Source organism: Patella vulgata, chromosome 5 (genome assembly GCF_932274485.2).
Source record: "Patella vulgata chromosome 5, xgPatVulg1.2, whole genome shotgun sequence".
Classification (NCBI taxonomy): domain Eukaryota; kingdom Metazoa; phylum Mollusca; class Gastropoda; family Patellidae; genus Patella; species Patella vulgata.
This window is the reverse complement of record NC_065883.2, coordinates 78,437,079-78,570,490: the sequence shown is the minus strand read 5'-3', so window position 1 is coordinate 78,570,490 and position 133,412 is coordinate 78,437,079. Positions and strand designations below refer to the sequence as shown.

Here is a 133,412-nt window from a genome sequence, read left to right as displayed (position 1 = left end):
TTATCAACTAGACGTAAGCCCGTCGTCTTAAAGGGGAAGGTCAGTTTATTTATCAACTAGACGTAAACCCGGCGTCTTAAAGGGGAAGGTCAGTTTATTTATCAACTAGACGTAAACTTGCCTTAAAGGGGAAGATTTGTTTATTTATCAACTAGACGTAAGCCCGTCGTCTTAAAGGGGAAGGTCAGTTTATTTATCAACTAGACGTAAACTTGCCTTAAAGGGGAAGATTTGTTTATTTATCAACTATACGTAAACCCGTCGTCTTATAGGGGAAGATCAGGAATTTTTCAGTAAGGTTTCTCTACAACGAGTTTTAACAAGGTTTCCTAAGTGAAAGAATTAGTTAACGCCGGAAGAGCAGTGGCGGCGCCAATCACCGATGATTGGGGGAGCAAAGCTGGGATAAAGCTACAACGATTTTCAACAAGGCTTTTTATAAATTTTAAATATATATTTAGAAATAATGCTGCGCCTCCCCGCTCCCACGTTTTTATAACTGAAACAATTGATTTAAGCCGGAAGAGCCGATGGTTGGAGGAGCAAAGATGGGACAAAGTCTAGTATTAAGGGGGCAAAGGCGCGAGCTTCGCTTCAACTAGGTGTATAGGCGGGGCCTGCCCCAGAAATGTTTGAAAAACAGACTACCGAGATAAATAGATCTGACCAGATACCGCGTGTCCCCTGATCACTAGTTTATCAGACCAGAGAGAAAAGTGTCAATGGAACGAACTATGTGAATCAAAGTGAATGAATATTTTCGCCAAGCTATTTTGAGAAATAGACTGCCGGAAATGCAGACTGGCAATATTTCAGACACTGGTCGTCGAGATAAATAGAGCTAACGAAATACTGTGTAGTGCCAAATTACTAGTTTATTCGAACGAAAAGGGGTGTGTCAAACGAACGGGGCGAGTGAATCAAAGTGAATGAATATTCTTGCTGAGTTGAACCCATAACCCAAAACTTTGAGGTCTTAAAAAACACTTGAGGTTTACGTGTTATTGTGTATAGTAGGTTTACAGCAGGATGAGTTCGGTGAGAAATCACACGGACTCTACAACATGCAAATCTATGACTGATTGGGAATGTGGGATTTAATCACCGTAGAAGGTATTGATTACCGAAACGTATCACAAGTATTATATATTTTTTTAAATTATTCGGGGGGTGGGGACGAGGGCAGACGAGATTTATGAGGGGTGGGGGAGAGATGTAATTAGTTCAACATTAAAATGTATAGAAACCTTGCTGAAATTCGTTGGTCTTCCCATTTAAAATCCATGTCAACCAACACAAAGTTAACCTTTTATGATGTACGCGTACAGTACTGCTTCTGTAACGCCCGTTACATTGCCACATGTCACTTCCGGCGTGGTACCCCCTTGTCAGTATTGCGGGGCGTATGGTCGTTCGGATGGGACGAAAAACAGAGGTCCAGTGTACACATTGTAGTGCACGTAAAAGATCCCTACGCAGTTGGATTGCGATCTCAAAGTAGGCACTGTGCGAAAAATTGGCCTCCATAGCACACTGTATAGCGCATGTCCGTTTTCATTAGCCCAGTCGGAGAAGGGCAGTAAGACGTCAAATCCCATTTCATTTCATTGACACATGTCCCATCGACGTGAAATAAAATGGGGCTTAACGTCCTACTGTTCATCTCCGACTGGGCTACTAAAGATGAGCATACATATGCGCTGTAGTTCGTTATGGCGCTGGCTCACTACCCAGAGAGGTTCGGCTTCGACACCATTGTTAGCGTAGAAAGTTCCTCGGGATTTTTCCATTTGTTTTACGCTTATCAGTGCCACAAGACAGGGAGCCTAACACAGGATGGTGTCGTATCGTTGTGGTTGGATGACAAACCGATGCCTCGTGTATACAATGTCAAGAACGTTAAAGATTATCCCACATTTGAAAATCAAAGTAAGATTCCGAAGTACCTCTTTCCGGTAAAACTTCACTAATAGCACCTGGCATGGCGTATGTTCGTCTTTATAAGCCAGGCTGGTGCAGAAAGGTAAGACTTAATCCCCATTCCATTTCATTTTCTTATTGATGGACTTCCGTACTTATAGTCGGTATTCGCGGCGAAAAGGCTTACGAGATCTAGTCTCATCAGTCTCTTGACGGATAAACATACCGTGTTTGATTGACGACACTGGGGCTGATGGAAGGTAAGAACCTGGACAACTGACTTCCTGTCATGACTAAATTTTCATGCAAACGTTAACAACGATGGGGAGATGACACCATCTTTATCATTAATTACAATGTTATCACAAACAGAAAGTTTTTGGTGGTACTTGAAGAATGTCAACATTTGTCAACAATCCGATGTGAGCGTTTATCAGGTCTTGATTATAAAGCACACGCACGGCTACTCGTAGAGTTGAAGGGATCAATAGAACTCATGATGGAATAACGTAAGCTGTATTACGAACGCATATGATAACGTGTACTGTCGAAACAATTTAAGAGTTGCCATAATTTGTTAAAAATATTCGACCATTACAAATTTGAAACATACAAAAGATTATTACTCTATTTTTAATTTAGTTGAGGAAATTACAGTTGTTCATCACAGCGCACGTTGATTATGGATCGGGTAGTGCATGTTATAAATAACGTAAACGGGGGTGGGAGGGAGAGAGAGAGAGAGTGGAGGGGGAGGAGGCTTCTGTGTTGTAAGTACAGAAACGATCGGTTATTGAGAGAGAGAGAGAGAAGAGAGAGAGAGAGAGAGAAAGAGAGAGAGAGAAATGTGTCATAACGTCCACTCGAACAAACTAGGTCATTTCAGGACTAACCCACGGTTCAGTTTTATTTCAATAATTCGCTTGCACGTAGAGGTCTTTAGCAGTGTGAGGAAACCGGAAGACCCGGAGAAAACCCACGAAGTCGGACAGGCGACCCTACTCCATGTCACGTACACCTGTTGAATCGACACTCCGACAGTTGAATGAATCACAGGCCATTCACCCCACCCCACCCCATCCCCTTGATGTTTAAAAAGAACAAAAAACAAATCGATTTGTGCTTATAATTAAGATGTTTTGTTTCGTATCATTAAACTCATTCCATATAGCGCAAGCGTGAAAGGATTTAATTTGAAAGAAAAAGGGCTTTAGTTTATGATTTTAACATTGTCCTTTGAAGTTTCAATGTTTGAGAAACCGTGACTAACATTATGGAATATAATAATATAAGCTGAATTAGGAATGGTATTGAGAGGAAATACGAACAATTATGTTATATTTCTAACACTAAAAATAACAAATCTTCCAACTTTATTCTTTCCGAAAATATAAAAAATCAATTCGAGACTTATGTTAAGCACCTTGAAAACAGGTCTTGTCCAAACACAGAGAGCGGTTTAACGTCTACTCGACACAAACTAGGTCATTTCGGGACTGACACATGGTTCAGTTTTATTTCTATAATTCTTTTACTCGTAGGGGGCTTTTGCGCAGTGGGAGGAAACCGGGGGACCCGGAGAAACCCCACGTGGTTGGACAGGCGACCCTACTCCTTGTCACGTACAACCGGGGATTCGAAACCACCCCAGTTGACTCAACGACAGACCTTATTATACAACGCGCAAGCGCTAACCATTCGACCATCCAACACCCCGCCCAAACACAAATAATTGGAGCAATGTGTTACTTGTTAGCTGTGTGAACTAGAGAAATGGTACCCGATGTTACATGATGGCTAAGCACCCCCTGCACGGCACCTGTCAATAAATTGATATTTTAGACGTGGATTGCAGAAGCCAGACAAAACACATGGTAGAAGATGACCCCGAGGTCAATAACCACCAGAAGAGTCATCTTCGGTTTATATACAACATTAGCAATAAGTTTACATTATAATGGATACCATATTGTTCTTGTTTTAAGTAGATTTATTTTTTGCAAGTCAATTTATATTATTTTTTGTTCTTCCATAGCGAGAACAATTTAAAAACCATTAGAGCCAATTCCTGTAATAATAGTGTTTCTATAAGATGAGACAGCCGAACCTCGAATCGATAAGTAAAATCATGAATGAAGGGTAACTGAACTTAATGGTCCTTACACGTGGGAGAGGAAATGGAGAGAGAGAGAGAGAGAGAGAGAGGGAGAGAGAGATAACGTCCAGGTTTCTAGACTAACATATGGTTCAATTTTATTTCAATAATTCGCTTGCGTGTAGGGGTCTTTAGCAGTGGGAAGAAAACGGGGGACCCGGAGAAAACCCACGAGTTTAGACAGGTGACCCTACTCCTTGTCACGTACAACCGGGGAATCGAAACCACGCCAGTTGACTCAGTGCCAGACCGTATGATACAACGCGCACGCGCTAACCATCCCCCCCCCCCCGCCCCAACCGAAAACGCATTAGATTAGGTGGGAAAGTATCTCCGTGTCTAATGAAATGGTGTTTAACTTCATTTTTTTTCTGTCCCGACTTTGCGTATCGGTCTGCCGGATTTAGATTATTTCCTGGAAAAAGGCCCATCAAAGCAAACTTGGTCTCAAATGAAAGGTGGGGTCCGTAGGTACTCCAGAAAAAAAAATGACCCAACCTTTCATTTGAGACCAGGTTTGCTTTGATGGGACTTTTTTCCAGGAAATAATCTAAATCCGGCAGACTATATGCTAAACAGTATACTCCGGTGGAAATGTTTGCCTAGAGACAGGCGCTACATCTTATCTTATCCTTAATTCCAATTCCAGCTACGGATGGTCCTTTTCCGTGCACACCAACCTTACAGAATTGCTCATATTTGATTTCGAACATTATGCACATATAAAGCCCATTTTTTAACCTTTACTAGTTACTTGCTGATTTTAGTATTGATTTTAAAATCTTAGGATTCTTTTACAAATGGTTTCTAAAATAATTTAACACCCTCCGTATTAAATGATATTTTACGTTTGCCCATATCCTTAACCCATGTCCATCTAACGTTCTTGTTTCTGATAAGGGAATCACGTGGCTAAGTGGGTAAGACGCTGACTCGCTAGCCTGAGGTCGGGTGTTAGATCCCTGCATTGGCCAAGAAAGTTCATCCAGATTTTCCAGCGTGGTTTCCCCTTGTCAGTGATGCAGGATAGAGGGCCTGACAAGGACAGCTGTCTAGTCGTTCGGATGGGACGAAAAACCGAGGTCCCGTGTACACATTGGCGTGCACGTAAAAGATCCCTTGGCAGTTGGAATTCGATATAAGAGTAGGCCGTAGTGCCGCTGCCGGGGCAAAATTTCCCTCATAGCACACTGTATGGCGTATGCCCGTCTTCATTAGCCCAGTTTAGGAGCAGAACAGTAGGACGTTAAACCCCATTTCATTTCACTTCATTTCTGTTTCTGATAAAAGAAAACCCCTATTTTTATGAAATAAGCTCCCATATTAGACAAACGGATAATGCATTTCTTGTTAAATCACGTTTAAATGTCTGTTATTAATCACCATATTCCTCAGTTAATGGAAAATGTATTTTTTTTTAACTTTTACAATTTTAATTGATGCTTTTTAAATGTATCGTGAATGTTTATATTGTAAAGTTAGGTTCCCACTACCACGAATCGCGCTACGATTGAAATCGTGGTTTTAATCGTGGAGTAATCGTGGTGATCCTATCAGGTTTTATCATATATGGAGGTCAGTCGTTGCAATCGTGTTGATCGTATAGAAACGTATCTGAACGTATCTGCACGTAGCAGATCGTGGACTGAACAGGGACAATCCTATGGAAGCGTATAGATACCGCAATATTAAATTGGTAATATGTCACCATATTGTGATTGTTCTGATGATTTTATCTCTCAAAAGACAACTTTTGCCGAGTTAAATGAATAACTCGCTATGCTGTATGTCGTCATTTCGTTTTAAATGCAAACGTCGACATAGCGAATGGCGATATTTCGCAAAAATGTCGACATATGCTACGGCGATATGGGATATGTCGACAAAGCTTCAGAATAGCAATATCTTAACGCAAACGTGCACATTTAAAACGAAATGGGAACATCTAACAGAGTGCGTTGACTCAATTAACTCGGCAAAAATTGTCTTTTCAGAGATAAAATCATCAGAACAATCACAATATGTTGACATATTACCAACTTATTATTGCGGTATCTATCGCGCTATTGACCCCTATACGCTTCTATACGTACCAGATCGTGGACTCAATAGGGACAATTCTACCGTAACGCATCGCACGACAGTGGAAACCTAGCATAAGTGTCCATTAAATGGAATTAATAATTAAATCAACTAGGCCCACAGTCGCTTTTATCCCGAACACTGATTAATGGCATAACGTTTTAAATCTCTAATCTGGGTAGGATAGTAGAAAAAAACGCTTGACAATGCTGTCTGCGTTTACTTTTTATCGAATTTTCTGGACAAATTCTTTAATGCTATATGTTAATTTAGTTCAAAAGCCCAGGGAAGTGATAAATGATAATTTCTTTCACATGTCTAAGGAAATAATACCGTATAACATTTATTCATTCCATGTTTCTATTTTAAAGATAAGTGGAATATATAATAGTGTGTAAAACATGTTGTTAAGTCTTTCTAAAGACTAGCATCCTAATGGAAGTGTTAATTAACAGCCGAACAGAACAATTGGAAATAGTTAAAAGCTTATAGTAGTCGTAGCTTAACATAATGACTCGCGGCTTGGCGTGATTCCCGGTTTGAGTTGGTTTTGGTAATATTAAATAATAATATTCCATGACTCGTGGCTTGGCTTGGTTCTCAATTTGAGTGGGTTTTAGTAACATTAAAAGCTTTCTGTTCTGTGAATATAGTCAATCAGATTAATTAATAATATTTCATTTGTCCTGTTGTCGCGGTTTGAGTCAGTATCGGGTTTTGATCACTATCCGATTTGCCCTAGTATCCAGTTTATTTCAGTATCCAGTTTGTTTTGTTTCAGTATCCAGTTTGTTTCAGTATCCAGTTTGTTTCAATCGTGTTGGTCGTATAGACACGTATCTGAACATATCTGCACGTACCAGATCGTGGACTCAATCGGGCTATCCTATGCTAACGCATCGCACGACAGTGGAAACCTAGCATCATAAAATTATACAAGCCAACAGCGAGGCTGATGTCCCCCCGCCAAATCCCAAAATAAATAGATAATACATATTAATTAATCGCACATTTATTTTTTTCAAAAGTATCGAGCAATTAAACTGATTATCAACTATACACGATGTTTCATCACTCTCCATCAGATAAAATCAAAGTTATCTTGTCCCAAAGCATTGACCAATGAAATTGATTAGCCCTGCTTAGCTTTAGCTCGAAATGTTAATCATTGAACCCAGTCAAGACATCTACCTAATGAATATCTACATCAAGTTTAAACATTCTACCTTAATTAAAAGTAGAGTTGTTATGTTTGACTAATCAAATTGCTTATCGCTCCTTAGCCTAAGCAGAAAATTCTCATCTTCGAACTCCATCCAGGCATTCACCTTATAGACACCTACTCCATGTGTGAACATTCTAACTCAATTAGAATGAGAGATATTGTATTCCAAAGTCTCGACCACTCACTAAATTAGAACTAAAGTTATCGTGTCCCAAAGCATCAACCAATCCAATTGCTTATCTCTGCTTACCCTAAGCAGAAAATGCTCATCTTCGACCTCCATCAAGGCATTGACCTAATAAACACCTACACCAAGTTTGAACATGTCGAGAAAGTGAACCGGAAATTCCTTGTATGGTTCCCGCCTTGTCTCGTCGTTCGGGATTGAACGAAAACCAGAGGATCTGTGTGCACACTGACCAATTGGAATTCAATATAAGAATAGGCGGGACATATTTCCTCATATCACACCAGTGCACAACCTTCCTCAGTAGCCCAATTGCTGCAGAAAGGTACAACTTTATCCCCATTTCAGTTTTCAGATTTATTCTAATGGCAGAAAAAAGGTGAAATACACACGGCCTATAAACTAGCTGCCTCTTATTATTCTGCGTTTTGGAACAATAACACTTGAATCGATAACACACAATAGTTACATCCCCTGTAACGAGATGGCATTCGGAATAGGAAATCTTCAAACATAAAATTACAAAGAGCTGTAGTTGAAAACCGGAAGTTGTTTGTATTCTAAAGAATAGAGTGGATCTTATAATTGTTATGTACATATTATCTATATGTTCTACTCTGTGAATTATTTTTCTCAAGCCAAGGAAACACTGTTGATTCTTATCTGTAACAGGCATTGCCTGGGTATCATGGACCTGACTGCTATCAAAATGTTTTCGTTTCGTGTAACATTTTTAATTGTTTCTAATTTAAATTGTATATGAATACTGGGTTGATTTTATTTGTGTGTGAGAGAGAAATGGGGTTAAACGTCCACTCGACACAAACTAGGTCATATCGGGACTAACATATGGTTTAATTTTATTTCAATAATTCGCTTGCGCGTAGAGTTCTTGAGCAGTGGGAGGAAACCGGACGACCCGGAGAAAACCCACGAGGTTGGACAGGCGACCCTACTCCTTGTCACGTACATCCGGGGATTCGAAATCACTTCAGTTGACTCAGTGACAGGCCTTATGATACAGCGCGCACGTGCTAACCATTCGGCCACCCAACCCCCAATTTTGTTTGTAAAAATAAACAAATTTGAGAATTATTTTCCATGACGTCATTGGTGAATTTGGTAAGTTACGTCATCGTCCTTGGACGAGATTTGATATAGAGGAGATATCTCTAACTATGTTTAAATGGACGCAGCTCACCAACTATTCCTACGCTGTCAACGAATGAAGGGCATAAATTATATTTAGTCTTTCTCTCTCTGTGTCGTTTTCCCTTCTTTTACATTGCGATGTTTGTTGACTTATTGTCAGGGTTTGATGAATATTCATGATTTTGAGGCGGAAGGATACGAGGGTTGAGAGTTTGGTTAGGTTGAAATCGCAAGTTTAGTGGTATTTACCTGCAGTTTGTGTATATCAAGGTTGTCACATGTTGCTCCTCTCCGTCTGTGGTAAAAAGCGTTCTACCCAACGAAAATTTGGGGAAAGATTAGAGTCGGTCTAATAAACGAGAATTAACATTAAAGTCAATGGGGAAATCATTAGTGATCTGTGGTCACATGTGCATTTTTTCCAGTGTTTCCGGTTCCGGTCTGAATTTTTTTAAGCCATCACTATGAGGCTTTCAGTCACACTCCAGTGTTCCAGGAAAGAGCATTGCTCAAGCACTGACTGTGCTCTTTATTAATAAGTGCTTAGGAAACATGCTTGTCCGATCTTTCAACTGGGAATCGATATCCAGAGCCAGAATAACACATTTTAACAACTTCCGGTCGGATTTTCAATTTCTAGATGACACTTTGACTCGACAGTATAACACAAGCATTTAGTAAAATCAATTGTCCACATTTTTATCAAAATAATCGGAAACTTGATTGGTTGAGTGTGTCGTTTTACAACGTAAATAAATGACTATGATGTTCTATTTCAGTGGATTACCGCTTGCCAGGACGGAGAGCCTGACCAAAAAAAAAAATCTCTAGTCATTCGAATTGGACCAAAAAAGGACTCAATCCAGTACAGACTCTTGACTAATAATTTAAAGAAAGTTGAAAATCGAAATAAATTTGTTTTATTTTTTCCTATTAATTTCTAGTCATTAAATCTTTCACCTTAAAATTCGTAACTATTTACTGAAACAAAATTCGTAACTATTTCCGCCAAATCGACATTGCAAACATGGCATTAGTCTTAAGAATAACCACATATTTTTTAACCGGAAGTAAAAGCGAGAAAAGAAGTGGATATGAACCGGAAGTAAGAAGGAGAAAAGAGGTGGATGTAAACCGGAATGAGAATTGAGAGAAAGCGGATGTGAACCGGAAGTAAGAAGCAGCAAGGTAGCGGATATGACTTTTTATAAAGGCAACACTATGTTAAAGACTAATATATATGTCATAATAATAATATAAGACGTGGGCCATTATGATAATATCAGATATAGGTCATTATAAGATGTAGGTCATTATAATGTTATAAGATGTAGGAGATTATTCATTATAACTATATAAGATATATCCTTCGGATGATACGAAAAACCGAGGTCCCGTGTATACATTGGAATGCACGTAAAAGCCCCCTTGGCAGTTGGAATTCAATATAAGAGGAGGCGATAGTGCCGCTGCCCGGGCAAAATTTCCCTCATAGGTCATTATAACTATATAAGATATAGGTCATTATAACTATATAAGATATAGGTCATTATAACAATATAAGATATAGGTCATTATAACTATATAAGATATAGGTCATAATTATAACAATATAAGATATAGGTTATTATAACAATATAAGATATAGGTCATTATAACTATATAAGATATAGGTCATTATAACAATATAAGATATAGGTTATTATAACTATATAAGATATAGGTCATTATAACAATATAAGATATAGGTTATTATAACTATATAAGATGTAGGTCATCATATATAACTATATAAGCTGTAGTTCATGTCTGAGGTCATATGCCTGTCCTCCTGGCCTTCCGTTCATCCCACCTAACCACAACTCTTTTTCCGACTTGTTTGGCGAACACTGGTCAACTTTATTTATTTATTATCCTATGAAACATACACACCCATCACACAAAATGCTAATGGAAACGAAGTATATAAAATATTGACAAAGGAACAAAATGATTGAAATATGATATACAAGAATAATCCAGGAACGTTAAAGATACATTATGGGAGATTAGATAAAGAGCTGGCAGTTCTCACTATACTAGTTAAAACTAGATAATGTCAAGGGAATATGCTTTAAGTTTCAGTCAAATTGATCCACTCTGAACCGAGAATTTAGCAATGAATTTTCGGCCTAGCCTCGATCATCATTACTAAAGTCGTTACGATGAGAAACATAGTCTCGATTATCCAATTCATGATTTAATCATTAAGTAATAGATCTGGTCATGGGAGCCATGATAGTTCTGTGAGTAAGATGTTGACTCGGTAACTTGGCGGTCCCGTGTTCGATCCCTGCGTTGCATCTGGATGTTCCGGTGAAATCTCCCCCCCCCCCGCCCCCCCCCCCCCGCCCCGCCCCGCCCCGCCCCCTGTCAGTAGTGCAGGGCAGACGGCTTAGCAACGGACAACGTATAGTCGTTCGGTGGGACAAAAATAGGTCCCATTTACACATTGACCTAAACGTAATAAACAGGTGGCCGTAATAAATAATAAATATGCGACATAAAATAACCGAAGCATTATGTTGATGAGACTCTGTCCAAACGATCGCGGTGTCGATAAACGTTTAATTTTGATATTGTTTAAGATGAGAGAGGGAGAGAGAGAGAGAGAGAGAGAGAGAGATGGAGCTTAACGTCCACTCGACACAGACTAGGTCATTTCGGGATTAACATATGGTTTAATTTTATTTCAATAATTCGCTTGCGCGTAGGGGTCTTTAGCAGTGGGAGGAAACCGGAGGACCCGGAGAAAACCCACGAGGTGGGACAGGCGACCCTACTCCTTGTCACGTACAACCGGGGATTCGAAACCACGCCAGTTGACTCAATGACAGGCCTCATGATACAGCGCGCACGTGCTAACCATTCGGTCATCCAACCCCCCCGTGACCTAAACGTAGAAGAACCTTTGAACATTGAAATAAGAGGCCACCATAGCACCGCTGCCCGGGAAAAATTTTCCTCAGCACACTGCGTGGCTATGCTCATCTTCATTAGCCTAGTAAATCCCCGGTTGTACGTGACAAGGAGTAGGGTCAACTGTCCAACCTCGTGGGTTTTCTCCGGGTCCTCCGGTATCCTTCCACTGCTAAAGACCCCTACGCGCAAGCGAATTATTGAAATAAAATTAAACCATATGTTAGTCCCGAAATGACCTGGTTTGTGTCGAGTGGACGTTAAACCATCTCTCTCTCTCTCTCTCTCTCCTCTTTCTCTGTGTCTCCCCCTCTCTCTCTCTCTCTCTCTCTCTCTCCTCTTTCTCTGTGTCTCCCTCTCTCTCTCTCTCTCTCTCTCTCTCTCTCTCTCTCTCTCTCTCTCTCTCCCCCCTCTCTTTCTTTCTCTCTCTCTCTCTCTCTCTCTCATTAGCCTAGTATGAGGAGAACAGTAGGACGTTAAATTCCATTTCATTTCAGATCTTGCCATGTCATGTTATTACCGGGGCAGGTGTGTGGACAGACTCTCTAAACGCGATGACTGTCAATATGTTGTCTATTAATTAGACGAACGACAAGCGACAAATTGTACTATCATTCACCAGACCATCCAGTGTTCTGTTATATTGTTATGTACGAAAAGTACAGAATCCCGGGTGAGTTAAATATTTCATGTGGTCATCAGTCACGACAACCAACTCCTTTTAAATTGTCTCGACAGGGGATTGATGTTCTATTTACCAGATCGTTTGATCAACATATTTATAATCCAGGAAAACTTGGGAAGGATGTAGAGGTCAGAGTCTCATCAATATACAGAGAGGAGAGAGAGAGAGAGAGAGAGAGAGGGGGAGAGAGACAGAGAGAGGGAGAGAGAGAGAGAGAGAGGGAGAGAGAGGGATGGAGTTTAACGTCCACTCGACACAAACTAGGTCATTTCGGGACTAGCACATGGTTCAATTTTATTCCAATAATTCTATTTCGCGTCGGGGTCTTTAGCAGTGGGAGGAAACTGGAGGAGCGGGAGAAACCCCACGAGGTTGGGCAGGCGACCCTACTCCATGTCACGTACAACCGGGGAACCAAAACCACGGCAGTTGACTCAATCACAGGCCTTATGATACAGCGCGCACGTGCTAACCATTCGGCCATCCCCCCCCCCCCCATTCAGTTAGAATACATGGAATGTGACAACCATAGATGACCAGGGAGCTACTGTTGGGGAGATTGGGGAGATTGGGGAATGGGGTTGACCGCCTGTACCAAAAAAATCTAGATATTAAATTATCGATTGATGTACTTGGATAAAGAGTCATTAGGTAAGATAAGATAAAGAGCTGACAGTTCTCGCTATAATAGTGTGAATATAGATAATGAAATAAGAATATGCTGAAAATGTCTGTCAAATTGCTTCACTCTGAACCTAGATATAAGCGATTCAATTTTAGGCTAGCCTCGATCGCTATTGCTGCGGTTGTTACGATAATAAACAAAGTCTCGGTTATCCATTTTTACGGTTATTTCATCCATCACAAAACGTATTTAAATCTACTAAATATTGCAGGCTAGCGATGTCATCGAGAGTTGATGGTGGTCTTTTCATGTTAATAAATGTCTAATTTATAGTCTGTATAACATTTCAGGCTAAATAAAAGACCTGCAATAGACAGATTTAGCTCTTGCATAATGTATGTTATACGGCCAACTTTGTGAGTAGTCACTTGTACAATCCCAGAAAGAGGTATTGTGCCCGGACAGCGACAGTTCCGCCTTCTCTTCAACCGAGAGAGAGAGAGAGGGAGAGAGAGAGAGGGAGAGAGAAATGGGGTTTAACGTCAACTCGACACAATCTAGGTCCCTTTGGGACTAACAATTCGTTAGCAGTGGGGGAAACCGGGGGACCCAGAGGAAACCCACGAGGTTGGACAGGCGACCCTTGTCACGTACAACCGGGGAGAATCGAAACCACGCCAGTTGACTCAATGACAGACCTTATGATACAGCGCACACATGTTAACCATTCGGCCACCCAACCCTCCACTACCCCCACTCTCAAACCGATTGTTATGCATTCTTTTATGTCCACGCCAATGTGTACGAGAGGGGTGGCGGGACCTTGGTCTTTCCCACATAAACTAGCCCTGTCAAGGTAGAGTCGTGCTAGATGATATAATATTTACAATGTACGTTGCTATCAAGAATAAACAAGGGTTTCAGCCATTGTTGTCTAGTTGTCTCCGTTTATTCATAAAAATGAACTAAATACTCAACACGTCATTCAACAATTTCGCACCCTTCTCCCCTTTCTTGTTTCGGATTATTCACACATATTTTAAAATAGTATATGATGTATTCTTGCAGCACACCTTTCAGGTAATAAATAACCTAGAAGATCTTTACAGAAAGAATATACAGGTGTTACATGTCAAAGGTTACAAACAGGCAGACAACATCATTATAATACATGACAAGAAGGTCGACAAACATGCATTATCAACATAAAATTATGACAAAAAAGAATAAAAGGGTGGTTTAACATTCTACTTTTCTGCACATACCGAGATAATGAAGTTAAGCATGCGTCATACTCGGACAGCAATTCAATTCCATGTGTCAAGGGTTCTTTTACGCACATCTTGGTTTCTTCGTCCCATCCGAACGACTATGCGCTGTTCTTGCTATGCCTTCCATCCGTCATCCCTGACAAGGGGGAAAACTACACAGGGACATACCGAGGAACTTTGGCAACCAACACATAGATCGGACCCACGACCTATAGTTTAGCGAGCCACCACACGGACCCCTAAGGCAATATGAGAGAGAGAGAGGGGGGAGAGAGGGGGTGGGGGGTAACGTCCACTCGACGGAAACTAGGTCATTTCGGGATCAACATATGGTTCAATTTTATTTCAATCTTTCGCTTGTGCGTAGGGGTCTTTAACAGTTGGAGGAAACCCAACTCCTTGTCACGTACAACCGGGGAAACCACGCCAGTTGACTCAATGACAAACCTTATGATACAGCGCGCACGTGCTAACCATTCGGCCATCCACGCCTCCTGGATTACAAACGGATCGCTCCGGTTTGCGTACGGTAACACCGGCGGGGCTAAATACCGAAAAGGTGTGACTTGTGCTAAACAAAATGTTGGCGCAGGTTGAGTTTAGAATTTATTCAACTTTCAATACTGTTTATGAGAAATATCTATGATCCAGAAACACAAAACATTGCACATAGTTGTTTATTGATGTATTTGATATATTATAAAGGGCTATATTTTAGTTAAAATAAGACGGACAATTTTCAGTAAAGTCTGAGAATGCTTTGAGAACTTGGGCCAGATTATTGCACTTCGGATCTGATATAATCTATGGAATTGTCTTTCAAATTCCGGTTCCATTAATTTGATATACGTTTTTTGTTTATTGATCATGGTGTACGTCTAAGTGGTTAGTGTGTCCGTACGTTTGTGTGAGCCATGGTGAGTAAGGCATTGGTTAGGCTGGAGGTCGGTCACGGTGGCTCAGTGAGTAAGACGTTGGTTTGACTGGGGGTCCCGTCTTCTATACCAGCGTTGACCGAGAAAATTCATGGGCATTTTCCGGCGTGGTCCCCCCTTGTCAGTGGTGCAGAACAGAAGGTATGACAAGGGTCAACGTATAGTCGTTCGGATGGGACGAAAACTCGAGGTCTCGTGTAAACAATGGCGTGGACTAAAAGATCCCTTGGTAGTTTTAATTCGATATGTGTGTAGTTATATTGATATTGTGCTAGCGTATTTTATTTTTGTGTGTTGAGATTGTCCATAGTTTGTTCTTTGTCGGTAAGTAGGACGTAGCGCCGCTGCCCGGGAAAAAATTTCCCTCATAGCATGCCCATCTTCATTAGCTCAGTAAGAGCAAAATAGTAGCACATTAAAGCGGGAATTTCATATTTTCTAAGAAAGTCAAAACATAATTATTTCTATGTCTTTTGCGCAATAGGTTATCAACTCACTATTATACGACCATGGGCATTATTTCCCACCCTTAAAAATCATTGACACAGGAAATAATAACACAATTACCTCACTTGTTTTCCTATTGCCTCCATGCATTAGCTATCTTCAAACATTTGAATTTGAAGTTGAAAATGATTTTTTGCCAATTTCTCAACTGGCAATAGTGAATTATAGGATTAATAGGATTATTCTTTGACATGGTTGGACTGCTTATAGATACCATCTATTTTAAGGCTTTATTTTAATAAATTTTAAAAATATAACTTAAAAATATGAAATTGTAGCTTTAAAACACATTTCAATTCATTTCGCATGTTGGTCTCATTTGTTTTATGTTGTGTGTGATGCTGTCATCCTGCATTTACTATTAGATATGAACTTTATTCTCACAGGTATCACATCACATTGTTACCTGTTAAATCGGTGGGCTCATTTGATATTTTTAAAATGCATTCATGTCAGCATAGACACAATTTTGATAGCGTCACTGAACAGAGAAAACGTTTTATAATTGAGACAATTTATTTAAAAAATGATATCTTCTTTTGACATTATGGTGTGGAATTATTTAGGCTCTTTTTATTTTTATGGTGTCCTTGTTACATTATTTTTTAGATGTTTTAATTTCATGTAAATTTTATTTTCTTTCACATCTTATAGTAAGTAACTGGGGTGGGGGGGGGGGTGCACCACACATAATTACACAAAACAAAACTACGGACAAGACACAATACGCAAAAATCACAAACAAGCGTACATATCAGATGAAGTGAATTGACCCGGGGGCTAGCCGTAAGCGTCCATTATGCTGTACAGTCCCGAGCCTGTAGTGATACAGACTTCACTCAAAATTGAAAGACAAACAATCCGGGTCCTGTTACTCGAAATCTTAACTAAAGATAAAATCCAAATTTTAGTAGATACTTCAATTTTGATTGGCTAAGCACTAAAATCAACCTAATATTATCCAATCAAATTACTAAAATTTGGATTTTATCTTAGTTAAAATTTCGTGAAACAGGCCCCTGGAATATAACCCAGAGAAAAACATTGTATAATACTAGTACGAGTCATGATCTGCTATATGTCACATGAAATATAAAAAAATACCTATACAAGTAACCATATAGGTGAAATGTATAAAAAAGCTAGGTAGCCTTAAACTAAATGATTTATGTTATAGTGAGAAAGAATTGACTACAAAGTTAGGGCATATGTTTTATTTATCACGTGTCATCTTGTTCAAATATTTTATTTTTAAAATTGTGAAATATAAGCAAAATGAAATGTGGTTTAACGTCCTACTGTTCTGCTCCTATACTTGGCTAATGAAGACGGGCATACGCCATACAGTGTACTATGAGGGAAATTTTGCCCGGGCAGCGGCACTATCGCCTACTCTTATATCGAATTCCAACTGCCAAGGGATCTTTTACGTGCATTCTAATGTATACACGGGACCTTGGTTTTTCGTCTCATCCGAAGGACTAGACAGCTGCCCTTGTCGGGCCCTCCGTTCTGCTCCACTGACAAGGGGAAACCATGTCGGAAAATCCAGATGAACTTTCTCGGACAATGCAGGGATCGAACACCCGACCTTCAGGCTAGCGAGCCAGCGTCTTAACCACCTAGCCACCGTGGCTCCCTGAAATATAAGCTCTTTTATAAAAACCTTTCTGCGTAAAAACTGTGTGATTTGATGATATATTTGAACTACAAATGTATTGAAGCTAGTTTATCTGTAAAACAATTTAAATCAAACCCCTCTCAAAGCTTTTTAATCTGGCGAAACCTGCTCCATACAACTAGAACCGTGACCGTATTAATTACACTTATTACGTCACTCGGATAGGAATATCAAATACATTTGCGCAGGTGTGTTTTTCAGGGAATCCAGTATTTTGCTAGTTATACTGGCTATCTCTACCTTCCATATACCAAAATTGCCATACTTTTATTGGAATGATTAAAACACAGATCCTATTTCGTTTCGTGAGGGATTAGCCAATGAAAGGGTCTCTTACAGCGAGTTTTTGGCGTGAGATGCACGGAACTGTAGGTAACCCACTAGAAACATCAACGCTGATTGGCAAATCAAATATCTGACGTCACAGGGTCAAGAGTCACTTTTAAGACCTCTGACGACCTCCCGTAACAACTGGCTAGATCTTCATGTAGTATAGGCCATCGAAAGTATAAAAAAACGAAACGAAATGTAGATCTGTATTTGAACCAGATTGGTATTGGAATTAACTATCGGATAAATATCTTCGTGGGACTGTCTCTTTAATTTTTCATACAATAATTATAACACAGGGTACAATTTTATGGATACATAATTACTGAGTTTAATACTAAGCGACTTTTCGACCAGTATACTCTCGTCTTTATGAAGTAAATGATACACATATGTGAATAGTAGTAGACAAATATATACAGAATATGCAACAAAAATAACAATCAAACACAATTAAATCTTAACACCTTTGATTAGGGGGGCCATTTACACCAAAACCTACAAGGATTAAAAAGGAGGAGAATCCTATTATTTGTAAAGATCAATGTATTAACACTATTAAAGGGAAACCAATTAACCTGAGCTATAGATAAACAATAATATAATAATGTTTATGTATGGGAGTATGAGTGAAAAAGAGTGATCGCTGATGCAGGTGTAAAGAAATAATAATTATAAATAATGATTCTTATCTTTGTTGCATATTCTGTACCTTGTATTAATATGTTCAATTACTAAATGCCAATCAAAGAAAAGAATTATAACATTTGGAATTTAATGTTGTATGGCGAACCCACCATTACAGTGTGTATTAGGCACACCCATATTGAGAGAATTAAAGGAATGGGTTACCCACAATTTATCACATATAATCCAATAATTAATGGTGTAATTGTGTATTAATGAAAAATAAACAAAACCAAATTAATGACCATTATTACAAAATAAACACCTTTTCATACACAATTCCCACGTGACAGAATTAATCTTTAATTCCTCATATTCTATAATGAAAATATTGCAAATCGAATTATGTTTCATTCTGTTTTACGATATGATATTATTTATTTTTAATTTAGCTGAGATGATAGTTATTAATTTAGAAAAGCGAATGGGCGCCAAGGGAGATAAATGCTTAATTACTTTTTTCTCGTCTTACAAATGTATCAGGCGTCTGATTGTTTGCGTACCCAAATCTTCTCGTGACAAGGGTTTCATTTACATAGACCTGGCGATGTGAACTCTCAATATATTCGCAAATATCAATAAATAATATCTTGTGCTATATTGCAAGCAAATTGTATAATTATTATTTATATACGGAATAAATGTCAAACGATAAACAATTATTTCGTCTAGCTAACATTGTCTAACGTACATGCTGATAATACCCCCGGCAGACCGGGGTGGCGTTCTGAATGCGCTGCTACGGCGATGGAAAATGGTCTCAGAGAGCGTCAAGATAGCCATAAGCGTGGTAAAAGCGTGGTGGAAACGCCAGATGTCGCCCTGTGGTCACATGATCTCCCAGTCACATGTTCAAAATAAACGCCAAGATTCTGGAAAGCTGTGAGAACGCGGCTTTTTTCAAGTTTGTAATTTTTGGGACATTTTCTCGCGTTGTATTCACGTTTGCCGGCGATCTCGCTGCAGCTCAGTAAGGACGCCAATCCGATCTGACGGGGGACACAAATTAATGTTGAAAGCTAATGTCACGGTAAATTATAGAAAATTTATTAACATGATTGACTTCCTACAGAAAACATTGTACGGTGACATAAAGTTGCACTCGAGCATCAACAGGAAGTTGATGTCACGTGGTTCCACACAAACTCCACTTGTAAACGCTTTTAAAGGACCATCGCAGAAATTTAACATTTGCGTCTAAATGAATAACCAGCGTTAGATGAAATGAAATGGCGTTTAACGTCCTGCTGTTCTGCTCCTACTGGGCTAATGAAGGCGAGCATATACCCTTGCAGTGTGTTATGAGGGAACAGTGACACTAGGGCCAACACTGATATAGCATTCCAAATGTCAAGGATTCTTTTAGGTGCACGCCAATGTGTACACGGGACCTCGGTTATTTGTCCCATCCGAACGACTATACGTTGTTCCTTGACAGACCCTCCGTCCAACATCACTAACAAGGGGGAACCTCTCCAGAAAATCCCGATGGACTTTCTCGGCCAACGCACGGATCGAACACGGGACCTCAGGGTTAACGAGCCAACACCCTACTCACTGAGCCACCGTGGGTCCCGGGGAGGGGGGGTGAGTTGAACGACACCGCAGATAGAATGTTGATTCATGAACGGAAACATGTCAACCATTTTCTGACTCTATGGACGCGGATGAGCAGGTGGGTGAGTGTTTGGTTCGAGAGATCTATTCTATTTTTGACCCGGCGTGGTTCCCCCTTGTCAGTGATGCAGGACGGAGGGCCTGACAAGGACAGCTGTCTAGTCCTTCGGATGAGACGAAAAACCGAGGTCCCGTGTTTACATTGGAATGCACGTAAAAGATCCCTTGGCAGTTGGAAATCGATATAAGAGTAGGCGATAGTGCCTCTGCCCGGGCAAAATTACCTCATAGCACACTGTATGGCGCATGCCCGTCTTCATTAGCCCAGCATAGGAGCAGAACAGTAGGACGTTAAACCTCATTTCATTTCTATTTTTGACAAGCAAACATCGCTCCAAAATTAAGTGTAATTCTATTCCATTTTTGACGTGTGTAAGTATAAACTATCTAAACACAAACTGAGATGAGAGCAGGTGTTGACTGTGTTGTACTGTTTACCTCTATATCTGTTAGATTAATGACGGTAATATTGACAGTTCGTCTATAGTTATTAGGATATATGCGTCTAGGACCGTGTTAATATATCTAAATACTGGAATATAGAAAGGTTGTAGGTTTCAATTTAATCTCCCTTATCAAGATCTATTGGAAGCGTGTCAGGGATATCGTTCTGTTTACATCTCGTGACTTTGACGAAATCGGCAGGTGACCTTAATATTTAGGCCTAATCGTAAAGGAACTGTTAACTCGTAAAGTACATCCGGTGTCCATTCTCAACTGCAAACAACCGGTGGTCGTACTAAGAAATATATGTATTCACTATTCGAGGTCTTATCAAAATCTAAATATTATGGCCATCTGCAGATTTTGTCAAGGTCACGAGATGTAAACAGGGTTATGGCTCGTGATTGTTGCCGAGGATTGTGGGTTAGAGCTAGGTGTTGGGTTAGGGTTAGCCCTGTCTACATCTCGTGACCTTGACGAAATCTGAAATGAAATGAACTGAAATGAACTGGGGTTTAACGTCCTACTGTTCTGCTCCTAAACTGGGCTAATGAAGACGGGCATACGCCATACAGTGTGCTATGAGGGAAATTTTTCCTGGGCAGCGGCATTTTCGCCTACTTTTATATCGAATTTGAACCGCCAAGGGATCTTTTACGTGCATTCCACGTAAGACCTCGGTCTTTTCTTCTCATCCGAAGGACTAGACAGCTGTCCTTGCTAGGCCCTCCGTCCTCCATCACTGACAAGGGGGAACCACGCCGGAAAATCTGGATGAACTTTGTCGGCCAATGCAGGGATCGAACACCCGACCTCCAGGCTAGCGAGCCAGCGTCTTACCCACTTAGCCACGTGATCCCCTTGACGAAATCTGCAGGTGGCCTTAATATTTAGACCTAACCCCGTAAAGGAACTGTTTACGTATAAAGTAGGGTAAATCCGGTCCGGACAGTCAATCGTTCCGATATATATGTGGGACCACAACCTACAAGAACATGTTCCCGTCAAAGCCGTTCGTCCAGCACCACTGGCTATGAGAACCCATACCCTTTTGGAAACACTATATTCTAGCTAGCACCTTAGTCACTCGGCCACTATCCCTCTAGCCCCTTATGTTGGTTGTGATAGAGTTGAACTTTTACTCACCTTTATTTGGGGTAATTTAAGTAGTTGAATATCGTACATGGTGGGAGATATTTTAGGTAAATCCCTTATCTTGCTGGTAATAAAGTTGCACTATTATTGACCACAGTTCAACCTATAGGCGTACGGGTTCAGTGACGTTTAGGGGGGCAGAACTCGAAATGCTTGAAAACAAATCGGGTTAAAGACACCCCCCCCCCCTATTCCAGCCCTTGAATACAGTAACTTCAATATGGTCCAATATAGCCTACCTTAGGTGGCTGACCAGAATCTCCCTCCTGGAGAACATTTTGAAAATATAACCTCTGCAAATGCGTTTTTCCGCTATTCTAGCCCGTGAGTTAAGCAACTCCAAAGTTGTCCAATAGTTTTGTAACCGAAATCCCAACCATCCAGACTGTTACAGCTTTATTCACAAATAATAATCGATGCCCGAAAATGTCGCACAAAGTAGTCCCCCGCCCCCCTGCCCCGCTGGCTCGTACGCCTATGGCGAAAATAACCCGCCTTTATCAGTGTTAAGTGGTTTAATATGGCGAATGCTGTGAGATATTTTTGTCGAGTGTATTATCTTGTAGAATCTAGAGGTAAGGTTTAGATGTACTATTATTGTCCCCAGTGGACTCTAAAATAACTCTAGTGAAGTGCGTCCCTGATAATACCAGATAATCTTTGTTTTAGATATAATGGGCACTCCCTTAACTCGTGTCAGTCCGAGAGAGTGGGAGAGAAACGGGGTTTAACGTCCACGTGACACAATCTAGGTCATTTCGAGACTAACATTAAAGAGTAGATTAACGTGCACTCGACACAAACGAGGTCATTTCGGGACTAACATATGGTTCTATTTTATTTCAATAATTCACTTGCGCGTAGGGGTCTTTAGCAGAGGACCCGGAGAAAATCCACGAGGTTGAACAGGCGACCCCAGTCCTTGTCACGTTCAACCAGGGAATCGAAACCACTCCAGTTGACTCAATGACAGACCTTGTGATACAGTGCAACGCGCTAACCACTCGGTCATACACCCCCCACCCCCAGTCAGAGAGAGAGAGAGTGTGAGAGAGAGACTTCGCTTCGGATGGAGACCACGCCACGTGATTTGACCATCTTCCACGTCCCCCACCCCTCACCCTTCTATGTTGGAAGTACGGAACGGATCGATTATTGATAGCCGCCTCGTTGATCTTATGACAAGAACCGCTGTCTAGTCGTTAAGATTGGGTGAAAACCAACCGAGGTCCCGTGTATATATTAGCATGCACGTAAACGGTCCCTTGACAGTTGGAATTCGATCTAAGCGTAGGCCATAGTGCCGCTGCCCGGGCAAAATTTCCCTCATAGCACACTGGGAACAGAACATTAGGACGTTAAACCCCATTTCATTTCATTTCGTTGATCTTAGTCAAAAATTAAATTATCGATTTTATTTGTTGTTCTCTGTCAGTTGGGCATTCGTTACCCCTGACGATGGTGAAACGACCTGAACAGAACCCCGATGGCTCTTCTACACCCAGGGGGACATTCTAGGATAGAACACTGTCCTTGTTGTGTTTGTCCCTGGCTTGTCGATGATGATATGAGACATTGGTATGTCGATGATGATATCATATCAGTATTTCACTCTGGTCTTTATAAACATGAGTTTAAAATAGCCCGAACCCTTGACCCCTAGTTGATGCAGTCATTGACCCCTAAAATGGGGGAGTCTGTCGTCAAGTAGGGAGCTGGGTATATAAATATGATTTTAAAAGTGGAGCAAAATTCACTCTGTTTAAAAGAAACAAAATATTTCTTTTTGTAAAGAAGTTGGCAAACAAGGTGTAGAATAATACGAAGTTGGTAATCTAGTGCTTGTTGAGACGACCGGTGATAGGAGCTGTTTTCCCCATACAGAAAGAACCCTGGTTATTATCCGAGGTACGGATCACTGGAACTGTTTCCCCACACAGAAAGAACCCTGGTTATTATCCGAGGTACGGATCACTGGAACTGTTTCCCCATACAGAAAGAACCGTGGTTATTATCCGAGGTACGGATCACTGGAACTGTTTCCCCATCCAGAAAGAACCTTATCTAAGGTAGAAGTTATGGGTCCAGTCACCTGTTCTTGTATCCTGCTGTTGTATATCTACCTGAGTGTGTTGACGAAATATATGACGGTGGCCATACCTATAAATTATAAAAGCTGCGGTAAGTAGAACAGAATTCTATAATATACAGTCATGTACACCATTACAATATCTTCCTGGAAACGTCTTCGGCTTACTTGTACGTTTAGCTGAAATGAAATGAAATGGAGTTTAACGTCCGACTTTTCTGCACCGACGAGGATAATGAAGACGGACTTACGCCATGCCATGTGTATGACAGAGGCGCTACAGCCTACTCGTATATCAAATTCTAACAGTCAATGTATACACGGTACATTTTTCGTTGCATCCGAAGGACTTGAGAGCTGTCCTTGTCAGGCCCTCCGTCCTGCACCACTGACAAGGGGAAATCACTCCGGGAAGTCCAGAAGAATTTTTTCGGCCAGCAATGGGGCGGTTGGAACCCGAGAGACCTCCAGGCTAGTGAGCCAGCGTCTTACTCACTGAGCTACCACGGCTTCATGCACGTTTAACCATTCGAGTGAGTCTAGACGACAAGATATTAGCTCATTTAATTCAATCCAATTTTTACCGCAAAGAAAAAAGATTTTCCTACCGGCCTCTACACTATATTTTGTGGCCAAGTGCCCGTACACCCAGGTAGATTTTTATTTAGTCTTACGCAAGGTCTATAAAATACAAATTAATGTCAATACTTCTAAAAGACTTTATGTATCATGAAAATATTTCACTTCTGTTACCTGTAAGTTACCTGTAAGTTACCTGTAAGTAGTAGTAGATGTCGTGCATAGGGCAGAATAAGCTTACTCTTTATAGAACACCTCATACCTCTTCCCATTTTATGATTTCATATAACTTACTCTCCATAGAATAGCATTGCGTACAGAGTTTGTCTTGTACGTTTGAATCAGTGCCGGACTGGGCTCACCTGTCCACCTGTCCGTGACAGGTGGGCCTAAGCTCATTTAAAAAGTGGGCCTAAGCCTATAAAGAAAAAAGAGAAAGAAAAAAAAGAAAAGAGAAAGAAAGGAGGGGGGGAAAGAAGGAAGGAGAGGACAGGACACAGGAGGAAGAACAGATAGGAAGAAAAAGGACTGACAAACAACACAAAAAAAGAAGTGTACTAGAATTCTCAAATTCATCTAATGATAGTGCTCTTAGGTTATTCTGTTATCTAATTGTATCAGGAAATCAAAAATTTGCCTTCTTCTGCTTTGGTCTGAAATGCGGTTGTCAATTTTTCAAAATTTTCCTGGGGGGAGAACACCCCCCCCCCCAACCCCCTCGGACGCTCGCGCGCTCGTGACGCGCCGAATTGTGTCGGCCTTGGTCAATGACCTGACAGTCCGGCACTGGTTTGAATTGTTAAGGTCAACTGAGTGCTTATATTGTTTTTTACCTGAGTGTTAAGGTCAACTGAGTGCTTATATTGTTTTTTACCTGTTTTTCTTTGATTACTGTAACGGTCATGATTGTGTTAGCCTGTCAAACATGACGGATCTAAGTTACGCAATATGTATCAAATAGAACCATATTAATTTTCATGTTCACCGAAGGCGATTTTATGATGACGAATGATATGCTTTTATGTATCCATTTAGGATATACTTGATTTTATTTTCATCAAGACCGATGTAGTAATAATCCTCCTACACGACATTTCAACCGATAAATACTCACAATGCAACACATAGCCATTTGATCCCTCTTAAAGGGTATGCGTTGGTGGGACGATATTCGAATGGTTTGCAAGTGTGCGCTGTATCATAAGGTCTGCCGTTGAGTCAACTGGCGTAGTTTCGAATCCCCTGTTGTACGTGGCAAGGAGTAGGGTCGCCTGTCTAACCTCGTGGGTTTTCTCCGGGTACTCTGGTTTCCTCCCACTACTAAAGACCCCTACGCACAAGCGAATTATTGAAATACAATTGAACCATATGTTAGTCCCGAAATGACCTAGTTTGTGTCGAGTGGACGTTAAACCCCATTTCTCTCTCTCTCTCTCTCCCTGTCAAAGGGTCATATTCACGAAACTTAAGCTAAAGTATAAAGTATTTTAAGAAAGCAACCTTAACTCGTAAAAAATAGATAATGAAAACAGAATATGCTATTCAATTTTAGGCTATCCTTGACCTTCATTACTGCCGCTGGTACGATAAAAAAAACGGGAGGGGGGTCACGGTGGCTAAGTGGGTAAGACGCTGGCTCGCTAGCCTGGAGTTCGGGTGTTCGATCCCTGCATTGGCCGAGAAAGTTCATCCAGATTTTCCGGCGTGGTTCCCCTTGTCAGTGATGCAGAAAGGAGGGCCTGACAAGGACAGCTTTATAATCGTTCGGATGGGACGAAAAACCGAGGTCCCGTGTACATATTGGCGTGCACGTAAAAGATCCATTGACAGTTGGAATTCGATATAAGAGTAGGCCGTAGTGCCGCTGTCCGGGCAAAATTCCCCTTATAGCACACTGTATGGCGTATGCCCGTCTTCATTAGCCCAGTCGGAGCAGAATTGTAGGACGTTAAACCCCATTTCATTTCTACCGCGGTGACATTGTACATAAAACCAGGATAATGAAATAAAAGTCGACGAATGGCCACCCAGTCCGGCGACAGATGTTAAGATAATATTAACGGTACATTATAGTATCTCGCGAACCGTTCATTAGTTGGACCATCGCGGAATAAGTTGATTCATAAAGACGCGTTGGGGAATTGTAGAAAACTAAATTGGAGAGCTGTGACAGAAATATAAGATAGTGTGGCGATAATTGGAGTTTTTATGATCTGGTTGTAACAGCCATCTCGCTAACCTCACATTACTGTCTGGCTACAGGGATTCACTTGATGTCAAAGATTTGATAAATTGAAATTTGATGACCGCAACATATTACATCTGTAGAAGCTAATGAGGAAGGCTAATATGTGGAATCGTTATTAGTCTCGACGCGGGGTTGGATGGCCGAATCCTCGTGTTTCCGGTTTCCTCCCACTGCTAAAGACCCCTACGCGCAAGCGAATTTATTGAAATAAAATTCAACCATGTGTTAGTCCCGAAATGACCTAGTTTATGTCGAGTGAACGTTAAACCTCTCTCTCTCTCTCTCGACACCGCGACCGTTTGTACAGAGTCTTCACGGGTAACATTGGCATTGAAATACGTCTCGGCACCGCGGCCGTTTAGAGATGGTGTTCACCAATCTGTTTCCCAGAGGTAATGCGAAAGCCTTCATCTTACTCTGTGTAAGATGTCTGTCCTTTAAAAGTTCATATGCATTCTACATATGACGTCACATCACACAGCGTCGACCATTGGCTCGATAGCGCATGCCTTGTTTACGTAGGACGTGGTAACGTAAACTGGTCCCAAGCAGAATGATGCCTTCACGTACTATTTTGATGTAGCCATTATCCCATCTATCCAGATATACTTCAAACACCTATATTTTTTTTCTAATTCTTAAAATAAAGTGCTCTAAAATTTAATATGCAGAATATATTGTGAGCTTATTAACTCACACCGATGTCAATGCTTGGGAGTCAGTATTGTATTATCCGAAAGGCTGGCTAGAGCAGGATCCGGGAATTTTTTTAGGGCTAAATGTTAACACTATGGATACGGCACGTCACTGAATATTAATTAAACATACATTATGCAAGAGCTAAATTTGCCTATTGCAGGTTTTTCTTTAGGCCTGAAATGTTATATAAACTATTAATTAGACATTTATTAACATGAAAAGAACATAATCAACTCTCGATGTCATCGTATGTGTCGGATTTTTACTGGATTTGAATTCGATCTGCCGCTCAAAGCTCATTGATGATTAAATCCAAAAATTGGATAATCGAGACTATGGTTTTTATCGTACCGACTTTAGTAATGATGATCGAGACTAGGTCTAAAATTCAATCGCTAATATCTCTGTTCAGAGCGGATCAATTTGACTGAAATTTTTTAGTATATTCTGTTTACATTAAAGTTTTTAACTATTATAGTGCGAACTGCCAGTTCTTTATCTAATCTCCCATTAGTCATTTCGGGACTAACATATGGTTTAATTTTATTTCAATAATTCGCTTGCGCGTAGGGGTCTTTAGCAGTGGGAGTAAACCGGGGAACCCGGAGAAAACCCACGAGGATGGACAACCAACCCTACTCCTTGTCACGTACAACCGGGGATTCGAAACCACGCCAGTTGACTCAATGACAGGCCTTATGACGCAGCGCGCACGTGCAAACCATTCGGCCATCCAACCCCCCTCCCCCGATAGTGTGAGTCTCTACTACTCATTACTTATAAAAGCTTCAACTTTCACTTCCCCGGTTGTACATGACATGGAGTTGTAACTCCTATTCAACCTCGTGGGTTTTCTTCGGGTTCTCCAATTTCCTCTCACTGCTAAAGACCCCTACGCGCAAGCGAATTATTGAAATAAAATTGAACCATGTGTTTGTCCCGAAATTACCTAGTTTATGTCGAGTGGACGTTAAACCCATCTCTCTCTCTCTCTCCCTCTCCCCCCCCCCCCTAAACTATTCTTTAAACCGTTTCCAAGTTTTGTACTCTTTTCTCTCACCTACTTCAGCTATAAAGTTCTATCAACTTCAGTAATGACTAACAGTACAAATAACATGTCCACAAGTTTTTGCACCGACACCATTGAACGATAAATATTTAAGATGGTGTTTACAACTGATATTAATCCGTCATTTTCTTTTATTAGGTCCCGCGGGTTCAATTAAGGCGATGGATTTATCACCATGTACTGTTCAACCATGTACCTTTCAACACGGCATCAATGCCACGGTTAAACTGGACTTTATTACTAGTAAGTATTTTAATCCACCATCTAATTATCTCCCTTGGCGCCTTAAGCGTGGACATTAATGGTCCCATTGCCGTGTCGGTATATTCGTTATAGAATATATAGACAACTTTGCACTAAAAATTCTACACACGAACGACGCAATTTTGATAATTAATTTTTAAAGGCGGCAAGTTTTCCTAACAGGTAATCCGTGCCGCATCGCAATTGTATAGGCGTAGGTACGTATCACTTACCGTCATACAGCCATGGTGAGATGTAGAGTAACGGAATCTGTCGAAGTTGGTTTCGATTCCCTACTTGTGCGTGACAAGGAAGGGGGGGGGGGGTCCGTCGGTGTTTTTCTTCTCCTACGGTTCATCACGCTCTAGCGAATGATTGAAATCAAATTAAGCCATCCGTTAGTCCCGAAACGACCTAGTAGAGATGATCTGTTCAAGCCACTAATGATCTTTAAAACCACTAAGCATCAATTTGAAAGTTGATAATATTAAAGGAATGTTAGAGGGGTTGGATAGCCGAATGGTTACCATGTGGGCGCTGTATCATACGGGCTGTCATTGAGTCAACTGGCTGGGTTTCGATTCAAGGAGTAGGGTCGTCTGTCCAACCTCGTGGGTTTTCTCCGCGTCCTCCGGTTTCCTCCAACTGCTAAAGGCCCCTTCGCGCAAGTGAATTTTGAAATAAAATTTCAAAAAACATAATGTTACTCCCGAAATGACCCCGTTTGTGTCGAGTGGACGTTAAACCCAATTTCTCTCTCTCTCTTACAAAACAATCTCCAGGTTCAAACCTTTGTATCGTTTGATAATCCAAGGGAAGTAAATCCATTATACAACATCGTGTGGCCTCGTCAGGAAAATGCAAACGATTTGTTGTGATATGACAAGAGTCTAGGCCCTGGGTTCCCGACCCCTGGGTTGCAGCCCCAGCTAGAGGATTAGTCTGAAACTTTTGTTAAAGGGGCTAAATCGCTAATATTTGGGGCCTACAAATTGACACAAATGGGTCGCAACGTATATTAATGTAATATGAATGTAAATAAATTGATTTACATTCAATCGTTTCCGTTTTTACTCGAATTTCAAAGCAGTTATGTTCGGCGAAATACGAAAGAAGACTCAATCGAATGGCAATTTCTAGCGTCTAGTTATTCTAATCTACACAGATAGTATTTATTGCGCATGCTCTCCAGATAAGAATATGGGGTCATGACTTGTGGAATGTGTCTAACCTCGTTCTTCCGAGTCGCTTGTATCAAATTGCGCTAAAATGCATTATGGTACACGATTCATGTACCAATCGTAAAAATTTTATTTTGTCTTAAATATTGGATATCAGAAGCCCATCTTTTCCCGGTATGATCACAACACCAATAAAGACCCCTACACGCCAGCGAATTTTTGAAATAAAATTGAACCATATGTTACTCCCGTATGTTAGTCCCGTAATGACATAGTTTGTGTCGAATGCACGTTAATATCTCTCTCTCTCTCGCGCTACATAGGCCTACATTCAATGGTCTAAAACATTCATAGAGTCATGCTGGTGATGGGGTGGAGCGCGGCGACGACGCGTGATGGGCGAACATACACACAAACATCTCTGTTTTTATTTATATAGATTCTACCAGTACGAGTCTGAAGACCCAAGTATATGGTATCGTAGCCGGTGTACCTATAGCTTTTCCTCTACCTAACCCTGATGCCTGTACCGGATGTGACGTAACATGTCCTATTAAACCAGGAACAGTTTATGATTATGCAAACATACTTGCTGTCCGTAAAGAATACCCATCAGTAAGTATAAATATTTGGACGGATCAATTGTAGGGGTGGGGGAGGGTGACCTAGTGGTCTAGAGTGTCGCGCCAAGACCTGGAGCTGGCCGGTCACCTCTGGCTTGCGATTGTGGTTTCGTTCCCTGGTGTGAGCTTTGGGATAGGAGCATCTTCTCAACCTCGTGGGTTTACTCCGGGTACTCTGGTTTCCTCCCACAGGAAAGATAATAAAATTTTAAATACAGACAACTTGTCTGCGATATCACCTTCGGTGGAAGCGGACGTTAAACACTAAGAACAACAACAGTGGTAGGGGTGGATGTCAATCGTGGGTTGAAGGTCAGACGTAGGGGCCAGTGGCAAACGTATAATCGACGGGCAGACGTGGAAGCAATGTTAAACGGCCAACCATTGATCCCTCCTGGAATTATTCCCTAGCTACGTCGTATTTTTGTTTGAAATTAAACCAATCCTAGAGCAGAGTGTAAAATTTTATTTGAAATCGGAGAATATTACAGACAAAGGGCGGTGGTGTAAATCCTTCGTTTCTTACCTATAAGTATTTGTTTCCTAAGCAACTGGTGATGACTTACTTGGCCCGGAATTTGATTATCTCCTTTAAAATAATATAAACGTAAAGTCCTTGAGCATAATACACAGCCCTAGCTTAATGTTAGTTTTGATAGGAATTGTTCATGTTACAACCACCTGCGGATAACATGGCTTTAAATAATTATTTTACTATTATTTTTTTTAATCATTTTCTAGCTAAGTCTGGTCGTCAAGTGGCAGCTGGTCGGTGATAATAATGTCGTCATAGCATGTGTTCTCTTTCCTATCACCATCGATGGTACAGATACCGAACCATTACCAACCATTAACAAACCATTACCAACCATTAACAAACCATTACCAGCCATTAACAACAATTCAAAATTATACAAACCGCCTTTTATTTCCAACAAATCAAACAATCCAAGCATCAAATCTTCTACAAAATCTAACAACCATTCCTTTGTTTAAATTTGTATATTTCACGCTTCTTAATCTAATCATTATCATCTAATTTACATTCAGTTTGTCTTACATATCTTACAGACCCTTGGACCGAACCTTGTGGGACACCCCCCCTTACTCTCTATATTACCATTAGAACAGCAGCGTATATCGATTCAGATACTTTCCCATATAACTGTCTTAACAAACCAAAGCAATGTTATGTTGTTGGTATTTGTATTTTGTGCCCTATACTGTCCGAAAATCTGTATTTGCAACTTCACATGACACAAAACAACCATTGTTGCTCATTTGACGACCTATGATACCCAACATGACTACGAGTATATATAGATATATGACTGCTTGTCGTTTTGAGAATTCAACACGCACACAACAAAATTCTTCTATTTAATTATTTTTATTTGCAATTTTGATTTCACATGATCGACAAATTTCTGAAGTTCTTGTTCAATGATTTTAAACAAAATGGAAGCTACATCTTAAACTGAAGTGGTAAATTAAAAACTGTTGTTTTACTGTTTTGATAATTTTGTGATTTTTTATTTGTAATAAAAAGTTTTATTGATGGATTATTATAATAAAATGTAGCAGTAATCTTTAGAGGCATTTAGTAACTGGATAGAGCAATAAACTACAACACATACTTATGGAAAAACAGCTATTTATTTAGCTGTAGCAGGTTTTTTTTTTTATTTCAATCTGGTTTTTTTTTATATTTCTCAGTATTGTTGTTAAATACGATAGAAAAAAGTATATACAGTAAAATCCCATTGAACGACCAGTTGATTACCGGTAACTCTGGTACATGATCATATATGAAGACTGTATCCAATCAGGTATAATGAGAGAGGGGGAGGGACAATATGGCTCAGAGGGAGTGGGAGGAAGGGGGGCGGGGGGTAAACGTCTACTAGGGAGTAACATATCTTTTTATATCGTTTTATTTTAACAGTGGGAGGAAACCAGGGGCCACCATTCACAAGAAAAATTTATATAGGTCCCACCACTGGTCTCAATATCGGGATTTAACTGTAGACTGTTTACATAATCTATTATCAAAAATGTCTGGATTATAATTGGGAAGTAAGGTCTCCCTTGTCTGTCTCTGATCTGTGTGGGATTTCACTATACCTAACTAATTATAAAGATCTCGACTACCTTACTCCAACTACCAGTAGTTAAATTACAGATGTGACGTCACCCTTGGATGTTGGCGTACCATTATTTCAAATAATCGTACGGGCAACTTGCCAATCGTACTAGTGAAATATCGGACGTATTTCACTGTAAAAGCACGTGCGGGGTGTCTGTATTTTAAGTCGTTTAATGACCTCGAGCTTCAAACATTGCGTAATATTTTGTTAAAACACTTGGGCCTACGGCCCTCTTGTTGTTACTATATATTACTTTATGTCTCGTTCTCGCCCATTAAACAATACGTACTGTAATCCATGAAAGGTATTTAGTAACCGGAGAGCCACGGTGGCAAGGTGGTTAAGACGCTGGCTCGCTAGCCTGGAGGTCGGGTGTTCGATCCCTGGTTTGGCCGAGAAAGTTCATCTTGATTTCCGACGTGGTTTCCCATTTTCAGTGGTGCAGAACGGAGGGCCTGACAAGGACAGCTGTCTAGTCCTTCGGATGAGACGAAAAACCGAGTTCTCTTGTATACATTTGAATGCACGTAAAAGATCCCTTGGCAGTTGGAATTCGATATAAGAGTAGGCGAAAGTGCCGCTGACCGGGCAAAATTTCCCTCATAGCACACTGTATGGCGTATGCCCGTCTTCATTAGCCCAGGTTAGGAGCAGAACAGTAGGACGTTAAACCCCATTTCATTTCATTTCATTTCATTTCATTAGTCCAGTATAGGAGTAGGACGTTAAACACAATTTCATTTCATTTCATTTGTATTTAATAACCGGAGAGGACAATAACCTAAAACACATAATATGTATGGGCGATGGCTTAGCTGAGCACAGCGATTTTGTGATACCAGGGGTCAACTCCTTGTATGCATGCTCCCAAGACTCACCCGGGGTCAAACCCTTGAACGCATGCTCGAGTGTAGGGGCCAGCTTGGCCGGGTGTAGAAAATGCGGTGGTGTAATTTACTAGGCCCGTCTTCATTAGCGCAGTCGAAGCAGAACAGTAGGACATTCGACCCCATTGTATTTGATTTCCGCTGGTAGACAGGAGAACACAGGAGTATTAATTTGAAAAAAAAACCCAACAAAAATCTATCTACACCTGAAGGTTATTGTCGGCCAGAAAGTATAAGTCCGTTCTAACAAAACCACTAGGACGGACTCCAAGACAATAGGAAGATAAATATATATTGAAACGGTTTATTTTTTGTAGGGTTGTCGTTCTTAACTCGTGATTTGAACAGGTATCACAAAACAAACCAAATCGTTGCCAGCTTGATCTTTAACCTCCCACTGTACAACTAATTGAATCTGAAATCGAATAAAATGAAATGAGAGGGAGAGATGGGGTTTAACGTCCACTCAACACAAACTAGGTCATTTCGGGACTAACATATGGTTTAATTGTATTTCAACAATTCGCCTGTGCGTAGGGGTCATTAGCAGTGGGAGGAAACCGGAGGACCCGGAGAAAACCCACAAGGTTGGACAGGCGACCCTACTCCTTGACACGTACAACCGGGGAATCGAAACCACGCCAGCTGACTCAATGACGCGATACTTCCGGAATGGAAAGAAAAATCGTGGTGCGCTGAATATCGATAGGGTCCGTTCTCTCATGGCCCCAATGCATCCTGCCAAATTGTAAAACAATTCATTCAAAATTATAGTCCATATTATAGCCTTAAGGATTTTGGGAAAGGATGCTTATCTCTCATAAGCGTACGGGCTCGATGACAGTCAGGGGGCAGAGCCCGAAATGCCCGAAAAAAATTCCGGTTAAGAGACTGCGGCGCCGGTCTTCCTCGAGAGGCGAAGAAGCGGAGCTTACCTTGTAAGCCCCGGCCCCGCCCCCAACCTCCCCAAGAAAATTTTGGAATATTTGACGGCTGCAAACACGTTTTCCTGGTCTAATATAGCCTAATTAAGGTGGCTGCCCCCCTGCCCCCTGACTCGTATGCCTATGATAACTTTGGTATTGTAGGTCGCGTAACGATAGGGCTTGTCCTCTCGTGACCACAATGGCTTTACACCAAATTTGAAAAAATGCGTTCACAGGTCAATTGTTGACCAGCAGGCCGACCAGCGTGACGACCTAATGAGTATAAACTACAATTCTAACTATGAGTTAATTGCCAGGAAATAATTTACAGATCGACTGCCCAACCTTGTGGGTCTTCTCTGGTGCCCAGGCCCCCCCCCCCTCACCCACTGCTAATAAAAACCCTACGCGCAAGCGAATTTTAGGTCAGTTCGATAATGACCCAGTTTGTGTAAAGCGGATGTTTATCCCCATGTCTCGCTATAAATAAATTTCTTGTCTATTACTTATTTTAAAGAGTCTTCGCTAGACAAAGTTAGTATACACACCTCGGGATAGACGGGTTGAACGAAGACAACGTTAGTATAAGATACTGAAGCGCCACTAGCAATGGGACAGGCCATATTTTTGCAAGCATCAGATGGGACGGGAAATGGAACTCGTACACCAGCAATAATACCATGTACTACCGTAGTTGCACCAGTCACAGCTTCATCTGGAAGTATACAAGCTTAGTTCAATTCTATTACACTACACCCAGCTAAAATAATAATAATAATACAGCCAGCTATAATAATAATAATAATAATAATAATAATACAGTACACCAGCTATAATAATAATAATAATAACAACAATAACAATAATAACAACAACAATAATAATAATAATAATAACAGATTTATACAGCGCGTAATTACACTAAAGTTTCTAATAAGCTTCCGATTAACTAACGCTATGCAAGAACTAACTATTGAATGGGTGCGTTTTCAACTCACAAAGCATTCTTAGACTTAAAGGAGCTCAATCGCTAATATTTGGAACCTAGAAATTGACACAAATGGGTCGCATCGCATATAATAATGTAATATGAATGTATATAAACTGATTTACATTCAACCGTTTCTGTTTTGCTCTAATTTCAAATCAGTTATGTTCGGTGAAATACGCCAGAAGTGTCAGTGGCAATCTCTAGGGTCTGGTTATTCCAGTCTACACCGATAGTATTTATTGTGCATGCTCTCCAGATAAGAATATGGCCTAACCGTTTGTCATACTTGTGGAATAGGTCTAGCCCCGTTCTTCGAGTCCCTATTACAAATGGCGCTGAAACGCATTATGGTACGTGATTCGTGTACCAATGGTAAAATGTTTATTTTGTCTTTAATATTGGATATCAGAAGCCCGTCTTTTCACAATAAGATCACAAGATCAATGTTGATTTAAATTGACAAATAATTCGTGCTTTCAATGTTGAAGACTTTAGATGGTATTGGGAAAGAGACTTAGCTACTTTAAGTTAAGAATATATTCAAATTGTTTGTCTTATTTTAACTAAAACATAGCCCTTTATAAAACTTTTCCTTATTTTAATGTATCAAATACATCAATCAGAAACTATGTGCAAAGTTTTTTGTTTGTGGACCAAAGATATTTGTCATAAATAGTGATTGAAAGTTGAGTAAATTCTTAAGTCTGATAATTCTTCGTGAACTTAGGCCCAGGTATCATTCAATCTTGAGTATTCAGCCCTAATTTCTTTCATATTCATTCGATACGCTAAAGTGAATGATACCTGGGTTACAATGTATGTTGAATAAAGAGGTGCCGCAAGGATATGCTGACATGAAGACGTACCACGTGGATCTGTGTTCAAGTCATATGTGTATGTCTGCTGACAAGAAAGGGTACCCCAGGGATCTGTATTCGGGCCGTATCTTTATGACTGCAGACAAAAAGGGGTGCCGCAAGGAGCTCTATTTGGGCTATAACTGTATGTACCATCAATAAATAACCATCTAAGAACAAAACATCACTTACTAGCTTTAAAGTTAATAGTTACGGAGATGTTGGTACCTCGTCGAAACTGACATGGCTCCGTTGCACATGATGAAACATCGATCGAATTAATCGATCCTTTTACAGAACCTAAAAATAGAACATAGATAATGAACCAGGTCCTTCCTCTGTGTGTGTGTGAAAACAAGTCAAATTGTAAAAAAGGGTCCCGATCCTTCTAACAAGGCAAATGTCAATGTGAAGCTTAGAGAGGATCCATAAATTCGAGGGTATCTATATAGAATTGAGAGAGAGATGGGGTTTAACGTCATTTCGGGACTAACATATGGTTTAATTTTATTTCAATAATTCGCTTGCGCATAGGGGTCTTTAGGAGTGGGAGGGACCCGGAGAAAACCCACGAGGTTGAACAGGCGACCCTACTCCTTGTCAGTACAACCGGGGAATCGAAACCCCGCCAGTTGACTCAATGACAGACTTTATGGTACAGCGCGCACGTGCTAACCACCCCCCCCCACCCCCGAATGAGAAAGAGACATATATATAAAGATAGTTTGGTCAACTGCGGCATTGGTTGCCATTAAGTTATCCAATCTGTAAGTGTTAGTTAATTTGTTTATCGGGGGGGGGGGGGGCGGCATGGTTTTTCCCCTTGTCAGTGATGCAGGGCGGAGGGCCTGACAAGGACAGGTATCGACAAGTCGTTCGGATGGGACGAAAAAACGAGATCTCGTGTACACATTGGCGGGCACGTAAAAGATCCCTTGACAGTTGGAATTCGATATAAGAGTAGGCCGTAGCGCCGCTGTCCGGGCAAAATTTCCCTCATAGCACACTGTATGGCCTGTCTTCATTATACCAGTTCGGAGCAGAACAGTAGGACGTTAAACCCCATTTCATTTCATTTATCAGGGGGTGGAGGTGGGGGTAATGTTCGCTTCTTCCACTGATGTCACAGGCACAACTTTATTTTAGTTAATTATGTGTGGGATAAACCTGAGTAAACCTCCGATCTCCAAGCCACATACGCTCATCGAAACCAACTGGATCGACTACCTAGAACCAGCTAGAGCTCGAAGTGCGACATTCTAGATCACTACGCTCATCGAAACCAACTGGATCGACTACCTAGAACCAGCTAGAGCTCGAAGAAGTGCGACATTCTAGATCACTACGCCATCCCAATCCCCTTAGTTTAAGTGTTAGTTTGTCCGTTTGTCAGTCTACAACATACAGAATTGACAGAATTGTAATCAAATGATACGGAATTCAGTCCTGTCACAGTTCTGTCAGTCCAGACAGTTGAGGTGACGTGAGTAGAATTTTGAAGTATTTTAAGTGACAAATATGTTTCAGCCGTCATGAGATATTTTTTATACAGTCGGCACATGCGTTGTACTCCAGAATTCCCCGTTTCACACAATTGACTATATTTTTTGAATTGAGACAGTTCAATTCCGGAACGTTCCATCGATTATCCCCATATAGTTTGTCAGGGTCGATAACTGTGTATTTGAAAAGCACTGCACTTAAGCAAACAAAAACCAATTTGATACAATGAAATGAAATGAAATGGGGTTTAACGACCTACTGTTCTGCTCCTAAACTGGGCTAATGAAGACGGGCATACGCCATACAGTGTGCTATGAGGGAAATTTTGCCCGGGCAGCCCGCTACGGCCTACTCTTATATCGAATTCCAACTGCCAAGGGATCTATTTCGTGCACGCCAATATGTACACGGGACCTCGGTTTTTCGTCCCATCCGAGCGACTAGACAGCTGTCTTTGTCAGGCCCTCCGTCCTGCATCACTGACAAGGTGAAACCACGCCGGAAAATCTGGATGAACTTTCTCGGCCAATGGAGGGATCGAACACCCGACCTCCAGGCTAGCGAGCCAGTGTCTTACCCACTTAGCCACGTGACCCCCCTCCCCCAATTTGTTACCCAATGGGTCACGCCATCATGTTGATTCTCCAAAACGTACTCTACCGAGTATATACAGTTCTTGTTTCGTGACCGTTAAGTAGTCTTGGCACTATTTTTATTTTTATAGATAACATTGACGCTAGAACCAGGGTAAGGTCGCCTTATCGGTTAAAACTGGAGTAAATGTTGAACTTTCATAATGTATAACAATTCTGGTCCCTTATTCACGAAAACTTAAACTAAGTTACAACCGAAATTTTAAGAAATACTGCAACTTCATGGGATATATGCAAATTGATTTTACTGGTCAGCCAATCGAATTGCAGTATTTCTTAAAATTTCGATTTTATCTTAGTTTAAGTTTTCGTGAATAAGGGCCCTGGTCCCCAGTTGCTATTTTACAAGACCGGATCGGAATTGATGGGGGCGACAAGAAAAGTACGACAAGGCACACGAGTGTACATGTTAATGCGCACGAAGGACAACTGGAATTCGAAGAACGCTATCTGGGCAAAATCCACCCAAAACAATCCTAAGGTCAGATCTGTTATCGATACAAGTGAACGGGTCGATTGCGCGTCTTTACACAACAAGTTAAGTCATCTCGTGTCTCACCTCGTGTGATGATCGTTTTTACGATGTACTGTACATTAATTGTTCAAAGCGCGATAATAGCATTATAGAATCCCTTGCAAGTGAAAGAGAGAGAGAGAAATGGGGTTTAACGTCCACTCGACACAAACTAGGTCATTTCGGGACTAACATATGGTTTAATTCTATTTCAATAATTCGCTTGCGCGTAGGGGTCTTTAGCAGTGGGAGGAAACCGGAGGACCCGGGGAAAACCCACGAGGTTGAGCAGGCGACCCTACTTCTCCTTGCAAGTGAAAGTGGGGTCTCTAATTATCTGTCCTAAAATGGTTCAATTTCGTTCAGTAATTACAAAAATATGACGAATTAAAAACTCCATGGATGATCTGTTCTACCCTCCCCCTTCCCCCATGTAACGAAGACAGTCGCCATCTTCATTTTCAGTGATCCAAATTAACTTAGTGACTTTATAGGCCAAGTCTTCCTTTAGAAATATGAAGCCACTCTGGCTGAATGGGTAAGACGCCGACTAGCTTGTCTGGAGTTCACGTGTTCGATCCCGGCATTGGCGAGGAATGATCCTCGGGACTTTTCGACGTGGTTCCCCCTTGTCAGCGGTGCAGGACGGTGGGTCTGACAAGGACAGGTGTCTAGTCATAAGTATCTTGTAATTATGGCAAAATATTCAGATTACCACGTGATTATCTTTTGATTACAACACAATATTCAGATAACAAACAATATTGCCACTTTAACGGCCAAGATAAGAATTTAATTTTTTTAGGACTTTTGTCAAGAGTGCAAACATGAGTACAGTTGATTGAGAATCTAGGATTAGTGTAAATAAGAAATGCAGATAACAAAACTTCCAGGTGTGCGGACTTCTCGGTGATTGGCGTAGGTGTAATACCGGCATACGGGTGTAAAATTGTCGAATAGATCTGACTGGCAGAGGTATAAGATAGGCGTTCAAAAATGTAAAACACTTTGTTGCCCGAATTTATGAACCACAATTGCGTGATAATCTGTTGCAATTGTTCGCAAAACACCAGGAAGCCGGGGTAGTGTCCTTACTGCGCTGCTACGGCGACGGAAAATGGTTCCAGAGCGCGTCAAGATCGCCACAAGCGTTGTAAAAGCGTAGTGGAAACGTCAAATATCGTGCTGTGGTCTCCATGGTCGCCAATGATGGCCGAGTCACGGCGTTTGTTTTGAGCATGTTCAAAACAAACGCCAAGGTTCTGAGATCTGACCTGGAAATCTGTAAGAACGCGACTTTTTTTCAAGTTTTTACTACTTGGGGACATTTTCGTGTGTTGTGTTTACGTTTGCCGGCGATCTTGTGCATTTTCTGGTCGCTGTACGGTCGCAGCAGCGCAGAAGGACGCCATCCCGGTCTGAAGGGGGCATAAAAAATTTGTAGTCCCCCCCCCCTTGTCAATGGTGCAAGACCAGTGCCGGATTTAGATGACGGGGTGTCCAAGGATATTCCATGTGGCCCTTCCCAATCGTCACCCTTACGGTTAGAGTAAGTGTATTTTAAACACCATTGAGCAACGCCGGGGATGTTGACGGAAGTTTAAGACTTTGGCGTCCCAGACTTCTTTCTGTCTGTCAGGCAAATGTGACTCTATTAATACAATACTGCATTACAGTGTAGTTTTACGTGAAACATGAAATTTGATCTTATCTTATTAGTGACAGATAACGATATTTATAAATCTAGAGTATGGCGACAGAGTGTGGGTGTAGGCTAATAAACTGTTAAACTAATTCAAACGATCTTTGACTTCAGATTTAAATTTTAAATAAGACCAAAGGTACGTCGAGCTTTATTGTAAACAATAGACACGAATATAAACCTCTTTCATTTAGGGTCAACATAAAGTATTGAGTTGTGTATTCGATTAATGACAGGGGATAGAAATGGGGTTTAACTTCCACTCGGCACAAACTATGTTATTTCGGGACTAACATATGGTTCAATTTTATGTCAATAATTCACTTGCGCGTTGGGTTATGTAGCAATGGGGGGGGGGGGGCATGGGCCGGCGCAGGCCGTATGATTTAAAGCGCACATTTTTGACCATGTGCACCCCCACAATTATTGACAATATGGGAAAAGCTCTACGTTTTGTACATTCAGAGCTGAGCTACGGTTTATATGACATCCTCAACGCAATGGAAACAGCAGTGGATATTGATGATGAATCATTTCCGTTTCCGGTGAAGAGATATCGTGAGATTGACCAACTGTCTTACTTCAGTACAATGCCGGCACTTTTAATTAAATGAAGTAGGACAATTCACTAGTAGACTTAACCTTATATCAGACCCTTTATCATGGTCGGGGACTCCTCCCAAGACTCTCGGCGATAATTTTCCGTGTTAGAATCCCAGGGTGGGAGATATCATGGTTGGGGTACAGCTAACATTGGTGTCCTCTCAATCGTTGTTGGGGACTCCAGTACACTAATGGGACCGAGAAGAACCGTTCGGTGTTTTATTAAGCCCGACAATCACGTATGAGGGTTGGCTGCTGTAGTAAACATCATATGTTTGTCTCAAAATGGCGAAAGTATACTGTTGATGAAACATTAGACCCCATACCATACACATTCGATATATGATTACATCTACATAAAAAGAAATGAAATGGGGTTTAACGTCCTATTGTTCTTCTCCTATGCTGGGCTAATGAAGACGGGCATACGCCATACAGTGTGCTATGAGGGAAATTTTGCCCGGGCAGCAACACTATCGCCTACTCTTATATCGAATTCCAACTGCCAAGGGATCTTTTACGTGCATTCCAATGTATACACGGGGCCTCGGTTTTTCGTCTCATCCGAAGGACTAGACAGCTGCCCTTGTCAAGCCCTCCGTCCTGCATCACTGACAAGGGGAAACCACGCCAGAAAATCTGGATGAACTTTCTCGGCCAATGCAGGGATCAAACACCCGACCTCAAGGCTATATAAAAAGACAGGACTGTGCATAAATATATAGAACCGGAACAGTCTACCATTTCGTGAGAATAAGTTTCAGTTGATCCGTTTATCAAAAAGAGAAATTATAAAACGTCCTTACCACAATCTTTGTAGACTACCGGGGTAGCAGAGATCGCAAGAACCAAAACGGTGAAGATGGCGTAGGACAGCATGTTGATGGATCGACCGGTTGACGTTAAAAGAGAGATATTCAGATAGAATGGACGACACGACAGGTGTTAAAACTTCACCAGAAATAAGATGTAGAGATAAGGTAAGATAGAGGGTTTAAATATTCTCTCGTGTGATTATATACAACTATACAACTTAAAGGTACGCTATCGCTCAATTCAAAATCTTTAAATTTGTCTTGTTGTGGGTTCATTTTATGTTGTAGGTTCATTTTACTAATGACTAGCTTCATTTTGATATTGGTTAACATGAGAGAGAGAGAGATAGAGGGGGGGAGGGAGGGAGAGAGAGAGAGAGGGGGAGGGAGGGAGAGAGAGATAGAGGGGGAGGGAGGGAGAGAGAGAGAGAGAGAGAGAGAGGGGAGGGAGGGAGAGAGAGAGAGAGAGAGAGGGGAGGGAGGGAGAGAGAGAGAGAGGGGGAGGGAGGGAGAGAGAGAGGGGGTGAACGTCCACTCACCTGACATAAACTAGGTCATTTCGGGACTAACACATGGTTCAATTTTATTTCAATAATTCGCTTGCGCGTAGGAGACTTTAGCAGTGAGAGGAAACCGGAGGGCCAGGAAAAAAACCCACGAGGTTGGACAGGCGACCCTACTGCTTGTCACATACAACCGGGGATTCGAAATCACGCCAGTTGGCTCAATGACCTTATGATACAGCGCGCACGTGCTAACCACCCCCCCCCCCCCCCCCCCCCCGTTTAAAATGAAATGGAATCTAATGTCCCACTCTTCTTCACCAACTGAGATAATTACGATGGACATAAGTCACGCGTTTCCGACCACTATTCGTCGATTTCCAAATGCCAACGTTTACACTGGATCTCGATTTTCATCCCATCCAAACGTCTAGTCACCCGCGTAGCCAGTCTAGGGCAAAGGGTGGGGGATTATTAATACATGTCCAGCACTATGTTGAAAATGTCAGGTACTATTTCGTTAGTGCCTGACATTTTGTCACTCAGGTATATTTAAAGCCGTTATTTCAAGGCCTGTATAAATCTCATGAACAAAATACTTCGGTACTTGTTAATCTAACACACATTACACTGTATAAAACACTAAGGAAAAGAATTGGGTTGGGTGGAATGGTGTTTCCAGGCGGTGATATAGGGAGGCAAACAGAACAGCCAGAAAGTTTCCCGCGATGTAACTCAATTTTTTGAAAAATATCAATATGCACATTTTTTATCATTATGTTGTATAGTATTGGGTAGTATGTGATGATATTGGGGTGGAATTGGGTATTATTGGGTGATATTGGGTAATGGTAGTATTGGGTAGTATGTGATGATATTGGGGTGGTATTTGGTGTTATTGGGTGGGTGTTATTGGGTGTTATTGGGTAAATCGTCTCACCCGTGTTTTCTCCTACTCGTCAACTGTCAATGTGTACACGTGTCACACCGCCCAGGTACGAACCCGGGGACATAAGGAAAGGGTCCGGATAGCCTTATCGCACACCATTCTGGAGTCGTGTTCTGAACTGCTAGGTTCTCGCAGTACACAGCGCAACGCTTCACACATATAATGGGATAACTCTCTTTCAACTAGGGGATCACGGTGGCTACGTGGATAAGACGCTGGCTCGCTAGTCTGAAGGTCGGGTTTTCGATAACTGCATTGGCCGATAAAGTTCATCCCTATTTTCCGGCGTGGTTCCTCTCGTCAGTGATGCAGGACGGGGGGCCTGACAAGGACAGCTGTCTAGTCGTTCGGATGGGACGAAGAACAGCGGTTCCGTATACACATTGGCGTGCTCGTAAAAGATCCCTTGACAGGTGGAATTCGATATAAGCGTATGCCATAGTGCCGCTGTCCGGGCAAAATTTCCCTCATAGCACACTATATGGCTTGTGCCCAGTTCGGAGCAGAACAGTAGGACGTTAAACCCCATTTCATTTCATTTCTCTTTCAACTACTATGTGTCTTTAAAGTTAAAGCTCGTTAAAATTAAAACAAACATTTTTAAACCTGGTATTAAAGCGTTAAGCTAGGTTGTTTGTCTATCGTCACTATCAGTCAATACGCCTGTCTAACTGACATGTCTTATAATGGCTAATTTTAAACAATTAGACAGAAAATAGAAACTGTTCTTTTCAATTTATTTTCTTCCTTTTTTTTCAGACAAAAATTCACGATTCAGTTTCCCCTTGTCAAGGGCAGTTGATAGTTGTTCGAATCCTGGACAGTTGATAGTTGTTCGAATCCTGGACAGTTGAAATTCAGAATTTGGAATAAGAGTAGGCCGTACGGATCTTAATTCCAATATTATGATCGTACGTATGGGGGTGGGGGGTAGAGAAATGGGGTTTTAACGTCCACTCGACACAAACTAGGGAGGAAACCGGAGGACCCGGAAAAAACCCACGAGGTTGGACAGGCGACCCTACTCCTTGCCACGTACAACCGGGAAATCGAAACCACGGCAGTTGACTCAATGACAGACGTTATGATACAGTGCGCACGTGCTAACCATCCTACCCCTGGTATGGGGAGAGGGGGTGGGGTGGGACGTTAGATGTGTAAGGGAATAAGGGAATTAGTAAAATTAATAAACCTGGCGGAAACTCACGAGGTTAGCCTGACAAGTCTAGTTCTTAACACATACAAGCCAGAGGTCCAAACGTTGCAATATTACAACGTGACTTCTATGAGGGAAGTATTGCATTACGATCACGAGAGATGAATAATAGGCCTTAACCCGATTAGATGGACGGATTGACTCATGTGACATGAATTCTATACATACATGTATGTTGCAATTTATGGCTATTTGAAAAAGACTCAGTAAACAAACATCCCTCGGAGCCACGGTGGTTGAGTGGGTAAGACACTGGCTCACTAGCCTGGAGGTCGCGTTGGCCGAGGAAGTTTATCGGGATTTTCCGGCATGTTGCAGGACGGCGAACCTGACAAGGACAGCTGTCTAGTCGTTCGGGACGAAAAACCGAGGTCCCGTGTATACATTGGTTAGCAGTTGGAATTCGATATTAGAGTAGGCCATAGTGCCGCTGCCCGGGCCAAATTCCTGGCGTATGCCCGTCTTCAGGTCCCTGAATTTGCCCCCCCCCCCACTTAACAGACACGTCCACTCTCACCGCGAAAAGTCCGACAAAATACAAATCAAACATATATTGTTAACCAAGATAGTGAATTTTTGAAGAAAAAAAAAACACATAGGGGCATGCACTCTACAGCTTGAAGGGTGTTTGTGCCCCCCCCCCCCCGTGTATCTGTGGTTTATACATGGAATTATGAAGATAGACAACGTTTCAAACTATACTCTTCAATTCAAGATGCTAATGTCCAGGTTAGTGGGTCAACGTCTTACTCACTGATTCACAGTGGCGTCACTTGCGCGTAAACGTTACGAGTCAATCATATGAGAGACCGTTACCTGTGTAAGACAATGGTATAGGCAGGTGTATCGCACATCTAATAATTAAATTAGTTAATTAGTCACTATCTCCTCATTATATTAGATATTATATAATTATCCGTTAAATGAAGGCTACTAATATACATGTATTATGACTTGTGAATGACTGTTAAATACTAAAGGTTGTTGATAACACCTTGATCGGTATATTTGAGAGAGAGAGAGAGAGAGCGAGAGAGAGAAAGAGAGAGAGAGAGAGATGGGGTTTAACGTCCACTCGACACAAACTAGGTCATTTCGGGACAAACATATGGAATAATTTTATTTCAATAATTCGCTTGCGCGTAGGGGTTTTTAGCAGTGGGAGGAAACCGGAGGACCCGGAGAAAACCCACGAGGTTGGACAGGCCGGTATATTTGATCTTAGGTAGAAACCTAACTCAGACCACAGGAGTCTGACCTTCTATCCATATAATATGCAGGCCTGGCAAGGACAGCTGCCTAGTCGTTCGGATGGGAAGAAAAACCGAGGTCCCGTGTACACATTGGCGTGCACGTAAAAGATCCCTTGACAGTTAGTATTCGATATAAGAGTAGGCCGCAGTGCCGCTGTCCGGGCAAAATTTCCCTCATAGCAAACTGTATGGCGTATGCCCGTCTTTATTACCCCAGTTCGGAGCAAAACAGTAGGACGTTAAACCCCATATTATTTTATTTCATTTTGTATAATATGCATACACCACGCACAATCAGACAATGTATAATAATATAATATAATATAAAAAATTTAATAACAAAATTTTAAAATAGGCTAAAGTGTGCGTTTTGTATTTTTTAATGCATAATATTAAACTTCACACGGTGAAGCACAATCAGGGGCGGCTAACTCGCTGCGGATCGTTTTGTGTGACGTCAGCGCGTGGTGTTGATGACAAAATAGAAATGGACGAAAATAATGTAAATATTGGAAACAAGTGGCTATGATACCGTTTTGTGGGAGTATTTATACAAATCAAAACGACTAGATTGAAGAAAAAACATATTTGAGTGAATCGGAAGAGGTTAAAGTGCCCGACATTATGAATTGTTGAATAAAACCAAGCCGAAGCGAGAGCAGGTAAAATCGAGACTTCAACGGCGCTATTGCACTTTCGTACCTCTACCAGTTCCCGTGGTCATAGGCACTTGAAATTTTCAGAGGATGTTAAGGGGGGCTAGCAATGACCACACACCAAATTTCAGCCAAATCGATAAATAACTTTTTATTTTACCGACCTTTTAATTTCTAACGAGAGAGAACTTCATCCGTTTGACGCCATTTGCTTTGTTTACTAATTAGACTTGAATAACAAGACACTAAGACGGAAACCGACTCGAATAACAAGACACTTAGACGGAAACCGACACACTGCACTAGCTGCCTAACACTGCAGTTCATAAAAATTAATATAATTTTCGTATACTTTAATTTTTGCGCGAAGCCACCATTTTCTATAAAATACTATTTGGTGTTGATCAGTGGATTGGCCTTTAGGTGTAAATATTGCCGTGACCTTGATTTTGACCTTGAGGCCAAACTTCCCATCCATATCGGGGCCTTTGCGTTTATGCTTGCCGTGGCCTTATTTCTTACTGTATTATCAAAGTTAATGTTCGAGGTGAAAGCAGAGATGACGTCCTTCAGAAAAGATAATTGGGTCAAAGTCGTAGGTCAAGGTCATGTTACAGAAAACTAAACTCAAATTTTTCAAAGTCATTTTTGGGACATTTGACCTTGACTTACGACCTTGACCCCGTAACCATTTTCGAAGGTTATCACATTGGCTTGAATCATGAACGTTTAACTTGGTCCTGTAACATGACCTTGACCTACGACTTTGACCCAATTATCTTTTCTGAATGACGCCGTCTCTGCTTTCACCTCGAACATTAACTTTGATAATACAGTAAGAAATAAGGTCACGGCACGCATAAACGCAAAGGGCCCGAGATGGATGGGAAGTTCGGACACTAGGTCAGGGTCAAGGTCACGGATGGTTAAAGGTGACTAGTGGAGGTCACCACGACCTTTCACATTGACCACGCCCATTGACTTCCTTTCGGACACGGCCCCTCTGCGTTTGACCCTTTTCTGACCGAGCAGTGTGTGGCAGAACCAAGGTAAACGTCCATGATTCAAGCCAAGATGATAGCCTTCGAAAACGGTTACGGGGTCAAGGTCGTAAGTCAAGGTCAAATGTTCAAAAAATGACTTTGAAAAGTTTGAGTTTAGTTTTCTGTATTATGACCTTGACCTACGACTTTGACCCAATTATCTTTTCTGAAGGACGTCGTCTCTGCTTTCACCTCGAACATTAACTTTGAAAATACAGTAAGAAATAAGGCCACGGCAATCATAAACGCAACGGCCCTGATATGGATGGGAAGTTAAGACTCAAGGTCAAAATCAAGGTCACGGCAATATTTACACCTAAAGGCCAATCCACTGATCAACACCAAATAGTATTTTATAGAACATGGTGGCTTCGCGCAAAAATTAAAGTATACGAAAATTATATTAATTTTTATGAACTGCAGAGATAGGCAGCTAGTGCAGTGTGTCGGTTTCCGTCTTAGTGTCTTGTTATTCGAGTCTAAATAGTAAACAAAGCAAATGGCGTCAAACAGATGAAGTTCTCTCTCGTTAGAAATTAAAAGGTCAGTAAAATAAAAAGTTATTGATGGATTCGGCTGAAATTTGATGTGTGGTCATTGCTAGTCCCCCTTAACATCCTCTAATAATTTCAAGTTCCTACGACCACGGGAACTGGTAGAGGTACGAAAGTGCAATAGCGCCGACTTCAACAGGCATTGCATTTCTGACAAAAATGAAAAAAATAATTTTGTCCAATTCGTCTAAAAAAAACAACCTTTTCTGCTGAACACTATATGGGGGGGGGACTAGCCATGGAGCGATGATGATCATGTTGTATGTGGCGGGTGGCTTTAACGGGCCGCCACGCCATCACTGGAGTCTGGAATGGGCTGTTATAATAGACTTTCTTGGCCGGGTGTGCTGGGTGTGGGCCGGAATTCGGAATCCTGCAATGGGGATTCCGAATTTTATCCGAAAATTTCATCGGATTCACCCAACACTGTCGCCCGCAAATTTACTAATTATTTAGTCACCTGCTCCGTGTTTGTGGGGATACGCCAGAAACGTCTGCTGGTGGTTCGTAACTCCAAAAAAATTCAATTTTAAGGCCTGAGCAAAATTTTGATGATAGCTGGTCTGCTGGCTGAATATGAGTGCGAGACGATTTCCTGAGGCTGGTGTTGATGTTTGTAAATTACTTGCAGGTCGTGGTTTTGGCGTAAATTAATCGATTTATGAGATATATTATTTGACAGAGATTATAATCAGATATGCTACCAAATCGCATATTTGGGGTTCATTTTTCAAAATTTTCTAGGACTCCGCGGTCAGTAAAAGGGGCCGCTCCAACACGGGAGCCCGGACCGGTTCCCGGCCCCAATCCGCCCCTGGCCGTAATGACTACAATATGATTAGTTACTATACTTGTCACGTTGAACTGTGTGTTTAACGTTACAATTGATACAGTCTAAGAATCCTTACGCAAGTTCAAATAGGTTCAAACGCACAATTGTCAACATATATCATTACAGTTTGTATTGGAATAAGTAATTCTATGACAAATATTGAAGACTGGACCACTAAAATAGTTACCGAACAGTTTTTCTTTATGGTTATGCGTTCTACATTTGCATAGCGATGTTTCTTGTAATGGCGTATTACACAAGCCGCCATGACACCAGCCGGTTGAAATTTCAGGTAGCAGTTGGGTTTCATCAAATCATATAATTATGCGGTAAGGCTTCACCTTTATTCCAATAGGAATTGATTTATTATATGTTAAGCTAGGTGCAGTACTGTTTTGGATCAGTTTATGTGTAAATTAAGGGAGCTATAGGCCAGTAACCTTTTTGTAGTGATTTCACTAAAAAGACTTGCGCAAAGGAACTCCTGTAGGACGAGCCACTACTGTGGCTGAAGTAAGGCGGGAGACATCAGTAGTGGAACCATTTCTACAATATGATATGTTATGTTCCTGTGAGCTGTATTGTTTGTTACACATGTAATGACATTTAATGTTTGTTCCTGCATTAAATGGCCAACACTACATGAAGATCTGACCGGTTGTAGCGATAGGTCGCGTCAGACGTTATACGAGCGGCTTTTGACCCTATCACGTCAGACATTTGATTAACCAATAAGCATTGATGTTATTAGTGGATTACCCACAGTTGCGTGCAATACACACCTAAAGCTCGCCGTAACAGATTGTTTCATTGGCTAATTCCTCACACCATTCAGAACACGTCAACGATAACAACTCTTCAAGATCCTGGTGTAGTAAAGACAAGTAAAACGAAATTTTGAACTATATAAACGAAACGAAATAGGATCTGTGTTTTAATCAGATTAAGAAAACAACGTGATATTATTTAAATACTTAGCTTTATTCAACATCACAGCCATTTAAACTTTTTAACTTAACAAAAAGTACATTTGTTTCCTTTTAAAATATCGTCAGTCTTCCCGCTCATATCTGTGTTTAAGTATTTTTACGGTGACAAATCTACAAGTGAAAACCTATGAAGATAGAAACATCACCCAGCCTGGTTGCTTCATTCAGCATTAAAGAAAACGTGTAAAAGGAGCTAATATTTGGGACCTAGAAATTGACACGAATGGGTCGCAACGCATATAATAATGTAATATGAATGTATATAAACTGATTTACATTCAATCGTTTCCGTTTTTACTCTAATTTCTAATCAGTTATGTTTGGCGAAAAACGCCAGAAGTCTCAATCGAATAGCATTCTCTAGCGCCTAGTTATTCCAGTCTACACTGACAGTATTGATTGCGCATGCTCTCCGGATAAGAGTATGATGTCACCGTTGGACATGACTTGTGGAATATGTCTCGCCTCGTTCTTCGAGTCCCGTGTTAAAAAATAGTACTGAAACGCACGCATCTCTCAATTACTGGAATGATGTTTATTTTCACACCGGAAGTGGGGGTGGGGGCAGACAGGAAGTGGGGGAGTTCAAGTCGGTTGGGTAGATCAGGTCAGTTGGTTAGGGCATTTACATACGGGAAGTTCAATTATCCGGAATTCGGCGTTAGAGTTGGTGTTACTAACCCCCTAACTGTACCTTTAACACCTCCCCCATGTGATGCCTAAATCGGCGTGCGAAGGTATCCGACCTCGTTAACTATAACGTCATTTCCGGAAGCTAGCAAATAGTTTCACCAGGGGCCTTAAAATTTCCGAAATTCATTAAAGCGATAATTTCATATTTTTAAGTTATATTTTTAAAATGTATTAAAATAAATCCTTAAAATAGATGGTATCTATAAACAGTCCTACCTTCTTAAAGAATAATCCTATTAATCCCATAATTCACGTTTGAAGATATCTATTCCACGGGGGGCGGGGTAGAAAAACAAGGGGGGTAATTGTGTTATTATTTCCGGGGGTGAATGATTTTTAAGTGTGAGAATGATACCTATGATCGTATAATAGTGAGTTGACAACGTACTGAGCAAAAGACATAGAAATGTTTTAACTTTCTTAGAAAATATGAAATTCTCGCTTTAAACGCCTCCATAACTGCCTCATTTCCGTAAGTAAACAAATATTTGAGCGTGTTGAATTGATTTTATCGTACAATTCGTAAATAATCTAGGGCACGTTTGTGAGTGCATGGAATCGTACTAGGAACAGGCTGTAACAACAAAATGGCGTCCATTCAACTGTCGAGTTTAACGATATTAAGGAAGTGTTCTTCCTGGTCACAGGACGGACAAATTGAAACTGCAACGGTGTCTTCCACCTTCCTCGTTTCCATTTTCTCTTTTGCCTCTTCCGTGATCCCTGTGGCTGTTTTCAGGTCTTCCACTGACTGTACACTGATGACATCCAGGAGCTGGTTTTCTGTCGTTCCGAGTGTTAGGTTGGCGATTGACGTAACCGTGGAGATGACAGTTGTGACAGTTATCGGCCCTGATTGACTCACGGTCACTCTCGGGGCATTCTCAACGGATCTCTGCTTCTTGTATTTCGATTTCCCACGCGCATGCTCCACAGGTCGACTCATTAGGCTCTTACTTCTACCGTGTTTCAATTTCTGTCTCTCGTGATTGCTAGCTTCTGCTCTTGCGTGGCGTATTTTGTGACTCACGACGGTTGGTTTGGGAGAACCAAACGTTTTACTTTTGAGGATGGCGGTTAACTTAACGGCTCTGACAAACTTAGACGTCACTTGAAGGAATCCCAAATCATTCTTATCATAGCCTTGCGCCATAAACCATTCAAAGGCGGTTCGGCCATTTTGTCTGTCACGTACTGTTCGATGTGCGCGTCCCTGAATGGCTAATATTTTGGCGCATGTCAAATGCGAGTTCCGGGCGGATTCAAGTAATGCAGAGAAGCCTTCGTTGTTTATATGGTCGACCTTTAACCCCAGCCTTCGAAAGCATTTGATAAGAATTTCAATGGCCACATCGTTTCCTTCTTTTGCACAGTAAATCAGAGGCGTGTTTCCTGAAGAAGACAGAAAAAAATATATTAAGAATATATTTATAGTGAATATTGGGAATTAACTTATTGATATTGTAGAATTCTGCCGGAGGGGGGAGAGAGAGAGAGAGAGAGAGTTTAACGTCCACTCGACACAAACTAGGTCATTTCGGGACTAACACATGGTTCAATTTTTATTTCAATAATTCGCTTGCGCGTAGTGGTCGTTTGCAGTGGGGGGAGGGGGCATGGTCCGGCGACCCTATGCCTTGTCACGTACAAGCGGTCGCTTGGCTCAATGACAGGCCTTATGATCTAACCGAAGTACCCAGAGAAAACCCACGAGGTTGGACAGCAGAAACCCGGAGGACCCAGAAAAAAAACTGAGGTTGAACAGGCCACCCTACGCCTTGTCACGTACAACCGGGGAATCCAAACCCCGCCAGTTGACTCAATGACAGACCTTATGATACAATGCGCACGTGCTAACCATTCGGCCATCCAACCTCCCGAATTCTGTTCAACTACCGTGGTTTCGATTCCCGGGGAAATTTGGGAAGTTTGATAGCCGCAAAATCGTTTTTTTGCTATTCCAGCCCATGAATATGGCAACTTCAAAGTGATCTAATATACACTAACTTAGGTGGCTGACTCGAATACCAATTAATCGTTTACAGTCCACTGAGACGGGACCGTCGGGCGAAAATGTTGAGAATTTAACTGCGGCAAATGGGGTTTTCTGCTATTCTGACCCGTGGGTTAAGCACTTTTAAAGTTGTCCATTCGCTTTGCAACCGAAATCCCACTCTATGACCACCCGAATTCCAATCATCCAGTCAGGTTGTTGCATCTGCATTAACAAATAATAATCGATGCCCGAAAAATGCCGCACAAAGTAGAGTGGCCCCAGAAATGAAATGAAATGAAATGAAATGAAATGGGGTTTAAAGGAGCTAAGTCGCTAATATTTGGGACCTAGAAATTGACACAAATGGGTCGCAATGCATACAATAATGTAATATGAATGTAGTATATAAATTGATTTACATTCAATCGTTTCTGTTTTTACTGTAATTTCTAATCAGTTAGGTTCGGCGAATTACGCCAATATTATCAATCGAATTTCAATCTCTAGCGTCTGGTTATTTCAGTCTACGCCGATAATATTTATTGGGCATGTTCTCCAGATAAGAATATAGAGTCACCGTTTGACATGACTTATGGAATATGCCTAGCCTCGTTTTTCGAGACCCTTATTACAATTAGCGCTGAAACGCATTATGGTACACGATTCGTGTACCAATTGTAAAATGTTTATTATGTCTTAAATATTGGATATTAGAAGGCCATCTTTTCCCGGTAAGATCACAACATCAATATTGATTTAAACCGACAAATAAATCGTGTTTTCAATGTTAAAGATTTTGGATGATATTGAGTTAGAGACTTAGCTACTTTAAAGTCCTGCTGTTCTGTAATGGATAGTGTTGGGTAGTATTGGGTGCTATTGGGTAAACCGTCCTACCGACCCTACTTCTAGTCAGGGCGTGTACGTACAAATTATTGTATTTGTGTGACGTAACGTGTATTTTTGTGACGTATTATATTTACCTTTTTTATCGACAGTATCCGGATCTATATTATATATATGTATCAACATATTTACTATGTCATTACATCGGTTCTCACAGGCGTAACTCAGAGCTGTTCTACCATCGGCGTCTCTCAGATTCACATCGGCATGCTTATCTAGCAGAAGTCGCACCAGTTGGGCACGAGTTCTCTCCTCCTGAATGAATAACAAAAGTAATGAAATGAAATGAAATGGGGTTTAACGTCCTACTGTTCTGCTCCTATACTGGGCTAATGAAGACGGGCATACGCCATACAGTGTGCTATGAGGGAAATTTTGCCCGGACAGCGGCACTACGGCATACTCTTATATCGAATTCCAACTGTCAAGGGATCTTTTACGTGCACGCCAATGTGTACACGGGACCTCGGTTTTTCGTCCCATCCGAACGACTAGACAGCTTTCCTTGTCAGCCCCTCCGTCTTGCATCATTGACAAGGGAGAACCACGCCGGAAAATCTGGATGAACTTTCTCGGCCAATGCAGGGATCGAACACCCGACCTCCAGGCTAGCGAGCCAGCGTCTTACCCACTTAACGTTCTGCTTTTCTGCACCAACCGGGCTAATGAAGATAGTAAGCTTTCAGGGACATTTTTGCCGGACAGTGATATTTTCTACACCCGACCCATGTTCCTGAAGCAACGACCGCGAGTTTTTACAACATCTAGACGTTGCTACACGTCTTTGTAATACTCTAATTCATAGCTACATTATCTCCCTTTACGGTAGACACGTGAACACGTAGCGTCTTATCAGAGGTTGTGACACAAACACATTCAAATCAAACATGGCGACCTCCATGGAAACCTCTACATTGAACGAACCTTGAAGTTTGCAACTCTGTTATCACAGGTTGACAGTTTAGCTGTAAAGCGCAAGACTTGGTAGTCGCGATCATCGAGGAATCTGATAGACTCTCAAGCTGGGTCAGTACCCATTCGAAATTGGTGATGCAGGGTATTGCGTGAAGGGTTTGGTAAGATGTACGGAATCAAAGCGAGATCAAAACCTGCTATTGAGGATGGGGGGTTGGATGGCCGAATGGTTAGCACGTGCGTGCTGTATCATAAGGGTTGGCGTGGTTTCGATTCCCCGGTTGTACGTGACAAAGCGTAGGGTTGTCTGTCCAACTTCGTGGGTTTTCTCCGGGTCCTCTGGTTTCCTCCCACTGCTAAAGACCCCTACGCATAAGCGAATTATTGCAATAAAATTGAACCATATGTTAGTTCCGAAAAAGGTCAACACATGGCAAACGAAGATGGCACAGTTTCTGTGAGAATATTGAATATAGCACTGGCAGGTTTTCTTTCCAATTCAATACCGTAATTGTCTACTAATCAAATTAATCCACGCAAATTCATTACTTATACCGAACTGAAGTACCAGGCAGATCCAGTTGTTGGACATGGTCTGTCATTATATTTGTCTTTAAAGTGGGATTGTGTCGTTTCGACGAGGCTTCTCCTGTCTTTATCAAGCTAAGAAAGATTGACTTTTTTGCTTGTTAAAGATGGGAGAACTAATGACGAACGGAACAAGCCATACAGTGCGGAAGAGTGGAATGAAATGGGGTTTAACGTCCTACTATTCTGCTGCTACTGGGCTAATGAAGAATGGCATACGCCATAAAATGTGCTAGAGTGGAATGAAATGGGGTTTAACGAAATGAAATGAAATGAAATGGGGTTTAACGTCCGACTGTTTTGCTCCGAACTGGGCTAATGAAGACGGGCATACGCCATACAGTGTGCTATGAGGGAAATTTTGCCCGGACAGCAGCACTAAGGTCTACTCTTATATCGAATTCCAACTGTCAAGGGATCTTTTACGTGCACGCCAATGTGTACACGGGACCTCCAGGCTAGCGAGCCAGTGTCTTACCCACTTAGCCACCGTGACCCCCCAAATGGGGTTTAACGTCCTACTGTTCTGCTCCTACTGGGCTAATGAAGACGCGCCATTGAAAAGTAGAAACAAGTTGAAAATCTTGGGTTAGTGAGCTAGCATCGTTTTCCCTGACCCTCAACAAAATCCAGGTGAAAGAAGAGTATATATAATCTTACCTTTAGCATACAGGTAAAAATAAGTGGCGTTTTCCCATCAGAATCCCTAGAATTCTGTAATTTACCTTCAGCGGCTTCAATAATAAATTTAGTCAGCCGGACTTTGCCTCTTTGAATAGCATGGAATAAGTGTTTCACGTCCGTTTTATCCGGTTTATCAAAACTTCTATAACTCGCGGACTTTCCGACATTTTCTAATGTAGGAGTCCCCTTCTTGTCGTCCATTCGTAGACGATTATACATGGTGCTTGAGTCTTCACCTTCTGAACTTTTATCAAGTTTTTTTTATCAAGCTGACAAGATCAACATATAATTATTACTTGTCTTTTGTTTTAAAAAAAATGAACTTTAAACATCCACTACACTAGAAATATTTACTTGGATTGAGTCCACTGTTGTTTTAAAAAAATAACTTTAAGCATCCACTACACTAGAAATATTTACTTGGATTGGGTCCACTGTTGTTTTTTTTTTCTGAACTTAAACTTTATCCGCACAATTTCGTTAATTGTTTTTAATATTATTTTTAAGTTAGCGAAAATGTTGCATTTTGTTAATGTACCATGTTCTTTTTAAATTTGTCTTGCTGTTCATTGTCTTTTAAAATAATATGACCCGGGTTTCGTACAATTCATCTCGTCTTCACAGATACAAAACATCAACAACCAGAACAAAATAAAGATTTATAGCACCTTGTTAAATTTCGATAAACCAAGGTTTGTTAAACAGTGATGTCTTACGCCTTGTCTTTAGGAATTTTCCAAAAACACAACAGTGCAAATGATCAAAATTTCTGTCATCTCTGTTCTAAAATACACCTTATACTAAAGTATCAACTCGCGGAGAATTGTAATGACACCCTGACGTAGATTCTAACATGACTGGTCTGACTCCACGTTGTTAATGTTGTTGTTCCATCTTGTCCGAGGCATTATATATATATATATATATATAGTGTGTGTCGTATTGACAAGCAATCCTTACTCTGTCTGCTAACGACAAAATAGATTTGTAATTAACCATAAGGGAATTCTGATGCCCACAATCGTGCGTAATATCGATCCGTAGATAACATTGTCAAGTCTTTCCAATCATCCAGATTGATCATGCAATTTGTGCCAATTTCATTTTCCGAGGAAATTTATCTCATAATTGTCAGCAATGGATTCAACTATAGGGCCAACGTTTTTGATAGATAGGTGTAATTATATAGTTTTCAGTATCGCATCAAGCAAGAGGGGGGAAATCCCGGATGTATCTTGATTTAAAAAAAAACTGGTAAATCGAGAAGATATAAACAAGATAAACTGTCTTTAAAATATAACAAGAGAAGTTCCTTTCTGCGTTGGAGTGACGTAATGTGTCGATGACGTAATTTGACATTCTCCAAGGATATTTCCAGAACTTCCAGACAGGAAAACATCTTGTATTGCGTCAAGTGATCGTTTACCAGTAGGAGAAAGTGATAAACATAAAACAGAAATAATGTCTTTTACGCATGTTAAACCTATAAACATAGGCGTCAGGGTGGGCTGGGGGCAATCCCAGTTGGGGCGAGAGGGTGGGGTTGGGGAGTCTGAGGCTATTTGTCCGAAAATTTAAAATTTTCTTTTGTCACCCGAATTTTCAGAATGATATATATATATATATATATGGTCTCATTCTCTGTGGCCGCAATACGAAAAAAACATTTCCCTAAAAATGGACGGTTCACCGAATCTACACCCTCCCCCTCCCGGCACCTACGCCTATGCCTAGAATTAATATGTTTACATACGTAAGGTCTACACAAGAAATGGAATGGGTTTATAGCATCCAACATTTCTGCAAAAACCATGCTGTTGAGGTTGGGCATACGACATGCAGTGTGCTATGAGGGAAAATTTGGCAACCACCAAGGTTTCATTTACGTCCCATCCAAATGATTAGTTGCTGTTCCTTTCTGCATCCCGACAGCCTTGCTCAATGATCAACCTTGGGTCCCAATTACAAAAGTACACTAGCAATAGGAAGTGGTAGCGGGTTTAATTCACAGAGAGAGAGAGAGAGAGAGAGAGAGAGAGAGAGAGAGAGAGAGAGAGAGAGAGAGAGAGAGAGAGAGAGAGACATGGGGTTTTACGTCCACTCGACACAACTTGGTCATTTCGGGACTAACACATGGTTCAATTTTAATTCAATAATTCGATTGCGCGTAGGGGTCTTACACAGTGGGGGGGGGGGGGAACCGGAGAAAACCCACGAGGTTGGACTAAGAAAAACCCCAACAAAAAACAGATCTGAGTCGCCACGCGCAGTATAATTCAGGTGTTGACTAAATTACGGTTATTGTTGAGCAAACGGTAATTATAGAATCTCGAATTAATTTATATTATACAGCCACTGCTGAAGCGAAGTGAATAGAACTCAATGGTACGATTTACGCCATAGATTTTGCGCTCTACTGCTACCCCGAGCTCCCCTCTATAGCGATATAAAATACTGTTGTTTGGAGGGGGGGGGGGGGTTGTGCCCCACAGAATCACACGCCTCAATTTAGCTTTTAAGATTTTAAGAATTCCAAAACAAAATATGTCAAAGATCTTGGCAATCGCTTGTTTTCCTGTCTGGCCCATATAGAACACAAACGTTAAAAAGCCTTTTGGATTGATCAATGCGACTACCGCGTTCAAATGTTTATCGGACACGGGAATTCGAAGTAATATTGATGCACGCAGTACAGTTAAATTAAATGATACAGCCATTTCACAGACATATAACAATTATTCGAAGAATGCCCCCAACGACTTTTAAGATCAACATAGATTTATGCAATATTAGCACGAATATCAACATAGATTTGGCAAAATACGTTTTACTTCTGGTGCAAGTAATCACATTGGAGAGGGTAGCCTAGCTGGCCGTCACCTATGGCTTTGGTCCCTGATGTGAACGTATGTAGCTTGGTGACAGGGACGCCTTCTGGACCTACTGGCTTTACTCCGGTTTCCTCCCACAGCAAAGACCCGGGCAATTGCGCTAAGATAATAAACATTTAAAAAAAACAACTTGTCTGCCATATGACCCTCGGTGGAAGCGGACTTCAAACACCACGAACAAGTAATCACCCAAATGCTGATTTTTGAATCACTTAGCCGGTTTCTCCGGCCAAAAAGTTTGCGTGTGTTTCTGAAGTTAATCTCTTATATAAATGAATCTTCTTCCTGGTGTTCGGCGGTAAACAGACAATATCAAGGTCACAAAGCTTATGTAATTAATTAAACAAATGGTTTGCCTTTTTGCCATTTGCAATGAAACTAATATGTAATTTGATTAGCGTGATCGTTTGGTTGGTACTTTAAATGTTTCAATTGCATAAAGTCACATTAATGTTTCTTGGAGGGATTTGAGCCACATAAAAATTCAATAGCAAACTATAATAATGATAAAAGTTGAATCTCTAATAAGAATATTAGTGAACACATGGTTCCGTTACAAAGATATGATCAACTGAAATTCCATCGATCTATCCTGCCTCTTATGAAAAATGGTACACTTTTCTCCTTTTTCTGAATATCATCTGTCAATAATAAAGTTCTACATTTCTTCGAAGTTGAGAGAGAGAGAGGAGAGAGAAATGGGGTTTAACGTCAACTCGACACAAACTAGGTCATTTCGGGACTAACATATGGTTCAATTTTATTTCAACAATTCGTTTGTGTTTAGGGGTCTTTAGCAGTGGGAGGAAACCGGGGGACCCGGAGAAAACCCACGAGGTTGGCCCGGGCGACTCTACTCCTTGTCACGTACAACAGGGGAATCGAAACCACGCCAGTTGACTCAATGACAGGCCTTATGATACAGCGCGCACACGCTAACCATTCGGCTACGCAACCCCCCTCTTTGAAGTTGAACTTACTACCACGTTGTAATCTAAAGACGGTTAATCGTCAGTTAGTTGTTTTTGTATTGTCGGATGAGGTCATGATATCACACACAGTTACTTTATTCCGTACGTAACTAACGTACGAAAATTAAATGGTTGCTGGCGGTTTTTTTCGCACGTATACCTTGAATGGCTATTTTGCTCAGTAATCCCAGCCAGAATTTGGCTATTTTTTAAAATTGCGTTAAAGTTTTAAATTTTTGTTTAGAACTGAAATAAATTAACTTTTAGTCAATCCCCACGTTAAAAACATTAACAGAATTGAAATAGACACGACCGAAGCACAAAATAGTGCGAATATGCCGATGTCAAATCTAGAGTTGTAGATGTTATTTTTGTGAAAAATCATTGGAAGAAGCGATAAGACGTTATGTACGAATTATACAGTCCTAAAGGCTGCAAGAAGGCTATTGTTTACAATGTAACATTGTGTCTTGTAACGTTGATAATGATCATAATGATGGTGTTTACATTTGTTTGTTGATGTGACCTCATGACCTGTGACGTTTAGATAAAGTCATATGGATATCATGGCTATTCACTGTGTCAGAGTCACTTCTCTGCAGGTAGGGTGAGTCTGTCGTTCAGATTGACTTTATTCATGTTTACAAGTAAATGGTAGACATGCAATCCGATTAGAATACAGATCTTTTTTTATACTTTCCATGGCCTGGACTACATGGAGATCTGACCTGTTGTAGTAAGGGTCGTATGAGAGGCTTTTGACCCTATGACGTCAGACATTGATTAACCAATCAGCGTTGACGTCTCTAGGGGTTTACCCACAATTACGTGCATCGCACGCCAAAAACTCGCCGTAGCAGACCGTTTCATTAGCTAATCCCTCACTTCAACCAGAACTCTTCCAGATCCTAGTGCAGTCAAGACAGGTAAAACGAAATTTTGAACTATAAAAAACGAAACGAATTAGGATCTGTGTTTAAACCTCCCACCCTCCCTTCTCACCAACTACCCTCCTTTCTAAACTTCAACCCTCCCTTATCACCAACTACCCTCAATTCTCACCATCTACCCTCCCCTTTTCACCATCTACCCTCCCCTTCTCACCAACTACCCTCCCTTCTCACCATCTACCCTCCCTTCTCACCTCCTACACTCCCTCCTACCCTCCCTTCTCACCAACTACCCTCCCTTCACACCAACTACCCTCAATTCTCACCATCAACCCTCCCCTTCTCACCATCTACCCTCCCCTTCTCACCAACTACCCTCCCTTCTCACCATCTACCCTCCCTTTTCACCTCCTACCCTCCCCTTCTTACCATCAACCCTCCTTTCCCTTCTTACTAATTACCCTCCCATTTCCCATTCTCACCTCCTACCCTCCCTTCTCACCAACTACCCTCTCTTCTCACCAACTACCCTCCCCTTCTCACCACCTACCCTCTCTTTTCATCACCTACCCTCCCTTTCTCTCCTCTTATGCTCCCTTCTCACCAACTACCCTCCCTTCTCACTCAATGACTCAATATTTTTTATTTGAAACATTCAGACAAGATAAATGGACCATGCCTTCAGATTTTGGACTTTGATTTGTATGCTAACGTTCATTTTTAATAACGGATATCCTGTGAAATATCCAATGATAAATACAATAAACAAGTATTTGACCTCAAATCGATAACATTTATTTTATTTTTTATTTTTCAAATCGATGTGGACTTTTCATAATTCTCTCTGTTTCTTGATGGGTTGTCCCTTTAACTTCCATATAAATCTTGACTAATACTTCTGGTAATAAAACTTTCAATAAATAATCCATATACTGAAATAAATAATCCATACAATCCATATACTGAAATAAATAATCCATATACTGAAATAAATAATCCATATACTGAAATAAATAATCCATATACTGAAATAATCCATATACTGAAATAATCCATATACTGAAATAAATAATCCATATACTGAAATAATCCATATACTGAAATAATCCATATACTGAAATAAATAATCCATATACTGAATAATCCTTATACTGAAATAAATAATCCATATACTGAATAATCCTTATACTGAAATAAATAATATCCTACATGTATACTGAAATAAATAATCCATATACTGAAATAAATAATCCATATACTGAATAATCCTTATACTGAAATAATCCATATACTGAAATAATCCATATACTGAAATAAATAATCCATACAATCCATATACTGAAATAAATAATCCATATACTGAAATAATCCATATACTGAAATAATCCATATACTGAATAATCCTTATACTGAAATAAATAATATCCTACATGTATACTGAAATAAATAATCCATATACTGAAATGAGCATGACTTATTGCCACCATCTTGGAATTGAGATGTCAATCAATGCACAATTGTCAAGATGAAAAGTTTTTATGCTGATTGCTTTAAAATTAGCAGAGCGTTAACGTTTTTTTCATATTGCATCTAGGATGACGAAAAATAATACAAATAAAATGGGGGTTGGACATCCTACTGTTCTGCTATTTTTCTCCTGTTTCCTTCCATTTCCCAGATTAATATATGTTTGTGTCCGATGTTTTACCATGTGTACTAAATCCTGTTTCTGTGAATTTTAACATCATGTTGTTTTATGGTTTAATGTTTCATAATTGTTATAATTTTATTCATTTCTAAAGACAGGGATTTAACATCTCATCAACGCGATACTTCTGTTAGTTTGTTGTATCTATATTTTAATTGTACATACTCACCTTGTGATGTTTTTTACAGAACATCTCCATCAATGTTTCCATGACAACATCATGTTGTTCATCAGTAAATAGTTCAAGATGAACTTGATAGTTTAAATTATCTATAAAATACAGTTTTAAAGGACAACATTAGTGTCAGTCATGAGCGCAAAAAGAAAAATAGAGTTATCCTTCTATATAACTGACTGAAGTGACAGTGATAACAGATACATGGGAGAATTTCTGCTCACTAATAATCCCTTCGAAGACCAAAAGTTGTTATATGGGATATCTGACAATTAAAAAAAGTTAAAGAACATGAAAGAAAAAGAAAAATAGTCAGTATTTTGAATTGTCGGATATCCTTGTGAATATCCTTGTAAACATCGAGGGTTTAACATCCAGTTAACCCAAACTAGGTCATTTCAGGACTAACATAGAAAACCTGAGGACCTGGAGAAACCCAATATGTTTGACAGATGACCCTACTCCTTGTCATGTACAAGCTGGGAATCAAAACCCCACCATTTGACTCAATGACAGACCTCATTAACTAAATCAATACCAATCAACACACCACAAATAAATATTATGTTGACTTACTTCTGTCCATTCCGCCTTTTTTATAATCTTGATGTCTTTCACAAACCACCTGCAAAAAAACAAAAAAAAAAACATATCAGATATGGGTACATGAAGATAAAGGTATTTTTATCTTCTTAAAGACTAAAGATAATATTAGAAGAATGTGGTCTTCGTTGTCCAAGAGGTAAAATTTGCCCTTGGATTAGATTGAACCTACAAATCATAAAAAGCTTTTGTAATTAAGGCCTGTGAAGAAGTTTTGATACACAAATTGGAGAGAGAGAGAGAGAGAGAGAGAGAGAGAGAGAGAGAGACTAGGTTCAATCTTATTTTATTTTTTTGCATGCAGGTACATGTTGCTAGGAAACCAGAGTACCCGGAGAAAACCCACGAGGTTGGACAGGTGACCCTACTCCTTGTCACGTACAACCAGCGAATCGAAAGCACGCCCTTTGACTCAATGACAGACCTTATGATAAAGCGTGCACGTGCTAACCATTCGGTCATCCAACCCCCCCAACAAATTGAAGGAAATATAAACACTAGGTAATAATTCGTAACATCTAGGAGTATATTGGGGGAGAAAAATGGTGGTGTTTAATTGTCATGGATGTACTGGTACACTTGTATTAGTCCGCAAATTTTAAAATAATCAGACATTTCCTTTCTTGAATAGGCCTATATACATCAAGGCTTTCACTTTCACTTCGGATTCGCAAAACTCCAATCTGATTAAAACACAGATCCTATTTCGTTTCGTTTCGTTTTTATAGTTCAAAATTTCATGTTACGTGTCTTTACTTCACTAGGATTTGGAAGAGTTGTTATATAACGCACGTTCTGGTTGAATTAGCCAATGAAACGGTCTGTTACGTCAAGTTTTTGGCGTGAGGTGCACGGAACTGTGGGTATTCCAGTAGAAATATCAGCGCTGATTAGTAAATCAAATGTCTGACGTGATAGGTCAAAAGCCGCTCGTATGACCCCTGACACGACCTTCAAGTACAACCGGTCAAATCTTCATGTAGTCGACGTCATCAAAAGTATAAAAAAACGAAATATAATATATATCTGTATTTGAATCAGATTGAGCTAGATATTTATTTTAAATAATATCAAAATATTTATCAATATTCCAATCTTATACATTAAAACAGATTATTGTCTTTAAAGGTTAAATTCTTTCAAATTGCGATCTTATGTGTTGTTAATTGGCTAGAATACCATCATATAATAGATAATATGTTATCATATAGAATTGTTTTAATCAGATTGATATTTATTGTGTGTTAAGGTTAAACTCTCTCAAATTCTAATATTATAACATTTAAATGGTCTTATATGATACCAACAGTTCGACTGGAACAGAGAGAGAGAGAGAGAGAGAGAGAGAGAGAGGAGAGAGAGAGAGAGAGGGGGAGAGGGTTTATCCACTCAACACAAACTAGGTCATTTTGGGACTAACATATGTGGTCTTTAGCAGTGGGATGTAACCGGAGGACCCAGAGAAAACCCACGAGGTTGGACAGGCGACCTTAATCCTTGTCACGTACAACCCGGGAATCGAAACCACGCCAGTTGATTCAATGACAGACCTTATGATACAGCACGCACTTGCCCCCCTTGACTGGAATAGCATCATATAATAGAGATGTTGTGATATGATATATAATTATATTTATACAAACCTTTCCCTGGAATATATCACGAAGATAACTCTCACTGCTTAACACCAACATCTTGATATGGTCTCTATTTAAATCAGATACATCTCTACAATAATATAACAATATACCTATAATATACATGTATATACCTATAACATACATGTATAATATAATAATATACCTATAATATAACATACATGTATATACTTATATATCTATTATATAACACTAGAAGAATGCCCGGCTTCCCTCGGAGGTCATAACCCCGAAACTGGAAGTGGTAGACTAACACCACCTGGCCTATGTTACTCCCCGGTCCGAGCTACCCCTATACCCCAAATTTCAGACTCGGGGCAGACCTAGTGTAGACGCCAACCCCCGAACAGACAGACAAACAGACAGACAAACAGACACAAACAGACAGACAAACAGACAGACAGACAAACGACAGTCACAAATATTAGTATAGATATAAATGGGTTGCAACATCCTACTGTTCTACTCCGACTGAGCTAATGAAGACGGGTTTACGCCATACAGTGTGCTATGAGGGAGTGCTACTTGCGCCTTCTCTCATTTCTAAATCCAATTATCAAGTGTTCTTTGATGTACATGCCGATGTGGGGGGTTGGATGGCTGAATGGTTAGCGTGCGCGCGCTGTATCATAAAGTCTGTCATTGAGTCGACTGGCGTGGTTTCGAATCCCCGGTTGTACGTGGCAAGGAGTAGGGTCGCCTGTCCAGCCTCGTGGGTTTTCTCCGGGTCCTCCGGTTTCCTCCCACTGCTAAAGACCCCTACGCGCAAGCGAATTATTGAAATAAAATTAAACCATATGTTAGTCCCGAAATGACCTAGTTTGTGTCGAGTGGACGTTAAACCCCATTTCTCTCTCTCTCACATGCCGATGTGTAAATAGGACCTCGGTATTTCGAACCATCTGCACAATTAGACAAGGGGGGACCACAACGAAAAATCCAAATGAACTTTCTCGGCCAAGTGATCTCTCTTCAGTTATGGCAAAATTGCAATGTACTTACTCAATTTCAAGAACTTCTCTTCTTAAATCAAGGTTTTTTTCATCTTTTACTTTTGGAAGATCAGATAGTTCTTCGATCAAAAGAATATCAAAATCGGCTGCAGCTTTCGTTGATGAACTTTTTATATCACTTGGCTTCACGGCTTTAACGATAGCAGACTTGGAGTTATTCAACAAATCCAATATCGACCTTTCCGCTTTGGAGTTATTCAACAAATCCAATATCGACCTTTCTGCTTTTTTCTCTGAAGTGGAGGCCTTAAAAATATCATAATTATTCGTTTTTGTAACTTTTCTTGATTTGGCTCTTGGCTTTGTTGCTACTGATTTTGATTCCGGTTGCTTTCGTTTGTTCCGCTCTTTTGGTAAAGAGATCTTAGGTAAAACGTCTGTCTCCTGGAATTCGTTCACCGAACTGTTTGTGTCGAAATTCACCCCCCGAGATTTGATTGATCTTGTTTTTCGCATCTGCTTCACTGTATCTTTGTTGTTGACTATATCTTTCGACGGAGAAACTGTTTCGGACGATTTATCTTTAAGATTTACAGGGATTGTTTCGGCAGATGTGATAACGTTTGCTTTATAAGGAATTGTTTCAGCAGGGGAGACAACTTTGGGCTTATTCACAAAACTAGCAGACGGTAAGGAGGTATTAACACTATGATTAAAAATGGTGGACAGTCGCGGGCAGCGAAGACGAGTTTTTGATTTAACCAAATTAGGCGTCGACGAATCTGGTGAGTCGCTGTTTTCGTTATCAGTTTTTGCAGAAACAAAATTATTATCTGTCTTTTCACAATTCGTAATTATCAATTCAGGAATTTCTTTATTGATATCCAATGTTGACAATTGTGGATCTTTTTCCGGTGTGGTGACAATTTGGGGGAATTTCGTTTTTAATTTGGATTTTGTCTGCACCGTTTCAACTTTTGTTTTTTTTGGGCTTTCCAGCGATAAATCCTGACTGCCAAAATCGTAGGGATCGGCTTTGTCGCTATTTTTCACACTCGTTTTCTCGACCACACCGGATTCTATTAATTTCGTATCTGTTGCTGGCAGTTTTTTTGTGTATTTTTTAGCTTTACGAACCAATGGTTTGCCATCACTTTCGTCATTCATGTTGTCTTTATTTTCTTTTGAATCGATTTGAATGTCTTCTTCTTTACTTGCCGCCATGTCCGTAATCGGAAAATCACTTTCAGACGTACTGCATGATTTGACTTCCATGTCATTAACGTCGTCTCCTAAATCATCATTGTCTTCCATTTTATCTTTCCGGTCCGTTACATTCGTCTCAATAACAACTTTAAACGCATTTAACAGAGAATTTCGTTTCGGTATTACATTTTTTTCTTTCTTTTTTTTCCTGGAAAGTTTTGGACCACTCCGCTTAATACTGAAATAAATCAAAATTACAACAATAAAATTTAATCTCATTCTTCTTTACTAATTTCAACTGCCAAGGAAATTTTTATGTGTAATAGATTTTTTTTGTCCCAACCAAAGGACTATAGGGTAATATCTATTACAGAGAGAGATAAAGAGAGGGTTTAACATCAACTTGACACTGACTAGGTCATTTAGTGACTAACATGTGGTTCAATTTTATTTCAATAATTCATTTGCTTGTACAGGTCTGTAGCAGTTGGAGGATATAGAGAAAATTCACGATGTTGGGCAGGCCACCCTATTACATGTCACGTACAAGCGGGGAATCAAAATTATTGATAACAGTAAAACTAGAGAGCTTCTTTTTGAATCCAAAAGGAAATGATTAGATGTAATTAAAATTTGTACAAAGAAAAGGATGTTGTTATTTTTTGTCCCATCCAAAGAACTATTAAGAGGATTATTGCTTACAGTAAAATTAGCTTATAAAGATTGGCTTCGAATACCAAATGGCAAGGAAACATTTACATGAAATTTAAATTTGCACGCAGAAAAGAACGTAATTTTTTGGCCCATCCAAAGGACTAGTACAAGAAATTTTGATTATAGTAAAACTAGAAACTGATGTTGCTGCTCACAGATTTTTAATCTTTTTCTTGGATTCATCAGGAGGGTTAGAGATGGATAATGGACACGGCGTCGGCAGTGATTGTGGAATAGGTGGAACAGTAGAAGAACTGGTAGTATGTTTATTTTGTGGAGATTTCTGAAAGTAGCTGCTGATACCAACACCCTGTTTACTGGTACAACCACTTATTGTTAACAGCTGAAAATAAAATCAAATGAAATCAAAGTAACAAAATAAGATAAACAAGCCAACAGTGAGGCTGAGCATCAACCAATCAAATTGCTTATCTCTGCTTACCCTAATCAGAAAATGCTCATCTTCGAACTCCATCAAGACATTGACCTAATAAACACCTACACCAAGTTTGAACATTCTAGGTCAATTAGAAGGAGAGTTATTGTGTCCCAAAAAGTGTGACGGACAGACAGAAGGACAGACAGACAGACCCATTTTAATAGTCCCCTACTTTCTTCGAAAGGTGGGGGACAAAAAAAAATAATAACAAGTGGTTGCCATGCAAGATACACGGCATATTTTTCATTAGAGAGAGAGGGAGAAATGGGGTTTTAACGTCCACTAGACAAAAACTATTTCATTTCGGGACTAACATGGTTCAATTTTATTTCAATGACTAACATGGTTCAATTTTATTTCAATGATTCGCTTGCGCGTAAGGGTCTTTATCAGTGGGAGGAAACCGGAGGACCGGGGAAAACCCATCATGATCCAACCCCACAAAATGAAATAGACAATTTCTGAAGATGCCATGAAATGAGGATTAATGTTCTACTTTACTCCACCAACCAGTGTGCCATGAGAGAAATTTTGCCCAGAAAACAGCATTTATCAAGTTCTTTTACATGCATGCCAACTTGTACACAAATCTTCTTTTTTATGTGGGTGGAATCCAGACGATAAGAGATGCTGTTCAGTGATGCACGACTGTAAACAGGAAACCACCCTGACAGATCCTAATAATTCTGAACTTTCTCGTCTAATTGGACTTTCTGGAATCAAAACCTCGTTAAATTTTTATTTTAAAAACAAAGTAAAAATATTATGATGAATTTAAATTTTTTATTCTGTATGTTGCTTGATCCACCTAACTTTAGAACCCAGCCATGTACTAGGATCCCATACGCAAAGATTCTTGTGGGTTTTTTTGTTTTTAAAACTAAACTTAAAATAGAGTTGATAAAGTTCTTGTTAAAATATTTTTGGTCGATTCTTTAAAATTTGTTGGTTTTGATTCCCCAGTTGTAAGTGACAAGGAGTTGCCTGTCCACGCTAGAGGGTTTTCTCTGGGTCGGTTTCCTCCCACTGCTAAACACCCCTGCGTGCAAGCCAATTATTGAAAAAAATTAAACCATGTGTTAGTCCCGAAACGACCTAGTTTGTGTTGGGTGGACGTTAAACCCATTTCATTCTCTCTCAAAATTTGTAATTTTTTAATAATAATTATGTAAAAGCAAACTACAATCTTAGACCAAGAACACCTGACTGCCAAAGTTAGTCTCTATGAGCAAGGGAAAAAACTCTATTTAAAGGTAAGGGAGATAACTACATTTAGTGAGAGTAAAGTATGATTGTATTAATTTATTCTAGTACAAACCTGTGTCATGATGTTCTGTGATGCATCATTTATCGGACAGACATAAACAATCAACTTCTCTTTAAAAACATCAAAATATCGGTAAATACCTGGAATACGTAACATCATGGTGAGTTAAAAATATCACAATTCTTTCTCTTTATACACATCTTGATCATATTAGAGATAAAAAAAACCAGGAACTGTGTGAATTCTTGAGACAAGGTGCCTGGCTTTATAATTAGACATATATACATGTAATAAGATATACGATATCTATCTAGATTAGAAATCAAGATTATTCTTTAATTATATATCGTTCAAAGTATTTGGACAAGACATTTTCTATATTAGATGTACGTGCCAAGATGGCTAGTCATCAACCTGGAATGTGAAATCATTAATTACATATATTTAGATTTGAAATCAACAATCACGGTTTAAAGTTTGTGAGTGAAGCAGGGAATGTAATATCATGGATCAACAATAACCATGGAATTATTAAATTCTGTGATGTCATATATACAGTAAGGTCAAGAGATCCTGACCTGGCCGTCTCGCTGATGTTATCTTCGCAATAAAATCTTGGTTATTTCCCTGTCTTCATTAGCCAAGTCAGAGCAGAACAGTAGGATGTTAAACGACATTTTATTTCATTTCTTGCTTATTTCTCCAGGTCTTAAAAAACAATTTGTATTAATTGTTTCTCCATTAAAGGGAGCCACTGTGGTTCAGTGAGTATGGGATTAGCTTACGAACCCAGAGGTGAGAGAGAGAGAGAAATGGGGTTTAACGTCCACTCGATACAAACTAGGTCATTTCGGGACAAACACATGGTTCAATTTTATTTCAATAATTTGTTTGCGCGTAGGGGTCTTTAGCAGTGGAGGGAAACCGGAGGACCCGGAGAAACCCCACGAGGTTGGACAGGCGACCCTACTCCTTGTCGCGTACAACCGGGGATTCAAAATCACACCAGTTGACTCAATGACAGGCCTTATGATATAGCGTGCACACGTTAACCATTCGGCCATCCAACTCCCCAAACCAAGAGGTACAAGGTTTAATCCTACTGTTGGGCAGGAAAGATCTTCAAGATTTGACAGCATGGTTTTCTCTTGTCAGTGGTGCAGGACCGAGGGTTGGTCTGGCAAGTAACTGTATCTAGTTGTTCCCACCGAGGTCCTGTGATAGAACCCTAACCCTAACCCTATGATGTAGGTAGACACCACAATCTGACCAAGACTTCCTTTCATAGCAAAAGAAAACAAGTGACTTTAAAACCAAATAAATTTCATAACACATCCAATATGACCCTCAACTCATTAAGTTACCTCCAATCTGGTTTACTAAACACTGGGTTAGATCTATTTATCAAGGCTAAACACCGGGTTAGATCTATTTATCAAGGCTAAATGCATAATTACCAGTTATAAACAGGACTAGAGAGAGAGAGAAATGGGGTTTAACGTCCACTCGACACAAACTAGGTAATTTAGGGACTAACATTTGGTTTAATTTTATATACATAATTTGCTTGCGTGTAGGGGTCTTTAGCAGTGGGAGGAAACGGGAGGACCCGGAGAAAACCCACGAGGTTGGACAGGCGACCCTACTCCTTGTCACGTACAACCGGGGATTCGAAACCTATAAACAGGACTAGAGATAACCCTTACCTAAGACCTAGCCCTATATGCCTTACCCTAACCCACAATCCTCGGCAACAATCACGTGCCTTGTCAGATAGATCTGACCATAAAAAACCCTACGCACCATTGGATTATTAATATATTAAACCATGTTAGTCTCAAGATGACCTAGTTTATGTCAAGTGGATATTAAACCCTCTTTATACACTCCCATCCCACCATCTAACTCTCTACCTCTGTGTAAAGTAAAGATGTTTATAATTGTATTAATATAATATTGAACCATATGTTAGTCCCAAGATGACCTAGTTTATGTGTGTGTGTGACTCTCTCTCTCCGCACTATCCCTGTCTCACTCTTTCTCGCCCCGCTTCGCTCTACCCCGCCCCTCTCTCTCTCTCGCTAAAAATGAGGGAATAGGGTTTAACGTCCATTCGACTAACATGGTTCAATTTTATTTCAACAACTCGCTTGCGCATAGGGCTCTCTATCAGTGGGAGGAAACCGGAGGACCCAGGGAAAACCCCACGAGGTTGAACAGGCGACAGTACTCCTTGTCACTATAACCATCTCTCTGTGTATAAAGATGTTTGCAACTCACTGTGTTATTATTGATTGATTGTATCTACCAGTTATAACTAGCACTAACCCTAACCCTATGTATAGGAGATATCTAAGTAAAGATTCGAATCCCCGGTTGTACGTGGCAAGGAGTAGGGTCGCATGTCCAACCTCGTGGGTTTTCTCCGGGTCCTCCGGTTTCCTCCCACTGCTAAAGACCCCTACGCACAAGCGAATTATGTAAATAAAATTAAACCATATGTTAGTCCCGAAATGACCTAGTTTGTGTCGAGTGGACGTTAAACCCCATTTCTCTCTCTCTCTCTAAGTAGAGACTGTTTATAACTGACTGTGTTAATATTTATTGATTGATTTATCTAGGTAGTTTACACATGAGTTGTGTTGTTAAAGTTTTAAACAAAATCAATAAGTCAATATTAATGTCTTCCAAAACCTGGAGAATGTTCACTTGTTTTATTGATTTTTGTTTAGAAATGTTGATAAAAGAATAAAACTATCTTTATTCAGTGCTTAAAGATACATTATGGAAGATTAGATAAAGAGTTGGCAGTTCTCACTATAAAAGTTAAAAAACTAGATAATGTAAAGGAATTTGCTGAAAATTTCAGTCAAACTGATCCACTCTGAACCGAGAATTTAGCAATTGAATTTTAGGCTAAGCCTTGATCATCATTACTAAAGTCGATATGATAAAAAACATAGTCTCGATTATCCATTTTAGATTTAATCAGAAGCAGCAGATCGGATTCTAATCCAGTAAATATCGCTGGCTAGCGATGCCATCTAGAGTTGATTATGGTCTGGATAGGTTAATTAATGTCTAATTAATAATTCAGATAACATTTCAGACCTAAAGAATGAACGGCAATAGTCAGATTTAGCTCTTGTATAATCTACATGTATTTCTAAAGGAAGGGTGGATGGGGCGGAGGGTGTGGAAATGGGGTTTAACATCTATTCAACACAAACTAGGTCATTTCGAGACTAACGCATGATTCAACTTTATTTAAATAATTCGCTTGCGCGTAGGGGTCTTTAGCAGTGAGAGGAAACCAGATAGAGGACTCAGAGAAAACGCACGAAGTTGGACAGGCGACACGGGTCTACTCCTTGTCACCTACAACCGGCGAATCGATACCAAGCCAGATGACTCAATGACAGACCTTATGATACAACGCACCATTAAACCACCCAAATAAATTTCGGGATGTCATTCATTTTTTTACCTCCCGTGGCCGTATATAAATCGAAACGGAGCATAAGAATAATGCTGGACTTTGCTGAAAAATATATCGACTTATGACCCGAAAAATACGGTAATTTTGGGGGAATTTGAAACCGGTACGGATGGGCAGTAGTCGGTACGCTTTCATTCTATGGTATTACAATGTCATGTAATTTTCTAGGAATATTATTGACATAAATTTGAATACCGTACGGGAATTAAATATGAAGAATAACGAGGTGCATCTATTTGTTTTATTAAGTAAGAATTTGAATATTTTGTTGACACATGCGTGATTCTTAATTGTGGTTTGAAAACTCCTGCTTAAATAACGATAAGAGTTATGTCCCTTTATTTTCGGGAAGAAAATGTCCGACAACTAAAATTTTGAAATCCCATCACTGCACCCTACCCCCCTGTGCTTAACGTCTAACTCAATATTTTTCATATTAAAAACACAAAGTGTGAACTCATTATTGGTCCATTTCAATCAATATTATGAAATATTTAAGAAACAGTGAACATTTTATAATTAGTACGCGTGTCGTGTATTCTATTATTTCGGGCAACATTTGTAATGAACAAAGAATAACATATTCTAGATGACAAAATGAAATTAAATGAAATGGGTTTTTTTTGCTCCGAACTGGGCTAATGAAGACAGGCATACACCATACAGTGTGCTATGAGGGAAATTTTGCCTGGACTGCGGCCTACTCTTATATCGAATTCCAACTGTCAAGGGATCTTTTACATGCATGCCAATGTGTACACGGGACCTCAGTTTTTCGTTTCATCCGAATGACTAGACAGCTGTCCTTGTCAGGCCCTCCGTCCTGCATCACAGACAAGGGGGAACACGCTGGAAAATATGGGTGAACTTTCTCTGCAAATGCAGGGATTGAACACCCGACCTCCAGGCTAGCGAGCCAGCGTCTTACCAACTTAGCCACCGTGACTCCCATTCTAGATGACAATGTGCAAGTAATTAGTAATGGACGATTCAAAAATGACAAAATAATAACAAAAGAACTATTAACAATGGATTAAGCAGGTGTAAACTGAACAAAATTGACCGGAATTTTTGAAAGATAGGTTGCCAGGCAACAAACATACGCCCACAGCAGCTAAGTCGTCAAGGCGGTCAACAAGGGTTATCGCATATTTTTTCTTTTATCAGTAATGAGAACATTTAATGAAAATCTGATTACGAATAATAACCCATTAAGTATTAAGTAATTATCAGAAATTAAACAATTTATATTAAACATACATTATGCAAGAGCTAAATCTGTCTATTGAAGGTCTTTCTTTAGGCCTGAAATGTTATCTAAATTATTCATTAGACATTAATTAACTTATCCAGACCATAATCAACTCTCGATGGCATCGCTAGCCTGCAATGTTTATTGGATTAGGTTCCGATTTGCTGTTTGACTTCCATTCATAATTAAATCATGAAATGGATAATAGAGACTATATTTTTTATCGTGCCAACTTTAATATTGATGATCGAAGCTAGGCCAAAAAATTCAATTGCTAAAATCTTGGTTCATAGTGGATAAATTTGACTGAAATTTTCAGTCTTTAACTATTATAGTGATAACTGCCAGCTCTTTATCTAATCTTCCATGATGTATCTTTAAACAATATAAAAAAGCCTTTAAAAACCAGACCGGAGGAGCTGTTCTTGTGTATGTCTTAATTCACTATGCTCAGTACATGTGCACAGGTCTTTCCTGTGGGAGGAAACAACAGATCCCAGAGAAAACCCATGACGTTGAGAAGATGCCTCTATCTCAAAGCCATATACGCTCACACCATAGATCGAAACCATGACCGCAAGTCAGAGCTCAAAGCACATCACTTCAGACCACTAGGCCATCCCAACCCCCCACAGTAATGATACTAAAATCGCATTAATAATGAATTCTCACAATTTCATTTTTAAAACATTTTACTACTCATGAATAGCCTTGAAAAACATCAGGCCTGAGCTTTTATTTTCAGACTTCAAGAATATTTTACCTGATAGAGAAGATGATCGAAGATTGTCAGTATATAAATCTGATTTTATATCCTCATTCATGTGTTTCGAAATATTTCTAGGTAGAAGACAAGTCTGGTGTTGTCGTTTCCTTTTAAACGAGTAACCAATTCTAACAGTTGTACCTGCAAAATACAAATCCATTGGACGCTGGCTCGCTAATCTGGAGGTCACCTGTTCCATACCTGCATTAGCCGAGAAAGTTCAGCAGGATTTCCCGGCGTGGTCCCCCCTTGACAGTGCTGTAGGACGGAGAACCTGGCAAGGGACAATGTATAGTCGGTCTCAGTGCTCACTGTGGATTCCATTTTTTTTCGCCAATTTTTCATTTTAATTTATTAAACATATATTTTTTCGCCAAAATTTTTATTACATTTTCACTTTCAATATAAATACATTAAATTACGATGTGGCAAAAATAAATATCGCCACGGCTAAAAAATTTTTGCCAGAATGTATAATTTATCGCCACAGTGATATTTTTATCACAATTAGCAGAAATGGCGATCAACAGCGTGAGCATTGGTCTGTCCAATGGGACGAAAAACCAAGGTCACTTGTACACATTGACGTGCACGTAAAAGAACCCTTGACAGTTGAAATTCGATATAAGAGTATGCCGTAGCGCCGCTGCCTGGGCACAATTTTCCTCATAGCACACTGTATGGCCTCTGCTCGTCTTCATTATCCCAGTAGGATCAGGGCGTTGTTTCACAAAATTTTAACTAAGATAAAATCCAAATTTTAGTAATTTGATTTGATAATATTAGACTGATTTTAGTGCTTAGCCTATCAAAATTAAAGTATCTATTAAAATTTGGATTTTATCTTTAGTTAGGATTTCGAGAAACAGGGCCCTGAACAGTAGGACGTTAAACCCCATTTCATTTGGAAGATAAACATAAATGGATGAGACATTAAATAAAGATCTTACGATTTGATTACTCCAAGTCATTATTTAAAGATGGGTTCCTGCGTACAAACTAGGTGATTTAATGGTATATATGGACTAAAAACATATTCAAACTAATTAATTTGTCATAATTATGCTTCAAATCCTTCTCAAACATTGTAATTGCGAAGGAATGTCCTGCTATAAAAATTAGATCAAACCAGGTCATATTTACATCAGGTGACTTACCTCTGTTAGAAGTCAGAGGAGAATTCATTGCATACATAAGACGATGTTGTCTTTAATCGCTTTCTATTTATTACAAATATCGAATCCTAATTAAATTCTCGGATTATCCACTACCCGCGTCTTTTTCCGTCATTTTTATCTCAGAAACTGTTGTATGTCTAACTCTTCATAAATTTTATCAACTTGTACATCAAGCACTCAATGTTCACATGTGACCTTTGACATCACGTGTGCAGAAATTCCTAATCGTCAGGTTGTCGATTAGGGGAACCCTTACATTTTTGTCCTGTATACTCTCCATGAGTGTTTTTTGGCGAATCCAGTATTTTTCTAGTAAAATTGGATATCTCTACTTTCCATTCTAAATTACCATACTTTTATTGGAAATAACCACCTGATAAATACTTTTCTGGGAACCCATCTTTAAATGCTATTCAAAAAATTGAAATTAAATGCTATTCAAAAAATTGAAATTAAATGATCCGCTTGAAAAAACAACCTCAAGGGTTTTCTCCGGGTCCTCCGGTTTCCTCCCACTTCTAAAGACCCCTACGCGCAAGCGAATTATGTAAATGAAATTAAACCATATGTTAGTCTCGAAATGACCTAGTTTATGTAAATGAAATTAAACCATATGTTAGTCTCGAAATGACCTAGTTTGTGTCTCAGACTTAAAGCGAGAATTTCAAATTTTGTAAGAAAGTCAAAACATAATTATTTCTATGTCTTTTGCTCAATAGGTTATCAAATCACTATTATACGATCATGGGCATTATTTCCCACCCTTAAAAATCTATGAAACAGGAAATAACAACACAATTACCTCCCCTGTTTTGCTATTGACAACAAGGGGAAACCATTTTCCAACGTTGGAATTTGAAGTTAAAAATGATATTTTTCCCAATTTCTCAGCTGGCAATAGCGAATTATAGGATTAATAGGATTATTCTTTAACAAGGTAGGACTGTTTATGGATACCATCTATTTTAAGGCTTTATTTTAATACATTTTAAAAATATGACTTGAAAATTAACAATTGCAACTTTAAGTTAAGAATTTACTCAAAATTGTTTGCTTATTTTACCTAAAATATAGCCCTTTATAAAACTTTTGTTGTTTTATATCAAATACATCAATAAGAAACTATGTGCAAAGTCTTGTGTTTCTGGATCAAAGACATTTCTCATAAACATATCTTGCTCCGTATGAAGTAATTTGACTCATTTAAATCTTACATAATGCATCTTTAATATCTGTCAAATAGGGTGGGGGTGGGAGCGACGGGGTAGTGGGGGGGGGGGGGGGTAGTGGGGGGTGGGGGTATACCTGAGAGAAGACCAGCATCTGTTGTGTCTTTCGTGCCTTTATTATTAACTGTTAAAATTTTTATACATGTAGGCCTACTTCTCTCAAGTATAACAGGTTTCACTAGCTGCATAACTTCCTGTAATAATAAACAATATGTTGTCATGGGTTACATACAGCATACTCTGCTTCATACACAGATTACATACAAGCATACTGAGATACTTGACAATCAAAGTCCAAGTCTTGATTATCCATTTTTTCTTTCAATTTAAACATTTTGTGGGTGTTCTAATCCATTTAAATCTCAGCCATTCGATAATCTAGACCAGTGATTTTCAACCAGTGTGCTGCGGCACACGTGTGCCATGAGATCTTCCTAAGTGTGCTGCGAACATTTGAACGGCAGGCACACTAAGAAATTGCGAAAAAACGTGTGATCCCAATTGAGTATTCACTGGTGTCTACTGGTAACTTCATAGCGTTTTTTTTCTTTATTTAGTTTTTGAGTCATTCTATGTGTCTATGACTAGTCTCTGTCTACGGATCTATGCTGTATTTGACTTGCCATTGTTTTTTTTTTTTACAAAATTGAAACATTTTTCATATATATTTAGCCAGGTGTGCCACTATTTTTACATGTGTTCCAAGGTGTGCCGTTGGTAAAAAAATGTTGAGAACCACTGATCTAGACAGTTGATTATGGTCTTGTCATGTGTCTAAATAAAGACCCGCAATACGCAGATTTAGCTCTTATATAATGTATCTTTTTAAGTGTGTCTACATACATGTATATTGCTTAATTACCTGAAAATGTTTTTCTTCAAACCAGAGTTTTTTACCTGTCGTACATTATATAATGTATCTTTTTAAGTGTGTCTTATAAACATGTATATTGCTTACCTGAAAATGTTTTTCTTCAAACCAGAGTTTTTTACCTGTCGTAGTTTGCGGATGAATCTGTACTTGTATAACTTTAAATTTGTTGACCTGGGAAAAACAAGAAACAAACTGTTAAATTTATGCTTATAAAAATGTTCTTTATATCATAGGATAGTTATTGAACATTAATATTTTATTATCAATGGCTTAATTGCCTGCTTCGACTTAAAAGAGCTTAAAAGTCACTTACTCAACAAATGCAAAATGGTAATACATTCTAACCCCTTTAAGCAGTAGGCTATTTCGATTTTTATTTTCAGACAAGGTACTGGTAACAAATATACTTGAATACATGTTCTTCAACACACTTTGCCTTTTGTGTTTAAAATTTGGAAGCCAAGTTGCTTAAGTTCGTAAGACGCTAGCTCACAAGCTAGTCAGTGGTGCAGGACGGAGGGCCTGACAAGGACACCTGTCTAGTCGTTCGGATGGCTCGAAAAAACAAGGTCCTGTGTACACATTGCCATGCATGTAAAAGTTCCCTAGTCAGACTGGAACTTGATATAAGAGTAGGCAAAATTTCCCTCATAGCACACTGTATGGTGTATGCCTGTCTTCATTTGCCCTGTTGGAGGCAAACCCCCATTTGATTCATTTCGTTTAAAATTACCATAATTTGCTGTGACTTTTAGTTTAAAATGATTATTAATCATAAATCTAATATAGGCAATAAACTGTAACCCAGGAATCGTTTAATCTTGTGTATCTAGCACTAATTTCTTTCACATTTGTTTAATATCCAATCTTTGTTTAAAAATTTATTAAAACTGTTTAAACTCACCAAAAATCATTTAATCTTGTGTATCTAGCACTAATTTCTTTCACATTCGTTTAATATCAAATTTTTGTTTAAATATTTGTAAAAACTGTTTAAAATCGCCATAAATCGTTTAATTTGTACTTCTGTCCAGTTTAAAGCTGACCATTCAATTTTGATAATGAGTGTCCAATTTACAAGTGTTTAACTTCTCAATCATTGACGTCATTGTTAAAAAATAAACAACCTAATTGATTAATGATGTATAATGATTAATTTTTGAACAGTGATCAGGAAATTAAATACTTGTAAATTGGACACTCATTATCAAAATTAATCAGTCAGCTTTAAACTGGACACATGTACAAATTAGATGATTTTTGGTGATTTTAAACGATTTTTACGAATTTTTAAACAAAGATTCGATATTAAACGAAAGTGAAAGAAATTAGTGCTAGTTACACAAGATTAAACGATACCTGGGTTACAGTACACACCCTGATATATTCCGTTCTTGAAACAGAAAAATTTGTCTGAGCCATATTTTTCTTGATTATTTTGATTCAATTTCTGCTTTTTGACAGTAATCATCATTCGGGATTTTTGGAACCCTGTTCCCGCGGATTTAGAGTTACCTTTTCCTGGCGGGTCGCTCACGTCATTAAAAATTAGCATTGCGTTATTTGGTCATGATTTTGAGCAATGGAACATATATTTTACATAAGAGAACAAAGAAATTCTCAAAATATTCACAATTATGCCAAATTATTGGTTAACTCTTCGCTAAAATAAAAATATTATGATAATTTGCTAGGACATAAGCGATAATTCATAGAGGTGACCATGTTTTCTAAGATTGGTTGCCGACGTAATTAGGTACGTATAATAACCTAAATTAACGGTCAATTGGCCAGAATTATAGCCAGCAGACTTTTGTAATATAAAATCTACATTTCTAACTTCCATTTTATGTGGTTTGTCAATATTAATTTGACTGAATTACTATCATTTGGAATCGAAATGATTGTGACTCATGACCGTATTTGTCTGGATCAACCGGAATTGCTCTATTTTTTTATTTTTTCGACCGGTTACAAAGTCGAGATTAATTTGTAGCAAACAAGACATTCTTTGGTTTTCTAATGATAAGAGAAAATTTTGCCATCCATGTTAGGATATTGAGAGAGAGAGAGAAATGTGGTTTAACGCCCACTCAACACAAATTAGGTCATTTCGGGACTGACACCACATGGTTTAATTTTATATCAATAATTTGTTAGCACGTAGGAGTCTTGAGCAGTGGTAGGGAACCGGAGAAAACCCACGAGGTTGGACAGGCGACTCTACGTTTTGGGTAAATCTATGGATCCAAAATATTTGTGTTAAAATTAAGTAATTTATTTATTTTACGAAGTGGATATTTAACCGTATACGGCAAAGTATCTACTTCCGCTATTTTACCGTACATCGTTTCTGATTCAAAATGACGGAAACTACAGATATATTCCATCATTTTGGCAGAAGCACGATTTTACGGGAAAAACATAAACCACTGACAGTCTTAGTACTTAAATTAAAAACCAAAATCCGCAGAAATGTGCCCTCGACCAAAATAGAATAATATTCTAAATGCTTTTCTACAATTTACATTTATCATCTTATTTTCTTTTACAAATAATTCTCCAGTTTCTACCATAGAAATTCAAGTATGGCTATTTCGTTCCTTTATAAGAAACGGAAAAAGAAGCAATGTTAGACAAAGAACGAATAGAACTGTTGGGTTAGGGTTAGGGTTTGGGTTATGGGTTAATGTCCAAAACTGCTAAGTCCAGGTATCAGAGAACTGTGCATGTTAAACGGAAGCGTACAGCAAAATAGTAAATAAAGTAAAGTGCTGTATACGGAACTTAAATATCCACTGCCATTTTATATTTAATTAATTTACACCTACATTCGGCTATGTTGATTTTGATATTTCAGGCAAGAATATGTCGAATAATTTTTTTGAGAACCTAAAGAAAAGCCGAGTTTTGCTTGTAATGGTTGGTAGTATTATTAGTTTTCACATTGGTTGGTACTTTATACAGTTTAATGAAAAACTTGTTCCTTTAGAAGAAAGGAAACCTCGAGTAGCTGGCATTAATTTATTTAAGATTGAAGAGAAAAAGGACCAAGGTGAGCTAAGGATACATTATGGGAGATTAGATAATTAAAGAGCTGACAGTTATCACTATAATAGTTAAAAACTAGATAATGTAAATGGAATATGCTGAAAATTTCAGCCGAAAAAATCCTATTTTAGAATCTTTGGAGCCTTGATTGTCATTTTTAGCGCTGTCACGATGATAACAAAGTCTCGATTATCCATTTTTGCATTTAAACAGCAGATCAGATTCAATTCCAATGAAAACCAGACAGATAAGATGGCCTCGAGTGTTGATTATGCTCTGGATAAGTTAATTAATGTCTAATTAATAATTTAGATAACATTTTAGGCAATAGGCAGATTTAGCTCTTGCATAATGTATGTTTAATTGCATTGCCGTATTTACTGGGGGATGGATGGCAGAATGGTTAGCACATGCGTGCTGTATCATAATGTCTGACATGGAGTCAACTGGCGTGGTTTCGATTTCCCAGTTGTACGTGACAAGGAGTAGGATCGCCTGTCCAGTTTTGTAGGTTTTTTCTGGGTCCTCCGGTTTCCTCCCACTGCTAAAGACCCCTACGTGCAAGAGAGTTATTCAAATAAAATTGAACCACGTGTTAGTTCCGAAATGACCTAGTTTGAGTCGAGTGGACGCTAAACCCCATTTCTCTCTCTCTATCTCTCTGTAAATACTGAACCAACTTAAACAAATTTCAAGGGACTGATATTTCTTTTGTGAAATTATATTTTTTACCTGGGATTAACTCTCCCTCAAATTGTGCCAAATGTATTGCGATTCACCTGAACATTAGCGTATTGAATCGCAAGACGCTGAATTGATTTTTCACGATTCTTTTTTTTTTAAAATAAATAATTTTTTGTTGCTTCAGTAATTAACGTGTCACTCTGAATTATCCACGTCACACATTACCCATAGATATATTAACACTCTTAAATTGTTCTGGTCCTTATTTTGATCCCCATCATGATATAAAACAGTTTTATTTCTTTGATATCGGCAGAACTAAAGATATCAATTATTCATTTATCCTGTTGTTTTCTTAGTAAATATTAACCTGGTTATAAATTGTGATACGAATCGTATTGGGGGGTTGGATGGCCGAATGGTTAGCATGTGCGAGCTGTATCATAAGGCCAGTCATTGAGTCAACTGGCATGGTTTCGAATCCCCGGTTATACGTGACAAGGAGTAGGGTCGCCTCTCCAACCTCGTGGGTTTTCTCCGGGTCCTCCGGTTTCCACCCACTGCTAAAGACCCCTACGCGCGAGTTATTGAAATAAAAAATTAAAACCACATGTTAGTCCCGAAATGACCTGGTTTGTGTCGAGTGGACGTTAAACTCCATTTCTCACTCTCTCTCTCACAAATCGTATTGTAGCACCCGAATCGCAATGAGTATCATATCGCGACTGTAGTGGCAATACCCAGCACTAACCTAGCATTTAGCGATTTGTTATTTAATACGCTAGCCTGGAGGTCGATCCCTGCACTGGCTGAAAAAGTTCATCCAGATTTTCCAGCGTGGTTCCCAACTTCTCAGTGATGCAGGACGGAGGGCCTGACAAGAGACATCAGTCTAGACGTTTGGATGGGACGAAAAACCAAGGTCCCGTTGAACACATTGACGTGCACGTAAAAGATCCCTTTTCTGTTGGAATTTGATATAAGAGTAGGCTGTAGTGCCGCTGTCCAGGCAAAATTTCCCTCATAGCGCACTGTATGGCTTATGCTCGTCTTCATTAGCCCAGTTCAGAGCAAAACAGTCGGACATTAAACCCCATTTCATTCCATTTAAGTTATTTAATACTTTGGGTTGTTTTTTTTCAGAAAAATGATCAAAAACAAAGGACCAGGATTTATTGAGAAAACAGTTTTATATGTACAGAAAAATAAATTTGTGTCACTTTTAATGATCTGTGGAACAATTTTCGTGGCAACCATACCTAGTAATTTACCAAAAGTTTCTCTCTCCTCGGAACGATCACAGCAACGAGTTGAACAGCTTCAGAATAAAGTAGATTCAATAAGTAATGGTAGTGAAAGTTCACAATAAATGTTTAGTTTCTTGTTAGTTTCGTGTGGTAAGTCGGCCTATATATTTTAACTGTTTTTGTGTGGTAACAAGGCCTATAACTGTTTATGTGTGGTGTAGCAATATAGTCGTTGCAACATTGTTTATAAATTTATAGGCAAGGACTAGAGAAATAAGATAGCTGTATATTATATTAATTAATATCTTTGGCAAGTTGGTAGATTCACATATATGTAGAATTGTACTAAATCAACTTAGTCTGTAATTGACAGTTGACACATAAAAAGAGTTATAGAGCCAAAACATAGCTACTTGTTTGTGTCAATACAATACCACGAGATTACACGTGAGTGGAATAATTCTAATTGCATCATTTGGCTTAAAGTAACAAATCATTTTGTTAATTACACTAGTTCAGGGCCATGAAAACGCTTTGTTATGCGTGATATACGTGAGTGCTATAATTGAATCATGTGTCAGTCCCGAAATGACCTAGTTTGTGTCGAGTGGCTGTTAAACCCCATTTCTCTCTCTCTTATATATATATATATTATAACTTTTTTGTGTGGTAACACGGCCTATACATGTATATTATTCCTGTTTGTGTGGGGGAATCACCTTGCGTGAGGCAAACATTTATTTTTTAAAGAGTCTTGAATACAGCATCGGTATATATATGTACATGTAGGCCTGTTGTTGTCACGACTGGGTTCAATCCTGATGGGGAGCCACGGTGGCTAGTGGTTAAAACGCTGGCCCGCTAGCCTGGAGGTCGGGTGTTCGATCCCTGCATTGGCCGAGAAAGTTCATCCCGATTTTCCGACGTGGTTTCCCCTTGTCAGTGATGCAGGACGGAGGGCCTGACAAGGACAGCTGTCTAGTCGTTTGGATTGGACGGAAAACCGAGGTCCCGTGTACACATTGGCGTGTACGTAAAAGATCCCTTGACAGTTGGAATTCGATATAAGAGTAGGCCATATTGCCGCTGTCCCTCATAGCACACGGTATGGCGTATGCCCGTCTTCATTAGCCCAGTTCGAAGCAAAACAGTAAGATGTTAAACCCAGTTTATTTCATTTCATTACAGTATACAGTGTGCTATGAGGGATATTTTGCCCAGGCAGCAGTGCTACAACCTACTCTTATTTCAATTTCCAATGGGATTCTTAATGTGCAGACAATACACATGACATCATTTTTCTGCTCCCACCGAAAAACTAGACACTGTTTCTTTCAGGCACCACAGAAAGCTGGGAAACCTGTCTGTAAAATCCTGATGAACTCAACCAGGATTGAAATGAAATGAAATGAAATGGGTTTAACATCTTACTGTTCTGCTCCGAACTGGGCTAATAAAGACGGGCCTACGCCACACATTCATTTAATATCAAATCTTTGTTTAAAAATTCGTAAAAATCGTTTAAAATCACCAAAAATCATCTAATTTGTACATGTGTCCAGTTTAAAGCTGACTGATTAATTTTGATAATGAGTGTCCAATTTACAAGTATTTAATTTCCTGATCACTGTTCAAAAATTAATCATTATACATCATTAATCAATAGGGTTGTTTATTTTTTAACAATGATTGAGAAATTAAACACTTGTAAATTGGACACTCATTATCAAAATTGAATGGTCAGCTTTAAACTGGACAGAAGTACAAATTAAACGATTTTTGGTGATTTTAAACAGTTTTTATGAATATTTAAACAAAGATTTGATATTAAATGAATGTGAAAGAAATTAGTGCTAGATACACAAAATTAAACGATACCTGGGTTACAGTGTATATTGTCGTCCGTCTGTTATTTGATTGTGGATAAGCTACCAGTCACAATTTTTATGCGATTTTGATGAAACTTAAAAGATGTTTATATCTCAAAAATCTGAATTATGGCCCCTGATGGTGCAACAAATCACATTTTTAGCTTGTGGACCCACTAGAGGTCAAAATTTTCATCCAATTTGAAAAAAAACGTTGAAATATATCACTGTTACAACATAATGAAGGTTGACTTCGAATTTTGGGAAAAATCGGAATGAAACTGCCCGAATAAATGGCAGCGCCTTGTACCCAAATAGTGTTTAGAAGAAGGTTGTGGACCCTCTATTCCAGTGATCTTGGTTCCTTTCTATGTTCGCGCATATCAGACCATAACTTCCTGGATTATGGTTCCTGATTGTACAAAAAATCATGGTTTTTTTTCTAGGTTGTGGACCCTCTATTCCAGTGATCTTGGTTCCTTTCTATGTTCGCGCATATCAGACCATAACTTCGTGGATTATGGTTCCTGATTGTACAAAAAATCATGGGTTTTTTTCTAGCTTGCAAAATGTGGTCTTATCTTGCATGGCAACCTTTGGTTTATTTTACATTTAATGTGAACTGATCAATTTTGTATTTATTTTACATTGTAGATTGTTAAATTTTGGAATGATGGGGTCTCGAGAAACATTTAAAAAGCCTTCTCACCTTCAGGTGGACACTTTAGACGACCCTGAAATCCGAGCAGCCATTTCGACACTGAGACAGATCGTAGCTTCGTGTATGGGACCACACGGAAAAATTAAAATAATCCAAAATGCAACTGGTGGTCACATTACGCGAACAACAACCTCTTCAAGGCTGTTTGGTGCCATTTCTCTCTCGAAACCCGTTTTAAAACTAATCGTTAGTTCTGTTCAATCACACGTTGACCAGTACCAAGATGGCGGCCTAATGGCTTGTTTGTTTTGTTTATTGTTGGTTGAGTCGTCGCTTGATTGCGACGTTAACCGCTCCATCTTGGCCGATCTTTATCAAGTGTTTTACGATATTGTTGATGATTATATGAATTCTGACGAATGCGCGTGTAAATACGAATTAGATTTTTCAAATTTGGATGCCATGATGGCTTTCGTTCAGAATATGTATGATTCTAAGCCGTTTTGTGGTCTCTATGGTTACCAGCTAGAAGAGTTCTCCCGTTTGATTCTTCAGACGTTTTTGCAGTGCATACCTGACATGGCGAGCTCGAAGGCCAGTTTTTATACAACAAGGATTTACCTGCTGTGCGTCAAACACGAGGACATGAATTATTCCAGAAATTTAAACGGATTAGTGATAGAATACCCGGAGTTGTCTTGCCATGTGGAGAAGAAGTTGTCTATAAAACGAAGCCTGGATTCGGCTTCCTGTCACCGAATTAAAGTAGCTTTAGTCAATTGCTCAATGTCCGGTGACGCGGAATCCGAACTGAATGCTAATTACGAAGTTGCCACTGGCGTTAATCCCGATATGTTTTTTCTCGAGAAGATATTGTCCTTCTGTTATCAGCTCGTTACCATGGGAACCGGACTTGTGATTTGTCAGAAAGTTATGCATCCCCGCGTAAAGGAATATTTTAGAAAAGAGGGTGTGTTGTTTACAGATCGTCTGGGTGCGATGCCCGTACCATATGTACAGGATGTAACAGGTGAGGTATTAGAAATTGGGGTTGAGAGGAAGGGGTTTTGATGGCCGAATGGTCAGCGTGTGGCGCCTTGACTCATAACATCTGTCATTGAGTCAACTGGCGTGGTTTCGATTCCCCGGTGTACGTGTCAAGGAGTAGTGACACCTGTCCAACCTCATGGGTTTTCTACAGGTCCTCCAGTTTCCTCCCACTGCTGAAAATTCATGCGTGCAGGCGATTTATTGAAATAAAATTGATTTCTGACTTTGCGTATCGCCCAGCTAAAGGTTTTTCCATTATAAACAGACATACAATAAAGTGTGTTAGCTGTCAACTTGATTCTGCATCAAACAAAGAATATTATATTTATCAAGTCAGGGGCGGATCTAGGAATTTTGAAAGGGGGGGGGGGGCGTCGCAAAATGAAGGCACTGACCGACCGCGTAGACGGGGCATGCCGCGGAGAGGGGATTTCTTTTTTTTTCTTTTTTGGGGGGGGGGGTCCCCCCCCAAGAAAATTATCCGTCATTTCCTTGCATCTTCCAAGAGCTATTTGGCTGATATTTTCGTCCAAGTAAACATTCGGAAATCGTTGAAAAAGAGCCTGAAAATCGAGCAAAAAAGCCAGTTGAACATGCGACTCGAAAATTGTCAAGGCGAGCGAGGCATTATGATGGGGAAAAAAGACGAATCTATTCCCTAGCCACTTCACTATTTAAACCTTGTAACTTGTACTTTGTACTGTCCACACATTGTTTGGCGCAATATAGCCCGGTTGGAGCTGACGTGCCATAAAACCACATTGCATTTAATTTCTGTCCACACATGAAACAATGCTACATGTACATCAGGTTGCACTCATGCGCGTCAGTGATGGGCATGAGTGTATACGCCGCCGATTCCACAAGATGTCTGTCTATAGTCACTCTATAGGATAAGGGCACCGTCAGCTAAACAACAAGAATTGGTGTGTTTGAATCGATGGTTTGAGTCATTTGGGATCCCTGCAACGGATTGTGAACGGACATATTTGGGTCTGAGAAAAGGCACTTTCAGCAGTAAAAAAGGACACTGCCGAAAAATAGGGGGGGCACGCGCCCCTCACGCCCTCCCTTGAATCCGCCTCTGCAAGTTGTCATAAGGTATGTCATTGAGTCGAGTGGATTTTCTTTCGGTTCGCCGGTTTCGTTTCGTCCTGCTGTTGAAGATTCCTACATCATTGAAATAAAATTGCACCATTTTGTTTCATGTTAACGTTTAATCAATCAATTAATTTGTTTCGTTTTTTTTATACTTTCGATGGTCTACACTACATGAAGATCTGACCGTTTGTAGCGATAAGTCGCGTCAGGGGTCGTAGTCGTACGAGCAGCTTCTGACCCTAATACATCAAACATTGACTAATCAATCAGCGTTGATGTTACTAGTGGTTTACCCACAGTTCCGTGCACAGCACACCAATTATCAACCCTCATATCAACCAGAACGCGGGTTATACATGTATAACAACTCTTCCAGATCCTTGTAATAAAGACAAGTAAAACGAAATTTTGAACTATAGAAAATGAAACAAAATAGGATCTGTGTTTAATGGTTTTGTAATGTTTTTGTGCAGGTGCAACACCAATTGGCCTTCTAACAGAAGCTCCTTCTGATGGTATGTTTGGTTGGATAGATCACATAGAACATGTGGTTATACATGACAAGAGTTATCTCCACTTACAGGAAGTAGATAGTTGTGTTATTACTCTAGTATTAGCTACACCAGATGAAGACAAGCTAGATGAATTAAAGGTTTGTATTGTTATGCAGCTTTTTAACCGTTTCTCTACTGGTCCCTATAACCCCGTTTACACTTGGCCACGATATCAGGCAGCGATAAATTTCATAAAATTGACCCGTTTACGTTAAAATAACTGGTCTCGGAACCATGTCAGACACTCTGTGTAAATTACCTGAATGAAAACAATTATGGCAGGTTTTATGATAACAGTTTCTGTGCCGATTTCTATTCTGAGCTTGGCTATTTTAGTGTGTGACAATGTAATGAACAGCCTAATGCAAATTATTTATGTCTTTGATTCGATTTAATCATCGCCCTGTTTCAAGATTTGTCCGAAATATTTAGTTCTTACAGGCAGACACGGCAAGTGTCAGACGAAAAGCCTAGGTCCATCTTTGTACACATTTGCATGTATGTAATTCCAATGACTCGGTGAAATGGCCGAGACAGTTCATTGGGATTTCCCAGCATGGTTCCTCCTTGTCAGAGGTGCAGGACAGGGGGCCTGGCAAGGGACAACGTATAGTCATTAAGATGGGACAATAAACTGAGGCCCCGTGTAAACATCTCGTGCACGTAAAAGATCCCTTGGCAGTTGGAATTCGATATGAGTAAATGAGGGACATTTTGCACTACGGCCTACTCTTATATCAAATTCCAACTGTCAAGGGATCTTTTACGTGCACACCAATGTGCATATAGGACCTTGGTTTTTCGTACCATCCGAACGACTAGACAGCTGTCCTTGTCAGGCCCTCTGTACTGCACCACGGACAAGGGGAAACCACACCTGAAAATCCAGATGAACTTTCTTGGCCAACACCGGGATCGAAACCGCGACCTCCAGACTAGCAAGCCAGTGCCTCACTCACTTAGCCACCATGGCTCCCCACCATAATTATACCCAGGATCTCCTGCCCCCTGTGTACTTATTCTGTAACCAAGAGGAATATCCAATCATTAGAATGTTTGTATACTTTCAGACGACAACTTTAGGTGTATTGAGAAATTTAGAACGATTAATTATCCAACCAGAAGTGTTATTTGGTGGTGGATGTTGGAACACCCATGTAGCCGCCTACTTACGACATCATGTGAGTAGTTCTATCTTATCTCCCAGAACTCCCTAAATCAGCCTAGTGTATTCACACGATTTTGTGTGACTTGTTGAAGCCACGAGCAATGGCCAATAGACCTTTCTGACCTGCTTTAGCCCTGACTTACAATTAATCATTGCCATATTGTCTCACTACAGAACAATTGTGTCATATGGTTCTACGATAGACAGAGTTTAAATCTTAGCATTGGAAAGGTCTATTATTAAGCCCCAAGCGTGCTGTGTGGTTGTAACCACCATTTTATAAGGTCACATGAACTTTTAGCTTGTGATGATTGGTCAATAGATTAATTGCTGCATGACAGACTGCTGCTTAACTTATTAGATGTTTGGCATTGTGTCACCGACAACAAAAGTCTAGAACAGTGACAAAGTCGAAGTGACAAGCTTGCAGGGGATTTTTTTCTAGCAATATGGCAGCAATTACAAATTGCTTACGAATAGCCTTAGAAAATAGTTTGTGTCTACTAGGCTTAAGATATTTTATTTTCTTCATGGTTAACTTTGATAAAACTTAAACTGATTTCCAGGTGGCTCAAAATCTATCGGCGCTTGCATCAACCCATGATTGTTCCGAGAGTCTGGTGTCAACTTCAGCCGAAATATTTGCTAGATGTATGGAGAAAATTGCCATGGTAACGAGTCCAGACAGCATGGATCACTTAGTAGATGTTTCTAGTCATCACGTCTGGAGAGTTACTAAAGGGGAGATAACTGACATCTCGTCTATAAGACATTCGCCAAGTTTAAAATGTGGCTGTGGCTTGTTAGATGGAGCAATGGTTAAAGATTTCCAATTCCTGAATGAAAAATTGTCAGGTCCCAAATATGAAGAATTCCTGGTTTCGAAGCCGAACAGTGAAGCGATTGGTTGTGATATTGTGTCTGATAGTCTGTCCGTTGTCGTCAATGCGTTACGCATTGCAGTCAATACGGCCAGTTCCATAATAACGGTTGGACAGTTCATACACGATACCAACTAATCAAAAAAGGTCTTTTAAATGATTGAAAATGTACAATATGCATGGTTTAATGGTTGGTTCCCAACTCCCTAAGGCTCGTTTTCTATGTACACTTCATACACGATACCAACTAATCAAAAAAGGTCTTTTAAATGATTGAAAATGTACGATATATACGTGGTTAAATGGTTCCCAACTCCTTAAGGCCCGTTTTCTACGTAAGCATTTTCGCTGGCGTTTCGGCGCATGTTTTTCGCCAGCGATAAAGTCAGTCTAATGCAAATATAAAGGAACCCTTTACACGTAACCCACGAAAACGCTTAGGGAAATATGTACATTTAAAACAGGTGTAACGTAACAATTGAAAAGTTTTTAAGAAGAAAGTTTGTAAGATTATGATTTTAAATATATAATGAAGCATGATTCTTGCAATGATTAGCATGATCCTTGTCCAAGCTTTCACTTCCTGTATTGAAACTTTCTGTATTCAAATTCACCAATCAATCTTAAACACTACAACTCCAGTATCATGTCATTGTGCTGTTTTTTTTACGAGTTCCTGTATTTGATGTTTAGTTTCAAACCATAGTTGACAAGCTGTTCTAACTGTTGCATAGTTTAAAATGGTCCGTCTAGATTAGGTAACATGTATTAGGGTTTACAACTGTTTACTATATCTCGAGTTATGTTGAGTAAACAACAGACTACGCTAATTAATATGCATTTTTATCGACCACTGATTAGCCGAAGTGATTTGCATTCAATCAAATTTTCATCTGTAATGTCTATCTAATTTAAATTTATCAACACCGATTTCTGAAGCAATTACCACAATTCACCAAATCACCTCTAGGTGCGATTTGATCAGGTGATCACATGTTGTTTTCAACTATGTCCAGCCGCAGCTGATCAGCACATTTAACGAACTCACCAAAGTACTTTGAAATCAACTATACTGTCACATGACAGGATTAAATTCAAATAGATTTGGCATATCGATAAAATAGCCTAATTACTCAACACTACTTAGGAAAATAAACATCTAATCTATACGAACCATTTTAAACTACACAACAGTCAGAAAACCAACAGTTGTAATTGATTATCAATGAATTTTAACAATTGGTCATTTGAAGTTAACATTATATACAGGAACTCCTGCTAAAACATCCCAACTACATGATATACACAAGTTAACATTATATACAGGAACTCCTGCTAAAACATCCCAACTACATGATATACACAAGTTGTAGTGAAAATGTTGGGATTATCTTTATCAGATTAAAATACACATCTAATTGTTACTTTTGTTTTTGTTTAGTTATAAAAATATACGATTTGATCTGTGTTATAATCAAGCCTGGAAATTACAGTGTTAATTGTCACTGATAAAATGTCTGACACTTATAAACTGGTACCTGGTCAAATTACTTGACTCTGAGCCACGATATCCTTGAATATACAATTATAGCCTCGATTGTCATTACTACTGTTGTTAACAAAGTCTCGATGAGCCATTTTTAAGGTATCCGCATCGACCACAAAACGAAGTAAAATCTGCTTATATCGCAGCCATCCGATGACATCAAGAGTTGATTATGGTCTGGATAAGTTAATTAATGTCTTAATTAATAATTTAGATATCATTTCAGGCCTAAACAAAGACCTGCAATAGAAAGATTTAGCTCTTGAATAATGTATGTTTAATTAGAAAGACAAGCCAGTGCTAAATAAAACGACAGGTACCAGAGCAAATGTTCCTGACAAAGCCTGAATCTGTGTCTGACATTGCCAGTGTCAGATGCTCTGTTTCCAGACTTGGTTATAATAGCTTGTCCGTAATTTATCAACTATTTTAGCCGATCGATATTTATATACCGTTTGCCTTATATTAAATTATAAAAGCTATATTATATGTACTAGTTGTATATATTGTTATCGTGTTCGTCTGCATGTTTAAATATAGAACACCTTCGTCTAGTTGTAATTTACAGGTAGCCAAATACTGATCGTTTATTAGCTTAGCAGGAGGACCACACAACATACAAACAAAACACCAATAAAACAGACCGCCATAAAAAACAAAACACGCACTATGCAAACATGGGGACAAGAAATAAACAATTAATATCAAATCAAGTGAATGGATTCTGGTGGCATGACACAAAAAGGAACGCCATTGGCCTTAATTGTGTCCGTGTGCAGTCCTGACTGGCAATGAAGTTGAATAGTGGACGAACTAACCGTTCTGTCAGTATTAAACACCATAAATACAATCAAATTGTCAGGATAAATCCTCATCAATTAAAAGTAAAAAATTTTTCGACCAGTCACTCGACCCAAAGCACTGCTCATCATGTTCTTCGAAAAAAGGCAATTCACGTAAGATCAACATGAAAAATGGCATCCATGTTCCTTGGGGAAATTGAGCATTGATTGAAAGACTTCGATTTTTGATATTACATCATAATTTCAAGATGGCTGCGATGGGGTCATGCTCGGTTTCTGGTCCATGGCACAATCGTTGTTGTTAAATGAGTCCTCCGTTACAACATATTTTGTTTCACGTGTACATGTAGATGTTCATATAAATAACGCCAGCAGTGTTCGATTGAAATCAAAGATGACTGCGATGGCGTCGTTCGCAGTTCCTGGTCCATGTTACACTCGTTCTTCTTAAATGATAGTCCTCCGTAACAACATATTTAATGTGTTTGAAGATGTACTTATAAATAACGCCAACAATGTTCGCTTCTAATCAAAACATCATCATTGATCAACAGTTAAACCACACTGTTCGTTCGAAATCAAAATCATTCATGCTAAAAAAAAAATGCTTTATGTACTTATGAAGATGGTTGTCAGTATTGTATCTAGACTGTCGATTAGAACTCATCCATAACTAGTAAATATGTCAAGTATTGTACACTGGGCAGTGTGAACTGTTTCTATAGTAACACAGTATTAAAATAAATGACATAATAAATGTCCCTATACCCTGAGAAATTTCAACAATTGCTATACATGTATTGTGAGCAGTTGCTATGGCTATAAATGACATAATAGATTTATTTTATTGCCATGTTGGTGTAGACACTGATTAGCTTTACGCTTACTTGTACGGGATTGAACAATAAAACGTAACACGTGGTATATATGGATAAAACTACTTCTCTGTTATTTAATAACACATGGTATATAGAGATAAACATGGTATATATAGATAACTTATGGTATATATGGATATAACTACTTCTCTGTTATTTAATAACAAAGTTTAGTAACACATACCTGTATCTGTCTTGAAATGAAAATGAAATGAAATGGGGTTTAATGTTCTACTGTTCTACTTCAACCGAGCTAAACAAGACGGGTATACGTCATGCAGCGTGCTATCAAGGAAATTGTCCCATACAGCGGTGCTACACACCACTCTAAAATCGAATTGAAACTGTTAAGGGGTCTTTTACATGCACATCAGTGTGTTACCGGGACCTCAGTTTTTGTCCCATTCGATTGATTAGACACTTTATCAGGCCCTCGTTGTTATTGAACAACAAAGAAGTATAGTTAAGTCAATATACATCAGTTTTCATACCATCCGATTTGCAAGACATTTCATTGTCAGGCCCTCGTTGTTATTGAACAACAAAGAAGTAGTTAGGTCCTTATACATGAGCGGGGTTGGATGGCTGAATGGTTAGCGTGCGCGCGCTGTATCATAAAGTCTGTCATTGAGTCGACTGGCGTGGTTTCGAATCCCCGGTTGTACGTGGCAAGGAGTAGGGTCGCCTGTCAAACCTCGTGGGTTTTCACCGGGGCCTCCGGTTTCCTCCACTGCTAAAGACCCCTACGCGCAAGCGACTGTTTGAAATAAAATTAAACCATATGTTAGTCCCGAAATGACCTAGTTTGTGTCGAGTGGAGGTTAAATCCCATCTCTCTCTCTCTCTCTCTCTCTACATGTTTTGAATGTTTATTTCTACAGCTATATTTATATAGGATATTTTGTTATCTGATTTAAAGATCAGTGGATATATTAAAGAGGGGATCACGTGGCTAAGTGGGTAAGACGCTAGCTCGCTAGCCTGGAGGTCGGGTATTCGATTCCTGCATTGGCCGAGAAAGTTCATCCAGATTTTCCGGCGTGGTTCTCCCTTGTCAGTGATGCAGGACGGAGGGGCTGACAAGGAAAGCTGTCTAGTCGTTCGGATGGGACGAAAAACCGAGGTCCCGTGTACACATTGGCGTGCACGTAAAAGATCCCTTGGCAGTTCGAATTCGATATAAGAGTAGGCCGTAGTGCCGCTGTCCGGGCAAAATTTCCCTCATAGCACACTGTATGGCGTATGCCCGTCTTCATTAGCCCAGGTTAGGAGCAGAACAGTAGGACGTTAAACTCCATTTAATTTCATTTCATTTCGATATATTAAAGATACATTATGTAAGATTTAGATAAACAGCTGGTCGTTCTCTCTTTAATAGTTCAAATATAGATAATAAGAAATAAATAAATTGACAAAATCAGTCAAATTACTTTATTTTGAACGAAGTTATGAGTCTTTGAAGTTTTGACAAGATATAACATTTGAAGCCTGGGACCTGTTTCACAAAATTTTAACTAAGATAAAAATCCAAATTTTAGTAATTTGGTTGGATAATATTGGATTGATTTTAGTGCTTAGCCAATCAAAACTGAAGTATCTACTAAAATTTGGTTTTTTTCTTTAGTTAAGATTTTGAGAAACAGGGCTCAGAAGAACGACCGACAAGAGGCAGATTTTAACCCTTACATGTTTATTATCTGAGAGAAAGATTGTTAAACATAATGATATTATTATTATAAAGTGCTGGATATATATATTGCATGCTGACAACATAAATTAATATTTTTAAATGATATTTGTCAAGTATCAGAGTATTATGATTATAGGCCTACAGTAGAATTCTGTGAAAATATGTGAAATGATATTTGTCAAGTATCAGAGTTTTATGATTTTACAGTAGAATTCTGTGAATATCTGTAAAATATGTGAGTGTCATGCATGTTATAACAGATCGTTTAAAAGTTGAATTTTAAATTCATTTATTCTGGGCAGACTGTGTTGAATTGTCTCAATCCCTTGAAAGTTGTCAGTAAACGAGTAGATAAAGGCAGAGTATGCTTACTCATTCTAGAACACCTGATACCACTTGGTATCCTCTAGCCATATGTAGTGATGGGTATCATGTGTGAGGCAGTGTATGCCTACTCTTTTTAAACACCTGATACCACTTATCATTTATTAGACATGTGCAAGTAGCTAGTAATTTTGTTGTTTTATATGAGCTGGCCTTCATTGTAGTTGTACTATGCCATAAATGGGTTGTATGCAACCTATATTTATTAAGACGACTAATTTTAAAACACTTATATGGATATACTACTTCTGAATATATTAACATGCTACGTTTCAATACACATACAGGTATCGTTATCAAGCAAATGTATGTGTATTGAAACGTAGCATGTTAATATAATTCAGAAGTACTAAATAAGTGTTTTAAATCTGTGAAATCTATTTCTATATGTTATAAACATTGTACTTGTACCATGATGAATGGGTTGTAAGCCAACCTATATTTAATACAAAGAAGATTGTATTTGTACCAATGTTAGTTTTATGTTCAAATATTTTATTCTACAACTTGGGTATTGGGTAGGAAGTGTTTTATGTTTAGTTTTAAACCATTGTTGACAAAATTGTTTAAATTCGTTGAGAATGATCAAAGAATATTTGTTTCCTACTGTCTTGTTGTTTAAGATGGACCATCTTTATAATGAATGTTGGGTTTACGATCTCTCCCTAACAACCTAACTATATGATATCCAAGTTGTAATATATGTTACTTGTATACAGTATAATTTTAAACCCTAGAATCTCTTGTTTTGTCCGATTTAGGCAAGAAAGAGGAATTTTAAAAATCCTTGCCAGAAATGGACTAAAGGATATTTATTGAGAAAAGGCAAGTTAAATTTACATGTAAGTCTTACATGTTCAATGTCCTCCATACACATTCAATTTCTTTGTCAATTAATTGACGTTAATTAACTGATGAAAAAATTAAACGTTTATGGGCCGCTTTATTTTAAATTTGCCTTTTTGCCTAAGTCTGACAAAAACGTACATGAAGGTTTTCTGCGGTTTAGAATGAGACTTTATACAATAAATATAGCTGTTGTGTTTATTGTAGGAATTAATTTAAAACATATGGATAGTTTTTTTATTTGATACTGATACGTACAGTAGTAGGTTCAAAGCATTGGCTACTCGTCATATATTTATACACAACCCCACGGAACTAAACAAAATGCTGAATGTTTATTTTGCGCTTTCACTATGACGGCTTGTTTTCATCAATAAAGCTGCTTTAATTCAAACGGAAGTTTTATTGTTTGTTTTGTTGCTATAGTAATAGCTAGTCATGACAATATATGCCCCAACACATGACACAAGTTACTTAATATATTTATTTCTGGCGACCTTTCAACAAGGGTTTTCTTGTCTTTATCAAGAAAATGTCACCTCACCAGAAATCAGTCTTTTATGTCGTAACTTTAGGGAGTTGGATGGCTAAATGGTTAGCACGTGCGCGCTGTATCATAAAGTCTGTCATTGAGTCGACTGGCGTGGTTTCAAATCCCTGGTTGTACGTGACAAGGAGTAAGGTCGCCTGTCCAACCTCGTGGGTTTTCTCCGGGTCCTCCGGTTTCCTCCCACTGCTAAAGACCCCTATGCACAAGTGAATTATTGAAATAAAATTAAACCATATGTTAGTCCTGAAATGACCTAGTTTGTGTCGAGTGGCCGTTAAACCCCATTTCTCTCTCTCTCTTTAAGTAACTTGTATTCCATATATAATTGTGTTATTCTAGCCCAGTTACTAAATGCTACTGAAATATATACCCTGTCATGCGGAACAATTGAAATGAAATGGGGTTTTACATTCTACTTTTCTGCACCGACAGTGCTGATAAAGTTATGCATGTGCCATGAGAGAAATTTCCCCCCTACTCTTCGTGGATCCTTCACGTGCACGCTAACTGCCAAGGGATCCTTTACGTACTTACAAACTGCCTATGGTTATTTTACATGCATGCCAATGGTATTTCGTCAAGCGACTAGACACGCCTCTGGGCCAGGCTGTCCCATCTATCAATAATGATATGGGGCCGGTTGCTCAAAGCTCCGCTATCTTTTAACGATCCGTTAACATGGAGTTAATGGATCGTTAACTTTAACGGAGAGAAAGGTTGTTGGTTGGAAGCCCCGTTAACTTTAACGTGAAGTTAACTCGGCGTTATATTTAACGGAGGTGTTGAGCTCCGTTATCGGTTTAATGATGGCATTAGTTGGCTGTAGCAAAAAGTCATAGATTACCTATGTAATTTTCTATAGAACATTCTAGAGGGTTGGGCGATGCGGGCCTATTCCATTTTCTATAGGGTGAAATTCTATACTATTTTACAGAATTTTGGTGGCCTGTAGGAAAAAATGGCCCCATAATTCTGTAGTGCAAATCCCATAATTTTTCCTACAGATTTATGCTAAAATTTCTAAAGGAAAATATAAAGTATTCTATAGTGTTTTCTGTAGTAAATTCTAGTTATCTTTTCGTCTTTAATCTAGTTTTATGAACAGACTGCACAGTTGTCCCACTTTCTTCAGTTTCTTGTTAATACTAACTTCTATGAAGTTGTTATACATGTACATTGAATTTAAAAATTTAAAATTAACTTTAATGAATCCGTTAGCTAACGGATAATGAAATTGACTTTCCAGCAACAGAAATTTAAACGAGAAGTTACCAAGATAACGATTCGTTAGAGTTTAACGGATCGTTAAAATAACTTAGTTTTGAGCAACCGGCCCCTGGAGAAACCAGAAAAATCCTGAGGAACTTTCTTGACCAACACTAGGATCGAACTCCCAGGACTTCCATCTTCAATAGAAGGCTTGATTTTGCTTTAACTTCGTACATCTTATCAAGCCCTTCATGTAATACCCAGCATATTTCGGCACTAGTTTCGATTGAATACTGACCCAGATGGGTAGTCTGTCAGATTCCTCGATCATCGTGAATACCAAGTCTCGCGCTTTCCAGCTAAAATGTCTACCTGTGATACTGATAAACGAGTTTCAAAGTTCAAGGTTCATTCAATGTCAAGGTTTCCGTGGAGGTCGCCATGTTTGATTTGAGTGTATTTGTGTCACAATCTTTGATTGGATGCTATCGTTCACGTGTTTGCGTTAAAGGGAGACTACGTAGCTATAAGTTCGGGAATTGCAGACTAAGTGTAGCAACATCTAGATGTAAAGCTCGCGAATGTTGCTTCAGGAACATAGAAGACTTCCTACTCAATGAGCCAACCACTTACCCACTGAGCCATGGTTGAGAGGCAAGTGTTCTGCCAATCAATGTGTTGAGTCATATCCAAAATATTTTATAGACTTTAGAGAAATAAAGAGCTCCGTGGAAGAACGATCTAAGTCACTTATTCAACGAACCCCAGTTAATTGCGTCATCTGGTAGCAAATTGTATAAGTTTTCTGTAGAACAATCAATTTCAGGTAAAAACAATCAGAGTCATATCGAACCAGGACCCTACCCTTTATTTGACCTTTATTTGACCTTAATTTGGCTGAAAAGTGGAAGTCAGTTTTTCTACTGGTAATTATGATTCGTATTAAACATCATTTTGAAGTTGTAATTAAACCCACTCGTTGTTCTGTTCGCGTCAAGCATTCTCGTCCAAAAGTTTGTTTTGCCTTTTATGCGAAAAGACAAAAAAATTTGACTTAGATCGTTTTTCCCCCTGGACTCTTCAAATGCCTGTTAAGTATAAATGGGGGTTTGGGTGGCTGAATGGATTAAGCATGGGTTTGATTCCCTGCTAGCACATGACAAGGAGTAGGATCCAACCATAAGTTAGCCCCGAAATGACCTAGTTTGTTGTGTGGAGTGGACTCTCTCTCTAGCTGTCAAGTCGTTTGGATGGGACAAAAAACTGAGGTCCCATGTACACATTGGCGTGCACGTAAAAGATCCCTTGGCAGTTGGAATTCGATATAAGAGTAGGCCTTTGCGCCACTGCCCGGGCAAAATTTCCCTCTGTATGGCATAGGCCTATGCCCGTCTTCATTAGCCCAGGTTAGGAGCAGAACAGTAGGACGTTAAACCCCATTTCATTTCATTTCTCTGTATCTCCATGAGGTACAGAATCAGTTATAATCTTTATAGTTTTACAGTAGGATTAATCTTAGTAACACTGGACTGAGGACCGCGGTTATCTCCATATTAACATTCTTCCAAATTACTTATCTATGTTATTTAAATTTTAAAGATACATTATGGGAGATTCGGTAACGAGTTGGCAGTTCTCGCTATAATAATTAAAAACTAGATAATGTAAAGGCAATTTGGTGAAAATTACATTCAAATTGATCCACGATGAACCGAGAACTAAGCGACTGAAATTCCCATAAGCCTCGGTCATCATTACTAAAGTCAGTACTATAAACAGCATAGTCTTGATTATCCATTTAATCGTTTAATCGAGAAGGAAAGTTATGCAGTAAATCGGCTCACAATCCACTAAAGATTGCAGGCTAGCGCTGCCATCTAGAGTTGATTATGGCCTGAATAAGTTAATTAATGTCTAATTGATAATTTAGATAACATTTCAGGCCTAAAGAAAGACCTGCAATAGACAGATTTAGCTCTTGCATAATGTATGTTTAATACATTTAATTTATATTATTCCGATCAGATCCGGTGTTAATATAAATAAAATAAAACCAAGTAGGAACAATCCAAACCATTAGACAAAATTCGAAGTCCTAAAAAACGGTATATTATTATTATTTATTATTATTTTGGTGTATTTCTATAGCGCACCTTTCACAAAGTGCTCAGATGCGCTTTACAATTCAATAAAATTATAAAATGCAGATAGACAATATGATAGGTCTAGGCAAAATAGTGTAATAAGGCAAAATAGTGTAATTTTTCAAACTTAGCCAAAACAAATTTATTTCAGATTTTTAATAAATACATCATATTTTGTCTTTTGTTCCAATTTCTGAATATTTATTGCAAACTGGACAAAATATTAACATTAAAATTGATTTGCTTGGTCACCGTTACCTTAAAGGAGCTAAGTCGCTAATATTTGGGACCTAGAAATTGACACAAATGGGTCGCAACGCATACAATAATGTAATATGAATGTATATAAATTGATTTACATTCAATCGTTTCTGTTTTTACTGTAATTTCTAATCAGTTAGGTTCAGCGAAATACGCCAGTATTCTCAATAGAATTTCAATCTCTATAGTGTCTGGTTATTCCAGTCTACGCCTATAGTATTTATTGAGCATGCTCTCCAGATAAGAATATGTAGTCACCGTTTGACATGACTTGTGGAATATGCCTAGCCTCGTTTTTCGAGTCCCTTATTACAAATAGCGCTGAAACGCATTATGGTACACGATTCGTGTACCAATTGTAAAATGTTTATTTTGTCTTTAAATATTGGATATCGGAAGGCCATCTTTTCCCGGTAAGATCACAACATCAATGTTGATTTAAACCGACAAATAAATCGTGTTTTCAATGTCGAGGATTTTGGATGATATTGAGTTAGAGACTTAGCTACTTAAATTTAAGCTGTGGGGGGTTGGATGGCTGAATGGTTAGCATGCGCGTGCTGTATCATAAAGTCTGTCATTGAGTAGACTGGTGTGGTTTCGAATCCCCGGTTGTACGTGGCAAGGAGTAGGGTCGCCTGTCCAACCTCGTGGGTTTTCTCCGGGTCGTCCGGTTTCTTCCCACTACTAAAGACCCCTACGCGCAAGCGAATTATGTAAATAAAATTAAACCATATGTTAATCCCGAAATGACCTAGTTTGTGTCGAGTGGACGTTAAACCCCATTTCTCTCTCTCTCTCTCACTTTAAGCTGTATCCAAGTCTGGCAATTAGAATATAGAGTGTGATCCAAAATGAGAATTTATATAATATTGAAGGTAAAAGGTAAAGTACAACTTCCGGTTAATAAATAAGCTAGGGAAAAAAAGTTTTCAGTGACTAAAATCGTTATCAAAGTTTATCAAATCTTTGACACACATTCAAGGTGTACTTTATATACAGAAGGGGTAATAATGGCTCAGACTAACGCAAGTAAAAAGTTGATCAATACTGTGGAGAGGTGTGTTGACGAATGTTTGGAAGGGCTGGTTGCTGTGAATCCCGGTTTGCGTCTGCTGGAAGGGCACCGAGTGGTGGTGAGATCCGATATTGAGGAATTTGTAAAATCTGGAAAAGTGACTTTAGTTTGTGGTGGTGGGTCGGGTCACGAACCCGCTCATGCAGGTATGTAGCTACGAGAACGTAGCTAAAAACGTTGAGATATACTGATGTGTTTGTTTTTAGCTACGATTGGATGCCTTTAGTTCCAAGTGACAAACTCAATTTCTTTATTCATGCATGTAACATCTTTAAAATAAGATAAGTTTATGCTATTATGATTAATTAAACTTACAGAGGCCAATGTAGTGGTACAACTGTCGCCTAACTCCAAATATTCGCGTTTAAATTAATGAAGCGTTGTGTTTGTCTGACGTTCACCGCCATCGAAATCCATTTATAGTTACCACAGAGTAAAGTGCTTTAGATTGCCCTTTTGATTGGCTGTTATAAAAGCCTTATATTTAGCCCCGCTTTTATGATGACAGCGTATCGTTTAAAAAGATGGCAGTCTTAGTATAACGGCTTAACGCCTCAATTTTAAAAACAACGATTTGTTCCCGTTTCAGGTAGGATTATATGCTTAATTGTAGTTGAGTCTGGCAGAAATATTATAAATAACAATAATTAATCGTTGTTTTTATCAAAAATATTGTCAATTTTGTTTACAAATGGCAGGTGCGAATCGCTCCCGCATGTGCTACGTTGAAGTTAATGGCCTCATGTCTTATCTCGAAACACAGAGGGTTGAGAGATTAAGGTTTGTTATCTAGCAGGTATGCACTCTTAATTTATAAACCTTAGAAACCTACCTATTTATTAATACAGTTCAAGGCCAACTCTCACCCCCTTATCACTCAGTACAGCACAGTTTTTAGGTCAAGGCCTTCTCTAGATAACAAACCTCATCTCTCAACCCTCGAAACACAGGCATGTCAGTATATCTCAACGTTTTTAGCTACGTTCTCGTAGCTAGGCCTTCTCGTGGACTTTAGTAGTAGTACATGTGCATGTGTACATATAGTGCAGCCAGGGACCTTATATTATAAGGTCCACGGTGCAACTCATGTCATTATCAGTATATATATAGGCTACTCTATAGTTCAAAATGTCTTTCCATAACCTTATTTCTCTTTGGGGGGATTGGGGTTGGATGGCCGAATGGTAAGCACGTGCGCGCTGTATCATAAGGCCTGTCATTGAGGCAACTGGCGTGGTTTCGAATCCCCGGTTGTATGTGACAAGGAGTAGGGTCGCCTGTCCAACCTCGTGTGTTTTCTCCGGGTCCTCCGGTGGCGTCCCACTGTAAAAAGACCCTTACGCGAATTATTGAAATAAAATTAAACCATATGTTAGTCCCGAAATGACCTAGTTTGTGTCGAGTGGACGTTAAACCCCATTTCCCTCTCTCTCTCTCTCTCTCTCTTTCTCTTTGCTATTTTGAGAATGGCCAGCAAAAACGATTAGAATGATATTCTAAGACAGTGTTTTATGTTGGTTTTCAACTAAAAATCTAATTAAAGATACATTATGGGAGATGCGATAACGAGTTGGCAGTTCTCACTATAATAATTAAAAACTATATAACGTAAAGGCAATTTGCTGAAAATTTCATTCAAATTGATCCACTATGAACCGAGAACTAAGCGAATGAAATTTCTGCCTAGCCTCAGTCATCATTACTAAAGTCAGTACGATAAACAGCATAGTCTCGATTATCCATTTAATCGTTTAATCGAGAAGGAAAGTTATGCAGTAAATCGGCTCACAATCCACTTAAGATCGCAGGGAAGCAATGCCATCTAGAGTTGATTATGGTCTGGATAAGTTAATTAATGTCTAATTAATAATTTAGATAACATTTCAGGCCTAAAGAAAGACCTGCAGTAGACAGATTTAGCTCTTGCATAATGTATGTTTAAGATCGTTAAGATTAAGTCTGATTTATTTGTTGTTAGCTGCGATTGGAGCCTTATAGTTTCTCCTTGCAAACAATTTTTTTTTTATCATTTTCCCTACACTATAAGCTAAAAATAAAATAAATCCCTGTAATGTTTTCCAATTATCATAAATTAATCCATATATCCCAAAAGAAAACATATCCAGTTCAATGTAGCGACTACAATATTATCTGGCCATTTATAAGTTAATCAGAGTTTTTCGCTGACTTGATTGCGGATGTTCATTCATGTCTATTTTCTGTCTTGTTCGCAGGTTTATCTTGTAGATTTTTGTTTTGCATGTAGTGGGGTTCTCCTGCACTTACTAATAGAACATTACATTGCATTGTTCATGCACCAACCACAGTCTTTGATTGTGTAATGTTTTGATTTGAAATGAAAATGTCTACCTGGCAAAAGTTTAATCACTTTGATTGAGAGAGAGAGAGAGAAATGGGGTTTAACGTCCACTCAACACAAACTAGGTCATTTCGGGACTAACACATGGTTCAATTTTATTTCAATAATTCGCTTGCAATCAGGGGTCTTTAGCAGTGGGAGGAAACCGGAGGACCCAGAGAAAACCCACATGGTTGGGCAGGCAACCCTACTCCTTGTCCACTTTGATTGAAGAAAAGAGATGATTTGCACCTGTGTCATGTATGACTATGTGGTTTCTCTCATAGGTAATTAATGATCCTGATACATATGTTAGTCCCAAAATAACCTGTGTTAAGTGGAGGTTAAGCTCTCACTCCATGGCATCGCAACTCAGAACAGACTAATTTCAGTGCCGAGCTCAATTTAACTGATCGTCATATCACAGGGATGGCCAAATTTTATTGCGTGTGCGCTGTATCATAAGGCTGGTCATTGAGTCAACTGCCGTGGTTTCCGGTTGTATGTGACAAGGAGTAGGGTCACCTGTCCAACCTCGTTGGTTTTCTCTTGGTCCTCCGTTTTCCTCCCACTGCTAAAGACCCCAACGCGCAAGCAAATTATAGAAATAAAATTGAACCATATGTTAGTCCCGAAATGACCTAGTTTATGTCGAGTGGACGTTAAACCCCATTTCTCTGTCTCTGATCGTCATACTTTTTTTACAAGCCTTGTCTTCTATTTTTACAAGCCTTGTCTTCTATTTTTAGGGTATGTTGGACCGGGAATGTTGTCGGCTGCTGTTGCTGGAGCCGTGTTCACTTCACCCCCACCCCACAGTATTCTAGCTGCCATACGAACTGTAGGAAAAAACAATCAAGGTAAATGAATGATATATATTTTTACATTACAAACTTTGAGATTGATCCATCGAGTGTGGGGGGGTTGGGTGACCGAATGGTTAGCATGTACGTTGTTTCGATTCCCCAGTTGTACGTGACAAGGAGTTGGGTCGCCTGTCCAATGAATAGGACAACACCATTACATTTTCAATCTTATTGAATAAGATGCTGGCTCGTTAACCTAGAGGTCTCATGTTCAATCCCGGTGTTGGCCAGTAAATTAAAAAACATTCCTCAAAATTCATTACCCTAGTAGGAGAAGAAAAGTAAAATGTTTAACCCATTTCAATTCCCATCTCAAAGTTGCACTTACTGACTTATGTACTCATATTTGATCAAGGGGGAGTTGGATGGCCGAATGGTTAGCATACTGTATCATAAGACCTGTCATTGAGTCAACTGGCGTGGTTTCGAATCCCCGGTTGTACGTGACAAGGAGTAGGGTCGCCTGTCCAAACTCGTGGGTTTTTTCCAGGTCCTCCGGTTCCTCCCTCTGCTAAAGACCCCTACGCGGAGCAAATTATTGAAATAAAATTAAACCATATGTTAGTCCCGAAATGACCTAGTTTGTGTTGAGTGGAGGTTAAACCCATCTCTCTCTCTCACTCTCTCTCTCTCTCTCTCTCTCTCTCTCTCTCTCTCATATTTGATAAGTTTATTCTATGAACCTGTATGTACTACAATATTTGAAATGGGGCCTTGAATACTAATTTGACTATTCAGATATTTTAATTGATTATTTGAATATTCAGTTCAATTAAAATCCGGATATAGTTGACATTGAATAACAAATAGTAAGAAACCACTATGGACAGCCATTGAATAACTATTCATATTCAAATATTTGTGAGGAATAATACAAAAAAAACATTGGTATGTACGTAAAAGAACCCTTGACAGTTGGAATTCAAGACAAAAGGAGGCATTGGCACTGCTGTCAAGGCAACATATCCCTCATAGCACACAACATGGCATAATGCCTGACTTGATTAGCCCTGTCAGAGAAGAACAGTAGGATATTTAACCCATTTCATTGTTTTAAAGCTGGAGTGCTGGTAATTATCAAGAATTATACCGGAGATAGACTTAACTTTGGTTTGGCTGTAGAGCGAGCGAAAGCTGAAGGTATAAAAGTTGATATGGTTGTTGTTGGTGAAGATTGTGCTCTCACTTCCACGGATAAAACAGCTGGAAGACGAGGACTGTGTGGAACAGTTTTTATACATAAGGTGGGTTTACAGAGAGAGGAGAGGGTGGGTTTCAGATAGAGGAGAGGGTGGGTTTACAGAGACGGGAGAGGGTGGGTTTACGGAGATAGGAGAGGGTAGGTTTCAGATAGAGGAGAGGGTGGGTTTACAGATAGAGGAGAGGGTGGGTTTACAGAGATGGGAGAGGGTGGGTTTACGGAGATAGGAGAGGGTGGGTTTACAGATAGAGGAGAGGGTGGGTTTACAGAGACGGGAGAGGGGGAGACACAGACTGTGTGGGTTTACAGAGAGCGGAGAGGGGGAGACACGGACTGTGTGGGTTTACAGAGAGAGGAGAGGGTGGGTTTACAGAGAGAGGAGAGGGTGGGTTTACAGAGACGGGAGAGGGTGGGTTTACAGAGAGAGGAGAGGGTGGGTTTACAGATAGAGGAGAGGGTGGGTTTACAGAGACGGGAGAGGGGGAGACACAGACTGTGTGGGTTTACAGAGAGCGGAGAGGGGGAGACACGGACTGTGTGGGTTTACAGAGAGCGGAGAGGGGGAGACACGGACTGTGTGGGTTTACAGAGAGAGGAGAAGGGGAGACAAGGAAGGACTGGGTGGGTTTACATAGAGGGGGAGGGGGGGACAAATATTGGGTGGGTTTACAGAGGGAGAGGAGAGGGGGAGACAGGGGCTGTGGACGTTTTTTTATACATAAGAGGAGTTTAAATTACAGAGAGAGAGGGAGAGGACTAATATCTTGTTTAGCTTTATTTTAATTCATGCACAGGTGACCCTACGACTACTGGATCATTTGTGTTGTCCCATTTGACAGATGGGTTGAATGCGGGTTTTTATTTCAATACTATCCATCTCATCTTTATTTCATGAAACGCACGCCACATTTCATTTAATATCCCTCTATGATGCTTCCTCATTCTAGAACACCCGATACCACTTAAAGATGTTCTTGTTTTATTTATCTATAGATAGCAGGTAGTTTAGCTGAAGAAGGTCGAAGTTTAGAAGAAATTGCTGTGATAGTGAAAGATGCTGTTGATAGTATGGGTAAGAGTTGTACAAGACAGATATGAAGAGGCCCATCAAAGAATTTTACTGGATTTTGACCATATCTCATTTAAATCGTCTGTAGAGGCAGCTGAATTTTAACATATTTTCAGTTCCTCACATCATTGAAAATTCTGAACCGAATTGAACCATTTTGGATTAATATTTCTTTTGGAGATTCAATTTCACTCTATTTTTTTACCAAAACATTATTTTTAACGAAAGTACTTGAGATTGTATATGGTCTTAAACTCTATATTCTGCCATGTTGAAGCTTTAATACTTTAACTTATATTGTAAACACCTATCTCAAATGTCTTTTACTGCCTCTAGGTAACAAAGTTGCTATTGGGCCAATGTGAGGTTGCCTGGCAACACATGTTATATATAGATTTTATTTGATTATTTCCAGGAACAATTGGTTTAAGTCTGGCACCATGCAGTGTTCCTGGTTCCGGTCCGTCGTTTAAACTAGAACAGGATGAAATGGAACTTGGATTAGGTATGGAGTAGCAGGATAAAACATGCAATACAGTAGAAATGATATAATTACATCCACTCAACACAAACTAGGTCATTTTGGGACTAACATATGGTCTTTAGCAGTGGGAGGAGGACCTGGAGGATCCGGAGAAAACCATGAGGTTGGACAGGTGACCCTACTCCTTGTCACGTACACCCGGGGAATCAAAACCAAGCCAGTTGACTCAATGACAGATCTTATGATACAACGTGCACGCACTAACCATTCAGCCATGCAACCCCCCCGCATTCCTAGAGTTTATAGAATACAGGAGAACTGTACTACAACACACAGGACAGAACAAACAATACTTGAGAGACTCTACAATTGCATAAACATTCTCAGAGAAGAAATATGTGCCCATTTTTATTTAACTTGTGGGAATTATTGGTCTTACTGTAATATGATACATCCTGACTATTATTACTTTTTATTTGACAGGTATCCATGGTGAAGCAGGAGTAAAGAGATTGAAGGTAATAAAGATATAAAAACATAGTTAACCAACAAAGTGTTTCGGTGTCATTTGATCAGTGAAAATAGTTTTATATACAGTGTGAAAGTCCTGACTAGATAAGTGTCACCTAGTATCACTGGCCGTATTCTGGTTTTTCCTGATTAGATAGTCACATCTACCCCCGTAGTGCAACAAATGATTATCTCAACAAGTTTCTACTATATATCACCGTCTAGAAATCCTTGCCGACTGATTGGTCAGTGAGAAACGTAGTGTATATTTTTGTATTTATATTTACAGCTAACTAACGTACAGACGGCTATATCCACCATGTTGGATCACATGACTAACCAGGCAACTAAAACACATCTGGAACTAGCGAAAGGTAATTCACATCCAGTTGATAAATAAAATACATAAAATATTTGGACTACCAAGAAAATTAAAACATTCATTCTTGACTGAAACTTTATTATTATTATCATTTCAAAAATAGGCCCTCCTTCTCTTCGTCTATCTCTGTAATGTTACAATATTGATAGGAGGTATATCCTCTATCTTAACAGATATTGGTTTTAGGTGAATACAGGAATAGATATTGGAAACATTATCTGCTTTGTTTAATTGCAATGTTAGGACATGTAGGAGTATAATTATTGTTTTAAGATAAATTGAGAATAACAGAAACCTATGACACTTTGATACATGGAATGTTCCATAGGTTGATAAACATGATGTTTTCATGGGTTAAAATTATATCATGCCGTCACTTGTGTTGGAAAATTCGTATTGCAATCATATAAGTAATTGCACAGATCTGAGCGTGATAGACTTAAAGGCCAATAACAAAATGGGTCCTATAAAAGAGACCCTGCTGGGCCATTAAGATCAGATATCATTGGGTTCCGGGGAGATACCATCTAAGTTCCGGAGAGATGACCATCTGAGTTCCTAGAGACTGCCACTAAAGGACAATATTGGTGCCAGTCATTATCACATATGTGATAGAGCTGGTTAAACACATTCCAAATATCGTAGCAATGATCTCTGTGTTAAAATTATATTTGGAATGTGTTAACCAGCTCTATCACATATGTGATAATGACTGGCACCAATATTGTCCTTTAAATTCTCAGAGAGAGATGTAGCGGTTTCCTGAGTCTAGGCATGCTGGTTAGACTTTTACAGGAGTTTGGGTTGAGAGAAAGATGTTAATTTCAAGTATGCTAATGTAATCTGTTATGCATTGTAACCATATGTATCCATCTTGACATCAAAATGTAGGGTGGTTGGATGGCCGAATGATTAGCGCGTGTGCATTGTATCATAAAGTCTGTCATTGAGTCAACTGGCAGGGTTTCGAATCCCCGGTCGTACGTGACAAGGAGTAGGGTCGCCTGTCCAACCTCATTGGTTTCCTCCGGGTCCTCTGGTTTCCTCCCACTGCTAAAGACTCCTACTTGCAAACGAATTATAGAAATAAAATTGAACCATGTGTTTGTTTGTATCGAGTGGACGTTAAACCCCATTTCTCTCTCTTTCACATAAAAATGTAGAACCTAACTGTTGCATTGTTATTCCTGGTAAGACAAATGTCTTAACTACTGCGATGGTAAGAAGAATATACACAACGTGAATCCTAGCCAAAAGTAGAGAATTACAAATATAACGAGAAACAATAATAGACGATCACGAGGCCAACAAGATCTTTTTCAGACATGTCGGACATCGGATGTGGTAAGCGTTTCCATGGTTTGTGCTTTCCATGTCAGACCCACGACGTATATTGCTACAGTAAGTCTTATCATATTTCGCCATAAATCATTTGTGATATTTTCCTACAATTACATGAACCAATTGTAATTTCCTGTATTCAGGTGATGCTGTAGGTGTAATAGTCAATAATCTAGGAGGGACGTCCATTTTGGAATTAAATATTGCAGCTAAAGAAGCCATTTCATATTTAGGTAAGTTGCTTAGTAATAGCCTACTTTTCACCATCAACCGGTTTCATTAAGGCATGCATACACCAGTATGAGAGTTCATTAAGGCATACATACACCACTATGAACAGGGGACTCAACGAACAGGGCTAGACATATTCCACAAGTCATGTCAAATATAGACGCTCTGGAGAGCATGCGCAATAAATACCACCGGTGTAGACTGGAAAAACCAGACGCTAAAGATTGCCATCCGCATGAGCCTTCTGGCGTATTTCGCTGAACATATCTGATTAGAAATTACAGTAAAAACAGAAAGGATTGAATGTAAATCAGTTTATATACATTCATATCACATTATTATATGCGTTGTGACCCATTTTTGTCAATTTCTAGGTCCCAAATATTAGTAATTTAACTCCTTTAAGTTGATTTATATGTAATTTATGTTAAATATTTCAGAAAATAAAGGATTAACTGTAGACAGGGTATACTGTGGTAGTTTCATGACAGCGTTAGAAATGGCTGGAATTTCTCTAACAGTTTTAAAACTTAATGAAGTTTTACGTGATTGTTTGGGTAAGTCTGGTATGATTCATATTGATGTGTTTCAAACATACAGTGTGCTATGAAGGAAATTTTTCCCAGACAGCGGCACTACAGCCTACTTTTATATCAAATTCCAACTGTCAAGGGATCTTTTACATGCACCAATGTGTACACGGTACCTCAGTTTTTCATCCCATCCAAACGACTAGACAGCTGTCCTTGTCAGGCCCTCCGTCCTGCATCAATGACAAGGGGGAACCACGCCGTAATGCAAATAAGATTACATTACCATGAGACTAACATGATGAAAATACTATTATTATGAACATATTGCGTTACCATGAAACAAACAGATTAGCAATACCATTATTACAGTATAATTATATATTTCAGATTCACCGACAGTAGCTCCAGGTTGGAGTAAACCAATGTTACCTAAAGGTCAAAGGTTACGAGCCACACCCATTCCTTTAAAAACTACCGAGTCTAGCCATGGAGATAAAATCGATGTATCGGTGGAAGAAACGGTAGATAAAGGTAAAAATATTAATGCAGAATTTTTTTGAAAATGATTAAATCTTGTTAGATAGTTTAATTTTTTTTTAATATCCAGCCAGCATATACTGCCAAAACAACATAAATGGGATAGACTAATCATGTTTGACGGAATAAAAACTCCATGACTCTTTCTCTCTGTTTCTTCTTGATTTATCTTCATGTTTGGATATTAAGGTTTTTAGACCCCTAATCATAGAAATAAAATAGAACCAAATGTTAGTCCCGAAATGAACTATCTTGTGGCGAGTAGACGTACAACTCTGTCTCTCTGGTTGAGTCATCATGTGTAGATATTATGTATGATTTTATATTTGATTATGGTTGTTTATATTTGAACAGATTATGGTTGTTTATATTTAAACAGATTTTGGTTGTTTATATTTGAACAGATTACAATTGTTTATATTTGAATGCAGTTGTTTATATTTGAATGCAGTTGTTTATATTTGAACATATTGCAATTGTTTATATCTAAACAGATTATGATTGTTTATATTTAAACAGAAAATGGTTGTTTATATCTAAACAGATTACGGTTGTTTATATTAAAACAGATTACGGTTGTTTATATTTAAACAGATTATGGTTGTTTATATCTAAACAGATTACGGTTGTTTATGATTGTTTATATTTGATTATGATTGTTTATATTTAAACAGATTATGGTAATCTGCTGTTTGATATAATACAGAATGTATGTAAGAGTTTAATATCATCTGAGAACAGATTAAATATGTTAGATACCCAGGCTGGGGACGGAGATTGTGGTACAACTGTTACTAGAGGAGCTCAAGGTAATTATTTCACCATTGGTGAGAGGTTGGGTTGTCAAATCGTCTAACCCATATGGGGTTGGGTTGTCAAATCGTCTAACCCATATGAGGTTGGGTTGTCAAATCGTCTAACCCATATGGGGTTGGGTTGTCAAATTGTCTAACCCATATGGGGTTGGGTCGGCAAATCGTCTAACATGCGGGCTGTAGATTATAATGTCTGTCATTCATTCCCAGCTGGTACGTGACAAGGAGTAGGGTCGCCTTTTCAACTTTATGGGTTTTCTGCGGTTTTCTCCCACTGTTGATCAACCTCTACGCACAAGCGAATTATTTAAATAAAATTTGAACCATATTTGGATGGTTAGCGTGGCACTTTGTATCATTAGGTCTGTCATTGAGTCAACTGGCGCGGTTTCGATTCCCCGGTTGTACGTGACAAGGAGTAGGGTCACCTGTCCAACTTTGTGGGTTTTCTTTGGGTCCTCTGGTTTCCTCCCACTGCTGAAGACCCCCAAGCACAAGCGAATTATTGAAATAAAATTGAAAGACGTTTATGTCGAGTGGATGTTTAACCCCATCTCTCTCTCTCTCTCTCTCTCTCTCTCTCTCTCTCTGTATATATGTAATTTATCAGTTCTTCACAGTCCTATAATGATTTTCTTTTGTCTGAATTCAATTTTAGCTATATTAAAAAAGTTAGGTGATAAGAGTAGTCCTGGACTTCCAGTAACTAATCCGTACAGTTTAACGCTGGCCCTGGCTACGATTGTCGAGACTGATATGGGTGGATCATCTGGAGCAGTAAGTAGACTTATTATTTTTAATTAAAAGTTTTTCTTTTAAACTGATCAAAAGTTCAGAATTGATGTAGCCCCAATCTAATTAAAATACAGATCTATATTTCGTTTCGTTTTTTTTATTCTTTTGATGGCCTACATTACATGAAGTGGAAGGTCGCGTCAGAGGTCATACAAGCGGTTTTTGACTGTATGACATCAAACATAATGATTAACCAATCAGCGTTGATGTTTCAAGTGGGTTGCCCACAGTTCTGTGCACCTCACGCCAAAAACTCGCTGTAACAGACTGTTTTATTGGCTAATTCTCTCACATCATCCGGGTTATATAACAACTCTTCCAGATCCTAGTGTAGTAAAGACAAATAGAACCAAATTTTGAACTGTATGAAATGAAACAAAATAGGATCTGTGTTTTAATAAGATTGATGTAGCAATAGGCCTGTCATAGTCCAGAATCTAGAGTTGATGTGGCGGGTCCAGTTTTATTCCATTCAATTGTTCATCTTATAGAGAAAAAAATGGAGTTTGATGTCCACTCAACACAACTATGTCATTTCGGGACTAACATATGTGTCAATTTTATTACAATAAATCGTGTGCGTGACTGTGGGTAGGGGTGTTGCAGTGTTTGGAGGACCCAGATTATTGCTTGCGTGTCTTTACCTATTGGAGGAAACCCATAGAAAACCCCATGAGATTGGACAGACAACCCTACTCCTTGTCACGTACAAGTAGAGAACCAAAGCAATGTCACTTGACTCAATAAAAGACATTCGGCTAAACCCCACCCAAACCAACCATTTTAAAATACCTATCCTAAACTGTTAAATGGAGTTATAGCCCCTTGAATAATTGAGTCATTTTTGAGAATGACTGGTTGAAGGGTTTTTAATGCCACTAATAGACTCTGTCAAATCGATTTTGTCAATTGGAATTATTTTAGAATTTAAATAATTTTTGGACCAAAAGTACTTTGAGTTGGGCCTTTAAAATGGTGATAGCGTGCCAGAATAAATTCTAAATACAATCTTATTAAAACACAGATCCTATTTCGTTTCGTTTTTTATAGTTCAAAATTTCGTTTTACTAGGATCTGGAAGAGTTGTTATATAGTAGCCAATGAAACAGTCTGTTATGGCGAATTCTTGGGGAGCTCTGCACGGAACTGTGGGTAAACCCCTTAGAAACGGCAACACTGATTGATTAATCAATGTCTGACATTAAAGGGTCAAAAGCCGCTCGTATGAGCCCTGACATGACCTATCGCTACAACTTGACAGATCTTCATGTAGTGTAGGCCGTCGAAAGTATAAAAAAACGAAACAAAATATAGATCTGTATTATAATCAGATTGATTCTAAATATAGAATGATTTATTTGTTGTATTTCAGTTGTATAGTTTATTTCTAACCTCAGCAGCTCTGTGTTTACAGTCTAAAATATCCTCATCGTCATGGATACAAGCGTTAAATAACGGTATAACCGCCATACAGAGGTAAATAAAACTTAACATCTCAAACTAACACTTTGTGCTAAACATTAAAAATATTAATAAAAGCATACACTAGAATAGCTCTGACGGACAAAGTCTGACCACACTATTATTACAGACGTGGAAATTCTTAACTGAGTTATACCAGAAAAAATGTCATGGCTATACGTACACTGTTGAATCTGACGTTCTGAACTCTGTGCTAAACGCTTATTCAAAGTTTCATTAAAACCGCTGTCAATTGGCTACCTGTAATCTGAGCTGGAAACTAGCTGTGTCTGACAGTGTACGTGAACAGGTGTCTGTGATTGTCTGTGACCTGATGCTTTATTTCTAGGCCTGTTTCGTGTAGTTTGCTGAAGGATGAACTGTGAATCAGTGAATCCTCTACTGGTGATTTAAATCTAACTTGTTTATAGCCATGTTATAAAATCAACACCTGTTATTGATAGTGTTTATATATTTGTATATATTTTATTGTAGATATGGTGGAGCAGAGCCAGGAGACAGGACAATGGTATGTCTTACTTTATAAGGTTGGGGGGGGGGGGGATGGCCGAATGGTTAGCACGTGCGCGCAGTATCATAAGGCCTGTCATTGAGTCAACTGGCGTGGTTTCGAATCCCTGGTTGTACGTGACAAGGAGTAGGGTCGCCTGTCCAACCTTGTGGGTTTTCTCCGGGTCCTCCAGTTTCTTCCCACTACTAAAGACCCCTACGCGCAAGCAAATTATTGAAATATAATTAAAACCATATGTTTATCCCGAAATGACCAAGTTTGTGTCGAGTGGATGTTAAACCCCATCTCTCTCTCTCTCTCTCTCTCTCTCTCTCTCTCTACTTTATAAGGGCACAAGGGGCAGAGTTTGGGGGTAATTTTCAAACCTAGTCATCCTGATGGGACAAAAAACACCTGTATACTGTATACTGAACCTTGATAGATGGAATTCAATAAAGGCCACTGTCAAGGCAAAATTCTCCTCTCTAGCATTGCACACATGAACATAGAAAAAAATGATGTTGTCTCAAATACTCAAAGTATTGTGTTAAGGAGTCCTGCCCCTATTAGATCCCAGGGCAAGTCCATTTCCTTCTTTTTAGGGATAATAATGGTACAAGAGATGACATGGAAAGTATATCTAGTCTTTCGGATGGGACGACAAAATGACCTATGAGTCTGATCCAGTTTCGGTCATTTTCCAGAGCTCTCGGTCCCGACCGGCACATACGGCCGACATGGAAGCCGTGTCGACAACTGTGGTTCCCCCCATATACACATTGGCATGCTCATAAGCGAACTCTTGAAAAAAAGATCATGTTTTTCTTTGAAATCGCACAGTGAAAGGAGAGGTTAATAAAGCTATTTCACACCCAAAGTCAGTTGTCAGGGAAACTGCTCCCTAGCATTGTACACATAGTAATAGGCCACTGTAAAATAAACCCAAAACTTTCTGGACTGATAAAATGAATTTATTTATTTCAAGCTTGATGCCTTATATGGTGCTAGTGAAGTTTTAAATGATAAAAATCGAAGCAGTTTATCGAATGTAGAATTGTTAAGACAAGCTGTTCAGGTAAGCAATGACAAGACTTTCTGGGGAGAAATGTCAAACTTTCTGTTGAGAAATAACACGACTTTCTGGTGAGAACAGAAATGACTCTCTGGTGAGAAATGACAAGACCCTCTGGTGAGAAATGATAGACCCTCTGGTGAGAAATGATAAGATTCTCTGGTGAGAAATGACAAGACTCTCTGGTGAGAAATGAACAAAGACAGGACTTTCTGGTGAGCAATGACAAGTCTTTCTCGTGCACAATGACAGGACTTTATGCTGAGCAATGACAGGACTTTCTAAAGAAGACTTTACAGTGAGAAATGGCTATTAGTTACAAGACTTTATGTTTTTATGTTTACAGCTAGTAACATCTGGTAGCAGCAGCTTTTTGATAGACAAATCTAGAATTAACATTCTTGTATAGAGTTTAAATTGAACTTGTTATAGGCTAACTATTTCATCTGATTTCAGGCTGCTGAGAAAGGAGCAGAAGATACAGCCAAGATGGCAGCTAAAGCAGGACGAGCAAGTTACGTTAATCCTGATAATTTGACGCAACCTGATCCTGGTGCTACAGCTGTAGCCGTCTGGTTTAAGGCTATTCTAGATCAGCTGGTCTGATATATTCCACGTCTGACCATTACCATATATAAAACAGTATTATTGGTATATGTTTCTCGAAGAATTTATAATTCTGTTATGATTAGACGGCAATTTATTGACAGAAAAACTGATTATTTCGACCAAGGCTGTAGATCTTGGTCTTTATCTACTTTTTACATGTTGATGCTAAATACTTCTCTAAATTCCAGAAGTATGCTTAATGTTTTTTTCGGCTAAAATCGTTGATTTGTTAATTAAAATGTCGGTCAACCAGCTCTTCTCACCCGTAACTAATTGTAGACAGAAAGTGTCGGGGTAAAATGGAGCATGTCCATCATAATTAGGACGTTAAATTTCATTTTATTAGAATAAAATATATAACACCTGTAACCACCCCAGTTCTTTAGTATACAACATAATATAATCTTTAATCCGTGGTCTTTATCCTTGTCAACTTCTACCTTAATCCGTTGTCTAGACTCTGGTCAGTATCAACTTATATTTTAATCCAGTGATTCTCAACGAGTGTACCGTGAGATCTTCGTAAAACGTCTGCAAAATTTTGAACTGCACACTAAGAAAATGTTAAAAAAAGCCATGTGATCCCAATTGAGTATTCACTGGTGTCTACTGATAAGTTCATGGCTGTGTTTTTCTTTATTTAGTTTGAGTCATTCTGTGTGTCTATGACTAGTCTCTGATTATGGTTGTATGCCGTCTATGACTTGACATGTTTTTATTTTGCAAATTCAAATAGATTTCATATACATTTAGCCAGGTGTGCCGCTATTTTGTCGTGTTCCAAGGTGTGCCGTTAGCAAAAAAAACGTCTGCTTTAATCAGTGGTCTAGACCCTAGTCCCTGTCAACTTATACTTTTGTTGATTTAACAAATTTAAGGAAATATTACAGTTTTTATTTTTGTTATTTTTGTTAAATTTAATAATTTATTGATTGTCAACTGAATTTAATAAAAGATATATATATATATATATATATATATTTGGTTTCTTAGTTGTCATGTACGTTTGCTTATCGAACGGGTCCAAGTGAAATATGGTATGGCTGTGATCCACCAAACATTCCTTGGTGATGCCTTGGTGAAATCAATAATTACTATAAATGTTTACACACGCCCTTTTCCGAAAACCTTGTGAACGTGGTAAAGGCTATATTTACAGATCTTTGAAAAATTTGGTGACAAACATTGGGTTCATGAGAAGACGAACCCTTTCGATATTCAACTATTCAACGTTGCATCCTTTTTGCCGAAAGGGGTTTGGATGACCGAATGGTTAGCGCACGTTGTATCATAAGGTCTACTGGCGTGGTTTCGATTCCCCGGTTGTACGTCGCCTGTCCAACCTCGTGGATTTTTTCGGATTTCCTCCCACTGACAAAAACCTCTACGCGCAAGCGAATTAGTTAGAAATAATAATAATGAACTTGAACTTTTATTACAGGCAAAGCAAAATGTTTCTGGAGAGAGAGATAGGGAGAGATAGAGAGAGATGGGGTATAACGTCCAGTACTCGACACCAAATAGGTCATCTCGGGACTAACATGGTTCAATTTTATTTCCATAATTCGCTTGCGCGTAGGGATCTTTAATTAGCAGTGGGAGGAAACCGGAGGACCCGGAAAGAAAACCCACGAGGTTGGACAGGCGATCCTACTCCAGTTGACTCAATGACAGACTTTATGATACAACGCACACGTGCTAACCATTCACCCCCCCCCCCTCCCCCGTCTGCGTTATTAATTGCATGGTTATATTATCTCAATCATGATGATCAGCGTCCACATCTCAAACGCCGATAACCTTTATTGTTCAATAAATTACGGGCATTAAAATCTAGCCTCAAAGGAACTACTTCAGTGGGAGAATCACTCGGCAAACTTCAGCAGATCCCAGTACCCCACACCTAGCTTCGGCTGTATGACGAAGTCTGCCATTCGAACTACTTTCAAGTTCCCGGATTACCAACGGCGTTGCCCATGCCGACGCCTTTGAAGAATGTTTTATCATACAAATCTGTCTGAATCTGTTTTTCTTTCAAGTTTATCCTATTATCCAACTTTGCACTAAATATTCTACACACACTTCGAACGACGCAATTTTGAGAACTTCTTTTTAAAAGCGGCAAGTTTTCCTAATAAGTAAACCGGTACAACGTCGCAATTGTATTGGTGTAGGTACATATCACTTACCGTCATACAGCCGAGTCTAGATGTGGAGTACCGAAATCTATCGAGGTTTGCCGAGTGTTGGAGAATCGGATCAGTGAGTAAAACATGAGCTGGCGTCGGCCCAGTAAATTCATAAGATTTTCCGGCCTGACCCCCCCCCCATTATCAGTGGTACAGGGCGTAGGGCCTGGTAAGGAAATATGTATAGTCGTTCGGATGGGACGAAAAATCGAGGTGAAGTGTAGACATTGGCATGCAATGCAACTGGCGGTTGGAATTTGAAATAAGAGTAGTAGTGCCGCTATCCGGGCAAATTTTCCCTTATAGCACACTGTATGACATATCCCGTCTTTATTAGCCCAGTTCGGAGCAGAACATGTACAATAGGGTGTTAAACCACATTTCATTTATTTTAACACATTTAGCAATATTGTAGTATGATGACAGAATCCATATTCAGAGAGAGAAGGGGGGTTATCGTAGCTCATTGCGGGATTAAAAGGTGCTATATTATTTTTCAGGGGTCTTTAGCATTGAGAGGAAACTGGGGGGCCCGAGAAAATTCACGAGGTTAGGTAGGCAATCCTACTCCTTGTCACGTACACGCAAGGAATCGAAACCATGCTGCTTGACGATAACCGACCTTATGGTTTAAAGGACGCGGACTACCCCTTCAAACGACAAACGTCACGATCTCTAGCACACGTGCTAGATCACTCGGTCATTCCCCTTTCATAACATAATAGTGGAGATATTTACAAGATAATGAAATGAAATGAAATGTGGTTTAACGTCCTACTGTTCTGCTCCTATACTGGGCTAATGAAGACGGGCATACGCCATACAGTGTGCCTATGAGGGAAATTTTGCCGGGCAGCGGCACTACGGCCTACTCTTGTATCGAATTCCAACTGCCAAAGGATCTTTTACGTGCACACGAATGTGTACACGGGACCTCGGTTTTTCGTTCCATTCGAACGACTAGACAGCTGTCCTTGTCAGGCCCTCCATCCTGCATAACTGACAATGGGAAACCACGCTGGAAAATCTGGATGAACTTTCTCGGCCAATCCACGTATCGAACACCCGACCTCCAGGCTAGCGAGCCAGCGTCTTACCCACTTAGCCACGTGACCCCCCTTTACAAGATATGATAAATAAATAAAAAATAATCATCATAAAAAATATATTTAATTTAATTGATTTGTCTATAAATATATTTAAATCATAGAAGTTTTGAATTACTAAATTTTCTATTTTTAAATATATCCAGCTAAATATAATAGACTATGATATAAGTCATTTATTGGTAAATGTTCTATTTTTAAATACATCCAACTAAAATAAAATTGACTATTGTTGATAAATCATACAAGTTAGGAATTAGTAAATTTTCTATTTTTAAAATTGACTATTATTTTATATTATAAAAGTTACAATTGTGAATAAATTTCGTTCCTAATTCATCTAAATATAATTTTATATTAAACAGCCAAGTTTCATTGTCTCTGTGAGTTTACCATCTAGTTGGTGACGTATATTCTGGTGCCATTACCATGTTTACCATTGACTCCCTTTAGCCCATCTGTTTGGTGGTGGTATTGGGAGACAGAAAGCCAGAAGATTACAGGCGAAGTCTGGTTGGTAAGTCTGGGCCACGTATCCAAAAACATATTCAGCAATCATAGTGCCCATAGAGACACAGACTTCCTTACCAACTAGAACATATCCACAAAGTTTGTCGGCGACTGCAGCAGCGAATTCTGGAGTGCCCAAAACAGTCTTGATATCTCCTAAAAACTTTTTACAATCGGCACAAGTTTTATCCTCTGAGATCTGACCAGTGGCATTGACGATCATTCTGAGTACCTCGGTTGCTTCCTTTGATAAAACAATTTCCTGTGGTTGATAATTGAATCCCTGGACTGAAGCCAGACCAATCAACACTAGAATTATCAATGGTGCCATGTTGCTTTCTGTTGATATTCTGTAGAGTTGTGATGCTGTCTAAATGTTTCTGTGGTCTGTAAAATTCTGTTTCTGTATTTATACTATCACCAAGGAAACATCTGGTCAAGAGACAACCATTTCAATTATTATAACTCATTATAATATTATAATTATAATAATCTTTTAATTTTAATTAAAAGAAATTAAATTGACTATTAATTTAAAGGACATCACCCCCACTACTAAAGAGCCTTACGCAAGCGAATTATTGAAATAAAATTGAACCATGTGTTACCACCGAAATGACCTACTCTCTCTCTCTCTCTCTCTCTCTCTCTCTCTCTCTCTCTCTCCATTAATTAATATGTAAATTACATTGACCATTAATTTGAAGGACATAACCCTAATGGCTCTGTTGTATTGAACAATAACCATGGCTCTAGATTCGATACGTCAGTAAATGTTTGGATCGTGCTCAGTTACAGGTTGGGTCGCATTCGGTCTGGAGATCAGGGACTATCAGAATATTCTAGCAGGCGGCTAAAATGAAAAATAAAATTGATGAGGGATTTGGCGCAACGGTTAGAGAGTAGGATTTGTGACCTAACGGTTGCAGGTCCGAGACCCGAATTGTGCGTCGAATTCTTGTGTCCTTGAATAACACACTTCATCCCTGTATTCCAGTCTACCCAGCTGTAAATGGGTACCGGTAGGATGGTGTATGGATTACACAAAAAACTGTTGCGCTTCTTGAAGCAGCATATGTTGGGGCTCTTTCTAACATTTAAAAAAAGTTCAGGGGTAAAGTTAGGTAATCAGACTTTACCTGTATCCTAGAGACCGGGGCCTGTTTCACCAAATTTTAACTAAGATAAAATCCAAATTTTAGTAATTTGATTGGATAATATTAGACTAAAATTTGGATTTTATCTTAAGTTAAAATTTCGTGAAACAGGCCCCGGGATAGCAATTGTGTCGCGCTTTGAGCATAAACTTAGTTTGTGTATATAGCGCATTACAAATATGCACATTATTATTATTATATAATATATTTTTGGGGAAAAATATTGATCGATAGTTTTTGGGGATCGATCAATAATTTGTGTCTTAAATTTTTCGTGAATCGATTTTCTTTTGTAAATTAAAGATACTTTCTCAGAAAAGTATTTATCGAGTGGTTATTTCCAATATGGAAAGTATAGACACCTAATTTTGCCATACTTTTATTGGAAATAACCACCCGATAAATACTTTTCTGGGAAAGTATCTTTAACTAAACTAATAGATATAAAGACCCGTTCTCACGGTGCGACTTGTAGTAACTACTTGTAGTATATACATGTAGTATCTACTTGTAGTATATACATGTAGTATCTACTTGTAGATTACAAAATCGTATATAAATGAGTTGATACGACTTGGAATGTCGCGATAATCTCGTCTTGTCTTATCATAATGGCGTCATCAAGCGACGAAGAGACGCTGGCTATTATTGCCCTACATTTGATAAATAAGAACAAAAAGAAAAAGAGATTACCCAAATCCGTCTGGGTTAGACAGTGGATACTGCGACGTAGACCCACTGTCCATGTTGACCAACAACAAAGGGGGAGAACTTGTGTTTGTACTAATACTCGACGTCTCTGATTGGTCAATTTCATACGATCTGTTGACTGAAATAGGGAAGTTTCTATTTCGTTTAACTCGCTTTGAACTGGTTGGGAGCTTGTAAAAGTTGGTACGACTAGGGTGTTCTCACGCTGCATCTCGGGTCGATACTACAAGTAGTTACTACAAGTCGCACCGTGAGAATGGGCCTTAGCGTTTAAAATCTGTGCAATACAGATAAACAATGTCTACCGTCACGTACTCTGCTTTACGTGACAAACACCCAGTCAGAGCAAAAAAGTAGTACGTTAATCCCCACGCCCACCTCGAGTACAGTTGTCTGTCCAACCCCGTGAGTTTCCTCCGAATCCCCCGGTTTCCCTCCATTGCTCAATATCTCTACGCACCAGCGAATTATTGGAATGAAATTGAACCATATGATAGGGAGTCTGAGAGTTAATGTTCAGTTTGGCACTCTTTATGGTCTTGAATTTGTGTCTTTTTGATGCAAGAGAAGAACTGCCACGCGCTGAATTTGTGCATAAGCATAAATTATCATGATACACTTTTAGAAGCATATTTTACGGTTAGTATTTCAATTTTTATCTGACGCCCACGAGGTGGGGGGAGGGAGGGTCCGAACCCAACTAGAGTGCTGACCATCAATCTGATTAAAACCCTGTTTTACGCAATTTTAACTAAAGATAAAATCCAATTTTAGTAGATATTTCAATTTTGATTGGCTAAGCACTAAAATCAATCTAGTATTATCCAATCAAATTACTAAACTTTGGATTTTATCTTAGTTAAAATTTCGTGAAACAGGCCCCTCATATCTATATTTCGTTCCGTTTTTTTATACTTTCGATGATTTACACTAGCGTACTCTCCACACAAGGACTGCAAGGGAACACAACTCTGTTTGGGAGATTGGGTCTCAGACTAGCAATTATTTGCCCATTGACTTCAGTGTTAAATGGCTGTAACATCACAGGCTGTAGCTTTTTGCTCAACATTCCGTTGGTTCCAATCTTTATAGGCACAACGGGGACAACATTTGGCAATCTCCTCATCATAATTTTGTAGGGGGTTGACCATTTAGATTTTTTGCTACGCGGATTTGAAGTTGACTGGGGTGAAAATCTCACTTCCGACACAATGATTGCTCTGCAGAAGGACACTTTACACCCCCTTATCCCTCCGCTGTAATATCATCAGTATTACCCAAAACTGCTATGAAATTGCAAATTTGATCCCTTTTCTCCAATTCTAGACCAAAAAGTCAACCCAAAAATGCAGGAAGAGGGGAGAAAACAATTAATGGAAAAATTGTCTATTTATAACTCGCACTAAATAATTACTAGTCTTAGTCCATTGACACTTGTGTAGTAAAGACAAGAAAAACAAAATTCTGAACTATAAAAAACGAAACGAAATAAGATCTGTGTTGTAATCAGATTGGGCGACCCTTGGCCCGTAGTCCGCCCCTGGATCTGAAGGTCAGTAGACCATTTCTCCTTTTAATTAGAAATCCTGACGATATTCTATTACTTATAATTATATCAATTAATCGGTTTAATACGCTGACTTTGTAATCGAGAAGCAATCACTGTAAAATATAATTAATTAATATAATGATGTCAATTAAAATAGTCATTAGCCGGATTAATAAGCTTACTTTGTAATCGAAAAGTGGAGCCGGGGGGGTTGGATGGCTGAATGGTTAGCGTTCGCGCGCTGTATCATAAAGTCTGTCATTGAGTCGACTGGCGTGGTTTCGAATCCCCGGTTGTACGTGACAAGGAGTAGGGTCGCCTGTCCAACCTCGTGGGTTTTCTCCGGGTCCTCCGGTTTCCTCCCACTACTAAAGACCCCTACGCGCAAGCGAATTATTGAAATAAAATTAAACATAATGTTCGTCCCGAAATGACCTAGTTTGTGTCGAGTGGACGTTAAACCCCATTTAAAAAAAAAGAAAAAGAAAAGAAAAGTGGAGCCACGGTGTCTCAGTGAATAAGGTTCGTCGGGATTTTTTGGCATTGTTTCCCATTTTCACTGGTGCAGAACGGAGGGCCTGACAAGGACAGCTGTATAGTCATTCGGATGAGACGAAAAACATTGGCGTGCACGTAAAAGTTCCCTTGGCAGATGGAATTCCATATAAGAGAAGGATCGAACACCCGACCTCCAGGCTAACCGGCCAGCGTCTTACCCACTTAGCCACCATGGCCTCCCCAATTTAATATATGAAAATACGTTGAAAAAGAAATACACGTGTTTGGCTCTTCATGCCATGTTAATTATGTTCCGTTTCTTTATAAAAATATTTTTTATTACCGTCTATTGAAGATAGAGAGAGAGAGAGAGAGAGAGAGAGGGAGAGAGAGAGAGTTTAACGTGCACACGACACAATCGCTGGTTGCCCCCCCACACACACACACACACACCCTTACACCAAATGAAAAGGAGATAGGAGACCCTTTGTATCGTACGAGCTTGTGATCGTAACCGTCCACTCGTCATAAACTAGATCATTTCGGGACTAACTCATGGTATAATTTTATTTCATTATTTCGCTTACGCGTATACAGGGGTCTTTACCAGTGGGAGGAAACAGGAGGACCCGGAGAAAACCCGCGAGGTTGGACACGCGACTCAAACAACAGAGATACGGGGATATGACCTTCAAATTAATAATCAATTTAATTTGCATATTAATTAATACATAATGAAATGACTATCTCTTGACCGGATGTTTCCCTGGTGATTGTATAAATACAGAAACAGAATTTTACAGACCACAGAAACATTTAGACGGCATCACAACGCTACAGAATATCAACAGAAAGCAACATGGCACCATTGATGATTCTAGTGTTGATTGGTCTGGCTTCAGTCCAGGGATTCAATTATCAACCACAGGAAACTGTTCTATCAAAGGAAGTAACCGAGGTACTCAGAATGATCGTAAACGCCACTGGTCAGATCTCAGAGGATAAAACCTGTGCCGATTGTAAAAAGTTTTTAGGAGATCTCAAGACTGTTTTGGGCACTCCAGAATTCGCTGCTGCAGTCGCCGACAGACTTTGTCAATTTTTTCCACTTGGTAAGGAAGTCTGTGTCTCTTTCAATACTAAGATTGCTGAATATGTTTTTGGATACGTGGCCCAGATTTACCAACCAGACTTCACCTGTGCTCTACTGGCTTTCTGTCTCCCAACACCACCACCAAACAGATGGGCTAAAGGAAGTCAATGGTAACCATGGTTATCCCACCAGTATCCACGTCACCAACTAGAGAATGAAACTTGACTATTTGATACAAATTTATATTTCGATTAATAATAAATTGTAACTTTTATAATATAAATAATAGTCAATTATATTGAATTGGATATATTTAAAAGTAGAAAATTTACTAATTCAAAACTTGTATATGATTTAAATATACAATTAAAATAAATATATTTTCATTTTTTATGTTGTAGTTTAATTCATCACATTCCGAAAAATGGAGTGTGGTGGGGCACGTCTGTTAGTCGTTTGTAGGGTGATGTTGACCGAGTGGTTTAACACGTGCGATTTAGATCATAGGGTCTGGTAATACTATATATATTACAGTCGATGTTCAGCGAGTGGGTGAATCAAAAAGGGTCTTCTGAAAACCAAGTGGCCAGACCAATCTACCAAAATCTAAGCTTATTAAGTTTGGTTTAATGGTATAAAATGACCGTTTATTTAGTGACTATAAATGTTTGAAACTGATTTAAGGCTTGGTATATATGTAAATATTGTGGTGTAATTGTCGAGATATTTGGAGATATTTATTTACTAGCAGGATACCCGGCTTCGCTCGGGGGTCATAACTCCCCGGTCCGAGCTACCCCTATACCCCAAATTTCAGACTCGGGGCATACCTAGTGTAGCGTCAACCCCGAACAGACCGGCTTCGCTCGGGGGTCATAACTCCGAAACCGGAAGTGGCAGACTAACGCCACCTGGCCTATGTTACTCCCCGGTCCAAGCTACCCCTATACCCCAAATTTCAGACTCGGGGCAGACCTAGTGTAGCCGCCAACCCCGAACAGACCTGCTTCGCTCGGGGGTCATAACTCCGAAACCGGAAGTGGTAGGCTCGGGGGTCATAACTCTGAAACCGGAAGTGGTAGACTAACGCCACCTGGCCTATGTTACTCCCCGGTCCAAGCTACCCCTATACCCCAAATTTCAGACTCGGGGCAGACCTAGTGTAGCCGCCAACCCCGAACAGACCGGCTTCGCTCGGTGGTCATAACTTCGAAACCGGAAGAGGTAGACTAACGCCACCTGGCCTATGTTACTCCCCTATACCCCAAATTTCAGACTCGGGGCAGACCTAGTGTAGCCGCCAACCCCGAACAGACAGACAGACAGACAGACAAACGACAGTCACAAATATATATATAGATAGATAGATAGATGGTGGGTCACGCTTGTACCATTCAACAATTTAAAATACAGACACTTGCTTTGCAATGAAATACGTCACGCGAGTCCAAAATTGTACCTAGTATAAATAATGTACGCTTGGCACATTGTCCGTACTATTATTTCAAATAATGGACGCCAACATCAAAGGATGACGTCACATTTATATTTTCAATTTTTCAATTTTTTATGAAATCATAAATTTTGGATATGACGTGTAGAATGTGTATAAAATATCTTACCTTATCAATCACTTGATTGTAATATGGTGGACGATATTTACCTAACAACAGTCCTGATGGTGAGTAGTAGAGCCCAATTATTCTAATATCTTTATTGAAAAATATATATCACGTGATATGAAATTAAATAGAGTTTAACGTTCCTGCACCAACCGAGGTAATGTAGTTTGTTATGAGTGAAATGTTGCTACGAGGGAAATAAAATGTTGCTACGAGGGAAATAAAATGTTGCTACGAGGGAAATGAAATGTTGCTACGAGGGAAATCTTGTTTCGAGGGTAATGTTGCTATGAGATAAATGCTGCTATGAGGGAAATGAAATGTTGCTATGCGGGAAAAGTGCTATGAGTTAAATGTTGCTTCAAGGGTAATGTTGCTATTAGGTAAATGTTGCTATTAGGTAAATGTTGCTACAAGGGTAAAGTTGCTATGAGGGGAATGTCGCTTTGAGGTGAATGTTGATATGGGGGTAATGCAGTTATTGTTTTTTAAGGCGAGCGATCGCTCTCGAGCGCCTGTCGCTCACGTGACCTGAATGTCGAACCAGCGGAGGTTTTTCTCCCTCTCCTTAAAATTGAAAATTTCTCTCTTTTACAAAAATAAGGGGGTTTATTATCATTTATACAGATCCACATTTGTAGTTCAAACTAGGCCTAGTAGTTATGATGATTTGTTATATTTGTAGTTCAAACTAGGCCTAGTAGTTGTGATGATTTGTTATATTTGTAGTTCAAACTAGGCCTAGTAGTTATGGTGATTTGTTATATTTGTAGTTCAAACTAGGCCTAGTAGTAATTATGATGATTTGTTATATTTGTAGTTCAAACTAGGCCTAGTAGTTACGATGATTTGTTATATTTGTAGTTCAAACTAGGCCTAGTAGTTATGGTGATTTGTTATATTTGTAGTTCAAACTAGGCCTAGTAGTTACGATGATTTGTTATATTTGTAGTTCAAACTAGGCCTAGTAGTTATGGTGATTTGTTATATTTGTAGTTCAAACTAGGCCTAGTAGTTGTGATGATTTGTTATATTTGTAGTTCAAACTAGGCCTAGTAGTTACGATGATTTGTTATATTTGTAGTTCAAACTAGGCCTAGTAGTAATTATGATGATTTGTTATATTTGTAGTTCAAACTAGGCCTAGTAGTAATTATGATGATTTGTTATATTTGTAGTTCAAACTAGGCCTAGTAGTTATGATGATTTGTTATATTTGTAGTTCAAACTAGGCCTAGTAGTAATTATGGTGATTTGTTATATTTGTAGTTCAAACTAGGCCTAGTAGTTATGATGATTTGTTATGATTTTCAAGTTCGGTTGGGTGACCGCATGGTTAACGAGTGCGCGTTGAATCAGAAATGAAATGAAATGGGGTTTAACGTCCTATTGTTCTGTTCGATTGGGTGACTAATGTTGATACGAGGTGAATGTTGCTATGCGGGAAATGTTGCTATGGGGGAAACGTTGCCGCCTACCCTTCATCGAATTCGAAAATCCAAGGATTCGTGTAACTACACGCCAATATTTACACGAGAAGGGAGATAATCCCCTCGACTATCTTGCTATATTTAATGGCGAGTCGGGTCAAAACCTCCAGATGCGTGACCATTTCTCGGGAGACGAGGGATTCTAGTGAAGATGTTTGTAGTTCTGAAAACTATGGGCTAACTCGAGGAAAGCCGAAAATCTACGACGGCGATCAAAAAATGGTCTGAAATTCAACTTGATACACTTTGTTGGCGAAATAATCCATGTAATATATCATTTTATAGGTTTTGTTGGCCACCGGACTCATGTTCGGCCAGGTGTATAAAATTCTAAAAGTATTAAAAGTAATAAAATCTTAAAATCAATTAAATTACATAAAACAGGAGTTATGTGATCAAATTTCTTAGTTAAAGTAACAAGTCTAGCTGCAGTATTCTGTACTTTTTGTAATTTAATGTTATCTAATCGAGAAGTGACCAGAGAATTAACAAGTTACTTTGTGGCCTCTACAGTTAAACATTTACGTATTTTACCTATATTTCTGATATTAAAATAGCCCAATTTACAAATATTATTTACTTAAGCTCTCATAAGCAAAAAACTATGAACAATTTCACCAATATTACGAGCAGAACACCCACAAAAAAAGCTACCAATTACCACCTTGGGGGGGGGGGGGGTGATTTACAAATTTACTAATTGCTGCCTTCAGTTTTATCATCATTCAATTTTAAAAAGTTCTTTGGCATCCATTTTCTCAAGTTCTCAAGTTAATCCTTATAAGTTCTCAAGTTGCAATTTTGATAATTGAAAGAAGATGGACAATAAAGTGTAAATGAAATATATAATTGAGTATCACCGGCTTACAACATAAAGCCCAGACCATATTTTCTGCCATTTTCGAGCTGATGGAACTAATTTGAAAGGGGATAGCTTACGAACATTTAAGCATGTTCGCGACTACAGACCTACACGTGTAATAATAACAACCATAAATTGTTCCAGATATCCACGAATCCTATCCTTCATGGTACAGCCATCATATACATTACAATGCACTAAATAAAAATGTATTCCGCCACATGTTTTCTGAGATTTGAAAGTGATACTGCGGAATACATTATTATACAATCTGATTAAAACACAGTTCCTTTTTCGTTTCGTTTTTTATAGTTCAAAATTTCGTTTTACTTGTCTTTTCTACACTAGGATCTAGAAGAGTTGTTATCTTACCTTCGTTCTGGTTGAAGTGAGAGATTAGCCAATGAAACGGTCTGTTACGGCGAGTTTTTGTCGTGAGTTGCACGGAACCGTGGGTAACCCACTAGAGGCATCAACGCTGATTGGTTAATCAAATGTCTGACGTCCTATAGCCAAAAGCCGCACGTATGACCCTGGCGCGACCTCCCATCACAACTGATCAGATCTTCATGTAGTAGAGGCCATCGAAATGATAAAAAAAACGAAACGAAATGTAGATCTGTATTTTAATCCGATTGCATTATTATGTATTATTATAGCTAAATTATATAAAGTTCATGGAGATCTGGAACAATTTATGGTTGTTTCTATGTAGTCATGGAGATCTGGAACAATTTATGGTTGTTACTATTATTATTTAGGTCTGTAGTCATGGAAACAGTCACGGATCTGGGGGTTCTAATATTGTCTACTCCGAACGTTAATTTACCAAGAACAATTTATTCGGTTTAGGGTTAAATGCAACATTCTTTTTATTCTAGGTGGTAGAGATGAGGGCGGGTTTTACTCTGGTATCCGAGTGATGATATGTGGAATCTTTAACTGGGTTATTACGGGACTATCACAGAAGTACATCCAGAAATAACCCACGAGACTACTCCATATCAAGCATGTTTGTTTCTGGTATGATGTTCCAAGATGGCTTGTTAATACGGTATGCGAAGATGATGTGGTATCCAAGATGGTGTGTTAATATGACATGCGAAGATGATGTGTTAATATGGTATGCAAGATGATTTGTAAAAAGTTTTTAGGAGATCTCAATACTGTTTTGGGCACTCCAGAATTCGCTGCTGCAGTCGCCGACAGACTTTGTCAATTTTTTCCACTTGGTAAGGAAGTCTGTGTCTCTTTCAATACTAAGATTGCTGAATATGTTTTTGGATACGTGGCCCAGATTTACCAACCAGACTTCACCTGTGCTCTACTGGCTTTCTGTCTCCCAACACCACCACCAAACAGATGGGCTAAAGGAAGTCAATGGTAACCATGGTTATCCCACCAGTATCCACGTCACCAACTAGAGAATGAAACTTGACTATTTGATACAAATTTATATTTCGATTAATAATAAATTGTAACTTTTATAATATAAATAATAGTCAATAATATTGAATTGGATATATTTAAAAGTAGAAAATTTACTAATTCAAAACTTGTATATGATTTAAAAATACAATTAAAATAAATATATTTTCATTTTTTATGTTGTAGTTTAATTCATCACATTCCGAAAAATGGAGTGGGGTGGGGCACGTCTGTTAGTCGTTTGTAGGGTGATGTTGACCGAGTGGTTTAACACGTGCGATTTAGATCATAGGGTCTGGTAATACTATATATATTACAGTCGATGTTCAGCGAGTGGGTGAATCAAAAAGGGTCTTCTGAAAACCAAGTGGCCAGACCAATCTACCAAAATCTAAGCTTATTAAGTTTGGTTTAATGGTATAAAATGACCGTTTATTTAGTGACTATAAATGTTTGAAACTGATTTAAGGCTTGGTATATATATAACTATTGTGGTGTAATTGTCGAGATATTTGGAGATATTTATTTACTAGCAGGATACCCGGCTTTGCTCGGGGGTCATAACTCCGAAACCGGAAGTGGTAGACTAACGCCAACTGGCCTATGTTACTCCCCGGTCCGAGCTACCCCTATACCCCAAATTTCAGACTCGGGGCAGACCTAGTGTAGCGCCAACCCCGAACAGACCGGCTTCGCTCGGGGGTCATAACTCCGAAACCGGAAGTGGCAGACTAACGCCACCTGGCCTATGTTACTCCCCGGTCCAAGCTACCCCTATACCCCAAATTTCAGACTCGGGGCAGACCTAGTGTAGCCGACAACCCCGAACAGACCTGCTTCGCTCGGGGGTCATAACTCCGAAACCGGAAGTGGTAGGCTCGGGGGTCATAACTCCGAAACCGGAAGTGGTAGACTAACGCCACCTGGCCTATGTTACTCCCCGGTCCAAGCTACCCCTATACCCCAAATTTCAGACTCGGGGCAGACCTAGTGTAGCCGCCAACCCCGAACAGACCGGCTTCGCTCGGGGGTCATAACTCCGAAACCGGAAGAGGTAGACTAACGCCACCTGGCCTATGTTACTCCCCTATACCCCAAATTTCAGACTCGGGGCAGACCTAGTGTAGCCGCCAACCCCGAACAGACAGACAGACAGACAAACGACAGTCACAAATATATATATAGATAGATAGATAGATGGTGGGTCACGCTTGTACCATTCAACAATTTAAAATACAGACACTTGCTTTGCAATGAAATACGTCACGCGAGTCCAAAATTGTACCTAGTATAAATAATGTACGCTTGGCACATTGTCCTTACTATTATTTCAAATAATGGACGCCAACATCAAAGGATGACGTCACATTTATATTTTCAATTTTTCAATTTTTTATGAAATCATAAATTTTGGATATGACGTGTAGAATGTGAATAAAATATCTTACCTTGTCAATCACTTGATTGTAATATGGTGGAGGATATTTACCTAAAAACAGTCCTGATGGTGAGTAGTAGAGCCCAATTATTCTAATATCTTTATTGAAAAATATATATCACGTGATATGAAATTAAATAGAGTTTAACGTTCCTGCACCAACCGAGGTAATGTAGTTTGTTATGAGTGAAATGTTGCTACGAGGGAAATAAAATGTTGCTACGAGGGAAATGAAATGTTGCTACGAGGGAAATCTTGTTTCGAGGGTAATGTTGCTATGAGATAAATGCTGCTATGAGGGAAATGAAATGTTGCTATGCGGGGAAAAGTGCTATGAGGTAAATGTTGCTTCAAGGGTAATGTTGCTATTAGGTAAATGTTGCTATTAGGTAAATGTTGCTACAAGGGTAAAGTTGCTATGAGGGGAATGTCGCTTTGAGGTGAATGTTGATATGGGGTTAATGCAGTTATTGTTTTTTAAGGCGAGCGATCGCTCTCGAGCGCCTGTCGCTCACGTGACCTGAATGTCGAACCAGCAGAGGTTTTTCTCCCTCTCCTTAAAATTGAAAATTTCTCTCTTTTACAAAAATAAGGGGGTTTATTATCATTTGTAGTTCAAACTAGGCCTAGTAGTTATGATGATTTGTTATATTTGTAGTTCAAACTAGGCCTAGTGGTTATGATGATTTGTTATATTTGTAGTTCAAACTAGGCCTAGTAGTTGGGTGACCGCATGGTTAACGAGTGCGCGTTGAATCAGAAATGAAATGAAATGGGGTTTAACGTCCTATTGTTCTGTTCGATTGGGTGACTAATGTTGATACGAGGTGAATGTTGCTATGCGGGAAATGTTGCTATGGGGGAAACGTTGCCGCCTACCCTTCATCGAATTCCAAAATCCAAGGATTCGTGTAACTACACGCCAATATTTACACGAGAAGGGAGATAATCCCCTCGATTATCTTGCAATATTTAATGACGAGTCGGGTCAAAACCTCCAGATGCGTGACCATTTCTCGGGAGACGAGGGATTCTAGTGAAGATGTTTGTAGTTCTGAAAACTATGGGCTAACTCGAGGAAAGCCGAAAATCTACGACGGCGATCAAAAAATGGTCTGAAATTCAACTTGATACACTTTGTTGGCGAAATAATCCATGTAATATATCATTTTATAGGGTTTGTTGGCCACCGGACTCATGTTCGGCCAGGTGTATAAAATTCTAAAAGTATTAAAAGTAATAAAATCTTAAAATCAATTAAATTACATAAAACA

General features: G+C 39.2%; 6 protein-coding genes across 10 annotated transcripts; 3 read left to right on the top strand and 3 right to left on the bottom strand.

Moving 5' to 3' along the window:
* Positions 1–27,145: 27,145 nt before the first annotated feature.
* Positions 27,146–31,882, top strand: LOC126821313 (NPC intracellular cholesterol transporter 2). Its single transcript, XM_050549715.1, has 4 exons — positions 27,146–27,158; positions 28,499–28,603; positions 30,224–30,399; positions 31,149–31,882. Exons 1-4 carry the CDS (start codon positions 27,146–27,148, stop codon positions 31,401–31,403), a joined length of 549 nt encoding a protein of 182 aa, XP_050405672.1. The 3' UTR covers positions 31,404–31,882.
* A 1,849-nt stretch (positions 31,883–33,731) lies between these two features.
* LOC126822695 (NPC intracellular cholesterol transporter 2) lies at positions 33,732–42,191 on the bottom strand. Its single transcript, XM_050551734.2, has 4 exons — positions 41,997–42,191; positions 36,408–36,515; positions 34,916–35,082; positions 33,732–33,856 (listed from the first exon to the last, which is right to left on the bottom strand). The coding sequence occupies exons 1-4, from the start codon at positions 42,067–42,069 to the stop codon at positions 33,770–33,772; spliced, it is 435 nt and encodes a 144-aa protein (XP_050407691.1). The 5' UTR covers positions 42,070–42,191; the 3' UTR covers positions 33,732–33,769.
* A 7,858-nt stretch (positions 42,192–50,049) lies between these two features.
* On the bottom strand, positions 50,050–56,001 carry LOC126821314 (ankyrin repeat domain-containing protein 50-like). Its single transcript, XM_050549716.2, has 3 exons — positions 55,759–56,001; positions 53,673–53,850; positions 50,050–52,085 (listed from the first exon to the last, which is right to left on the bottom strand). Exons 1-3 carry the CDS (start codon positions 55,999–56,001, stop codon positions 51,292–51,294), a joined length of 1,215 nt encoding a protein of 404 aa, XP_050405673.1. The 3' UTR covers positions 50,050–51,291.
* Positions 56,002–61,318: 5,317 nt separating this feature from the next.
* LOC126822670 (uncharacterized) lies at positions 61,319–69,209 on the bottom strand. Of its 2 annotated transcripts, none has more exons than XM_050551674.1 (7): positions 69,174–69,209; positions 67,707–67,894; positions 65,681–67,075; positions 64,664–64,748; positions 62,994–63,042; positions 62,412–62,512; positions 61,319–61,466 (listed from the first exon to the last, which is right to left on the bottom strand). In XM_050551674.1, exons 3-7 carry the CDS (start codon positions 66,943–66,945, stop codon positions 61,341–61,343), a joined length of 1,626 nt encoding a protein of 541 aa, XP_050407631.1. In that variant the 5' UTR covers positions 66,946–67,075; positions 67,707–67,894; positions 69,174–69,209; the 3' UTR covers positions 61,319–61,340. The 2 variants fall into 2 exon arrangements, with proteins under 2 accessions (XP_050407631.1, XP_050407630.1); XM_050551673.2 differs by lacking the exon at positions 69,174–69,209 and adding an exon at positions 67,994–68,194.
* Positions 69,210–69,294: 85 nt separating this feature from the next.
* Positions 69,295–96,861, top strand: LOC126822676 (molecular chaperone MKKS). 4 transcript variants are annotated; one of them, XM_050551690.2, is made up of 7 exons: positions 69,296–69,417; positions 80,916–81,110; positions 82,934–83,187; positions 85,560–86,596; positions 88,191–88,369; positions 89,342–89,452; positions 90,006–96,861. In XM_050551690.2, exons 4-7 carry the CDS (start codon positions 85,576–85,578, stop codon positions 90,456–90,458), a joined length of 1,764 nt encoding a protein of 587 aa, XP_050407647.1. In that variant the 5' UTR covers positions 69,296–69,417; positions 80,916–81,110; positions 82,934–83,187; positions 85,560–85,575; the 3' UTR covers positions 90,459–96,861. The 4 variants fall into 4 exon arrangements, with proteins under 4 accessions (XP_050407650.1, XP_050407647.1, XP_050407649.1 ...); XM_050551691.1 differs by lacking the exon at positions 69,296–69,417 and adding an exon at positions 79,766–79,811; XM_050551692.2 differs by lacking the exon at positions 80,916–81,110.
* A 4,666-nt stretch (positions 96,862–101,527) lies between these two features.
* On the top strand, positions 101,528–117,455 carry LOC126822675 (triokinase/FMN cyclase). Its single transcript, XM_050551689.2, has 16 exons — positions 101,528–101,855; positions 104,818–104,928; positions 105,994–106,178; positions 107,129–107,207; positions 107,620–107,709; positions 108,172–108,206; positions 108,488–108,572; positions 110,065–110,154; positions 110,593–110,709; positions 111,073–111,216; positions 111,897–112,031; positions 112,696–112,814; positions 114,205–114,308; positions 114,789–114,822; positions 115,790–115,879; positions 116,333–117,455. Exons 1-16 carry the CDS (start codon positions 101,645–101,647, stop codon positions 116,480–116,482), a joined length of 1,779 nt encoding a protein of 592 aa, XP_050407646.1. The 5' UTR covers positions 101,528–101,644; the 3' UTR covers positions 116,483–117,455.
* Positions 117,456–133,412: the final 15,957 nt, after the last annotated feature.

What these genes read in the sequence shown, in the direction of transcription:
- LOC126821313 (XM_050549715.1), top strand. An exon ending in TAAACTGGACTTTATTACTA is followed by an intron (nt 28,604 to 30,223) that starts GTAAGTATTTTA and finishes TTATTTATATAG; the next exon opens with ATTCTACCAGTACGAGTCTG. An exon ending in TCCGTAAAGAATACCCATCA is followed by an intron (nt 30,400 to 31,148) that starts GTAAGTATAAAT and finishes ATCATTTTCTAG; the next exon opens with CTAAGTCTGGTCGTCAAGTG.
- LOC126822695 (XM_050551734.2), bottom strand. Translation starts at nt 42,069, where the DNA reads ATGCTGTCCTACGCCATCTTCACCGTTTTGGTTCTTGCGATCTCTGCT. An exon ending in GGTAGTCTACAAAGATTGTG is followed by an intron (nt 36,516 to 41,996) that starts GTAAGGACGTTT and finishes TTCTATTTTTAG; the next exon opens with GTTCTGTAAAAGGATCGATT. An exon ending in TTCAACCCGTCTATCCCGAG is followed by an intron (nt 33,857 to 34,915) that starts GTGTGTATACTA and finishes ATTCGATTTCAG; the next exon opens with ATTCAATTAGTTGTACAGTG.
- LOC126821314 (XM_050549716.2), bottom strand. Translation starts at nt 56,001, where the DNA reads ATGTATAATCGTCTACGAATGGACGACAAGAAGGGGACTCCTACATTA. An exon ending in TTTTTACCTGTATGCTAAAG is followed by an intron (nt 53,851 to 55,758) that starts GTAAGATTATAT and finishes TTATTCATTCAG; the next exon opens with GAGGAGAGAACTCGTGCCCA. An exon ending in GGATACTGTCGATAAAAAAG is followed by an intron (nt 52,086 to 53,672) that starts GTAAATATAATA and finishes TGTCTTCTTCAG; the next exon opens with GAAACACGCCTCTGATTTAC.
- LOC126822670 (XM_050551673.2), bottom strand. Translation starts at nt 68,026, where the DNA reads ATGGAGTTCGAAGATGAGCATTTTCTGATTAGG. An exon ending in AAGAAAAAGATTAAAAATCT is followed by an intron (nt 67,076 to 67,706) that starts GTGAGCAGCAAC and finishes GATTTATTTCAG; the next exon opens with TATTAAGCGGAGTGGTCCAA. An exon ending in AAAAGGCGGAATGGACAGAA is followed by an intron (nt 62,513 to 62,993) that starts GTAAGTCAACAT and finishes TGTATTTTATAG; the next exon opens with ATAATTTAAACTATCAAGTT.
- LOC126822676 (XM_050551693.2), top strand. Translation starts at nt 85,576, where the DNA reads ATGATGGGGTCTCGAGAAACATTTAAAAAGCCTTCTCACCTTCAGGTG. An exon ending in ACAAGCTAGATGAATTAAAG is followed by an intron (nt 88,370 to 89,341) that starts GTTTGTATTGTT and finishes GTATACTTTCAG; the next exon opens with ACGACAACTTTAGGTGTATT. An exon ending in CCGCCTACTTACGACATCAT is followed by an intron (nt 89,453 to 90,005) that starts GTGAGTAGTTCT and finishes ACTGATTTCCAG; the next exon opens with GTGGCTCAAAATCTATCGGC.
- LOC126822675 (XM_050551689.2), top strand. Translation starts at nt 101,645, where the DNA reads ATGGCTCAGACTAACGCAAGTAAAAAGTTGATCAATACTGTGGAGAGG. An exon ending in TCACGAACCCGCTCATGCAG is followed by an intron (nt 101,856 to 104,817) that starts GTATGTAGCTAC and finishes TTCTATTTTTAG; the next exon opens with GGTATGTTGGACCGGGAATG. An exon ending in AGATGCTGTTGATAGTATGG is followed by an intron (nt 107,208 to 107,619) that starts GTAAGAGTTGTA and finishes GATTATTTCCAG; the next exon opens with GAACAATTGGTTTAAGTCTG.